The sequence below is a fragment of the Theropithecus gelada genome, chromosome 2 (assembly GCF_003255815.1).
Source record: "Theropithecus gelada isolate Dixy chromosome 2, Tgel_1.0, whole genome shotgun sequence".
NCBI classification, from domain to species: Eukaryota; Metazoa; Chordata; class Mammalia; order Primates; family Cercopithecidae; genus Theropithecus; species Theropithecus gelada.
The window spans coordinates 174,749,315-174,893,493 of NC_037669.1; the positions used below are offsets into that span (position 1 = coordinate 174,749,315).

The following is a 144,179-nucleotide window of genomic DNA, read 5'->3' on the forward strand; positions in this document are numbered from 1 at the left end:
GAGTGTGCTTCCCAGGGGTTGACCTGGAATAGCAGGTTCATATGGAATATATGTAAACCTGATCTGCAACCAAGAATGGGAAATGAAGATTCTTCAGCTAAACCTGAGAGTGTATTGGATATGGGCTCCCTCCCACAGCCCATTCCTCATCTGATTGCCCACAAACCAGAAGCCAGCAGCCACAGAACCAGGATAGACAGGCAGGTGACACTGTTCATTGTCCTGACACGGACAGGTCACATATCCTGTTTTGAGCCTTTGGTCCAGTGGTCAGATGTGCAGAAACAAAAAGTCTCAATCTGGAAAAGATGAAAATATCATGTGTACCCTCACCTTATCCATTTAGAATTTGTGTCAGTTGAAAAGACCAGGATACATTCACAGAAATAGGCAGGAAGATGGACAGAATAAATAGTCTAGAAACAGGCCCAAGATGAGAGAACGAACTGAAAAGAAAATGGTATCTATTTTTCTAGTGGATATTTTTCTAGTAAATATATCTAGAAAATAGTGTAAAAAATTGGTTAGTTATTTGGAAAAAAAAATTAAGGTAGAGATTCAATTCTCACCATAAATAAAATGAAATAAAGATAAGAAAAGAAGGTAGATGTAAAATAGAAATCTATTTCTTTTTTTAATTTGTGGGGCTTTTTAAAATGCTGCTTTAAGTTCTGGGATATATGTACAGAAAGTACAGTTTTGTTACATAGGTATACGTGTGTCATGGTGGTGTGCTGCACCTATCAACCCGTCATCTTGGTTTTAAGCCCCGCGTGCATTAGGTATCTGTCCTAATGCTCTCCCTCCCCTTACCCTAGAAATCTATTAAAAAAAAAAAAAAAAAAAAACACACAAGAAAATATTGGGGACAGGATGGGTTATCTCTCTCTAAGAATTAAACAAATCAAAATAACAAAGGAAAATACTCTATGTCTATAAGTCTGTCAAATTAGTATAAGTAAAAGAAAAACAATTACAAAGAAGTAACGCTGCAAAAAGGATAGAAAAAGACAATACCCTTGACATAGAAAGACAATATATAAGTCAGTAAAAAAATAGTAATAGTATAAATTACAATGGGAAAGAATACAGATAGACGTTTCACAGAAGGCCAATTAAACACAAAAATGTTTATCAGCACTAATAAAAAGTTAAAAGTTGTAACAATATGCCTCTTTGTAGCAATCAAAAATATTTAGGATAACATTACCTATTGCTAAAAATTTATCCATAGTAATTAGCAAAATAATTTTACTCCTACGAATTATCCTTCAGAAATAAACAGAGCTAGAGATAAATGCTTTATTTTTAGAATATTTATCTCTGTGTTAATTTTGAAAGAAAATTTAGAAACAACCTAAAACATCAATAATAAGTAAAAAGTGAAATAAATTTTGGTATCTATATACAGCTTTGATGAAGACTTTAATTTTTTCTAAGCTTCTAATAATACAAATAAAAGGAAGTATGTATAGATATATTCAGTGTATGTTTTATATGATTGATAATGATTCAAGCATAATCAAATGAATGATTATTTCCCCTTAATCTTTGCTTTTAAGTCCCCAGAAATCAACACCTTTATAAATTTATCCCGCAGATATTTGGTGAGTGGCTTTTATGTCTTAGGCACTGGGAGAAATGCTAGGTGAGGGGCTTTGGCATTTGTGAGTCTTTGGGTCTCTAGCTTACTGGCCACCGTATGATATGGAGCTGAACTATATATATAGAACCATATCCAGAGAAATTGTCACTGTCACACCTGCAGTAGCATAACACATGGGTCTTCAAAGAAAGAAGGCCTGGCATGAGTGTTGAGAGCTGAAGCATTAAGAACTAAGGGATTTTCAGCCAGAGAAGGCAAAAGCAAAGAAGAGCAGATTACAACAGGCAAAGAATAGGCAAATAGTAATATGGGGTAATCCTGGTAAAGTAGTAGGCTGCTTCCTGTGCTTGGATTTTCATGTATTCTCATCCAGTTCTGTTGCTTGTATGATCTTATTCCATGGGCAATGAGAGAACCATTGCAGGTCTTTGTATGAATTATGACAATGTTTTTGAGTAGCAAGAGGCAGGAACCAACTGAAACAAAACATGGGAAACAACGAGCAAGTGTTCTTTTAGACTAGATTGCATGCAGGTTGATTGTCTTGGAATATAATCCCAGGAAGCAGGAGTGAGGAAGAGGGAAGAGGAAAAGAGGGAAGGACAGAAAGACAATACATGAATGTATCATTAAGTTTCCTACTTCACAGGTGACTGGTGCAGTTTACCACGAGACCTTTGCAGGAATCTTTAAAATGTGTTTCAAGACTGTCTGCCTAGGGAATTAAAAAATGGCACACATTTATCCATTGGATTCCATTCGCTATTAATCAAGGTAGTCCCGCCGCCATTAACTTCCCCTGCACTTCTAGATTGTATATGAACGACTACTGAGAGGGTCCCTGTGCATGATCCATGGTGTAGTGTCAGAGAAGCAAGTGAGAAGTACAACGCTGAGGCAAGGTGCTGTCAAGTTGCACCTACATGAAGAAGGTTGAAGGAAGCTTGAAAAGAACTTGCCCCACTTATAAGAGTTGGGGCCAAGAGTATTTGAAGTGGTACACAAGAGGTGTCCTATATATGTCTGTTGTGGCTCAACGAAGAGCAAAGACGCAGAAAGGCAGATACAGAGCTGAGCCACACAGAAACTGCAACTGGAAACACAAAATTCTTCTGGACTTTCTCAGTCTTGAGTCTCTATATCTCTTTGGTTGGGTTTCACCCTTTTTCTCTCCCTCTAGGTAGCTTTCACTACATGGCAAAAACTAGTCTCTTAATGACTTCTGCACATTTTGCATTTAACAATTGTAGACTCAGAATACAAACTGACATGCTTAGACACACATCTATAATTTCTAGGACACAGTTTCATCAGCCTTTCATAGACCAGGTGTCCATTTTTGGACCAATGAATATGGGTAAAGATAGATGGCATGTAAGGACATGAGGACACTGGTAGAAGCCCTATAATAAAGCAGGGGAAGAACAGAAGAGCAAGATGCCAACTGGACAATACCAGAAATGTGTACCTCATATCCCGAGTTAAGGAAACATCTCTTAAAGCATATAGAACCTGAAAGTACCTACAGCAAATAACCAGAAAAGACAAAAATAGTGTCAGAATTAAGGCAGGAGTTAGGGACAAGGAAAAGAACAAAAATGGTATTAATAAAGAATAATTGATGGGCCATGTGACCCACTTTAGTTTTACATGGTGCCCTTACATTCTCCATTAACAGGAATTTGTGCAACAAGCATTTATGATGTCACATCCTGTGAGAAATGTAGGGGTACCATAGCACATAAGACACAATCTTTCTCCTCAAAATGCAGATAGTCATGTGACTTAGCAACAAACAGTAATACCCTATTTTTATAGGATATCTTTCATCTACACCTTGAAATCCCTGGCTCCATGACACAGAATCAGATTAATAGAAGGTAACATTAACACTCTTCTTTACTGAAGGTCAAGGCCTGAGTTCTTTGAGATGTTTTCATTTGGACTTAATGCTCCATGTCCAACTGGTAAAGATACCAGAATCAGTGATGTGGGATTGTTTTGTTTGAGCATAGCACTTGGAAGAAAGCATTGAAACTTGATAGCAATACTCAACATTATATTCTTTTTCTTGTATCTCGTTTGGCTCCAAATAGTAGTGAATAATCTAGCTATTTTAACCATATTCACAGGGCATGACAGTAATCCCACACCTATTCTACATGGTAAAAGCTTTGCCAATGAGGACTCCATTTGCCTTTCTCTTGTTGAAAATCTAATTATTCTTTAAGAACTACTTCAAACATAAGCATGTATATAAAGTCTTGTGAAAGTCAAATTAATTTCTCCATTCTTTGGGCTCCCATATCATCACCTATCAGTTGAATTGTAATTATTTTTTCATATGTTTTTCTCTCTCCCTCTAGACTTTGAGTTCTTTAAAGGCAGAAACCTCATCTTACTGATCTTTATTTTCCCAGGATTCAATACAGTGCATGGCATATAGAAAGTTCTCTGATCTGAAGGAGGAATGGTGCTGAATTAAGACATTTGTCCTTTTTCAGATTAGCAGGGTGGAGATACTTGGTGTTAAGTCACTTAAGTTTTCATAACTTTGTTTCCTCCAAATGAGCAAAAGATCTCTGACATGTTTTCAGTGCAGTTGACCCACTAACTGGTATGCCACTGATGTTTCAGGCTTGGTGTACAACAAAAAGCAGTCCCGTGTTTTGTTCGTCAGTTCCTATGAGAAATTCTACAGAGAATCATAGCACCCACACAAAGCCAAAATAGGAGAAATCCAACATAAGTCCTATCATAGTATTATTATTACTTTTAAAAATTATTTCTTTTCTAGGAATAGAGCCTCTGACCCCAGAGAATATTGTGGTCTGTCTCAAAGGAGGCCACGCAGAAAACCATACACAGTAAAAACAAAACATAAAATATAGAAAGCCTTCTGCAGAGGTGAGAGGTGATATTTCACACTTTTTTTTTTCTCACCTGATAAATGATAGGGCACACTGCTAAATCTCCTTTGTTCATTTGAAGGTTGTTTCACATAATACTGATTTAAACCCATTGTTGTCTAGATTTCAGTCCTGAAGGCAGAATAGCTCTGAATAAAAATTTTTAAAAACTACATATCACGTAATAATAGTTTGAAAGAACAGTTTTTCAAAAGTGAAAATAGAGAGGATAATCATCATAGTAATAATAGCTACAGTTTAAGAATCGCCTACTAGCCGGGCGCGGTGGCTCACGCCTGTAATCCCAGCACTTTGGGAGGCCGAGGCGGGTGGATCACAAGGTCAGGAGATCAAGACCATCCTGGTGAACACAGTGAAACCCCATTTCTACTAAAAATACAAAAAATTAGCCGTGCGTGGTGGTGGGTGCCTGTAGTCCCAGCTACTCGAGAGGCTAAGGCAGGAGAATGGCATGAACCCGGGAGGCGGAGGTTGCAGTGAGCCGAGATCCCCCACTGCACTCCAACCTGGGCGACAGAGCCAGACTTTGTCTCAAAAAAAAAAAAAAAAAAAAAAAAAGAATGGCCTACTGTGTGCTGGACACCACTGTCAGTGTTTGTAATAGTGCATTGTTAAGGCTCAAATCAATCATGCAGAGGTAGGTTATACTTTTACAGATGAAAAAATTGAGGCTCAGGAGGATAAACAATTTCCCAAATGTTACATTAAAAGTAGCAGAGCAGCTATGTCTATATATACAACAACATGAATGAATCTCATAGCCATGAAGTTGAGCAAAAAAAGTCAGATAGGAAAGACTATGCACTGTATAGTTACATTTATATAAAGATCAAAAACAGGCAAAACTAATCAATGCTCAGAAAAGTTATGAGAGTAGTTACTTTTGTGGAGAGATGTTTTACTAAGAGGAGATAAAAAGGAACCTTCTGGATGACTAGAAATGTTCTATATTTTGACAGAACATTATTTGGGGTGGTAGTTCAAAGTGTCTAAATATGTAAATACTCACTTAGCTGCACAAAGATTTGTAGTCTTTACTGTATGTAAGTTATATCTCAGTTTAAAAAGTTAAGTAAAGTAGGGGAGAAAAATGAGTTTAGCTCTGTGTATTGGGCCATTCTCACATTGCTCTAAAGAAATACTAAGACTGGATAATTTATACCAAAAAGAAGTGTAATTGGCTCACAGTTCTGTAGGTTGGACAGGAAGCATGACGCTGGTATCTGCCTGGCTTCTGGGGAGGCTTCAGGAAACTTACAATCATGGTGGAAGGTGAAGGAGGAGCAGGCATGTCACATGGCTGGAACAGGAGTGGGAGAGAAAGGAGGGGCCACACACTTTTAAACAGATCTCACAAGATCTCATTCACTATCGCAAGGACAGTACCAAGAGGATGGTGCTAAACCATTCATGAGAAATCTGCTCCCATGATCCAATCACCTCCCAACAGGCCCCACCTCAAATATAAGGGATTACATTCAGCATGAGATTTGGGTGAGTACATACATCCAAACTATATCACTCTGTCTAGTTCCAGTGGTCCTAGTGATACCTAGATACTTTATCTGCAATTAGTTTCAAGTTTTTATATTAACTACAAACTCTTACCCATTTTTCCAGGATAGCCAAAAGAAGTCTTTACAGATAATTTAATAAACAACTGTATGTAAGTTAATGTAGCAGAAATTGCAGATTACAAGGAGGTTGGTTATGAAAAGTTGATATAGTAATCTGGGACTAAGTTTATAGTTTTGTGAACCTTGCTAAAAGAAGGGGTTTGAATTTTATTTATATAGGGAACTACTGAGGATGTATGTATGTATGCATTTGTTTCAACTGGCAAGTTAGATAGTATATATTTATAGTATACATTATGATGTTTTAAAATACATATTGTAGAATGACAAAATAAAGCTATTTAACATATGCATTACTCCACATACCATTTTTTTTTGTAATGGGAATACTTAAAATCTATTAGAGAGTGGCAATTTTCAAATAGATAATATATTGTTACTAACTGAAGTGATCATGATGTACAGTAGATCTCTTGAACTTATTTCTCCTGTCTAACTGCAATTTTCTATTTTTTTTTTAATTAACATTTCCCCAAGGTCCCCAAACCCCTAGCTTCTGGTTACTGCCATTTTACTCTCTGTTTCTATAAGTTTGACTTTTTCACACTGCACCTGTAAATAAGATCATGCGGTATTTTTCTTTCTGTGCCAGGCTTATTTCACAGAAGAGTCTTTCAAAATTGAAGGACACATAATATCCTTCAGATTCATCCATGTTGTTGCAAATGACAGATTTTCTCTTTTTAGAGCTGAACAGTATTCCATTGTGTATATATATACCATGTTTTCTTTATCCATTCGTCTATTGATGGACACTGAGGTTGATTTCATATCTTGGCTATTGTGAATTTTGCTGCAATAAAACATGGGAGTGCAGATATCTCTTTAGCATGTTGATTTCATATCCTTTGAATATATACCCAGTAGTGGGACTGCTGGATCATATGACAGTTCTGTTCTTAAGTTTCTGGGGAGCCTCCAGACTGTTTTCCATAATGGCTGTACTAATTTACATTTCCATCAGCAGTGTCTAAGTGTTCTCTTTTCTCTATATTGTCACTAATGCTTTATTATCTTCCTGTATTTCCGCTATTCTAACAGATCTTAAGTGATACCTCATTGTGATTTTAATTTGAATTTCCCCGATGATTAATGATGTTGAACATATTTTCACATACTTATCATTTATATGTCTCCTTTTGAGAAATGCCTGTTAAGGTCCTTTGCCCATTTTTAAATTGGGATTTTTTTTTTTCTTGCTATGGAGTTGTTTGAATTCCTTATACATTTTGGATGTCAGCTCCTTATCATTTGTATAGTTTGCAAATATATTCTCCCATTCTATAGGTTGTCTCTTACTGGGAATTTTATATAAGAAATTTTAGAATCATATTTGCTGTTGTGGGTGAAATGGATTAGAGAGAATAAGTGGGAGGAAGAAATGCCTAGGAACAGAGAGGCAATTCAGAACTATTACAATAATATCAGCAAAAATGGGCAGATCTTGGACTAAGAGTTATGACTCTGATTGGCAGATGAAATAAAGATATATTAAGGAAGGAGAACTGACTAGATGTTTTGATCAATCAGATGTAGAGAGTGAGGGACAGTCAGGAGCTGATTGAAGTGAATAGGTGAACTGAGTCAGATTAAAACAGGCCCTATTCAACAGCCAGAAAAACAGGGACAAAGTATTTTATTCTGGTGAGAGGCTAACACTAGTCAGGTTCTTAGGGCTCTAGTGAAGTGATTTGGGATTCAGGGAATAATTGTAGTCCTTGTAAAAAATTTCAACGCTTTTATCAGTTGAACTGTATCTCCCAAAATTCTTGTGTTGAAGTCCTAGCCCCCAGCACCTCAGAATGTGACTGAATTTGGAGATAGGGTTTTAAAAGAGGTAGTTTAGACAAAATGAGGCCATTAAGATATTCATTAGAGTGGGTCCCAATCCAGCATGGCTGGTGTCCTTATAAGAAGACATTAGGACACACAGCTACACAGAGGGAAGACCATGTGAAGACACAGGAGAAGATGCCATATACAAATCAAGAAGAGAGGCCTCGGGAGAAGCAACTCTGCCAACATTTTTGATCTCAGACTTCTAGCCTGCAATTGTGAGAAAATATTTCTGTTGTTTAAGCTACCCAGACTATGGCACTTCATTATGACAACCCTAGCAAATACTACAAATGTCAACATGGACCTAAGTCCTTTTAAACCAGAGAAGGCACAAGCCATGTGAACTGGGTGCTAAATAATACAGCTCAGAAAGTAGGCAGGGCCACCAGGGACCCTTGGTTAGTGATCTTCTGGCCAAGAAGTACTTCTCAATCCTATCCTCTGGTAGAGATGGGATGTCTAATATTCTTTCAAGTTTGATTCTTATTGACTCAAGTTTGATTCTTATTGACTCAAGTTTGAAATCTCATTGACTTCAAGTTTGATTCTTATCTGTAGCAGAGCCGAGCTACAGATGAAAAGCCTTTAATTCTGATGCTAAGAAGAGGCAGAAGCAAGCAGGGGCTGACTAACAATCTCAATTTCAAAAAATAACTAACTGCATATCAACATATAGCATAAACGAATGTTAGATCCAGTCGGAATTGACTCAAAAATAATTAAGATATTTGTTTCTACTTGCACATTCCTTTGCCTTCACATGCAAAGAGAAATTCACTGTGGTTCAACTGCTGTTATTACCCTGCATTACTGCAAATTTCTCTGAACTGATCTTTCTGTTTCATTATCGCCACTCTTAGCCCCCAATAATGAGGATCAAGGGCAGATCATTTTAGGCATGAATAGGCACATTGCCATGATTTTCTCATTTGTCTGTACACATTTGCCAAAAAAAGGAATTATCCAGATATCTTGACTCTTTGTCCTAGTCTCCTAAATCCAATTTCAAAGGGTAGATTCTTTCTTTGCAATTACTCTCACATCCATCCTTTTACATTTTTATATATCCCAGTTCCAGCTCTTTTCAGATCTTGCCTAAACCAGTACAATAGTCCCCTTACTTTTCTGCTTGCCTTTTAGCTCTTTCCTCGCTACCTAAATTCATCCTGCACAAAACTTTTATAAAACACCTTTAGAAAATGTTGACCACAATGCTCTTTTCCTATATTTTAACCTTCAACAGATTCTGGTTGCTTATTCAAACACATTCAAACACCTCTGTCTAGTGTTTAAGACTGTGGGAATCTGGCCTTTTCTAGCCAATGCATAACTGTCCTAGCTTCCCAAATCCTCAAATGCATTGAAGTAGTTTCAAGCATTGCCCAGCACATGCCTGCCACACAGCCCGGTGCTTCCTGCCACACAGCCGGGTGCTTCCCACCCCTGTGCTTTTGTTCATATGGTTCCATTCCTTAGCCTGCACTCTGCCATGCTCCACCATGCTCCTTCAAGAACAGTTCAAATCCCAGACGCTTTTGCTCTCATTTTTCTCCCACCATGAGATGCCCTTTTTTCTGTCTACTCTTTCTACCCATCTTTCAAGGTGAAGCATAACTTCTAACTTACCTTTGAAGTCTTTCCTAACCATTGCGGCATTCAATCCTTTGAGAAAGGCTTTTGTGGGGTCACCAGTTACCAGATGTTGTCTGAGCTCTAGGGATCACAATTGGGTAAGACACTGTTCCTAATTTCCAGGATGATATCCTCTCCTCTTTGCTTGAGCTCCTATTGCAGTTACGACCCAAAGAATTGCCTATTAATAATGCAATGCCTCAGGAAATGTCTTCTGTTTTTAATTGCCAATTACATTTGCTTAACTTAAAAAAATGACTTATCTTCCCTAGTTATAGATTGTAAAGACTCAGTTTCCCCCCAAAGTATCTAGTTTAACATGGGAATAGAGAGAGATATACTATATGTATCAGGCATTGGGCTGCTATTTTTGCTAGTGCTTCTCCTGGTGTGATACTTCTAACAGTTCACTCTATGGGGTACACAAAACCCATGATATTACAGATACTGTTGCTTAGGATAAGGCTAAAGTAAATAGCGCCTAGTTAACTGTTTTTAAAAAGTGAGTTGATTTAAAAACAAATGTTAAATAGTAATGTTTCAAGTGATAGCTCTGGCAAAAATGGTAGAAGTGGTCCTTTAATGTCTTTCAAAGGCGTTATATGATATCACATTTATTCCTCAGAACAGTCTTTCAAATTGGAAACCAAAGTCCAGAAAAATGATAGAACTTGCTCAAGTCGCTAACAGATCAAACTTTCCCCCTTTACCATAATACCCTTTTGCATATAGAAAGATTTAGTTTAATACTTGAATATGGGTGTCTGACCCGTGTTTTAATACTCCATCTCCTCAAAAAGATTTGCTTTAGCTTTCTAAAATCCTTCACCTTCAGAAGAATAAAAGAGGCACACCAGAGTCATTCTGGTGTATTTCTAAGCACATTTACAAAACATACAAGGAAAAGGACCTGATTCCCCGGCTGGGTGAGTGAAACGTTAATTCTTCACCTTGGCACCTCAACCTACAGCTGTAATAAGGGCCGTTATGCCCAAATAGGCCCTTAAACGGAAGACCTGCTGAGCAGAGACCCACTTTCCCAGCCCCGCTCAACTGCCTCAGCTTTTCTGCCAACTGACCAGGCGGAAGCAGCAGCAGGGGAGGAGGGACTGCAGGTAGGTGGGGAGGGGATCATTTTGAAAGCCCTAAATCCCTTGCAGGGAAGAAGCAGCTGCTCCTTGTTTTTCTAAACATCTGTCCCATCTGTCCCAGGCCACACCTCCCCCTTTGGTGGCTCGAGCCAGTTAAACGTGAATTTGACAAGAAAGCCCTTCTGAAGGCTGGTTTGTGAGTGGAAATGAATCTAAGTGCCACCTAGAAAGTTTCTTCTACTGAGAAGACGTTAGTAGGGGGTCTTCAGCGGCACGGCTATTACCTTCCTTCATTTTATTCTCACAAAACACAGCTTTTACTGATAGAGGCGGGATTTGTAACGTCACCCAAATCAGACTGTACGCCCTGGGGATATTATTTCACAACATAGAGGTACTTCTAGAGCCCACATTTTAACCCCTAGGAGAGCCACAGCCTAATTGGAAGGAGAAATAACGATATTGCACATACCATACTGCCTTTATGGTAGAACAAGCTGTGCACATCTAGTGCCTGTGGCGTTTATCACATTTTTCAGCGTGTGGCTTTTATTTGTCTCCTCTGCCACACTGCTCCTTGAGAACAGGGAAGTTATTTTATTGTTATTTTCCCCTCGTATTCAGAACCGTGGCTGGAACTTGGTAGGCATGAAATAGATATTTATGAATGAATGAACGTTAACGAAGAAAAGAAAAGGAACTGGATGATTCATTTGGTTCTCCGAAGGCGGGTGTGAGTGGCGGGGCTCGGACTTTGACCCAGTTACCGTGTGAGGCGCAGTCCCAAAGTCCTGCAGGTCCGGCTCCAGTCACTGCAGACCCGGGTCTACAACCGGTGCTCAGGCCTCCCGAAGCGAGGCTGCGCGGTCCTGCACGGTCCCGCCCCGAAGGAGCGCAGCCACGCCCCCTTCTCTGGTCATTCCCTCTGAGAAGTCAGTTCCACTCTAGTTACAGGATTGGGGCGGGGCCGGCAGAGCGCAGGCGCAACGGGCGGCGGAAGTAGGAACCTGGGAAGGAAGAGGGAAAGGGACCTGGCTGTGCTATGCCAAGGGCCCACGTTTCTGTTGTGGGAAGCTCCAGGAGGTCGCACGTGCGTCCGAGCCCAAGCCACTCCCCTCCACTCCCCTCCCCGCTTGCCCCGGAGCCGCCAAACGGCCGGCTTCTTCTCGGCCCGCCGAGATGGCGCTCGACCCCGCAGGTACCGGGGCGGGAAACGGGGTTTGCTGAGGGGCTTTGCCCTGGGTCTCACACCGCGGGCCGTGCGGGCTGGAGACCGACCTGGGAAAGGTGCAGAGCTTTGGGTGGCATTGCTTCCACCAGCGTCTCCTCACGCTCGGCGTCTGCTTCACCCAGTCTTAGGTCATCTTCTCACTTGTTGGGGGTTATGGTTAGCTGAGGTTGCTTTTGTTGTCTAAACTCTCATGCATTGTGGTTTCTTACTTAACGCGACTCGTCTCTTCATTGTCACCCTCTTTTCGCCCCTTAAGGGCACAGACTCATTTAATGTATGGTGCAGACACTCTGGCCCCAGAAAAATTTTTATATTTGTTCTGGCGCACAGTTTTACATTTCTGTTTGGGAGTTCATGGACCCCGAGTTCATCCTTGTAACCCAACTTAAAAACACATTTCAAAGGATCCATCACTGTGGCAAGAGTCAGTTTCTTTGGGAAGGATCTTCAAAGTCTTGAATGTTGTTTTAATCTTCTTGCTTCCAACCACTTCCGTTTGCAGCAATAGTTTACGTCCCCTCGAATTCCCGTCCTTGTGAAAGGTGACCTGCAGTATCTTTGCTTTAGGCTATTCTTGCAAGGGAATAGATAACAGTTTTGGAGGGAATGGTAATTGGTCTAGTCCATTTCTTTCATTTTATGGATACAAAAAGTCAAAACATTGAGAGGTGAAATGGCGTCAAACTTGGGAGATTCAGAAATGGGAAATGCTCTTTCGGAGCCTTCAAGGAGCATGAAAAATATATGTAGCACAGAAATAATGTTTTAATTGAACACGTTATTACCATGCTAAGTGTTCTCTGTTATCCAACAGTATGTGATATGGTAGGTTCCTTTAGCTCCATTTTACAGATTAGGAAACCGAGGCGAAGAGAAGTTAAGTGACTAGTCCAGCAGGTAGTGGTAGATCAGGGAATACTCTAATTTGAAGCATAGAGGAGTTTTGGAACACAATGATCATGTTCATTTTGGACTCGGTGATTATGAAACAGCAGTTGATCTGGGCTTTGAGGGATGGAATTTCCAGTGTTTGGAACTGGAGAAGAGCAGCTCCATGAGCAAAGGTTTAGATAATAAAGTGCACTGTGCGATGCTTGGTTTCAGGATGACTACTATGATTTCGTTCTTGAAGGTAGAAGGGGTAGGGTGTAAGTGAGGGGTGAGTAAGGAAGGTTCAGGTTTAGTCCCATATAATTTATGGTATTTCTTTTTTTTTTTTTATTATTTTTTATTTTAGTGGGACGGAGTCTCACTCTGTAGCCCAGGCTGGAGTGCAGTGGCACGATCTCGTCTCACTGCAACCTCCGCCTGCTGGGTTCAAGCAATTCTCCCACCACAGCCTCCCGAGTAGCTGGGATTACAGGCACCCGCCACCACGCCCGGCTAATTTTTGTATTTTTAGTAGAGATGGGGTTTTGCCATGATGGCCAGGCTGGCCTGGAACTCCTGACCTCAAGTGATCCGCCTGCCTCGGCCTCCCAAAGTGCTGGGATTATAGGTGTGAGCCACCACACCCAGCCTAATTATGGTATTTCTGAACTTGAAGTGACATATAAAGTCATCTCATATAGATGAGGAGATTGAGACTGAGAGAGGTTAAAGATTTCCATATATCTATAATTTTTGAATTTAGACAAGGAAATTTGGGAGAAAAATCTTCATACTTGCTGTCTTCACTTGCTTACCTTCCAGTTACTCATAAGCCACTCCAATCTTGTGTTGTACCCAAGGCTGCACAGCTAGTTGCTGGTTGAATTAAGTCTGGTTAGAACCTAGGTAATTTCATTTCCAGTCCAGCGCTGTAGACCATGCCACCTTTTGAGTATTAATTAAACAAAGACTTGTTGAGTGTCTGGTATATGGCCTGTATTGTTCTGGACCCTAGGGAACAGTAGTATATAGGACAAACAAAATCCCTGCTTCCAATAAAGCTTATCTAGTGGTAGAAAAAGACAATTAACACCCCCTTCTCCTTCTACACAGACACGTGCGTGGGCACACACACACACACACACACACACATTTTTACAGATTGTGATAAACATGAAGAAAATAATGTCATGTGGTAGATGGTGAAGAGATTAGTCAGTGAAGAGCTTTATGAGGAAATGTCATTTGAATTGGAATCTGAGGGATGAGAGGAAGCTAGGCAGAGTGTGCTAGGCCATCAAGTAGCAAATATTTAACTTGAATGTGGGTCAGAGTGTGGAGGGGATCCATAAGGAAAGATACTGGGAAAGTGGGTGGTAGCTAAATGCCTAGATATTGCAGAGGCTGCAAGGCCTCAAAGGCTGGCTGTGATAATAAAACATTTGGATTATTTCTAATGTCATCAAACGCCTTTAGAATCTTTTAAAGAGGGCAGTAACATAATTTGTGTGTTTATTACCCTGACTACAGTGGTAGCATGCATTGTAGAGGGGTCAGGTAATAAGTGGCAGAAGGGAGACAGGTTAAGAGATGGGAGCAGTAGTCCAGGCCAAATATGTTTGTATCTTAGCCAGAGATGGTAATAGAAAGATGGACAGAAATATACAGCATCATGAGGAGAAATTGACAGGACCTGCTGTTGCATTGAATAAGGATGGTGAGAGAAAGGGAGGAAATAGCATCTGGGCACCGTGGCTCATGCCCATAATCCCAACGCTTTGGGAGGCCGAGGCAGGCGGATTGCATGAGCTCAGGAGTTCGAGACCACCTGGGCAACATGTTGAAAACTCGTCTCTACTAAAATACAAAAAAATTAGCCAGGCGTGGTGGTGCACACCTATAGTCCCAGCTACTCGGGAGGCTGAGGCATGAGAATTTGAGCCTGGAAGGCAGCGGTTGCAGTGAGCCGAGATTGCGCCACTGCGCTCCAGCTTGGGCCACAGAGTGAGACTTTGTCTCAAAAAAAAAAAAAAAAAAAAAAAAAGGAGGAAATAGGGATAATTCATCTCCAAACAAACAAACAAACAAAAACAAGAAAGGGGGGAAATAGGGATAATTCCAGTTTTTTTTACGTCAGCAGCTAGGTGGAAGGTCATGGTCGAATCTAACAATGTGATTATTGGAAACTTCATCAAAGGAAGGAATGGAAGCCATGGAAAGTAAAAAAGTGGAGTCAGCAAGTAGAAAGATTTTTTTTTTTCCCCTAAATTGTTTTGTCTGTCTAAATTCCAGAATAAAGTGTATGGAAGCCAGTTTTTTTTTTTGTTTGTTTGTTTTGTTTTTTGTTTTGTTTTTAAATTTCGTGTTTATTTGGTTCGTACGTTGAAGCTTAGTTTCACATTTTGATGTTTTACTGCTTTGTACAGCCCACGATGGTATTTGCCCATATTGAGTAAATGAATAATAGATACACCAAATGAGGTTTGTTTAGCAAAATCTGTTTTCCTATTGGTGTATTTTGTATTTTCTGTGATCTTTATAGAAGCTTTATTTTCATTTGGCAGGAACTTTTAATTAACTTTGTAGGGTCTCTGTTTTCCTCAAGAAACTGTGAACCCAATGATGAAATGCAGGTTACAAGCTTACACGTAGTTTTATTTACACTGTTTTCCTTTTTGTTAATGTAGCAGTAATAACACTCTTTGCTTATTGCCACGTTCTGGACAAATTTTCAGACATGATTTTATTCTCAGATGATGGCCCATAGAAACCTGCACCTGATAAATCTGATTTTTCACTTTCTCTATCAACTAGAAGTAATTCCTTTCTCCCTTCTTTGACCTTTCCCCATTTTAGTTAGGTTCTCTTCCCTGTGTCAACATGGATTCCTTCTCTACTTATGCAGGATGGGGCATGGCAGCCTAAGGGAAGTTTCCTTAATCAGGTGTGTGTGTGTCCCTGTGTCCTTCTGTTGCTGTTTTCTTCCGGGGACCTAATAAAAGGAGGAAGTGGGACAGAGATAGGGTTTAGGGGGTGGAAAGTGGGGTCACGAATTTCATGACATTCTATGAGAAGGTGTTTAAGGTATATGTGTCTTGGGAGGATTTCATTATGGATATTCTTGGAGCATTTGGGTTTCAGTACTCCAAGTGGGGGTTCTTTTAGTGGTTCCTGTGGGAATGTAGGTAAATTAGCTTTAGGGGTACAGGCACAGTACTAGCACTTACATTTACTAGAAAATTTTACTTTTTAAGTTAGACATCTAAACAAACTTGAAGAATCTTTTTTGAGAATTGTGTGTTTACTATGTAAAAGGTTGTGGAGTTGATTAGAAAAATATTTTGTTTTTTATTTTTGTTTTGATGGGGTTTCGCCGTGTTGCTCAGGCTGGTCCTGAACTCCTGGGCTCAAGTGCTCTGCCTGCCTTGGCCTCCCAAAGTGCTGGGATTATAGGCATAAGCCACTTTGCCTGGCCTATAAGAAAAATTTTGATTTTATTATTGCCGCTATATCTCTAGAGTATCTTGTTAGACATAAATTACATTGGTGGCTCAGAACGAAAGAAAAAAGACTTGTTTAACATCTACATTTTGTATATTTATAAATTAAAAGTGTATTTGCCATAGAAAATACATTATTTTTGTCTCATTAGATTAACAACTCTCTGATGGTTGTTCTGTGAAATTTGAAAAACACAGCCTTAAGCAAAGACCATAAGAAAGAAAAATGGAGATCAAAGAGGGGAGTGTGTGCCATGGCAGTGGGGTAGGGGTTGGGAGTTCAGTTCTGAAGCATGAAATGACCTGTAAACCATTTTAAGGATTTTGAATTTTATACTAAAAACAATGGGAAGACACTGCAAGCTTTTAGGTAAGGCAGTGACAAACAGAACTCTCTTCATTTTGTGTTGATCTGACTTTTCTTTAGATCAAGAATAACCTTGATCTCAGCCACATACTGCATATGTGATGTGTCTTTCCAGAGTATCCCATCTGGAGGCACATGGTATCTGTTTCTCATAGGTGATGTTAATTTTGATTGCCCACTCAAGGTTTTGCCCTGTTTTGTTGTGTATTTTCTCTGTTTTGCAATTAAAAACTAATCTGTGGGAAGGTTAAGACCTTGTAAATATTTGCTTCTCATCAAATATTTCCCTTTGATTTAGGGTTCATTTTTTTTTTTTTTTTTTTTTTTTTTTTTTTACCTGATTCAGTCTTTCCCATAATGGTTGCAAAATAATGATTTTCTACCTCCAGCACACTCCCTTCACATTTACTAGATGGTTGTTGACATTTTACTGTAAGCAAGAGATTGCTTTGTTTCATTTTCATTTATTTGTGAATTTATTATTGGTATTTTTGGTAAGGACTCATGAATTCCTGTATTTTCAATGGTTTATACTCTTTTAATGTACATAATTATTTTTTGTGCTCGAGTTTCCCCAGATTTGGCCAGAGTTCCCTTCAAACTAGCTTCTGGATCTTTGTCATGTGCTGTCACCATTTTTTTGAGCATTTTCTTTTTATTCCCTCATACAAGATATCACTGCTTCATCTTGTACCTACCCTGGCCAATCCGTAGAATTACTTATTTCTCTGAGAAGCCCTGGTTCCTTTTAGATGGGCACAGTATTAGAGAGTAAGAGCTGGTCACTAGAACTGAATATAATTTGGGTGATTTATTAATGGATTGCCTTTAGGAAAAAAAAAAAAAAAAAAAAAAACCACGAAAAAACCCTGTAACAGAGTAAGGAAAATAGGAGAGGGAAGGGGAAAAATCTGAGCAAGGATGTGGTTTCAGGTCTTAGCCTAATCAGCTCTGGTGTACCACATGGTACATACAGTTTATTGTGCCTTGGAGGCAAGGGAGCTGGGCTTTCGTGCCACTTTTCAGTCATTGGTAACTGCAGGAGTTGGGAGAGGGACAGCAGCAAGGAAAACAGCAAAGGGCTACCATGGCCAGGGGCAGTCCTAATAAGGTTGCAGGTATGAATGCTCCAACATTCTCTGCTGCAGGAGGGATACCAGCTCTGCCCTAAAAATAATTTATCTTGAATCTATTAGGAATCTTAGGACAGTGAGATTTCAGATTGTGACAGGTCAGATAGGAATGGGTATTTGCACACATGTTTACATACACACAGGTGTGTGTACTGCATCCAGTAAAGTGTCACAGGTTGTGGTTAACAAGTTTGAATAACACTGGCTTAAGATATACCTAAGGTAGGCTAAGCTGTACTTTTTTTGTTGTTTTCTAGGCCATCGTATATACTGTTCTCTCTAGAATTTCCCCCGTCTTCCCTACCCCCAAGTCCACCGAATTCTTGTTCATTTCCACAACTCAATTTAAAATCAGTTTCTTAGGGGGCTTTTCCTGATTGCTACCACCTCCAGTTAAAAATTTTTTGTTAAGGTTTAGGATTAAAAACTCCACCAAAATATCGTATTTTAGATACAAAGTCCTTTTCTTTGATGAATAAAAGGAAACCTACAGATATGATGTGCCTATATGTAACAAATAATTGGAGAAATAAAGAAAAACATGACTTGAAGAATAGGAATATTCTACCTGTGTAATATTTTTCATACGAATCCACCTCTTTAAATTCGTTAGAGACTAGGTAAAAGGATAGGTCAGTTAATTTCACCTAGATTATAGAGGATTGGCCACCTACTCCCAGGGAGGCAGTGTACTGTTGTGGAATCAACACCGAATTTGGGAGTTAGTAAGCCTGACTTATTGTTTCAGACTTTGTCATTAACCTGTCCTTAATGACATAATATGAGATTTGAGGATGAGAAGTAGGGAAAGGGATATCAGGTAATCGCTAAGGTTGCTTCAAACCTTAAACTTCTGTGATTCTAAATATTAATACTTGTCCTAGGTCTCAAGGGGTTCTTGACTCCACACAGAAATAAATTCAAGATTATATCTGGTTGCCTGGATTAGTATCTTTTTTAATTTTTTGTTTGGGGTGTTAAAATCATATGTGTAAAATTCTGTGTTTTTGATATCTGTAGAGGTCAAAAATATGAGAAGTATTACCTTGTACTTGATATAAGTAGACCAAACAAAATTGTACCTAAATAAAACTATTGATACCCAAGTTAACATTCTCCCCCACAATCCCCTATTCTATTTTTTGCATTTTTTCTTTTTTTTGAGACAGAGTCTTACTCTGTCGCCCAGGCTGGAGTGCTGTGGCCAGATCTCGGCTCACTGCAAGCTCCGCCTCTTGGGTTCACGTCATTCTCCTGCCTCAGCCTCCCAAGTAGCTGGGACTACAGGTGTCTGCCACCATGCCTGGCTAATTTTTTTTTGTATTTTTAGTAGAGACAGGCTTCCACTGTGTTAGCCAGGATGGTCTTGATCTCCTCTGATGATCCACCCGCCTTGGCCTCCCAAAGTGCTGGGATTACAGGCGTGAGCCACTGCGCCCGGCCTATTTTTGCATTTTTAAGTAAGAAGATTGAAGGAAAAAATTGTTAAGAATGTGGTGTTTACCATCCTGCATTGTGTTCTGCTAAAGAACTGTTACAGGGAGATTCTTACAGATCAAAAGATACGTTAATTACCTAAACATGACTAATTGGAATGTAGAGTGTCACATGTTTATGCTGCAGAATAAGGAACCTTGCTTGACTGATTCATTATTGTATACACAATTCCTGGTGTGGTGATTGGTACATAATAGGTACATATGTATTTGTTTACAGTATATCTGTAACTATCAAATACTAAAAAATCTTTTAAATATATGTGTCATTTGTTAAGCATTAAAACAATTTTATTGCATATTTACCATATGCTAGGAGTTAGAGGGAATTACAAAGATGAGTTAGACGTGGTCTCTGACCTCATTAAACTTAACTGTTACTCGCAGTAGTTCTCAGTCTAGCTGCATATTATAATTATTTGGGGAGCCTTAAAAAATATCAATGCCTGGCTTTTACCCCAGCATTTCTGATTTAACTGGTCGGGGGTGGGGCCCAAGCATTAAGAATTTTGTACAGTCCTCTCAGGTGGTTCTTTGGTACAGCCAAGGTTGAGAGCTTCTGGTACTGAAATCTTTCTTAGTCTACTCAGGCTGCCATAATAAAATCTCGTAGACTGACTGAATGACCCACACAACATAGACTGGGTGGCTTAAAAAATGTACATTAATTTTTTTACTATTCTAGAGACTAGGAAATTCAAGACCAAGGTGCAGGCAGATTTGGTTGCTGGCAAGGACTCTTTTCCTGACTTGCAGATGGCTGCCTTCTCCCTGTGTGTTTACATGGTGGTGAGCGGGGAGGGATGGGGGAAGAGGAGGTTGGAGGAGGAAGAGGAGAGAGGGAGAAGAAGAGAGAGCCCTCTGCCTCTTATGAGGCCACTAATCCTATCGAATTAAGGCCTCACCTTTATGACCTCATTTGACCTTAATTACCTCTCAAAAGCACTGTCTCCAGATACAGTCACATTGGAGGTTAGGGATTCAACATATGAATTTGGAGAATGGTAAACACAATTCAATTCACGCCAACCAGTGATCTAGCAGGAGAAGATTGCATATATAGTGTGATATGATGTGTTTAAGTCCAGGTGTGGTTACAGAAACAGAACGAGTGCAGGCAAAATCTTGGGGTTAGAGAAAGGAGAAATCACATTTTAGTGCTGAGGTCAGGAAGAACTTTGGGATGGAGAAATGTTGAACTGAGTTTTAAATAAGTAAACTTTGATAACAAAAAATAAGAGGTAGAAGATGGAAAATAAAGACCGAGATTGAACTAGAGTTTGGCTTTACCTGTTACTTGCTGGGTAATGCACGATTGCTTTGAGCTTTCTGAGTCTTAGTTTCTTTATACCTGCTTCTAAATGAGATGATGTTTGTAAACCAGTTCCATCCACCACCCTTTTCTTCTTTCTGTAAATACTATCGTGTTGCTTCTGTGTACTATATAGCTGTAAGCTGATTTTTCAGGTAAGAAGGGTAAAATAACCACTAGGTTGGCAAAATGAGGGTTTACATTGTAGAAAATTTAAGTTGGAATTGAGATGCTGGTAGGACTTAGAAACCACCAGTAGGTAGTTGAAAATGTAGAGAGTTGGAGATGGAGAGGAGCATTGAGAACTCAGTATCATAAACACCATCTTTAAAGGTGGAACCTTGTGGGATTGCCCCAGGAGGATTAAGTGCAGATATTACCTTGAAAGTGTGTATACTTCTAATATTGTTACCATTGTTCAGGATATTTTTGAAACCCCTTTAAGATTTCCTTCCAGATTCTTCAGTACACTCATCTTAATACCCTCATTTTGGCAAATCTTTGTTCTGAAAGTTAAATTGAATTTCAGCCAAAGTTTAACCAGAGACAGTCTGGTGAAGGTGATAGATGATCATCCTGGGAAATGCTGCCTCTTCCCTTGTCTTGGTGTGTTTTGTGTTGCTATAAAGGAATACCTTAGGATGACTAATTTGTAAAGAAAGGGGTGTATTTAGCTCACAGTTCTGCAAGCTATACAGGAAGCATGGCATCTGCTTGGCTTCTGATGAGAGCATTTATGCTGTGTCAGAACATGGCAGAGAAGACCAAAGAGGAAGTGAGCATGTGTGGAGAGGGACCAAACGTGAGAGGCATACTGACTTTTACAACAACCCGGTCTCTTGGGAACTAGTCAGTTTCTCTGAGAACCAGCCCACTCTGAAGAACTAGTCCACTCTAGCAAGAGCAGGAATTCCTTACTGCTAGAAGGGCACAAAGTCATTCATGAGATGTCTGCCCTCATGACCCAAACACATCCCACTGGACGCCACCTCCTTACACTGCCACACTAGAGATCAAATTTCAACATGAGATTTGGTGGGGGCAAACCATATTGCTCCCACCCCAAAACAGTTATATTATGGAACTGGTTTTCATGTTTACTTCAGATTAGCTCTGAAGCCATACCAAGAAAGATGATGTGATTTGAGCAAAGGCTGAGTCTTTGAAATTAAAGTGAAAAACCCTTCAATATAAAAATAATTCTCCTATCCCAGTATCAAAGTATTATATTTTCTTTATAGGAATTCTATGAAATATTGTAAGATAAAAGAAGAACCAGTAGTAACAGGGTGGACAGAGGCTTGAGGAACATTCATAGTGTTGAGAATATTACACAGTCTTCTAGATTCATATGAGAAAAAAAAGTAAATCAGGCAATGTATTGCTAAGAAGGCCACAGGTATGCTGTCATTTATTACTTTGTCAAATGTCTGCTCCTGTCCCATAACACTGCTGATTTTCTACCGGATATCAGTGGGAAATTGTGCTTGTAGAGGCAAAGACAGTCTTGAAGTTTTACCAAATAAAGTAAATGTGAAACTTGTTCATTTAAGAAATTATGGCCACAATGGCGGTTGTAACACAGTTCTAAAATTGGCATGTCTTATTGCATAAGTTAATTTCCTGCTTTAGTATACTTTTAAATATGTTGTCCCTTTCTGGCCTCTTCTTGGTTAAAGCAGTGTGGGTGGAAGAGGAAGTTTTCACACCTAGCAAACTGCAGAATCTGAGGTCCAAGAAATAGGTGCTATTGGGAAATGGGCACATCTAGTGTGAACAAGGTGGTTAATTAACAGTGAAAGCTGATAGGACAGAGAAGCTCAGATGAAGCATACTATTGTGGGATATGGGTGGTACTTGACCCAGAAGCTAAGCAGAAATAGGCACATCTACCTCACTGATGTACTTTCCGTATTTTGTAAGCGTTTGAGCTTATACAAAATTAGATTGTTAGTGGCTGACCTAATATTTGATGTTTATTCCCTTTAAATGTGTTTTTCAACCAACTGACAAATTGCTCCTCTTGCTTTAAAACATTTTTTTTTTTCCCATGGTAGGAAGCAGAATCAGAATTCCCTTTGATTTTACTTTCTGATAAAAAATTGAGAACTATGAATTTTTGAATATTGCTTATTCAAGTGGTGCTTCTGAATCACAAACTTACTGTCTAAGTGTTGTTTCCCTGCTTCAGCATAACGGTGGAAGCTCACTTAGCCTTGTTTGCTTAAATGTCCTAAGGCCACCACTCGATGTGCATGGTGGTGTCATTGAAGGTTTAGAACCTAGGTTACATGATCTTGGCATTGGCACTTTATTAGAGGCTTGGTTCATTTCACCTCTGTGAGCCTCTACTTCTTTATCTGCAAAATGAAATCAAAATACCTGCGAGAACTGTTATGAAGACTTTATATTCATTGCCCTCATCTCCAGGTTTCACAGACATAGACAGGCTGGAGCATTGTGAGGGAAAAAACATCTCTCCTACTCCTGATTTCCCTTTTTGTTTTTGTTTTGTCAGTTCAAGTATGGCTTGAAGGGAAGAAGGTGAATTTTCCTATTCTAAGATGTCACTTCCTTTACCCTTCCTCATTTTACTCTGTCATTATAGCAAGAAGGTATGAACACACTGGCAAGAGGAATATCTGGTCATGAGCATACATATCTTTGTGCTGTTGAGGCAAACTGGTGTCTGCCTAGATTCCTGGTGTGAAGCACTTAGTGAGAACTAACAATTGAGAACTCTGGTCTCATTATATTGTACATCATGCCTTCTTCCTGGGGCTCTGCCTTTTGAAGCTCTTCATAGCTAGTAAAGAAGAGGGGCCAGTAGAAGGTGGTAGCTCACTCCTGTAATCCCAGCATTTGGGAGGCTGAAGTGGGTGGATCACTTGAGTCCAGGAGTTTGAGACCAGCCTGGGAAACATAGTGAGATCCCATCTCTATAAAATACACAGAAAAAAATTAGCTTGATGTATTGATGTGTGCCTGTGTTTCCAACTACTTGGGAGGCTGAGATAGGAGGATCACTTAAACCTGGGAGGCAGAAGCCGCAGTGAGCTGTGATCACGCCATTGCGCCCTGTCCTGGGTGGCAGAGTAGTACTGTGTCTCAAAAAACAAAAACAAAACCCCAAAAAACCCCAAAAATACTCCCCCCAAAAAGCTAAACAAACAAAAGGGACCCAAATATAGAAACTACTGCTAATGAGAACATTGTTGCAAGTTTATTACAAGCATTTTTCATGTTTTTCCTACAGAGTAAACGGTAGCACCAAACTGTCTTCAAGAACAAGTAAGTGTAACTAGTAAATTTTTTAAAAAGTGGCATTACCTAAGTATCAAATTAGTTAAATTAGAATGTTTTCATTATTGAAAGGGCATAGCTTGCCCTTCATATATCACATTCTTTCCTATTAAAGACTCTGTAATATTCTGATTTGCTTCACTGTTGTCTTTGTGGATTCATAGCAAGTGCTGTTGTCAGTAGCCTTATAATCTAGTACTGCCATATTGCAAGAACACATGAGCCCCAAAGCAAAATATGAGCTAACAAATTCAGCCAGTGAAAAAGGTGAAAATTGACTTCCAGGTGATGATAGAATGTTGAGAACATAGAGCTTTGGAAATTTTCCCTGGTGGTGTTATCCTGATTCATTAATTCAGTATAAATTTATGTGACTATACAGTAGCAAACTTTCAAAATTTAATTTTTAGTTTTTCAACCTCTGAACAAATGTATAACATATATACACCAGATTGAGATTAAGAGAATCACTTTGTAATATTGTGAATAAAAATTGCCATATCTATAATATTTGTAATGTTGAAGATAACTTTTTCAAAAATTATAATTAATAAATCATTGATATTTAGTGGCTGGTATGCTATCAAGTAGGAAAATCTTTAGTAGAATTTTCATATTTTTAATACTGTCATTTCTGATTTAATACCAAAATTTGGAAAATTTGAAATCAATATTAATACAATTCTGGAATTATTTATTTGCCCTAGGAAGTTTTAGAAGAATGATCAGATGCCTTGACAAACCATCAAGTTTTAAAACTTGACACGTTTTAAAAATGTGTTTGATAGGAATATTATATCTTAGAATTCATAATGTAGGTAAATTTTTATTATAATTTATTTTTGGAAAAATGGTTTGATATTACAAATCTATGTCTGTATTCGAGGAATTGATTTAAAGTAATATTGCCTTAGTCATTTAAGACCTAGTTGAAAGATTTATAGAGCAAAGAGAAGATTCATCAGGATGCATTATGACTAAGTTGTGTAGATGAAAATTATATATGTGAAAAAAAGTAACAGTTTGAAATTGATTTTATAAATAGATCAGTATAATCCAGTATCTTCTAATCTGTTTAGTAATTACACTGAATAGTTATTGAGGCCTAGTTATGATTTATTCTGTAGGCAAGGCAAAAAGGAATTTGTAGGGATAGTCTCAGTTTTATTCTTTTCTCTGTAAGTAAGCATCAACTTTCCACTCTATAAGATGTGTCACAGTCCCTTCAAATTCAACATGTACACAACTGAATGTCTGTCTTACCTGATCCTTCTTTTGTATTCCTTAGCTCAATAAATGGTCATATCCTTTTACTTGAAGCCAGAAAACTAGGAGTCCTCCTTGAATCATCCTGTTCCCTCAGCCCCTTTAGGCACCATCAGGCTTGTAGGAACTCCCTCTGAATTTGTCCTTTTCTCTCCATCCATGCTTCCAGTTCCTTCTCAGTGCTTTGTTTTGTTTCCTCTTTTTTTTGAGACAGAGTCTCACTCTTGTCTCCTAGGCTGGAGCACAGTGGCATGATCTCGGCTCACTGCAACCTCCGCCTCCTGGGTTCAAGCAATTCTCCTGCTTCAGCCTCCTGAGAAGCTGGGACTGCAGACGCGTGCCACCGCGCCTGGGTGATTTTTGTAGTTTTTTTCCACTAGAGACAGGGTTTCATCATATTGGCCAGGCTGGTCTGGAACTCCTGGCCTCAAGTGATCCGCCCGCCTCAACCTCCCAAAGTGCTGGGATTACAGGCGTGAGCCACTGTGCCCGGCCTGTTTCCAGTGGCTTCTGGCAAAGCCAAGGAAAAAGAGAATGTGTAAATAAATGATATAGCGAAGAGTTCAGGCCTATGGGCCAAATCTGGAAAGGCTTATAAGCTAGGAACGGTTAGTAACATTTTTGAAGGGTTGTTTAAAAAAAAAAAATATATATATATATATATACACACACACACACATCCACACACATATATATATAATACATATATACACACATACATGACAGAGATGATATGTAGCCTGCAAAGCTTAAAATATTTATACTCTGGTTCATAACAGAAATAGTTTGTCTACCTTTATATAGGCAATGAAAATTAGAATACAACCACAGGTGTCATAAAGAGAAAAAAAATTATGTGAACCCCTTCATATCATTTTTTTGTTTGAAAATTTAAGTGAAATAGATTGTGTCATTGAGAAATATAATCTTGCTAAAACTTCAGCCGACTCTAGAGTAAGTAAAAAGCCCTTACAAAATTGAAACAAAAGTTAAAATTATCTTTGTGCCTGTGTGTCTTACACATACACACATACATACCCCCAAACGCAGGCCCTGATAGGTTGTGTATCGGTTAGGATTCCACCATGGAAATAATCAGTAGGTGGAAAAAACATATATATCTTAACGTGTATATATATACACACACACATATATATGCATATATGTGCAAAATACCTTCACAGCATCACCTGAATTAATGTTTGCATGAATAACTGGGGACTATAACCCAGCCAAACTGACCCATAAAACTGACCATCACAGGTGGTCTTTAACAAACTTTCAAGGAACTGAGAATAATCTTTGTTTTATACACAATGTTCTAGATAATATAAAGGGAGAGGAAGGTCCCTAATTTATTGTTTAAATAATACAACTTTAACACCTAAACAATGCAAACATAAGGGAGGCAAGTCATAAGCAAACACCGGCATAGTGACAACTGAAAAAATTTTAAACACAATTTGAGCATCCGAGACAGAGGTCTTGCTAGTTACTACTTAACCACTTTTCTAAAGGATGTAGCCAGCAAGAATTAAGAAAGAGGATGCAAAACTGTTTCTGTGATTGTCTACATAGAAATTGGAAAAGAATCTGTTGTCAAATTATTAAAATTGTATTGATTATAAGGACAACATAAAAAATCAGTTGAACCTAAACACTAGCAGTAAATAATTACAACAGGTTATTTATGGAAAGACACATTTACCAATAGAAATCTAATGAAAGATGAACAGTAACTTTAAAGAGAAAATTATGAATCTTTTTGTCTGCTTAGTAACCTAATTTCTAATAGTTATGGGTTGAAATCTTCCACTGTGAGTGCAGATTTCTGTAATTTTTAAAGCTAATCTATTTTAAATTGAGGTAAAATATACAGTGAAATTTACAGATCTTAAATGAGTTTTCATAAATGTATATACCCTAATGAAGACATTTTTCAGAGAGTACCTTTTCAGCTCCCATAAATAAGCACTGTTGTAATTTTTATCACCATAGATTAACTTTGCATGTTCTTGAATCATGGCAGTATGTACTCCTGTGTCTGCTTTCTTTTGCTCAGATGTTTTTGAGATTCACCTAGGATAGATCACCCACCCTACTGATAGTAATGGCATACCAATAGTATCATTGTTTTTTATTGCTAAGTAATTTTTGGCTATTCTGAATAATGCTTCCGTAAATAGACTTGTACAAGTTGTTTTCTAGACTTATATTTTCTTTTTTTTTTGAGACTGAGTCTCGCTCTGTTGCCAGGCTGGAGTGCAGTGATGCGACCTCGGCTTGCTGCAACCTCCGCCTCCTGGGTTCAAGTGATTTTCCTGCCTCAGCCTCCCAAATGGCTGGGACTTCAGGCACACGCCACCACACCCAGCTAATTTTTGTATTTTTAGTAGGGATGGGGTGTCACCATGTTGGCCAGGATGGTCTCTATCTCTTGACCTTGTGATCCGCCCGCCTTGGCCTCCCAAAGTGCTGGGATTACAGATGTGAGCCAGGACTTATATCTTCATTTATCTTGCATAAGTGAATACCTAAGAGTGGAACATATTTAACTTTATAACTCAGCAGTTTTCCAGAGAAATGTATCATTGCACAGTCCCACCAGCAAGATATAAAAGTTACAGATGCTCCACATTCTCTCCAGTGTTGATGTTGTCATTGTTTTTAGTTTTAGTCATTCTCTTGCATTCAAAATGATACAAGGGGTTTCATTTGCAGTCTCTTAATGATTAATGATTTTGAGCACCTTTTTATATATATATTTACAATTTGCATATCATCTTTTGTGATGTGTCAGTTCAAGCCTTTTGCCCATCTTTTATTGAGTTTTTATTATTGATAGGTAGGGGTTCTTGATATATTCTGGACTCAAGTCCTTTGTTTTATTTATTTTTATATTACATATATATATATATATATATATATATATGAAATAAGTTGTTCCTCCTGGTCTGTAGCATGCCTTTTCAAAATTTTCTTGTGTCTTTTGATAAACAAATGATTTCATATTAGTGAAGTCAAATTGATAATTTGTATACTTTATTTTTACTGCCTTATGCCCTCTTTAAGAAACTGTCTACTCCAAGGAATTGAAGGGTCTTTTTTGTTTAATAGTTTTAGTTTTTACATTAGACTTATGATCCATGGCCAATTAATTTTTGTGGTTACTGTGAAGTAGGTGGTCAAAGGGTTTAACTTTTTTTTTTTTCATGTTAATATGGTTCTGCCACCATTTGTCGAAAATACTTTTATTTCTTCATAAACTAGCCTTGGTTCATTTGTCAATAAATTTGTTGTATATACATGGAAATATTTCTGGATTCTTTTGTTCTCTTTTGTTACATTGCTCTTTTTGGTTACCTGAATTATGCCAACACTACATTGTCTTGACTTCTGTGGCTTTATAGTATGACTTGTAATCAGGTAGTTGCTCCATAGCATCTAAATTTGTTCTTCTGTTTTAGTGTTGTTTTGGCTATTCTGTGTCCTTTGTGCTTCCTTATACATTTTTTCACTTTTTTATTATAACTTTATTTTGTAATAATATAATAATAATAGGAAACTGCAAAATCATGCGGTTTCCATGTATCTACCTTCTTCCCTTTCCCTAATGATGCTATCTTACATAACCATGGTATGTATATTCTCAGTGGGTGTGATACTGCCTTCAAAGGATAACAATTGACATTGGTGGAGACAAAAATACTCTCAACATATAAAGCACTGTTACACCTGCAGTACGTAAACATATATGCTTTATCTGCGATATTAACATTTCATAGGGGTACATTAGGAAAAAAATGTCAAAAAAGGCTCCTTTTAGGGCAAAAATGAGAAAAGGTTGGGACAGGCTCCTATAATGAAATGTGAACACGGAAACTGGGAATTGGCAATGGTATAATATCGTTGCTTCAGGTACTAATCTTAGTCAAATTTCACCAGTTTTTTACATGCACTTTTTTTTGTTGTTCTAGAGTTATATGACATCTAGATCATGAGGATTTTCTCCTGTGATTGTTTGTAGACATTTTTTTCTTTAACTTTTTATTTTGAAATAATTATAGACTCACATAAAATTGTGAAAAATACTATATAGACTAAGTGTCCATCTCATAGCGTTCCCCAGTGGTGACACTTATATATCTGTAGTATAATATCAAAACCAGGAAACTGAAGTTGATACAGTACTGTTAACTAGATTATAGACCATTTCAGTTTTCACCAGTTTTTACATGTACTCATATGTGTGTGTATATAATTCTGTGTGATTTTATACCATGTTTCTTTTTTTATAGGGAAAGCGTTCAGAGTTTTACTATTAAGTATGATGTAAGCTAGAGGATTTTTTGTAGATGTCCTTCATTAAAGAAGTTCCCTTCTGTTCCAAGTATACTGATTTTGTTTTTTATGAATGCGTGTAGAATTTTGTACAATTTTTTGGCATCAATCGATATGATTATATGGTTTTCCTTTTTTAGTCTGTTAATATATCTATTGGATTACATGGATTGAATTTCTAGTGGTGAACCACCCTTGCCTCCCTGGAATAAATCCAACTTTGTTGTTATGTATCTTTCTTTTTATGTATTGTTGGGTTTGATTTGTTAATATTTTGTTGAGGATTTTTGTATCTGTTCATGAGGCATAGTGGTCTGGATTTTGTGGGTATGTGTATGTGTTTTGTAAATACCGTTCTTGCTTTTGGTATCAAGGTATCTGTGCCTTCTTGAGTGAGTTTTGGTTGTTTTGTGGTTTTTTTAAAGGAATGTGTTCATTTCATTCTAGTTGTCAGGTTCATTGGCCTAAATTTGTTCATAATATTCCCTTATTATTTAAAAATATTTATCATTTCTGATGTATGAAATTTGTAACCTTACTCTGGCTAGTGGTTTATAAATTTTGTTAATCTGATCCTCTCAAAGAACCAGCTTTAATTTCATTTTTTTTCTTTTATTTGTGTGGTATTCTTTATTTCATTGATTTATATTTTGATATTTATCATTTCCTCCTTTGCTTGCTTTGTGTTTATTTTACCCTTTTGCTGGTTTCTCAACGTAGAAACAAGTTGATATAAGACCTTTTTTCATTTACTAGATAGGTTTTAGTGCTACAAATTTCCTGCAAAGTACAGTTTTAGCTGGATCACATAAATTTTGATATATTGTTTTTATTTTATTCATACGAAAATACTGTCTTATTTCCTTTTTGACATTTTCTTAGATCCTTGGGTTATTTAAAAGTGTGTTATTTAGCTTACAAATATTTGAAGATTATCCAGAGATCTGTTATTGGTTGCTAATTTAATTACATTGGTGTCAGGGAACATAATTTGTAGTGCTTGAATTCTTTCAGATTTATTGAGGTTTGTTTTATAGCCACAGTATGGTTTATTTTAGTTGATGTTCTGCTGTTATTAGGTATTCTATAAATGTTAGTTAGGTCAAGTTAATCGATAATGTTGTTCAAGTACTTCACAGTTTTAACATTTAAATATATGTTTTTGTAATATGATTTATATATTTTACATTTGTATATCATGTGTTCAGTTTTTTTTCTGTCAGAGCATATTCTCTGTTACATCTTCTGAGATACTTTATTTTACAAAGAAGGTTACAAAATTATCTCCCATCTTTCATGCTTTTCTGTAATGTGGTTTTGTTACCAAGAATGGAATCTGATTTCCTTCCACTTGAGTGTGGGCTATCCTTAATGACTTGGAATCAGTATAGTGCAGCATGAACGAATGCTGTAGCATGGCTCCAGGTAGAGAGGCCATTGGTAGATGTTCTGGTTTACAGTCCTAACTGAGCACTTCTTTTGGCCATTCCAGGCCAGGTGTCAGATACATATATGAAAAAAGAAGTAATTTTGGAAGTAAATCCTCCAGCCCCAGCTTTTGTAGCTGTTGAAACCAACACCAGAACCACCAGAACTTTGAGTCTTCCCAGATCAGGCCCTCTGACCGATAGTTTATTGTTTATTGTTCCACATCACTAAATTTGATTAGTGGTTGTTGTTGCACATAGTAGTCATTCCCCAGTATACGTAGGGGATTGGTTTCAGGAGCCCCGTATTTACCAAAACCTGTGCATTCTCAAGTCCTACCATGGGTCCCTCAGAACCCATGTGTATGAAAAGTCGGCCTGAAAAGTTGGTATACCATATAGGTTTGCATCTCCAAAATATTGTATTTTCAGTCTGCATTTGATTGGACAGTATCTGAGTGTTAAGTGGACCCCCACAGTTCAAACCCATGTTGCTCAAGGATCAACTGTAACAAGGAGATTACTTCTTTTTCTCTAGGGTTTGAAGGTGGTAAGCATTTTAGTTCCTATATATCTGAATGTTCTTAACCTCACTTATAATTGGTTGTTTAAAGACTCTAGAATTCTTCATAATTCTCTCTCAGAACTTGGAAGTTATTTCTCCATTGTCTTGTTGCATCATGTCTTGCTAGCGAGCCATAACGTAAATCTGATTCTCTTTCTTTTATGTAGGCAGTGTTTATTCCCTTTTGAAGCTTTTAGGATTCTGGGGTTTCAGACATGGTCCATTGCTGTCTGAGGACTCAGGTCTTTGTATTTGCCTCAGTTTATTTATTATACTTCACAATAATCTAAAATCTTCTTTCCTGTATTCTTTTAATGGGAAACTGTCTGGTCTTTTGGGGATAAATAGCTATATATACCTTTTTCACCCATGACCTGAAGGCAGCAGAGGAGGTGACCATTTGGCTCCTATTGAGTCACTTTAATTAATAACTGTTTAGTTTCCCCCAGGGAAGTTTTCTTGCTTTTCATATTTGCTGCTTCAGAGCATGGAGCAGTGCCCACTTTTGGCATGCGCTTTTTTCCTGGACACTCTATAGCAATATGATTACCTCATTTAATCTGATCTAATCTGCCTTTTTATCTTTCAGAGATTCCTCATCGTTTTTGGTTCACTGAAGACACTTATCCCTTGTTTATTTTTCAGGACTCTCTTAGCATTTAAGGAGCAGGTGGGACTCTAGAGCAGGTGTTCAATTTGCCATTTTAGTTCAACTGTAGAAGTTGTATTTAAAATGCACAGAAATCACATACGCTTTGTTTTCATATGGACTTGCAGTTCCACCTTTTCTTCTGCTAGTTCTTTTTTAGGCTACTCTTACTGCTAGGTAGAAAAACTACTTGTGTGTCTCTTAATCTTGTATCTCTTCATCTATTCTTGGATCTCAGTATCAGTGAAAATTCTCTTTTGTGGATTATATTAATAAGGGAATGATGATTTAGATGCCAACTTTGACAAGACTGCATGGAATATGTTATAAAGTAAAAATGTCATAGTATAGTTTGCAGAAATTTTAAGAAACATGTTGCTTGTATTCCTCACATTTTTTTGTTGTATATAAAAAAATCATTGCAAATATGATGAATTTCAGTGACTAAAATAATCACAATTTCATAAGGTTGTAAGTTTTGAGTATATTTGCATAGGCTTTTAAGTAAACCAGAGTCTTATTTTTCCTTTAATCTGGTGATTTGCTTGAGACTTTATTAAAGAAAGATCTTTTTTTTTTCAGACCAGCATCTCAGACATGTCGAAAAAGATATTTTGATCCCTAAAATAATGAGAGAAAAGGCCAAAGAGAGGTGTTCTGAACAAGTTCAAGGTAAGATTCAAATATTCATGTAAAGATCAAATTTATTTTTAATAATATGATCTGAATTTAATCCTTAGCCCCAGAATCAAGTAGTCAGTGAATTTAATATGTATGAATTGCTTCTCACCCTTTTGCTGAAATACCAGTATTTCAGCTTTCAGAACTTCCAGTGATGTTCAATTCATTTACAGTTTAAAAATATTTCCCTAAATTACTAGTAAAAAACATCTTTTTTTTACCCTCAGAGGTACAGTTATATCCATAGAAAAACTTGGTATGAGTAATTTGGAGAAACAAGTTATTCTGATGATTTTATAGGGGAGGAAGAAACATCAGATCTAGCCTATACCTGTTTTCCATCTGTCACCATATTCACATGTATATATATATTATATATATATATTCTAAGGTGATTTTCTTTGGTGTCATTGTCTATTACTGAATTGTTAATAGAATCCTGATAGCACTTACAGTGAGTCTGGGGTTTTTGTTTTGTTTTACGTTTCTAAGTGGAGGATATTTATGTAAATACATACACTAGACAGCTACACATGTATGTTTTCTTTGGAAAATGTTTTAACATGAAATACTCCTATAGATCTAGAGACATCAGTGATTGATGTGCAATATTCTAGTGAAACATGTAAACAAAGCAGTGAAAGGTGAAAAGTGAGGCCATAATACATTTGTAAATGATGAGTTATTAGAAAAGCACATGGCAATATTACTGTTGAAATAGCTTTAAAAAAATTCTACCTCTTGGAAGGGCCATCAAAAAGAAGTAACAAAATTTTATGGACATAGGCTATTTTCCTGGCTTTACTTCTTCAGTTTCCGTGTGGTCATCTTTGTTGAGGGAACACAATAATTTTTAGCGAGGATGATGGGCTGCACTTCCACTGCAAGCTTCTCTACAGGGGAGCAGGGCTGTGTCAACTCTAATTTCAGGACTGGGTCAATAACATTTGGAGACTAGGAATGCTTTTGTTCCCTTCTCTGTCCTCTGCCCTTAGAGAGGACCTTTGCAATTGATGAATGGAGGTAATAAAATAAGAGTAGTTCTTTGGACTCAACAATGTGTGATGGTCATTTTTGTTTCTTCAGTAACTTATTATGACCTATCCATTTTAAAACTCATATAAATAACCATCCTGTGGTTTTACTCTTGCTTTCCTGTATTAGTTTAATAGTTTAATCAGAGTACCTTTCTTTAACACCTACCCCCAGGTGTCTTGAGAAGTCAACCTATTGACACCTGCAAGTAGTGCATGTATGGCATTGGCAGGTGTCATGTTTATGGTCACAAGAGGTACAATGTGCACATTCCTCATAGAACTTAAAAAATGTATATCCTGATTCAGGTGAGAGGAGATAAAACTTAAAAACTCTATACTAAAGTTGTAGGGCTTTTTATTGCTAGGGAAATTTACTTATTACTGATATATCAGTCTGAAGTTATACATATAAGTTGTATTTATGCTGTCATGTAGCATATTGTCTTTATACCTGGAATGAAAGAAAGCGAGCTAACTCAATTACAGATTTAAATTTTACTGACATAATTCCAAGGAAAATGCAGAATGATTATATGACTTTGGGTTTCAGAACTGTCTTTCATTGTCTCTTAGACAATGAAACTTTGTTTTTGGTTTTTGAAATGAAAGAATAGAGTATAACTTTAAAATATTTATTTGTGTTACAAAACTAGTGTTTTATAGTGGTACAGAAAATAAGTGTTTAATTTTCACTTCATCAGAAGTTGTTTAGGATGTTGATGTAGTTAAGTTTTTGCTTTTTCAACATACTTGAGTTTTCTGAAGACTGAAAGCATCTTAAAATCTGTGATTCATTTGGATTATTTAAATGTATCCATCTATATTAGAATGTAATAACATAATTTGAATTTCTTATATATTGATTTTTTAGGCCATGTGATTCAAAACAATGTTTTAGAATCTAAAATTGATAAGAGAATAAGAAGTCTATTTTCTAACCATATAAATTAGGAAATGATATACATTAGAATTATTCAAGCATCAAAAGAAAACTTCATTTAAACTGAACAGTAAGACATAATTTAGAATCGGGACATTTCCATTGTAGTTTATTTACTGTTTATAGCTTTTGCTTTATTAAATAATTATAGGATTTTGTATAAAAGCATTATGTATGCCAATTGTATAGTTCTTAGATAAAAGATACAGGAATTTTAATAAGTGGTCTGACTTTCTGCTAAATGCCTAAAACATGATTATGTAGGAAAGCTTTTCCGTTAGATTTTTTTTTTAAACGTCATTTCAACCCAGCTGATCATAAGAATTGGGTCAGACTGTCAGCAACTTAGGTTTGTGAAGGGAATGGAACAGCTTTTCCATGGACAAAGAGAAATGAAATCACTTTCAATGAAAGAAAGATGCCTCATTATAGTCACCAACAGCAGTTATTGACAGCTACACTTCCTATTAACAAGGAGCATTTAACTAAGAGTTTGGCTGTTGGATCTTTGGACTTGATCTAATTTGCTAGCATTAATTAGTTTCTTTTGAGCACAGACACTTGGTGCTCACAGCTATAGATCTGGAGGGCTAATTAGGATAGAAAATTGAACAGAATTGGGTAAGGCATTAACTTTCAACCATTACCAGCTGGGACACTGATAAAGACCACAGAGTCCAAATGTTACCTATTGATGTGAGGAGTACCCTAATGAATATCAATTTCAGCCAGGTTGCTATATTCTTACTAGTTGTCTCTTGATTATAATTTTTTAACCAGCTTACATTATACTCTCTTTATCTATACACCATTGGTTTTTACTTACTGTACACTGAATTAGTCTGAGTTGCATATTTCACCTAATGTTTAAATACAGTTAAAATTTGTCAAGCAGTAGATAACATTTAGAATGTTTCATCATTATATACCCTTGTAATTCTAAAATTTAATTTTAATCTGGAATTACATGATTCTAATTCTACAATGAATTTGTGTAAGTTCCAGTAATATGCCATTTCAATATAATGAAAACTATAACGTAATACCAAAAAATTTTAGCTTTTGGGTGACAATTAGTTTTCATATTATTCAAATAGTGTCGACTCTTGAATCTTGGTCTTTATAAAATGTATTTTTAATAATGTAAAGTAAGAAACACGAAAGTATTTGGTTTCTTTTTTTCCCCCTTTTTCTTTGAAATGGAGTCTCACTATGTTGTGCGGGCTGGTCTCCAACTCCTGGGCTCAAACAAGTCTCCCGCCTTGGCCTCCCAAAGTGCTGGGATTGCAGGCATGGACTACTGTGCCCGGCCTATGTTTCTTTTTGAAGAGAAGAATAGTGCTTAGCACCTTTCCTTTTTGAACTTTGATTTGATTTGAAAAGGTGGCTTGACTTAGAGATTAGAAAGGAGAATCCTGATCTTGCTATTGGGGAAACTTTGACAAGATTATAAACTCTGTTGGTATCAAAAGAAAAGTTACTGATTTAAATATAAAATTTAATTTTATAGTATTTTTTCCTTGCTAGTGATATTATTGGCAGTGAATAAAGCCGCTAAAATAAATGACTAAAGTATACTGGTAGACATTAACACAGTGAACACTGAGTACATTGGGAATGGAAGTGAAGGAAAACTCTAGAATGGCCAAATCGCTTTCTTACTTCCTCCCACTTTCCTTACCTTCCAAAAGCCAAAACAGTAATATCCCACCAAATGTAATGATGAAATCATTACTTTTTCTTGGATCTAGGAGTTAGCACCTTGTGTCTTAGGGAGATGGTTTGACAAACTCTGGATTTCAACTTTGTGTCTTTTTCTAGCTGTTTGACTTCACTAATTTAATGATTTATGTTTTCTATGTTAGTAATGTTTAAAAAATATTGTTTGCCATATATAGGTAAAGTATGCATACTAGTATTATACATTTTTCTCTGTAAGAGGAAGAGTCACTGAATTATGTAGTGTTTTATAAAAATTCCTCATTATATTTCTTTGCTTTTTTGAAGTGCATAGTCGACATTTGCTATAAAGTCTCTATATTGGATAATGACGTTTGCTTTAGAAATAATAAGAGCCTTTTCTCTTTTTTCCTTTTGCTGTCACAGGTAAAGACAAAAAAGTATTTCGTCATCAGGGATGGGTTGGAACTTTCTTTAACCTAGCTGTATTCTTTTTTTTTTTTTTTTTTTTTTTTTTTTTGAGACGGGGTCTTGCTCTGTCACCCAGGCTGGAGTGCAGTGGCCGGATCTCAGCTCACTGCAAGCTCCGCCTCCTGGGTTCACACCATTCTCCTGCCTCAGCCTCCCGAGTAGCTGGGACTACAGGCGCCCGCCACTTCGCCCGGCTAGTTTTTTGTATTTTTTAGTAGAGACGGGGTTTCACCGGGTTAGCCAGGATGGTCTCGATCTCCTGACCTTGTGATCCGCCCGTCTCGGCCTCCCAAAGTGCTGGGATTACAGGCTTGAGCCACCGCGCCCGGCACCTAGCTGTATTCTTTTACAGACTCCTTTCATCCCTTGGGCCTTCTTTTCCCTTATTTTAATGTTCGTTTTCTACTTATGTTGCAGTCTTTATGATCTGTTGTCCAATAAGTGAGATATAGCTCTGAAAGAATTATATAAAGTACAAGGAAGCATGGGTTATTTGTTTGTTTGAAACATCTCAGAGCTGTAGGTAAATAACAAAGAAGCTTGATAAAATACCCTGTTCTGTCAATCACACAGAACTGAAGTATGTTCTATTTTGTGAAATTCCAAAGATAAGTGAATAAACAAAAAAGAATCAAGTTAAGCATGCTTAGAATGTTCTTTAGGAAGTTTACAGGCAGATAATTATCAAAATAGCATTGAAATAGGTTGCAGAGCTGCAGACTATATACATGGTCAAAGTAATCAATCTTCTGTCCAACTGTGTTACTTGAAGCTGCCAAAAACCTGCCTTTTTATTTGTTGTTTGAGGTGTACCACTCGTGTTACATGTATTTTTGTCGTTAACCAGTTCAACGGTATTAACTAATGCTGAAGTGGATATGCAACACATCTTGAGACTAGTTTGGATATATTAAAAGGAAAATAATCACTGCATATGATGAATAGCTATTATATATGAGTATATTATACAGTCTAAGAAATACAAGTAGATATAAGGCATAGTTTCTGCACTTTGAACTTACACTGGACTATGTTATGGGTTCCCAAGACCACCATTGGATTGGTTGATTCACTGGGAAGACTGACAGGACTCAGCATATAATCCTATTCATAGCTAAAATTTATTACAGCAAAAAGATACAAAGCAAAATCAATAAAGGGAAAAGGCATATGGGAAAGTTCAGAAGAAACCATGGCACAAGCTCCATGAGTCTTCTCCTGGTAGAGTCACTCAGGGTGTGTGTAATTTCTCCAGCATTGGATTGTGACAACACATGTGAAATGATGTCTACCAGGGAGGCTCATTAGAGACTCAGTCCCCAGAATTTTTATTGAGAGTTGGTCATTTGGGAACCCTCTGCCTAACATGTACCAAAATTTCAGATTCCCAGAAGGAAAGCAGATGTTCAGCATAAACCATATTGTTTGCACAAACAGTTTGGGCACAGTGAGCCACTCTTATTAATTAGGAAATGGTGGGGACACTCCCGAGATCCGAGTTCTCCGATGTCACCTGAGGGCCAATCTTGCAAGCAAGCTTTTTAAGGATGGCAGTGTCATGCCTGCTATGTTAACTCTTTTCTGCACATGGACATAATAAAAGTTACTTAGCAGTAACTATTTATGTATGCCTATCACGCCTGATTAGTTATGCCAATGGAATCATGAATAATAGGCTTATATCATAAATACAGCTGAGTTATTTTAAAAATAACTGAACAAAGTATATAGCAGCCCTTCTTACCTGTGGTTTCACTTTCCGTGGTTTCAATTACCTGTGCTCAACTGAGGTTCTAATTTTATCATTTCATATCATCATCAGAAGAAGGGTTAGTGTAATAGGATATTTATAGTACAATAAGATATTTTGAGAGAGACCACATTCACTTAACTTTTATTGTTATAAACATTCTATTTTATTAGTTGTTGCTAATCTCTTACTGTGCCTAACTTATAAATCAGATTTTATCAGGGGTATGTATGTTGAGGAAATAAACATAGTACATGTAGGATTTGGTAGCATCTGCAGTGTCAGGCATCCACTAGGGGGCTTGGAAAGTATCCCCCATGCATAACAGGGGACTGCTGTATAATGGTTATTACTTATTGATCCAGTGGTTTTCAGTTGTATGTGTTAGCTCATATGCTCATTGTCAGACTCAATAGCTTATTATGATTATCTTGTTTCTGAAAACAGGACAGTTTTGCAATAAAACTGTATGCAGTTGGATATAAATAACCTTGAATAAAATGACTAATTTTCTTCTCACAGAGGAAGGTGCAGTATATTTGGTTTTAGAAGTAAATGAAATTTTACTTCTAAGTTCTGGGATACATGTGCAAGATGTACAGGTTTGTTACGTAGGTAAACTTGTGCCATGGTGGTTTGCTGCACCTATCAACCCATCACCTGGGTTTCTTTTTTTTTTTTCCTTTGAAACTGAGTCTCTCTCTGTTGCCCAAGCTGGAGGGCAGTGGCGCAATCTCAGCTCACTGCAACCACTGCCTCCTGGGTTCAAGTGATTCCCCTGCCTCAGCCTCCCAAGTAACTAGGACTACAGGAGCACACCATGACTCTGGCTAATTTTTGTATCTTAGTAGAGATGGGGTTTCGCCATGTTGGCCAGTCTAGTCTCAAACTCCTGACCTCAGGTGATCTGCCCGCTTTGGCCTCCCAAGTCCTGCGACTGCAGGTGTGAGCCACCGCACCTGGCCAATCCATCACCTAAGTATTCCTGATGCTTTCCCTCCCTCCCTGCCCCCAGCAGACCCCGGTGAGTGTTGTTCCCCTCCCTGTGTCCATGTGTTCTCATTGTTCATCTCCCACTTGTAAGTGAGATCATGTGGTGATTGGTTTTCTGTTCCTGCATTAGTTTGCTGAGGATAATGGCTTCCAACTTCATCCATGTCCCTGCATCCATGTCCCTCGTTCCTTTTTATGGCTCCATAGTATTCCATAGTGTATACGTGCCACATTTTCTTTATCTGATCTATCACGGATGGGCCTTTGGGCTGAATCCGTGTCTTTGCTATTGTGAATAGTGCTGCAATGAACATACGTGTGCATATATCTTTATAATAGAATGATTTATATTCCTTTAGGTATATACCCAGTAATGGAATTGCTGGGTCAGATGGTGTTTCTGGTTTTAGGTCTTTGAGGAATCACCACACTGTCTTCCACAGTGGTTGAACTAATTTACATTCCCACCAACAGTGTAAAAGTGTTTCTATTTCTCCACAGCCTCACCGCATCTGTTGTTTCTTAACTTTTTAATAATTGCCATTTTGACTGGCAAGAGATGGTATCTCATTGCAATTTTGATTTGCATTTCTTCAATGACCAGTGACGTTGAGCTTTTTTTCATGTTCATTGGCAGCATAAATGTCTTGAAAAGTGTCTGTTCATGCCCTTTGCCCACTTTTTAATTGAGTTGTTTGTTTTTTTCTTGTAAATTTGTTTAAATTCCTTGTAGCTTCTGGATATTAGACCTTTGTTAGATGGATAGATTGCCAAAATTTTCTCCCATTCTTTAGGTTGTCTGTTCACGCTGATGATAGTTTCTTTTGCTATGTAGAAACTCTTTAGTTTAACAAGATCCCATTTGTCAATTTTTGCTTTTGTTGCAATTGGTTTTAGCATTTTTGTCATGAAATCTTTGCCCGTGCCTATGTCCTGAATGGTATTGCCTAGATTTTCTTTTTTTTCTTTTTTTTTGAGATGGAGTCTTGTTCTTTCACCCAGGCAGGAGTGCAGTGGCGTGATCTCAGCTCACTGCAACCTCTGCCTCCTGGGTTCACGCCATTCTCCTGCCTCAGCCTCCTGAGTAGCTGGGACTACAGGCGCCCACCACCACGCCCGGCTAATTTTTTGTATTTTTAGTAGAAACAGGGTTTCACCATGTTAGCCAGGATGGTCTCGATCTCCTGACCTTGTGATCCTCCTGCCTCGGCTTCCCAAGGTGTTGGGATTACAGGTCTAATTACGCGTGAGCCACCGCGCCTGGCCTAGATTTTCTTCTAGTATAGTTTTGGGTTTTACATTTACGTCTTTAATCCATCTTGAGTTCATTTCTTTGAGACGGAATTTCACTCTTGTTGCCCAAGCTGGAGTGCAAAGGCATGATCTCGGCTCACTGCAACCTCTGCCTCCCAGGTTCAAGTGATTCTCCTGCCTCAGCCTCCCGAGTAGCTGGGATTACAGGCATGTGCCACTATACTCGGCTAATTTTTTTTGTATTTTTAGTAGAGATGGGGTTTCACCATGTTGGGAGGCTGATCTTGAACTCATGGCCTTGTGATTCGCCCACCTCGGCCTCCCAAAGTGCTGGGATTACAGGTGTGAGCCACCACACCTAGCCGAGTTAATTTTTTTTTTCTTTTTTTCTTTTCTTTTTTTTTTTTTTTTGAGATGGAGTCTCACTCTGTTGCTTAGGCTGTAGTGCAGTGGCATGATCTCGGCTCACTGCACCCTCTGCCTCCTGGGTTCCAGTGATTCTCCAGCCTCAGCCTCCTAAGTAGCTGGGACTACAGGCATGCGCCACCACACCCAGCTAATTTTTATATTTTAGTAGGGACGGTGTTTCACCATATTGACCAGGCTGGTCTAGAACTTCTGACCTCAAGTGATCCACCCGCCTCAGCCTCCCAGTTAATTTTTGTATAAGGTATAAGGAAGGGGTCCAGTTTCAGTTTTCTGCATATGGCTAGCCAGTTCTCCCAGCACCATTTATTAAATAGGGAATCCTTTCCCCATTGCTTGTTTTTGTCAGGTTTGTCGAAGATCAGATAGTTGTAGATGTGCAGTCTTATTTCTGAGTTCTGTATTATGTTTCATTGGTCTATGTGTCTGTTTTTGTACCAGAACCATGTTGTTTTGGTTACTGTAACCTTGTAGTATAGTTTGAAGTCAGGTAGCATGATGCCTCCACCTTTGTTCTTTTTGCTTAGGATTGTCTTGGCTATATGGGCTCTTTTTTGGTTCCACATGAATGTTAAAATAGTTTGTTCTAATTCTATGAAGTTTTTCTAATTCTGAATTCTAGTAGATGCTTGACAATGGTAGTTTAATAGGAATAGCATTGAATGTATAAATTACTTTGGGCAGTATGGCCATTTTCACGATATTGATTCTTCCTATCCATGAGATGGAATGTTTTTCCATTTGTGTCCTCTCTGATTTCCTTGAGCAGTGGCTTGTAGTTCTCCTTGAAAAGGTCCTTCACTTTCCTTGTAAGCTGTATTCCTAGGTATTTTATTCTTTTTGTAGCAATTGTGAATGGGAGTTCATTCATGATTTGGCTCTCTGCTTGTCTATTGTTGGTGTATAGGAATGCTTGTGATTTTTGCATATTGATTTTTGTATCCTGAGACTTTGCTGAAATTGCTTATCAGCTTAAGGAGCCTTTGGGCTGAGACAGTGGGGTTTTCTAGATATAGGATCATGTCATCTGTAAACAGAGACAGTTTGACTTCCTGTCTTCCTATTTGAATAACCTTTATTTCTTTTTCTTGCCTGATTGCCCTGGCCACAACTTCCAATACTGTGTTGAAAAGAAGTGGTGAGAGAGGGCATCTTTGTCTTGTGTTTGTTTTCAAGGGGAATGCTTTCAGCTTTTGCTCATTCAGTATGATATTGGCTGTGGGTTTGTCATGAATGACTTTTATTACTTTGAGGTATGTTCCATCAATACCTAGTTTATTGACAGTTTTTAACATGAAGGAATGTTGAATTTTATTGAAGGTCTTTTTTTGCATCTATTGAGATAATCATGTAGTTTTGGTCTTTAGTTCTTTTTATGTAAAGAATTGGTTTATTGATTTACGTGTGTTGAACCAGCCTTGCATCCCGGAGCTGAAGGTGACTTCATCATGGTGGATAAGCATCTTGATGTGCTGCTGGATTTGGTTTGCCAGTATTTTAGTGAGGATTTTCACATTGATCTTCATCAGGTATATTGTCCTGAAGTTTTTGAAGTTTTCCTTCTTTTTTTTTTTTTGAAATGGAGTCTTGCAATATCACCCAGGTTGGAGTGCAGTGGCATGATCTCGTCTCGCTGCAAACTCCATCTCCCAGATTCAATCAATTATCCTTGCCTCAGCCTCCCAAGTAGCTGGGATTACAGGTGCCCACCACCACTCCTGGCTAATTTTTTTGTGTTTTTAGTAGAGTTGGGGTTTCACTATGTTAGCCAGGCTGGTCTCAAACTCCTGAGCTCGTGAGCCGCCCACCTTGGCCTCCCAAAGTGCTGGGATTACAGGTGTGAGCCACCACGTCCAGCCTTCTTTTTTTTGTTGTATCTCTGACAGATTTTGGTATCAGGATGATGCTGGCCTCATAAAATGAGTTAGAGAGGAGTCCCACCTCTTCAGTTGTTTGGAATAGTTTCAGAAGAAATGGTACCAGCTCCTCTTTGTACCTCTGGTAGAATTCAACTGTAAAACCGCCTGATCCTGAGCTTTTTTTGGTTGGTATGCTATTTATCACTGCTTCAATTTCAGAACTTGTTATTGTTTTTTGTTGTGAGCATTTAGTGCTATCAATTTCCCTCTGAACACTGCTTTAGCTGCATCCCAGAGATTCTGGTATGTGGTCTTTTTCTTCTCATTGGTTTCAAAGAACTTATTTATTTCTGCTTTGATTTCACGGTTTACCCAGGAGTCAGTCAGGAACAAGTTGTTCAATTTCCATTTAGTTGTGTGGCTTTTAGTGAATTCTTAATCTTCAGTTCTAATTTGGTCCAAGAGACTATTTGTTACGATTTCAGTTATTTTCCGTTTGCTGAGGAGTGTTTTACTTCCCAATTATGTGACAGATTTTAGAGTAAGTGCATTTGGTGATGAGAAGAATGTATATTCTGTTGATTTGGGGTGGAGAGTCTGTAGATCACTGTCAGGTTCACTTGATCCAGAGCTGGGTTAAAGTCCTGAATATCTTCGTTAATTTTCTGTCTTGATGATCTGTCTAATATTCAGAGTGGGGTGTTAAAGTCTCTTACTATTATTGTGTGGGAGTCTAACTCTCTTTGTGAGTTTCTAAGAACTTGCTTTATGAATCTGGGTCCTCCTATTTTGGGTGTATATATATTTAAGATAATTAGCTCTTCTTGTTGAATGGATCCCTGTACCATTATGTAATGCCCTTCTTTGTCTTCTTTGATCTTTTTGGTTTAAAGTCTTTTGACAGAAAGTAGAATTGCAACTCCTGCATTTTTCTGCTTTCCATTTGTTTGGTAAGTTATCCTCCATTCCTTTATTTTGAGCCTATATGTGCCTTGGCATATGAAGTGGGTCTCTTGAATACAGCACACTAATGGGTCTTGACTCTATCCAGCTTGCCATTCTGTGTCTTTTAATTGGGGGCATTTAGCCCATTTGCATTTAAGGTTAATATTTTTATATGTGAATTTGGTCCTGCCATCATGATGCTAGCTGGTTATTTTGCTGACTTGTTGATGTGGTTGCTTCATAGTGTCATTGGGTTTTGTACTAAAGTGTTTTTTTTTTTTTTTCTTTTTTTTGTAGTGGCTAGTAACAGTTTTTCCTTTCCATATTTACTGTTTCCTTCAGGAGATCTTGCAAGGCAGGTCTGGTGGTGAAGAACTCCCCCAGCGTTTGCTTGTCTGAAAAGAATCTTGTTTCTCATTTGCCTAGGAAGCTTAGTTTGGCCAGTTATGAAATTCTGTGTTGGAAATTATTTTCTTTAAGAATATCGAATATTAGCCCCCAGTCTCTTCTGGTTTGTAAGGTTTTTGCTGAGAGGTCCACTGTTAGTCTGATGGGCTTCCCTTTTTAGGTGATCTGGCCTTTCTCTCTGGCTGCTCATAGTATTTTTCCTCCATTTCAACCTTGGAGAATCTGATGATTATGCATCTTGGGGTTGATCTTCTTGTGGAGTACCTTACTGTGGTTTTCAGAATTTCCCTAATTTGAATGTTGGTCTGTCTTGCTCAGTTGGGGAAGTTCTCCTGGATGATATCCTGAAGTGTGTTCTCCAGCTTGTTTCCATACTCCCTGTCTCTTTGAGGTACCTCAGTCAGTCGTAGGTTTGGTCTTTTTACATAATCCCATAGTTCTTGGAGGTTTTGTTTGTTCCTTTTCATTCTGTTTTCTCTGATCTTGTCTGCCTGTCTTACTTCAGAAAGATAGTCTTCAAGCTCTGAAATTCTTTCTTTCAGCTATTTATACTTATTGCAAATTCTCCGGTTGTGGTTTTCAGCTCCATCAGGTCATTTATGTTCCTTTCTAAACTGGTTATTCTGGTTAACAGGTCCTGCAATGTTTTATCATGGTCCTTAGCTTCTTTGCATTGAGTTAGAACATGCTCCTTTAGCCCAGTGAAGTTTGTTATTGCCCGTCTTCTGAAGCCTACTTCTGTCAGTTCATCCATCTCAGCCTCAGCCCAGTTCTCCTTGCTGGAGAGGTGTTGTGATCCTTTGGAGGAGAAGAGGCACTCTGGGTTTTTGAGTTTTCAGTGTTTTTTAGTTGATTCTTTCTCATTTTCATGAGTTTATCTAGCTTCAGTCTTTGATGTCCTTTGGATGGGGTTTTTGTGAGGACTTTTTTGTTTATGCTGTCATCATTGTTACTGCTGTTTTTTTTTTTTTTTTTTTTTTTTGTTTTTTTGTTTGTTTGTTTTTTTACAGCTCTCTTCTGTAGGGCTGTTGTGGTTTGCTGGGAGTCTGCTTCAGACCCTAGTTACCTGGTTCCCTCATGCATCTGAAGGTGTCACCAGTGGAGGTTGCACAACAGTAAAGATGGCTGCCTGCTTCTTCCTCTGGGATCTTGGTCTCAGAGGGGCACTGACCTGATGCCAGTGGGAACGCTTCTGTATAAGGTGTCTGGCAACCCCCTATTCGGGTCCCACTCAGTCAGGACACACGGAGTCAGGGACCCATTTAACAAAGCACTCTGGCTGCCCCTTGGCTCAGGGCGTGTGCTGCTCTAGGGGGAATCCTACTTGTCTGGACTGCCCTAATTTCTCAGAGCCAGCAGGGGAAAGACTAAGTCTGCTGATCTGAGGAGATCGTAGCCACCTCTGTCCCCAGGGTCTCCATCCCAGGGAGATCAGAGGTCTGTCCATAAACCCCTGACTGGACCTGCTGAAATTCCCCCTGGGAGACCCTGCCCAGTAAGGAGAGATGCATCCGGGTTTGAACTGAAGAGGCAGTCTGGCCGCTGTCTGCCACAGCCACTGTGCTCTGCTGTGGGAGATTCCTCCTGGGTCCAAACCACCCAGTCTCCCTGGCACCGGCAGGGGAAAATGGCAGACCGGAGCTGCAGTGATGGCTGTCGCCCCTCCTTCTGGGAGCTCGGTAGTCTCAGGCAGCAGCCATCATCTGCAGTAATGGCAGCCACCCCTCTCCCCGGGAACTCAGTAGTCTTAGGCAGTCTCCAACCGAGCGGCCCCGGAGAATCTGCACAGCTCTGCGCTTGGGACCCAGGGCCTTGGTAGTGTGGGCTCACGAGGGGATCTCCTGATCCACGGGTTGCAGACATCCATGGAAAAAGTGTAGTTTTCCAGGCAGGATAGCATAATCACTCACCGTCTCCCTTGGCCGGGGACGGGAGCTCCCCTTGCACTGTGCGGCTCCTGGGTGGCCCGTTGTTTCACTCTGCTCTCCTTGTTCTTTGTGGGTTGTGCCAACCACTTAGCTAGTCCCAGTGAGAAAACCTACATACCTTAATTGCCGGTGCAGGATTCACTCGCCCTTTCCGTTCTTGGTGGGAGCCTTCGACCGCAGCTGTCGCAGATGTTTCCAGTCAGCCGTTTTGGCCCCTATGAAATATTTAAATGCTAAAAATTTAAATGACAAAATTAGTGAGAATTTTGTCAGGATGGGTGAATATAGTTTTTTAAACAACCAGTTTATGTAACTCATCTTTGAAGGTATAATTGTGTAAAATCTACCTTTGAACACAAATGCAAAGAATTACGTGTCTTGAAATTTTAAAATATTGTTAAAATGAATATGTTATTATAAAAGTCATAGCTTTTTAACCAATACTTCATTAACAATATTTTAGTGTTCTAATCTTCCTAGACATTAACTTTGAATTGTTTTGCTATAGTAGACTTAAATCCTTTTATGAGAAATTAATCTAAAATTAAATATGGCCTTCAAGCAGATGTGCTTATATATACAATCTGAGTAGAAGATCACACTTCACTTAAGTTACCTGATGATCCTGCAGTTGCAATTGACATTGGCAATCAGAGCCTGACGCTGGTAAACATTTTGCAAATACCCACAGATAATTACATTTTACTGAAATAGACGTTTTTATAGGAATCTTGTATATCTGTTGGAAAAATAACAAAGGAGGCAATTTGGTTTGTACAAAACTCTGGAATGTATTAGACTTTCAGATTTAAAACCAGTTAATAATAATCAGCCATTTTTTGAGGGGCTGGGGACAGAATTTGCTTTGAAGAGTAATGTACAAAAGAGATAAATGTAGTTTTATTGTATTGGGCTTCATTTTGTTGCATTTACAGAGCCAGCACATGACAACAATGTGTAATTTTGATGAAGCAGATTTTAAATCAGAAGTTATAGGTGACAGTTGCAGCCTAGTGTGTATCTCCTTCCATTTTCTTTTTGTGGTTTTCTCTTTTGGGAGATAGAAAGTATAGAATAAATTCTAAGTCATATAAGTCAACAGTTTTAAAGAATAATGGTTTCTTATGATTTATTCAAATTTTCAGAATATTAATTAAATAAATATGATAGAGATTTTATTCTGAGGCCCACAAACAAGTTTATCTGGTGTCACGTTTTAATACACTGGTTGTCTCCATTGTATTTGCATTTGGCAATACTGTTTGCATATATTTTAGTGTTACCCAAATATTACATCACTAAAAATATAACTTTACAAAGCAAATAAAGAATTTTCTGATTCCTTTGAGCACTTGAACCTTAGTGTTATGTGGAATGTAGTCATTTAAAATATTTATTATTCCCTGTCACTTAGCATTTTATGAACAGTGAATAAAATAGACAAAAATCTTGAAAATTATAAACTTTAGTGGCATAGGGGAGGATAAATAATAAACATTATAAGTAAATATAAGTGCCTTGGAGAGCAATAAATTTCGATAAGGTCAGTGGTGAATGCTGGTGTTGAAAATGAGACTGCAGTTTTTCATAGGTGATCAATATAGGTCTTAATGAGAAAGTGACATGTGGACCAAATTCTTGAAGGAGGTGAAGGAGTGAGATAATGCAGATATCTCTGAGAAGAATGATCTTGGCAGAAGGAATATCATGTGCAAAGACCCTGAGGTGTAAGTGAAGCTGGCATGACTAAGGGACACCAAAAAGGTCACTGTGGTTAAGTTGGAATGAATGAGGGGTAGAGTGAATACGGAGGAGTTCAGCAAAATGATTTGGAGGCAGAATCCTTCAGGGTCTTCTAGGTACTGAGGACTTGTAGCTAGTAAGGAGAAAAATGGAAAGATGAAGATTGCTTTGACATTGAAAAGAGACATCTCAAAGAAAAGAGATTTATAATCAGTTCTCACTGCTATGTTAATAATAGGTGGAATAGGGACAAGGGGAGAATTAGAGACACCAATAATTGTGTGATTGATGTGATTGAGATACTCCAGCTGACAGATGATGGTGGACTGGAAGGTTGGTAAAAATGGAAGTGGTGAGAATGAGCACATTTGGGATATATTTTGAAAGTAGAGGCAACAGAGAAAGCGATGACTCCTTATTTGTCCTGAACATGTAAAAAAGGAGGAGTTATAGTTAGCAGAGATGAGGAAGACTGTGTGTGGAGAAATTTTATTGTTTTATTTTATTATTGGTGGTAGATGGACTCAGAATTTAATTTTGGATATGTTTGCTTTGAAGTGTCTTATTATTTCATTTTGAAACCATTTTATCAGACAGTAGTAAAAATCTCTCTTTTAAAGGGAAACAAGGGAGTAGAATGTTTGTACAATTGTGGTGGCTCTAATGTTTTTGTGCACATTATGCAGGTTCTCTTTTCTGTTAGTGTACTATCAGTAAACATGTTCAACTTGGATAGTGATAGATTAAAAACTGACATTTGTATTCCTTTGCCTTCCCTTAAGATTTCACATAGACAACTTCCCCTCCAGAAAAAACCATAACTACACTGATTTGTTAATTCAACAAACTCTCCTTCAGTACTACTATGTGCAATACATGGTGTTAGGTACAGTGGGGAATAGAAAGACATGGTGTCATAAGAGTAAATTATCTATTCGGTATCATCTGACTTGTCAATATAGCAGGTCCATTATTAGAATTCAGCTATCTTTATTCCCAGCCTAGTGTGTTTCCTTAATAATGTACCTTTTAACTATGTCAAAGATAGCAAATACAGTTCATCTTTGTCAACTTTAATCAGTTGATAGTGGCTGACTAGCACATTGTGAATGGGGTCAATCAGAAAGAATGTCATTAGATCAATTAGCTATTACTTTATATTACCTAAATTTAGTATGATTTAAAATTTTATAATGAGTTTATTAAGTTTATAAAGAGTTCTGTTTCTGGCATGGCCTGATAGCTCCATTGCACAATTCCTTCTGCAGAAAACTACTATAACTTATGAACAAAATAGGAAAAATAAATACCCAAAAGCACTGGAGAGTAAACAAAAGCAGACAGAAAATAGAGGGAAGTCAAACATTGAAGTAAGGAAATAGCACTGCGTGAGTCTCTGCCAGGTAGGGTGGCTAAAACTCTTACAAACAAAACCCCTCGGTCTTGTTGGTTTGAAGAACCAAGGACAGGGTTTGGTGTAGCTGTAGGCCTTGGAAAGTATGTGTGCATGCATACTCAAAGTAAATTAAATTGCCTGCTTAAATGAAAAAGAAAAAAATTATTCAGAAAAAACAGAACCCAAACTTTTTACTCATATTACTCACAACGTTTGCAGTAGAATGCAAAAGTATTCAGTGTACACAGAAACAAGAAGACGTGAACCATTCCGAAAAGAAATCAATGGGCTAACTTGAAGATAACTCATATGTTGTTATTAGCAGATGAGAATGTTAAAGCAGCTGTCATAATTGCTTAAGAACATAAGGGAAAATATGTTTACAATGAATAAAAATAGGAAATCTTAACGGAGAATTTGAAGCAGTAAAAAAGACCCAAATGGAAATTTCTAAAACTGAAAAAAAAAAAAAAAAAATCTGACATAAAACTTTTAGGATGGAAATGAATAGGAATCATAACCTAAAGATAGATCAAGGAAACACCTAAACAGAGAGGGGGAAAAAAACAAGATTTGAAAAATGAGCAAAACCTTACAGACTGGTAGGACACTAACATAAGGACAACCTTCATGTAATTGGAATGGCATACTTGCCAGAATGGCTACAATTAAGAGCACTAACAACATTCACAAAACACACGTCTGCTCAGTGACCTAACAACTCTTTCCAGGAGACATGAAACTTATGTACACAAAAAAGGCCTGTATGCTAATACTTAAGAGTAGTGTATCTGTCGGTAGCCAAAAATTGAAAATAGCCCAGATTCCTCTCAAAAAAAGACGGGATAAGACTTAGTGTGGTGTACTTGTACAATGGGCAATAAAATGGAACAGACTACTGTTCTGTACAACAGTGGAGATGAATTTTAAAACTATTATGCTTAGTGAAATATAAGAGAAAAAAGCATATACTCCTTTAATGTTATGTTCTAGAACAGGCAGCGTTTATATAGTGTTTCAGAATAGACAAAACTAATATGAACAACAGTTGCACTACATGGGAGTGGGACAAGTATTGATTGAAAAAGGATATTAAAGGAACTTTCTGGAGCAATTTTAATATTCTGTAGTTTTCAGTAGTTTGTATTGCACAAAGGTATACTTTTGTTTCTTTGAATGGTATATATTAATACTCATTTATTTCATTTTAGATCAATGTTACCTAATTAGAAAAATGTAGACTAATACTGAACTCTTACCACATACATGATGAAGTATTTGTGGGTAAGAAAACATATGTAATGTATAGTGTTGACAAGATTTTGGAAAAGCAGGTATTTACACTGCTGGCCAGGAATAACAGCATGAAAGGAGCTCGTATTTTAAAAAATTCACAAAAATTCATAAATGTGGCTACTCTTTTAGCAATTCTACCATTGGGATTTTATCTTAAGGAAATGGTCAGGGATATACAATAAAATATGCATAAGGATGTTCAGCATAGCATCATATATAATATGGCATATTGCCAAAAATGTAGTTGTCAGCAGAGTCTGATTGCTTATATTAATGATGGTATAGCCATAGGATATAGGGTACATACATTTGTAGTCACAGTAAGTGTGTTGATCAATATGAGAAACTAGTTACAATATATTGTTTTTATTCAACAGTTGGCAAACTGCAGCCTGATGTCCAAATTTGGTCCACCACCTATCTCTGTAAACGAAGTTGCATTGGAACACAGCCATGCTCATTTACTTATGTATTGCCTATAGCTGCTTTCACACTACCGCAGTAGAGTTGGGTAGTTGCAACAGAGACCATATGGCCTACAAAGCCTACAATGTTTACTCTTTGGCTCTTTACTGAAAACATTTCCTGACTCCTGGTTTAATCAAATTAAATTCTAGAAACACAGGAAGGGCTTGCCTAAATTAACTAATTCTATAAATTTATGAATACTTACCATGTATCCAGCCCTGCACATAAGCTGTCTACATAAATGTGACTGAAACAGATTCAGTCTGCATTCTTTTTAAGTATGGTAGGGGAAATAGTTATCAAATAAATATTCAAATTAAAATTAATTCTATAAAGGAAGAGTGCAGTGAGAAAATGTTAGCAGCTATTATTTCTAAGTGTTGGTAATATTGGCAGTTTTAAAACTTGATTCCTTTTCTAAGTTTTTTCTAGGATTTAAATATATTTCATTGGAAAAAGGTAATGAAGGTTGAGTAGACAACTAGACACTGCTTCAGTAATTTTTAAAACTTTCTGATATTGCTCTGAATACATAGAATTAAGTTTAATTTACAGAATTAAGTTTAATAGCATGTCTGCTTAAATATTATTGGATGCCTATCACATGTTCAGTATTGTGAGAAGTGCTGTGGAGACGGAGTCAAAGTCTGAGACTTGCTTTTAAGTACCTTATTGTGTGGTTGATAAGAGACAAACCAGGCACAGAAAATAGAATTACATTATATAAAACAATTATAAAATAATAAAATACTTGTATGTTACTTTAGAAAAAAATAAGCCAGTGAATTCTGATTTAGGCAGATGAGACTTAATGAAGTATGTGGGTTATCAACTGGACCTTGAAGTACAGCTAATTATTTGGCTAAGTATAGGGAAACTGGAAAAACATTTCAGACCAGAGACCCAGGATTTAAGGCACAGAGGTGAGAATGGGCATGTTTGTTGATACAGTAGCAAAGAGATTGACCTTAGGAGACCAGTGGTGCGTTAGGGGATTAGTGATGTAGATAAAGACTGAGAGTCAAGGCTGATTTTGGAGTGTCTTAAAAGTCTGAAACAGAAGTTTAGATTTGATCTCTGGTTAAAAAGAGAATCAGAAGAATTTGAAATCTATTCTTTCTACCTCCTTTTATTCCTTTTTTTCCTCTTTCTTTTCTTTCTATTTCCCTTCGCAGGAAAAGACTTGGTACAAATAAAATTGAAAGATTAATTTTACCACCAAATACAAGACAAATTACAAGTTTACTTTCTAAATTTTGGCTTTCTGCATTCTTTTAAAACCAGAAGCTGGTTTTCATTAACAGTGACAGACAACAGTGTAACCATGTGTGTTTGCTGGAACTAAAGGGACGTCCCTGTCTCAGATCGCTGTAGCGTAACCTCTGGCATTTATTTAAAGAGTGAGGCTGTTGTAAGAGAATGAGCATTAACTGCAATGTAGTACTACAGAGATAACTGAACAGTCTTTTTTTTATTGTTGTTCCTACAGGTGTCCTAAGGCATTAGTCCTTACCCTCTCTGGAGAAATTGATTCACCAGATTTGTCAGATTTTTAAATGTAACATTTTGTTTTATTTGAAGTCCTCAAAGCTAAAGAAATACATTCTTTGCTCTAAGAATGGCTAAATAGCTAAACACAGTTTAATCTTTTAATTTAATGGCTACTGACTTGTGCTTACATAATCTGAAAGTTCACATTGTCAGGCTGCTTTTTTCCCTCTAATCAACACCAGTAATTTTACTCTGTATTCTGATATATTACCTGTGTCATTACCTTTAAAATGCATGCATGAATGATCTGTTTACACTTAACTTTTTCATCCCTTTGATTCTTAATCATAACCTTAAAACTTTGGTTTTAATGACAACCAAAATCAAACCAGAACAAATTTAACTCTAAGTTCATATTATTAGATATCTTGCCTTATTTCAGCTATATCTACCAGCAGAGCTTAAGAAAATCGATTTGACTTGACTAGACTTACTAGGTCATATCTTTCTGTAAGATTTCCAGGTCATCACACACAGCTCAGCTTCTTTTTGACTTTCTGAACTTTGCCATGTATTTATTGCAAAGTATTTCTGTAGTTCAACCCTGTACTCATACCTTCCTAGTCAGTGACATTGCCAAAGAACCAAGCCTTGCGTAGAATTAAAGTGATGGGCAGAATCTTTATGATATTTTTGAAAGTGCTTTATGTACAATATTGGGTAATTGACTAGCTTTAGGTCAAACCATGGGTAAATATCAAGCACATGATTAGAAACCAGTTCTTGGCCAGGTATGGTGGCTCACGCCTATAATCCCAGCACTTTGGGAGGCCGGGGTAGGCAGATCACTTGAGATCAGGAGTTCGAGACCAGCCTGGCCAACATGGTGAAATCCCATCTCTACTAAAAAAGAAAAAAAAAAAAAAAGCCAGGTGTCGTGGTGCATGCTTGTAATCCCAGCTCCTCAGGAGGCTGAGGCAGGAGAATCGCTTGAATGCAGGAAGCAGAGGTTGTAGTGAGTCGAGATCGCACCATTGCATTCCAGCCTGGGCAATAGAGTGAGACTCCATCTCAACAACAACAACCAAAAAAAAAAAAAGAAAAACAAAAAGAAAGAAACCAATTCTCTGCAGTAGTATATTGTCTAGCTTTTATAGTTGTCTTTTTAAGCCTATTGGGTCCTTGAGCATTTTATGTGGTGATTCCATTTCAATTCTGACTGACTTTTCTAGGCAGGGAATACCCTGGCTTTATTGACTCAATAGGAACAGTTGTATTCCATCTCAATACAGATTACTGCAATTACATTGTCTGCTTATTTCTTGTCACTCACCTACACAGACTAAACTAGACCATCCTAAGAGAAAAGTCAAAGCTATATTTGGAAATTTGAAACCCTCTTTAAAAGTAGCTAGATGTTCATTGAATCCTAGATTGTGTCAGTACAGTGTACAAATTTAAATTTAGGATATGTCGCATTTTATTTTTTTCCTGGTATATCTCCTGTAGATATATTTTATGCCTAGATTGCAAAATTTGAACTTTTGGAAATTAGAATATCTGATCTTATTGAAGATTTGACTAAGTGTACTTTGTGATGCATTAGTGTGAAAAATCTTAATTGTTCCTTTCCCTCTTATTTTGATTCTGGCTTCAGAAGATCATCTGTGGTTGACTTATTTATCGTTGAGCTCATTGAGGAACTCTTTCATTTCATTAGTACCCGGTGATTTTCAGAGTAGACCTAAATAGGTCTACTATTTACTTCTGCCTCAGTGGTTAAGGCTTCATGCAACTTCTTTTGTGTTATCTTTTTATTTCATATCTTCCCTGGTGAAGTCTGTTTAGATGATGAGATTCAAATTGTCATATTCTTAGAGTAGAACCTTTAGTTTGCCTGTATAATTGAAGTGTATTGGATCTTCATCTCTCACACATAGGCTAAATCAGTGGTCCTCAAACCTTCATTGTACTTGAAAATTATCTAGGAATTAAAACAAAACAAAATAATAGTGCACGTTTCCCTCCACAAAGAGAGATACTTGTATTTTTTTTCCAAAACTTTCAAGGTGATTTGAATGTGCATCCAAAGTTGAGAAATAATGGATTAGCCAAAGGAACAGAATTTCTCCTTAAAGCAGCCCGTAGCAACAACCCGTGTAGATTTTGCTCATTTGTATATCTTAAAGTTACATAATTTATTATCTAAAGCACTCTTCTATATAAGCCATAAGTTTTTGGCTGTTTTTGTTGTTAGATTTGTGTGTGTATGTGTGTGTGCTGTTTCTTTACCTTTACTTCCCTTACTTCCATCTTGGCGGTTAAACGCCAAATTATCTAGGTCAGGTTTCAGGTTCTTTTCCAGTAGGCCAAGGATTCTTAGCAAACTCTTATGAAATAAGAAAGTATGCTCTGGCAGCCTTAAACCTTGACCTCTTTTGTATCCTACCAATTATATGGCTGCTTCCTTTACTAACCCTGTTGCACACAAACTTCACCTTCTTTAGCAGCTTCTTCCTACTGTGTGTTCCATCAGTGCGTTCTTTGATGTTTCAGCTTTCATATATGGATTCTAATCCAAATGAGCAGAGATTGCTTTGTGATCATTGAGATTTCTACATACTTAGGATGTCATGCTAATAATTGATTGATGAATTTAGTGAAGAAAATGATTGTGACATGGAGAAAGAGTCTTTAACCAGCATGTGCATGTATTCTCTGTCCTCACCAAGATGATGGTTCTGTTGCTGAGCACAGTAGCTAAGGAGGTACTAGTGACGTGCTCTGCTGGGGAGGAAGGACTTGTGTGGTGACACACAATACATACTTAGCTTCAAAAGCTGGTTATGGATGGAATTAAAGTTTTGTTCCAGTTAGCGAATACATATTGTAGAAAATATATACAGATAAAGAGAGTTGATTATGTAAAAGTCTTATTGGTTTAAAAAAAAATGACTTTCTGCCAAATATCACATGTTCTCACTTATAAGTGGAAGCTAAGTAATGTATACATAAGGGTACAGAGAGTGGAATAATAGACATTGAAGACCAGGAAAGATGGGAGGGTAGGAAGTGGGTAAGGGATGAGAAATTATCTGTTGGGTACAGGGTACTGTATTCAGATGATGGTTACACTGAAAGCCCAGACTTCCCCCCTACACAATATATCCATTTAACAAAGCTGCATTTGTACCCCCTACATCTATACAAATAAAAAGTGAAAAAAAAAAAAAACAACACATGACTTTTGGACCAAGTTATCAATTAGTAATTATTATTCTGTATATTGTCCAGGTAAATTCTTAGCATTTTCTTTTTTTTTTTTTTTTTTTTTTTTTTTTTGGAGGGTTGCACTGTTTTTTCTGCTGTAGTGCTTTTTTGTGATCTCCGCTCACTGCAAGCTCTGCCTCGCAGGTTCCCGCCATTCTCCTGCCTCAGCCTTCTGAGTAGCTGGGACTACAGGCGCCCGCCACCATGCCTGGCTAATTTTTTGTATTTTTAGTAGAGATGGAGTTTCAACGTGTTAACCAGAATGGTCTCGATCTCCTGACCTTGTGATCCGCCCACCTCGGCCTCCCAAAGTGCTGGGATTACAGGCATGAGCCACCGCGCCCGGCAACATTTTCTTTTATGCTACCTTTTTTGGTATATACATTTTATACTTGTATATGTCCAATTTTTGAGCTTCATTAAAAAAGACTAAATCTAAGATATCATTGTTGGCCTTGCTAGCTAGTACATTTTTATGTTGATAGAATAACTTTTTTTGCTATGTCAGTATTTTGTGTGGGCCTGTTTGAATATCGATACTTCTTCCTCATGAAATAGAGTTAACTTATTTGGGCAGTAAGGAACCTCTTGACATTTTGACTTTGAAGAAACATTGTTTTTCCTGTAGTGTTTTATACTGGGTAGTTTATATGGGGTAATTGTTATAGAAATTGGATTCTTCACTTTTTTCCCTATACATTTTAGCATGTCATTTAGTGAAAGTAAAGTTATGCAAAACGTTTATATTAAATAGACTTGTTAAGTATGTCTTTCCTATCTGCTACATGATTCCTACTGAGAGTGTTAATATTCAGATATTCATTTATGATGTCTGTTATTCAGTAATATACCTATTTGTACCATAGTCTTCATCATTGAATGATTGCTGTTAAAGAATATATTACATAATGATATTTTGCATCAGTGAATGGAATATATCAATTTTCTTCTTTCCATTTCCTTTTTGTATTAAAGGAAAAATTCCAAGATATAAGGAAGTAGGTCATGGTATCTATAAACTGCTGAGGAACTGAAGTATGTATTATGAAGTAAAGATTGAAGCTCAGTTGCCCTCTAGGGGTTCAGTTTTAACACAGCACATGTAGAAATAATTTACTGAGATCTTGGGGGAAGGGTAGATCTGCTGAATGTGGGAGCCTATTTTTCATTTTCTGTTAGAACCTGACTGGTCATTAAAAAGCTGGTTTTGATTATTTATTGCAAAAGAGAAGAATAGATCCCATTTTTGTAATATACAGTTTAATGAAATATCCTTTTTGTTTGCGTAATTTTAAAGTCAGGGCTTTTGTGCTGGAATAATCCAACCATCAACACATTTTTAGGTATTATTTGGTGACCAATTCTCAGATTCTTTCTAACACTCTTTTGTCTTCTCAGTGTCACCTCTATAGCACTTTTAAATCAGCTTCCTCCCTTATTCTGCCCAAATCCAAGAACAGACTCCAGTGAAGTGGCTTCTTCATGAATCCTCTTACGTTTTATGAGATGTGATCATCATGAAACTTTTCCTTTTGGTTTCAGCACCTTTGATTGGCATCTTTGTCTGGATTAGTAAGACTATTTCTCTCAGTTTGAAACAGAATGGCTACTGGCTGTCTAGTTTAATTGATGCCCAACTTTGCATTGATTGAGGTCCACATAATTTATGTTGGAATGTTTCTCTGGTGCAAAGTGCTCTACTTTGTAATTGCAGAGTTAGACTCCTACTGTTTTGGTAAGGGGAAGCAAATTTTTTTTCCTATTATTGAAAATGTTAACTTTGACTTGTGTAAACAGTAAATAGGTTTATTGTAATTGCAGATATTTACATTTTTTAAATATTTAAACCCATTTCTATACTAAATTTGGAAATTTACGTGGTTATTGGTATACTTTAAAAAGATTTGTGTGTTTTAATATATGCTCTTTTATTCCCTTTGAAGGATGCTGTAAACTTTACTCTTTTTGATATATGTTGGTTTTTATTTTTACCGTTATAGTTATATTGAGCTTTTCTATTTTTTTCCTGATGATTTTGGAAAAATCTCCATTATTAATGGTCAGAATCTTTCGTTTTTATCATTGATTTATAGTAATTTTATTTTTAAAGATCGGTTTTTATGTGTTATTTTACACTCTGAAAACCATGATTAGATTTTGATATCTATTAAAATATTAAATTGGCTATAATATAGCTCTGTGCTGTCCAGTATATTAGCCAGTAGTCACATTGGCTATTTAATTTTAAATTAATTAAAATTATATAAAATTTAAAGTTGAGTCTCATAGTGGTACTAGCCACATTTCAAATGCTCAGTAGCTGCATGTGGCTTGTGGATACCACATTCGACAATGTAGACATCAATCATTTCCATCATTACAAAAAAATTTATTGAACAGGTCTGGTATTGATATATGAATCTTCTTCAATGTGTTTTTAAAAATACCTTAATGCTGGCAGTTTCCTGTGTCAAATGAAACATGAAAATGTTATATGTCTATATTTTATTAAAAGAATATTTTGGAAATATTTAAAAGTGACCACATGTGAAGTGAGTTTACCTTTATCATAAAGTTAGCATATATTTCTGATTGTGAGCCAAGTGATATCAAATAATTTAATAAAATTATATTTTTTTGACATATGTAAATACATCTACTTTATCTCCATCTTGTGGTAGAAGTATCTGGAGATCCTGTTAAGAATATCATTAAAGCTTATTCATTTTTACATTGACTTAACCTTGCTCTTTCTCATTACCATAAATGTAACATTAAGTGTTAAATGTTTCTTTAGGAAATTTTGGCTCTTACTGAAGGACCCAGTTAAAAATGATTTTAGGTTTTATAGTTACTATTGAAGGTAAATGTACAACTGCAACTGCCACATTTTGACTGTGTATTGGAATATTAAAATAAGGAATACAAACATTTAAATCGTGGTTGAGAGGAAAAACAAAAAAGAAAGCTTTAGCTGCTTACTTGCAAATGTAGCTTTGTGTTGTTAAAGAGGATTATGATGAATATATTTACGTGATAAATTTATAAAGTTTGATAAATTATTTCATACTGACTAATATTTTTTATAATTTTTATTTTTATAGTTTCTTGTTTTTAAGTATACTCACAGTCCCTTTGTGGATAATTATGATTGTAAGATTGTTTTTGGAAGTAAATGAAAAAGTGATTATTAAAACACTTTGTAAACTGTAGCATTTTATACAAATACGTAATCTTATCTTTTAAAAATATATAATATGAAATATTTAGTTGGGAAGACCATCTCAGAGGTGTAAGAACATATTTCCAGTCAGGTCTATTTGTATCATTCTTTTATTTTCTTTTTAATTTTTTGATGAGTTTCTTAATATATTTTAAAAATTTTTATATCTGAGTTTTTTTAAAGTTTTTGAATTAAGACTAATACCGTCTGCAAAGCAGTATTAATTTAGAGTTATGTTTCAACATAGAAAAGTCTCTGAGTACTCTAAAAATTCTGAAAGAATATTTTAGTTAAATTTTAAGACTTAAGGAAGAATTTTGTGTAGAAAATAAACTTTAGTTAGACAACATTTAGATAGTTTCTTTTTAAAATTCATTTTGTTTATCTTACTAAGTACTGGGGAAGGAATAGTCTGTGAAATGGAAACACCTAAATTATTTATTTAGAAGATATTCCAAGTAGGTAGTAAGATATAAAAGCCAAGTATAACATGAGATATTTGTGGGACAATGAGAAGATTAGTTTAATTATATAAAACAATGTAGTTGCTGTTTAGGGTCATATTTTGGTGCTCCTTGAAAGCCAGGCAAAGAATTTTAGAATTCATATAATAGAAAACAGGGATTTTTATGCTGCAAAGATCTTTATTTAGGGAGAAGGTCTGTGATCTCAGAAACGTTAGATGAAGCCTGTGAGGTTAACAACTACCAATGCAGGAATCTTTCTAACAATATGTGAGACTTCATTTTCAATACATCTACTCTAGTTCAGGCATTCAGTATTTCCTTCCTTCCTGCATTTTATTGTTGTGGGGGAAAATAACATCATGCTTTTATTCAATTCATATAAGTAATACAGAAAATATGAAATGCCTTCCAAAAATTACTCTAAATTCTACCATTCACAAATACAGACATCTCTCTGGGAACAAAAGGATAATACAAAGGGATTATATTATATACACTATTTTTTTAGTGGAATTTAGAAAACAAAAGGTTTGCTAAAGTTTATGTAAATGTTTCTTGATAAAAGGTTACTTGCCTCCATCATAAGAAAACATATTATGAAACCCACTGACAAGGTTCAGTAATTATGTTTTAACTCTATATTCTAATTTTGAACAATATTGAGTGATTCCTGTGTGTGAAAGTTCAATTATACTTCCCCCACCTTTTCTCTTTCAGGTCCCAGTTTCCGTAAGTTGTAATTTTACGTTGTCATAACTTATAATACTTATATTCTTTTCTGTAACTATGAATCCAGTGCTCATCACATTTTGTCTTTAAAATTTTTTTTTGATCCGTTGCTTGATTTTATTACCAATAGTTAATTTAAGAAGAGTCTTTGCGTTCTAGAATCCTTGATATCGTTCATGGTTGAGAATGACTGCTTGTTGCCTTATACATTTGTGACATGTAGAGTGGATATAATATTGTCAGGTCATACTTTCTGTACCTCAGAACTTTGTAGATACACATTACATCAGTATTTTATGACATTAAATGTTGCTCTGGGAAGTCTGAGAGCAGCCTGATTTTCATCCCCACCCCACCTTGCAATCATCCTACCATAGATGACGTGATTTTTCTGGTTGGATCCTAGAAGAATTCTTTCTGTATCCTTGAGTTTGAAAGCTTAATTGGGATATATCTTGTATCAGTTCTTTCTGGAACATACTGTGCCCTTTTGGTTTGTACTTTTTTTTTTTTTTTTTTTTCCATCAGAAAACTTTTCCTAAATTGTAATTTAAAATGTTTTTTGTTTCCTTTTTTGGGGGGAATTTTTTTCCTCAGAGATAACCAATCATCCTTGGAACTTTAAAACAAAAATTAACATTTGATGTTATTTACTGCATAACTAATTATTCCAAAATGTAGTGGCTTAAAAGAGCACATATTTATCAATCTGATAGTTTCTGCGAGGCATGTATCTAGGTATGACAACTGGGTCCTCTGCTTCAGTTTCTCACAAGGCTGCAATTAATGTGTTGGCTAAGGAGGGTCTGTGGTCTCATCCAAAACCTTGACTGGGGAAGGATCTGCTTTGAAGCTCACTCATGGTTGGCAGCATTCAGTCTCCTGTAGAATGTTGGGTTGATAGCCTCGCTTCCTTCCCACATGAGCCCTTTCCACATGGCAGTTTACTTCATCAAAACATGCAAGCCAAGAAGACGAGAGAGAACATCTGGTAAGACATGCCACAGCCTTTTGTAACTCAGTCATAGGGAGTGACATCTTATCTGCATTACCATATTCTTGGTTAGAAGCAGATACTAGGTTTAGCCTACTTAATAGGAGGGGTGACATGGACATGAAGGACATGAACAATAGGAAGCTGGGATCATTGGAGGCCATCTTGGAAGCCGTCTTCCACAATAGTTGCCTACCATGCCTTGGTTTTCTCTGTGTTTGTATTAACCTTTTTTCCCCCGTGATATTTACTGTGATTATCTTGAGTAATTTAAATAGAATTTTTCATTTGAATTTTAGCTGTGTCTATGCTATTCGTTTTATGTTTCTGATATATTTATTAGCACTGTTATGGATTTGTTTTGGTCTTCAGTTTATCTCTTCTGTCATCTCACTCTGTTTTATCAACTATTCCTTGAAGTCTAGTTTTCTTGAATTTATGTTTTTATTAAGTTCTAATAGAGTGTGACATTTGAGATGAATCTTCTTTTCCTTAGGCATGTTTGCAGAGTTGCCTTGCTGTTTCTCTGAAAAATTGTGGGTGAATGCTCTTTAACACTTCTGCCACCTTTTTCTGATGTTTGTTTTCTCCTGTGGGCTATATTGTGAAGGCTGGGGTGTTCTTTTATGTACTTTCCTGAAGCCTGAGGGAGGGGGAGAGGGAGCACATGGCCAATGCACTGTTTTTGTTAGGTAGCCTTCAGGAATGTTTCCTCTTTTCTGTGGGGTTACCTTTGGGTTATCTTCTCTATTAAGTGTGGATCCCTGAAAAATGGCATACCCTGGTGGTTTTTCTAGCCCCTGCTGAAATCCTTTGAAGGTGGGTAGAGGTTTTTTTATAATAAATGTTTTTCTTTTGTTTTGTTTTATTTTTCTCTGGGCTATTTATGCCCTTAGTCTACTTCTCTCAAAAACGAGGAGTGTTTTTTAGTGGAAATTTGCAAGATATTTGAACTCATTTTCTTTCCCCAGTGCATTCTAGGGGCTAGGATCCATGGCATGCTGAGCCTTGCCAAAATCTTTCCTTTTTTCCTACGTTTCGAAATTTGTAGTATGATACTATCCCCCTTTTATGGCATAGTGGCAGCTAGCCAATTTTTGTCTTTTTAAAACTCTTGTTTATCTTATAGAATATTGAGGAAGAGTTTAAGAGCTTACAATATCTTGCAGTTTTACCCAAAACTGCCTTCAATATCTTTTCAGTTGTTTTATTAGCATGAAGACTAGTTTTTTTCTATCTAGAAAATTTCTTTTTCTCCTTCTTCCCTGATTTTACCCTTATCCTAAATGTTGTTGCTAGGTAAAGCTTTTTGAACTGATCAGTTTAGTTTATGTCATTCCCCACTGCTTATAGGATCAAGCCTAAGCTCTTATATTTAAGGTCACCTAGATTTTTACTTCAGCTTACTTTAGTGATAACAGTCTCATTCCCTTTCTTGAGTTTTCTTTTCTGGCTAAATTTAAATATTTTCTGTTTTCCCGTAGATGCCCTAGGTAGATTTCTAAGATGTGGTTAGTATATAATATGGTGTTTGTGAACATTATGATTTTTAAAAAGACTTCTTAATCTCTTTATTGCCTTTCCATAGGAACGTACTTATTTATCAAGATTTATCTAAAAATATGGTCTGCAGAAATGAACATAGATGTGCTGTGAGTACTGTGCAGTTGTGATTGCAGCACTGATAATTAAGATTGGTTTAGTTGTTCTGTCATACTTCATCAAGTTGTTGATTCACATTGAATTTATAAAATGTCATTCTATTCTAAAACTTGGAAGTATTTTTAACCTAAATGTAGGAATTCGCATGTATCCAAGTAAATTTTACCTTTAAACACTTTTTGCCCTGGTTGGCCATACTATTGAGAGTATTTTGAATCTCCAATTAGTTCTCTCTTATATCTATATATGCTAATCATGCCTTTAGTGATTTTCTACACATCTCTAAATAATAATTTTGTGGGTAGGTAAGTGCAGTAGTTCTATTACTTTGCATCCTTTTAATTTCATATAGTTCTGTTTTCTTCCCCGGGTCTGCCTGGGTGACATGAGAGATAAAAAACCGTGGTTGTTCTGTATATGGGCTCAAGCTGGATGGAGGAGTTGATATTAGAAAAAAGGGATGCTTTCCATTTGATTAACCTACAAACAGAGGGACAATTTTTTTTTTTTTCGGGTGACCGGGGAGGTGACAGTGAGAACGGGAAGCATCAAAGGGAGCTTTGGCAGAACTTGGTAACTGAAGAGAAGACCACTGAAGAGAAACATGATGATGCCAGGAGTTTGATTTCAAATGATTTGTAAGAAACAGTGAACCTGGACACATTAAGTTTGAGGTAGATGATTGTAAGATTTCAAGAAGATATTCATCTTTAACGAAAATTTGCTTTTGAGGCTTAGGTTCTAGATTTTAAAACAAAACAGACATCTTTTAAAAGTAGTCTTTCTTTTTTTGGGATGGAATCTCTCTCTGTCACCCATCCTGGAGCACAGTGGTGTGGTCTCAGCTCACTGCAGCCTCTGCCTCCTGGGTTCAAGTGATTCTTCTGCCTCAGCCTCTAAGTAGCTGGGATTACAGATACCCACCACCATGCCTGGCTAATTTTTGTATTTTTAGTAGAGACCGAGTTTCACCATGTTGGCTAGGCTGGTCTCAAACTCCTGAGCTCAAGCGATCCAACTGCCTCAGCCTCCCAAAATGCTGGGATTAAATGTGTGAGCTACTGTGCCTGGCTACAAGTATTCTTTTTTTAACTTGAAAACCTTTTTAGTTCTGTAAAATCTTTGTTAATTTTCTTCCTAAGACCTTTTATATTTTACACGTAAGATTAAATTTGAACTAAATGGATTTCAAATAAAAGAAGAGAATAATTGCTATTTTTGAAAACTCATTTTAATTGGTTAGAATAAATATTAGGCAGTGATTTTTGTAAAATGGCCTTTAAAATATTAATGTCTGGTTATATAGAAAGTGCTGTAACAGGATCATCTGCTCTACCATAACTTCAGTATGCCTATTAATGGTACATAACTGTGGAGCAGTTATGTGAGTGAGCTCTGTCAAAAAAGTTATATAAATGAATTGCAGTCAGGAGAACTTTATTCAGTGGTTATGTATACAAAATTTACCCCCCTTAATGTGGAAAAAATTTTTATAATTGCTTTATTTTCTTACAGAATTGGCTTCTAAAGTTGCACATTGTGTAATTGTTAAGTAGCAAAATTTGGGGGTAGTATTTCCTTTTTGTCATGTGAAATAAATATTTCTCTTTTACAATACAGGACAAATAAATTTTTGTGAAACATTGCAGATGTTAGATGGATTTGGGAGAATTTTCCATAGGATTTCACAAACTAAGTAAGAGGAGGAACTTATTAGTGAGTACCAGAAGTTTATTAATCTGTTTGTATTACATAAATAAAAATAAAATGCTTTAGTTGTGAGTTAAAAAGCTAATGGAAACTGATATAGGGAAGTTAAAGTCAACATAAAGTAATAATACCAGAAATCCTAAATTTGTTGTATTTCAGTCATTTTTATGAATTAAAAAAATCTTTTTTAACTTGTGGTTCTTTAATTATTTTTCCCATTTTCAGTTTAGGAAATCTGTTTGTGTTCATTGAGTTAGGTAAAATAGAGGACTTAGGTTCTTAGTGCATGCTAATGTGGTTACTTCTAGATTTGTCCAAAACATCAGACAGGATTCGTGTTGCCTGTTACTCAGAGAGCTGGTTATATTAGAACTCAGGCTTTGGGTAGTAACTGAACCCTTCTTTCTTTGTTACCCATGGAGAAGTTACATAGATGCTTAGTTTACGGTGCTGATTATTATTATTATTACTTTATGAAAACAAAACAAAACAATCTGTAGACTTGAAGGAGCAAAGAATGTGGTGTTCATCCTGTGCTACCCCAGAAATACCCTTAGTGAATAATGTTTTTCTAACAGATTCATTTTAACGTGAGCTCATTTTTACTTTTAAGTGTTTAAGCCATTTTTTAATGTATGTCTTTTGTCTCCTTAGCCTTTACTTTCATTTTAGTGACATTGTGAAATTAAGCCCTATCTGATTCCCACAAGAGTAACTTAGGTACTTCTACATTGGCATTAGTAGCTATGCCTTCTCTTTAGACTAGGCTACCTTATCCATATTGTGTTTAGGAATTCATATGAAAATTTGTTCTTATCCACAGTTATTTTTTTCTTCATGCCCATTTTCCTTGAAAATGTTTAAAAAATATGTCTTGTATAGAATTAGAAACTTCAGTATCTGTATCACATCACTGGCTATAAAAATTATGTTACTGATTTATTTACTTCCTTTAAGTTTTCCCCAAAAAATCTCCTTAGAGGGGCCTACCTGGATGACCCTACTGAAAATGTAACCTACTAGGTCCTTCCTCCTATAACCTCCCACACCCCTTAACTTCTCTCTCTTTTTCTGTAACTCTTACCACATTGTAACATACTGCACAATACTCCTTTTACAATAAGGGATCCTGGTTTGTTTTACTCTTGTGTCCCTAGAACCTAAAACAGTCTTGGTACATAGACATGTTCAGTAAATATTTAACAAAAGAATGGATTAAGAATATACAGTTGTCCCTCATTATCCACAGGGGATTAGTTACAGGATGCCCGTCCCTCCCCAGGAAACCAAAACCTAAATCCCATTAATACTGTATTTTTGGTCTGTGTTTGACTGTGGATATGGAACCCCCGGATAAGGAATGATATTTATTGGAGGGAAAAAAAACCCACGTATAAGTGGACCTGTGCAACTCAAACCCGTGTTGTTCAAGGGTCAACTGTATTATTTGAGATCTTTTTCTCCTATTGTATAGAATAAGAATTTTCATGCCCTAAACCAGTTACTTTCCATTTATTTTCACCTGGAACATAGTTAGAAATACAGTTTAAAATACAACCCTGAGTACACATACATATGGACAGATTGTTAGAAATCTGAATTACTCTCTGCCCCCAGCTGTTGTAAGACTAAACAGGCCAGGAATTATGCATATATTCAGTAAACTAGAATGTGACAGATACTTCCTATGAAAAATGTAATGCTGAGACTCCTTAAATGGTTGGTTGATCACCATTGTAACCATGTAATATTTTATACTAAAACCAGATGACTTAGGAAATAACTTGCTGTTTGACATTAAAAAAAATGATGATTCTTTAGTTTTAAAGTTTGTACATTTTTGAGGAAGCTCTTTTAAGCTTAAATGTCAGCAAAGCAGCTGCTGCTTGAATTTACTTTGTAAAACACTGAATTATTCATTTCCATAAATAAAACTTCCTTAGTAATTATTTAGCATTAATTTCTTTCTCTTTATTTCAATCAACGCTGTTGACATTCTGTTTTAAAATTAAAAATATTCTTTGTGGAATTTAACAATAAAACTGTGACAGCCACTTTCTTTACTTCCTTTTGTTTTCATAACAGGATTTCCAGATCCTGAGATGAGTTGTGTCTTATTGTTTATTTTTATTATTTTAATAAAAGTTACTAATAAAATGTAGAACACATGTAAATTCTTATTTAAAAATGTCTTCTAAGTAGCTTCTAAGACCAACTGCTATGATTTTGACTTATTTAACATCTATTATCTTGAATTCTAACAATGCAAACTTGTTAGAAATATTTTAAATAATTGTTTCATTGCTTGTATTCTCTGATTATTTAATCGAGTAATAGAGAAACAAAGTAATGTTTGTTGTTTTACATTTTTTGGCACTCTTCCATCTGTTTTTGCAAATGTGGGAATACCTGCTTGAATTTTGTGCTGCCCTTCTAGTGGCCTGTGGTGAGCCCTTCCACCTTCAAACTCTTATTAGTTAGTTATGTGGCCTCCTTGGGCCATCAGTCTTTACTGCTGTGTGATGTTTCTTGCCATCTTTCCAGAATTGCTATTTTATTTGTTTATTTGTTTCTTTGTTTAATTTTAAATATGTCACTGCCTTGCTGGTCCATTGGAGACTTCTTGAGGGCAACAGACAAACTATTTGATAGCTGAATACATATTTGGTAAGTTAGCGTTTTAAAGTAGCATCCATTCAAATGAAACATTCTTACCTAAAGTGCTTCTTGCAGCATCCATTTAGAGAGGTTTAGTAACTGATCCCTAAGACAATCAGTGTGGGCTTAAAGAAAATGTAAACTTTTAGCTAAGGGCCCATCTGAATCCCTGTTGAAATGTACTACAGCCACCATTACTGTGGCAGCCTCATAGGACCATGGAAGAGAATGAGGCCTGTGGAATTAGAGATGGGAAAAGTCTCCATTTAATTCCTCTGTCCTAGGTTCTACAATGCTATTTAGAATATAATTATGGAGACCTCTGCTTTAATAGTTGTTGTGTGGGTGATAGCAGTTTTTGTGGGAATAACCACAAGTGTTTAATTATTTTAGAGCTGAAATGTTCAAGGAAGCTTTTCCAGCGATGACACAGACCATCAGCCTTCAGCTGGGAGCCATTACGCAGACATGTTTTTCCTCTGCAGTATTTTAGAAAACAAAGTTAGCTATTTAAAATTGTGAGATTTTACATAAAACAAAAATTCCAGCTTAGAAAAAAGGTAAATCCTCAGATCTGATGATTCTGTATTTCCAGTCCTACAAGACAAACAATGATCTCAAATAAAGTAACAGCTGTACCTTTAAACATGGACATGTGTTGTAGTGGTTCATTACAGTTTTTGTGCTTGCACTGTTCATGTATTTATACACACACACACATTATGTATTTATATATACATAATATATATACAGATAGATATGTTTATGTACAAAAACATATTTCTCTGAAATTGTGCTTCAGTCATAAGTAAGAAAACCAAACTGAGCTGTCGTTCTGGTTCAAGAAAAACAGGATGGAGCCTTTTGTGAAGGTAAAGAATATTCTTTTGTGTTTAACATGCAAATGGGTCAACTTCCAAGTTGCATAGGTAGCCCAGCCTGAGTCTACAGTCTTGGAGAGTATCCGATCTGTCAGGTTTTGATTTTTATGTCCTTAATTATAATCTATAGGTAACTTGTATGACTCATTGGATATGAATTTTGGAAATCTATGCTTCCAGATTACTTTGCTTAATTCTTGGCTCCTCATACTTTTTCTGTGAAGGGATATATATCTAAGACAATAGGAAAAGCACATCTGAAGTAAGTAACACCCATGAATATTTAGTACATGGTTAATAACCTAGTTTGTGAGGTTTAGAAATAGTAAATTATATTTTATATGTAATATTGTATATAAAATGTATTTTTATATATAAAGTATACATATTACGTATATAATAAAGATGCATAGTATGCAATGTTAGTACATACTAAGTATTCTCTAAATTATTTTTAACTCTAATAAAGTGTACATTTATCTGTGGTTCTGCTCTCTTAAATACATTTTTTAAAATTTGAACGTTTTCATCTGAATTTTTGAGTTTGCTAACAAGCCAAAAATCATTTCTATTCAATTAATCCAACAAATAATTTACTCTTCTTCTCTATCTTAAATTTGAAGATAATTAAGAAATAAAAGAGGAGGAACATCTATTTCATGTTCTGTTTAGTAGTAACAGTTGCAAATATGTAAGTATTTTATTCTTGGATTCACTAATTTCCCTGCTCAACAAAGATGGGTCAGTATATTCTGTTTTTTTTCTGGGAAAGTCTATAGAAATAATTTGGTTGTTTTTAAGCACATGCATGATTTTGGAGGCAGTGGTGGTGGAAAGAGTGTGATGCAAAAAGAGCTGTTTCTTTATCTACCTTACAAATATCTGTGCCTGAAACAAGCCTCTTCTCTGAGCATAATCAGTCTTTAATAAAACTGTATTCCTAACTACTTGAGCTGATAAACAGTGAGGTTTGTTTTAAACAAGTCAAGTTTATTTTATGTCAATTTTCTATTTGCCCTGTGTAAGATATATTTAATTACTTTACTCCATCTCTGTGTTCAAATTAATCAGATTCTGCTACATATTGGTGCTCAAATTAGAATAATTCTTTAATCAACTGTGTTATCCATGCTATGGTAGACTAGAATAGAAAATCTACTCGTGGCATATTGAAGATGCATGCATTTTATTTTCTATTGTAATTTAAAAGTAAAATCAGAAATATTGATTTCTACTTGACTGGAGAGATGATTTAGTTTGAATATCAGCCTGATCTTAATCAGGTGAGAATTAATTGAGTTGGAGGTATTAGATATTCAGTGATGTTAACTGAACCATGATCCATCTAGAGAGAAGCTTGCTTTTGTACTGTGTTAGAATTATCAAATAACTCATGCACTACAATGTAAAATAATCTTTTCATGTTCAGCCTTCTACCTTCTTGTCTCATTAAATGCACCACTAAATTCATTCTATACACAGACTAATCTTTAAAGTAGCAAGCTAATACATCACAATTTAATAGAAAATTAAAAGCATAATAATTTTGTCATAAGATGCTATTGTTGTCACAATTTTATAATGCTATATTTTCTAGTTACTAGTTTTAAAACCAAGTGATTAAACCTCTGCTTTTCAAGTATACCTGGGACTTTTAAAAAAACTCTTAGTCTTTTACTTTTTTTTATGTTCAACATTGCAAGAAGAAAGTGAGCAATTCAGAAGTATTTTAATGTTTATCTTCAGAAATAAAAATAGAGTCTGTAACATTATGTTGGTCTGAAATGTGACATGGGCTTTCATTTATTTTAAGAGTGTGATAGCAATATCATAAGTGTTGTGAAAATATAAATGGTGAGATAACACCTCCATAGGACTTGCTCTTAAGTAGTAAAATTGTAAAGTCTTTAAATAAACTGCAGCTAGAACTGAAAGGATCGATTTGCCTTGTTAACTACGGATACTATACTTATTAAATGTCTAATTAAATTTAGTATTACATGTCTTTATTTCCTCCTTTTTTTCCCCTTAAAACTGAAACTTTTGACTTATTTATTAGCAAAGTAGCACGTATTTTCATTGTCAGATTTCTTCGATTTTGGCAGTTGGTGTGCAGTGTTAAATTAAAAGAAAGCCAATAGTGTGACTTTTGATAGTGTCATTTTACACTGGAATAGTGTTTTTTGCTTGATATTGCTATAATGGGAATAGTAGGATCTATGTAGCTATATATTTTGTGAAAAGGAATATCCAAATTTATATTCGAGAGCAATTAGGATTTAATAAAATTAAGCCATAATTGCAGAGACATTCCTAGAGTGCGATGTTCTCATGAGATACAGTGGGTTCCCCACCTAGTTGTTACTAAACAGCAATTTAGGGCAGAAAGGCCTGCTTAGGAAAAAATGAGAGAGAGGGAGCTGGCTTTTTCACTCAGCTCTTCGAAGCCGAGGCTCCTCTTACATAGACTCCACTGTCCCTTCTCCAGCACCCAAAATGATTTCCATCTCTCTCTCTCTTCCCTTCCTTCTTCCCTCCCTCCCTCCCTCCCTCCCTTCCTTCCTTCCTTCCTTCTTTCCTTCCTCCCCTCCTCCCCTCCTTCCTTCCTTTCACCCGTCCCCCTCCCTCTCCACCTCCCCCTTCTCCTTCCCTCTCCCCCTCCCCCTCCCCTTCCCCTTCCCTCTCCCCCTCCCCTCCCTCCTCCCCTCCCCTCCCTTCCCTTCCTTTCCTTTTTTTTTTTCCATAGTATTCTGTAAGGTGTAGAGAGTACCAAACCACAATACAAATGTGTTTCTTCAATTCTTGTCCCTGCCAGTTTCCCTCCTGTGAAATAACCATGGTTATCAGTTTTCTTACATATTCTTTCATAGCCATTACGTGCTTGCAGACATACCCCCCACACATACACACATACACACCCCTGAAACACAGAAATGATAACGTTCTATAATACTCTTCTGTACCTTGCTGTTTTCACTTTTATGTCTTAGAGATCATTCCCTATCAATGTGCTATTGTTTTTTTAATGGCTACATAGTATTTTGTGATACAGTATTAATACTTAAGCAGTTGGTGTTACCGTGATAGATTTGATGACATCACCAAAAACCACATTTATATAAAAATATTTTTTGCTTCGGGTGAGAGAAGACAAGATGAGAAATGGCTAATAATATGTCATTCTTTTAATGATTCCTCACAGATGGGAACCTATTTACTACTATTTTGGAGACAAGGCCATGCTTTGTCACCTAGGCTGGAGTGCAGTGGCATGATCACAGCTCACTACAGCCTTGACCTCCTGGGCTCAAGCGATCCTCCCACCTCAGCCTCCCAAGTAAATAGGACTACATGTGTGTGCCACCATACCCAGCTAATTTTTAAAATTATTTATGGAGGCGGGATCTCACTGTGTTCCTGAGGCTGGTCTTGAACTCCTGGATTCAAGTGATCCTCCTGCCTTGGCCTCCCAAAGTGTTGGGATTACAGGTGTGAGCCACTGCACTCGGCTTACTGATTTATTTTTGTTAAGAAAGACATATACATAGTCAATATCTGAATTGAATGAAAAATTCGACTGTGGTCGAATTTGGAGAATTTACTTTATGGATGCTGTATTTTTTTTTAAATAGGAGATGCTAATGTTTTTTAAGCCAGTTAAATAAATAAATTTGACGAGTGAACATATTATAAAGTGGGTGACAAGGATTTGTTAATAGTCTGGAAATCATATACCTTGAGGAGGCAGCAAAGTTTGAACTGGTGCTGAGCCAGGAGAAGAAAAAAAAATATGAATGTTATTTCCTATAGTGTATGATGAAGCGGCAGCATTAGACTAGCTTTTTTCAGCCTATACTACTCCCATCCCCCGTCAACACATACACACTATGGAACTGGCTGCCTTGTGAGTTAAGGAGTTTTCTATCACCACAAATGTTTAAACAGTAAGACGGAGTGGGAAACACTTTCTGAAATAGATTAAGTGACCTCTAAAGGCCTTCACACTCTAACCTTTTTGATTCCAGAAGTCTAGAACAAGACAGCTGGTCCTGTCCAGGGCCCTTGATGAGTAGTGTTTAATGGTCACTGTTGACTCATACTTATTGCCAGAATGGGCTGTAGACCACTTGCAAGTATGAAAAAGTCCAGCAGGTTAGTTTATTACTTGCATTACTAAAAACATGGATCCTACTTTTGTTTCTCCATTGTGTAGGTGATGAGAGAACGCAAAGCATCTGCTAGAGGCAAGAAATCCTAGAAGGCTCCATGTTCAGAAGTTTGCCAGTTTGTGTGTGTGTGTGTGTGTGTGTGTGTGTGTGTGTGTGTGAGTTGCTTTTATCAATATCTATTAATGAATTGGTCTTTTAACATTGAAGACTATGTGGGGCAGCAAAGAGTTGGGATATGTAAGAAAAATGTATTTGGGGAGACTTAGGGAATCTTTTCCATGTGATCTCTTAAAAAAGATAGGGGGATTCGGTGCTTTCATTTTCAACACCAGGCTGTGCAAATGTCTCCCTTTCAAATTCTGGTAGCACTTAATATCTGAAACATGAAATTTAGCACTTCATTATATTTTGTTTGAAAAAGCCCCTTTCTAATGTGTAAAATCTTTATTTTAAATATTTAAATATATTTTATAGGAATACTAGAAAACACTATGGAATCAGAGAGTTGAGGTATCTGATGCTATTTGATTTTATATGGTTGCTAAGTGGTCATGTAGCAAAAAATCAGCAGCAGTGTCTACTTTAATCTTTCCTATGGTAGTGATACAATGTGATGAACCATTGCCACTTGCTTCCCAGGTCTCATTTGTGACCTCATGTGAGATACTTGGCCTAGGTTAAGTCTGCATTTCATGGGCATGGAAATTTCTAATTTCTCCAAGCATAGGAGTTTTTCCTGTGTTCTGGAAAGGAATAAGTGAAATCCAATAGTAATTACAGATGTTTTTCTGAAGTGAAAAGACCTGGTTCTAAACCAGTCTATGTATGTCACACTATTTAATCTTGGAATATGATGTAGCCTATTTAAAGTTCAGTTTATTCATCTGACAAATGAAGATAAAAATAGTGCTTACTTGATAGTGTTTTTGTACAATTCAAGTGAGCTAACATACATAAAGTATCTAGTATAGTAGTGCCTGGTACAAAGTAAACAGTTTATCTTAGTTGCCATTTTCATGTTTTTATTGCTATTATTACTGACATTATTAACTACCTTGCAAAAAATGATTAGGAAGTTGTCATGGGAAAATGGAAAAAGAAGAAAAAGGCCACCTGAAATAAGACAGTTTCTATTCAACATTATTAATGTATTCTTGACTTTTGGTTTTCCATTATCTATGTTCCTAATGTTTTAACTGCTTCTTGTAAGAATCACATTTTAATCTGAAATTTATATTCTCATCAACTGAGATAATGAATCTCAGTATCCTCCTGAAACTTTTTAATTTTCCTATGAAACCCCAAAGTTTTGTTACTGTTTTTTTCAATTTTGTTTATGAATAAATTCTGAACACAGCCTTTACTAAACTGGAGAGATAGTCATGATAAAGTACAATGTTGGAAATTTTGATCTTTATCAAAGAAATTAGATAACAGTAATGGCAGAGATGGTTTAGCAACATATTTTAAAAAATTAGAGTGAGTTAAATCAACTAAAACCTCATAGAAAATGAGAATTATTAACACTCCATCAATTAATTCACTTATTTATTCAGCTATTTGTTAGATAAATATATGTGAATATTTACAGATATTCATTTGTATACAAATAAATGCACAAATATTTGTTTGTTGAATAAATATAAGCTAAGCAAGTAAGCTTTGCTGAATGATTATTTTTTACCTTAGTCTTTATTTTCTTAAATATTTTATTTTGATTAGGTATTTTAATAGGCTTAAAAGGATCAGTGGATAAGAAAATATGTTTTAAGGAAAGATATGGAAGATAACTAAGCCTAGAATGATCATAAGTTATAAATCATAAAACAGTAGCCAAATCATCATCAGCCACCTGTTTGCATCTCACCTGAAGTATAGGTAACTAAAAATGTCTTTAGCTATGTTGTCCAACGTGGTCACCATTAGACATACATGGCTATTTTAATTAAAATAAAAAATTTAGTTATGCAGCCACATTAGCCACATTCAGCTTGGGCAACATTGTGAGACCCTGTCTTTTTAAAAAAATATATATCTTATTTAACCTAATATATCCAAAATAATATCTTTTTAACATGCAGCCAATATAAATTTTTTTTTTTTTTTTGAGACGGAGTCTCGCTCTGTCGCCCAGGCTGGAGTGCAGTGGCCGGATCTCAGCTCACTGCAAGCTCCACCTCCTGGGTTTACACCATTCTCCTGCCTCAGCCTCCCGAGTAGCTGGGACTACAGGCGCCCGCCACCTCGCCCGGCTAAGTTTTTGTATTTTTTAGTAGAGACGGGGTTTCACCGTGTTAGCCAGGATGGTCTCGATCTCCTGAGCTCATGATCCGCCCGTCTCGGCCTCCCAAAGTGGTGGGATTACAGGCTTGAGCCACCGCGCCCGGCCTAAAAATTTTTAATGAGATATTTTATATTCCTTTTGTCACTGGATTTTTTTTCATTTTCTGCCTATGTTAGGTAGAATAATAGTCCCCAAAGATGTCCCAGTCATAATCCCTGAAATCTGTGAATATGGATATAAGGAATAACTGTCCTAGAGAACTGAAAATAAAAGCTATGTTTAATGCATCAAACATACGAAGTCAGGATTTTTATCTGTTCTGATCCCCTCACTGGAGTTATGTGAATCTAAGGTATTTCTGGACAGTATGGCTTAAAATTGTAACATAAAAACTGTTGGGTGATTTTCACTCATCTTAGTAGATGTCTCAACAGCATTTGACAATAATGATTATTTCTTCCTTGACCCAAACTTTCCCAGAAAATACAGTCATCTGATGGATACAATTTGTTAGTTTTTATATTTTAACGTTATATTCAAATAATTTATAGAAGAATGAAGACAGTGACTTTAGAAAGTATAATAAGAATTTAAATATAGCAAGCCCCAATTTTTATTCCCTATTTTACTTGTTCTGAAAGTTCTGTAACTTGGAATGGTTTATGTCCTTTGATTGCCACTAACTGCTCATCATGAACCTAGAACATAATCTATTTTAAAGATTCTGACTCCGTATAGCTCTAATAGGTTCTAGTTTACCATTAATCTTTAAATTTTTGTTTGTTTGTTTTGTTTTGTTTTGTTTTTTTGTTTTAGATTTGAGGAGTACATGTGGAGGTTTGTTACATGAATATATTGTATAATGCAGTGGTTTGAGCGTCTATTGAACCATCACCCAAACAGTGATTATAGTAACCAGTAGGTAGGTTTTCAGCCCTTATGCTTCCTCCTTCCCTCCCATTTTGGACTCCCCAGTAGCTATAGTTTATATCTTTATGTCCCTGCATACCCATTGTTTAGCTCCTATTTATAAGTGACAACATGCAGTATTTGTCTATTTCTCTTTTAATTCACTTAGGATAATGGCCACCAGCTAAATCTATGTTGCTACAAAGGACATGTTTTCATTTTTATGGCTGTGTAGTATTCCATGGTCTATATGTACCACATTTTCTTTCTCCCTTCCACCATTGATGGACAGCTAGGTTGATTCCATGACTTTGCTGTTGTAAATAACGCCACAGTAAACATACAAGGGCAAGTGTCTTTTCGGTAGAATGATTTCCTTTGGGTAGCTACACAGTAGCGGGATTATCCAGTTCTACTTTTAGTTCTTCTCCAAACTGCTTTCCACAGGGATTGAACTAATTTACATTCTGTTTATAAGCATTCCCTTTCTCTGCATCCTCAACAACATCTCTTAGTCCTTTGTTGGATGCATAGTTTGCAAGTATTTTCTCCTTTTCTCTAGGTTGTCTGTTTGCCCTGTTGATGGTTTCTTTTGCAGGGCAGAAGCTCTTTAGTTTAATTAGGTCCCAATTGTCAATTCTTCTTTTTGTTTCATTTACTTTTGAGGTCTTAGTCATAAATTTTTTGCCTAGGCCAATGTCCAGAAGAGTTTTTCATACGTTTTCTTCTAGGAATTTTTTGTTTTGTTTTGTTTTGTTTTGTAGTTTGAGGTCTTACGTTTAAGTCTTTCATCCATCTTGAGTTAATTTTTGTATATGGTGAGAGGTAGAGATTGAGTTTCATTCTTTTGCATATGGCTAGCCAGTTTTCCCAGCATCATTTATTGAATAAAGTATCCTTTCCCCAGTGTTTATTTTTGTTTACTTTGTTGAAGATCAGTAGGCTGTAGGTGTGCAGCTTTATTTCCAGGTTCTCTATTCTGTTCCATTGTTCTGTGTGTCTGTTTTTGTACCAGTCCCATGCTATTTTGGTTCGATAGCCTTGTAGTATATTTTAAAATTGGGTAATGTGATGTTTCCAGCTTCGTTCTTTTTGTTTAGGATTACTTTGCTATTTGGGCTCTTTTTTGGTTGCATATAAATTTTGGGATTTTTTTTCCTATTCTGTGAAAAAAGACATTGGTAATTTCATAGGAATAGCATTGAATCTGTAGATTGCTTTGTGCATTATGGGCATTTTAATGACATTGACGCTTCCAATCCATGAGCATGGGTTGTTTTTTCATTTGTTTCATCTGTGACTTCTTTCAGCGGTGTTTTGTAGTTCGTCTAGAGCTCTTTCACCTCCTTGGCCAGATGTATTTGTGTGTGTGTGTGTGTGGCTATTGTAAATGGGATTGAGTTATTTTTTGCATGTTGATTTTGTATCCTGAAACTTTACTGATGCCATTTATCAGATCCAGTGGTCTTTTAGAGGAATCTTTAGCATTTTCTACATATATAATAATTGTTGGTGAACTACTTACATCTTTAAAATGAATAATTTTTTTTTTTTTTTGAGACAGAGTCTTGCTCTTGTTGCCCAGGCTGGAGTGCAGTGGCACTATCTCGGCTCCCTGCAACCTCCGCCTCCTGGGTTCAAGCAATTCTCCTGCCTCAGCCTCCTGAGTAGCTGGGATTACAGGTGCCCGCCACCATACCTGGCTAATTTTTGTGCTTTTAGTAGAGACAGGGTTTCGCCAGTTTGGCCAGGCTGGTCTCTAAATCCTGACCTCAGATGATCCGCCCACCTTGGCCTCCCAAAGTGCTGGGATTATAGGTGTGAGCCACTGTGCCCAGCCAAAATAAAATATTTTTAAAAACACTAATGACTCATAATTTTGTTGAAGTGAAGATGCCATCTTTTTGGCTCCATAATTTTAAAACATTTTTACTTTTAGATTTACAAATACTATTTCCTTTTAATCACCTTTTAAATACATCTGTCTTCAACATTTGGATCAAGTACATTTCAACACACAGATATCATGAAAGATGGAAGAATACTGCATTGCCCTGTTTTTAGCACAATGGGTTACAAGTTGTTACTTTATATTTCATGAAAAATCACTCCTGTTAAATGTCTAATAGGATGAGAATACTATATTTCCTTTTTGTCCTTAAAAATGTATTATTCAGGCCAAGTCAAGAGAATTGCTTGAGGCTAGGAGCTCAAGACCAGCCTGTGCAATATAGTGAGACCTTGTCTCTATGAAAAGTAAAAATAAAAAAATTAGCCAAACGTGATGCCACACACCTGTAGTCCTAGCTACGTGGGAGGCTGAGGTGAGAGGATTACTTGAGTCCAGAGTTCAAGGCTACAGAGAGCTATGATCTTACCAGTGCCCAGCCTGGGTGACAAGAAAAAAAGTATTATTCACTCATCAGTTCCTGATGTTGAGAAAATTCATCTGGGATGCTATCATCTGAAGACTTATAGTCGATATGATTATGTGCTTATATCATCAATTTCATCATCTTCGTTAAATTGTAGAGTGCTGCTGTTGGTTTCTTTGCATTCTTCTAATTCATCAAATAATTGCAAAACATCTTTTGGCCAGTTTTTCCCCGTACTGTGGTAGCATGTTAGTTTTCTATTGCTATTGTGACAAATTATACAAACTTAGTAGCTTTATTAAGACAATACAAATTCATTATATTATAGTTCCATAGTTCTGAAGTGTGACAGGTCTCACTGGGCTAAAATCAAGGTGTTAGCAGAGCTGTGTTTGTTTCTGGAGGCTCTAAGGGAAAGTCTGTTTCCTTGCCTTTTTCAGCAAAGGTGAAGGTATTCTCTTTTTTCCATCTTTAAAGCCAGCAAGATAGAATCTCTCTGACTCTGCTTCCATCATCTCATCTCTTTTCTCCTGTCCTCTTCTGCATCTGTCTTTCACTTTTAAAGACCCTTGTGATTATTTTGGGCCTTCCGAGATAACCTACCTGTTTTCAACTGATTAGCAAACTTAATTCTGTCTGCATCCTTAATTCCCATTTCCTATGTATCTTAACATATTCATGGGTTTCCGGGATTATGACTGGGACATCTTTGGGGACTATTATGCTACCTAACATAGGCAGAAAATGAAAAAAAATTTCAAATCTTAACTGTATTCAGTGAAAGCTTTAAGAAAAAAGAAAAGAAAAAGCTACTTTTATATCTTCATAAACAGTAATACAATACATTGAGCAATATAGTAAATATGATGGAATAATGAAAGGCTTTATTTCACTATTGCATCCTTCTAGGGGATTTCATCATTTTCTTTTCTTATCGTAGTTATTTTTAGCATAGTTGGAAATAACTGACAGGCCATGATGCAATAATTTCTACTATGATGAAATTAAATGTTTGAAGATACAGGAAAAATAAGATCAATAAATTATATATTGAATCTTAGCTTTACACCAAGATCAAATGATCCTATTTGCTAAAATGAATTTTATTGTATTAAAAATATGTCAATTTTCTTTAGATTTTTGGAGGACTCTAAGAAAGAATAAAGTCATAAAATATCCTTGAAATAGTTATAAAAGAAACCTGCAGTGGTGGCTTATGCATGTAATCCCATCACTTTGGGAGGCTGAGGTGGGTGGATCACGAGGTCAGGAGATTGAGAGCATCCTGGCCAGCATGGTGAAACCCCGTCTCTACTGAAATACAAAAAATTAGCCAGGTGTGGTGGCACATGCCTGTAGTCCCAGCTACTCGGGAGACTGAGGCAGGAGAATCGCTTGAACCTGGGAGACAGAGGTTGCAGTGAGCCGAGATCATGCCACTGCACTCCAGCCCAATGACAGAGCGAGACTCCGTCTCAAAAAAAAAAAAAAAAAAGAAATCTGCAAAACTAAAATTGGGTCTAGTGGACCCTGATTTTATACTGAGAGTCAAATGCTTGGTTTCCTTGCTTTCTCTGATGCCACATAGTCCTCTGTATTTTTCCAGTTTCTTCTTTTTCTCCTAGTGTGAAGTGTTAGGATTCCTCAGTGGTTGTCCAGGGCCTCTTTTCATTATTTTTGTTAAGTTACTGCTATCAAAACAGTGTCTTCAGAACTTGCTTCAGAATCATAGCTAACTGCCTTCTACTTGGATGATTCACAGGCTCCTTAACTGAACATGTCCTAAATTCATTGTCATCTTTATTCCATCTTCCTCCACCAAAACAGAACAAATTCATATGCTATTCCTTTTTGGTGAGTGTGTGTTATGTACAACAGTGCTTTTGTTTGTTTTTCTGGTGTTTTTTAAGTCATCAACCTGGGCCATCATGCACCCAGCAAGAAAATTAGGGGTTATCCTTGACTCCTCCTTCTATTACACTCATAAATAACTATATTCCAAGTCCTATTAGTTCTCTCTGGTTTCATTTTTATTCACTCACTTCTGTCCTTTCCTACTTTGTCTGCCACAGGTTTAAATGTTTTAGCCCCTTGGACTGTTGTACTAACTTTCTATCCAGTTTTCTTATTTCCAGTTCTGTTTTCCCTGCCTACTCTAAAGTTCTGTGCAGAAGAAAACATGATCTTGTCATTCCACTGCATAAACTCTTTTGAGGATTTCGATAATCCTTAGAACACAGCCTAAACATTTGAACATTGCCAACTGGTCATACTTGGTACATGCCTTTTCTCCTCCACCTGGCATCCACCACACACACACACACACACACTCTCTCTCACAAGCTAATAGCAAATGTACCAACCATTCTGAATTATTCTCTGTAATATGTCCTACCTGTTCACCTCCAGATCTTCTGTGCCCTTACCTTTGTCCAGAATACTGTTCCCTCTCTTCCTTTGCTAACACAGCATGGTGTACATCATAGCTTAAGAGTACTTCATATTGGAATTCCCTCCTGAATATGTTTGAGGTTCCCATTCTGTGCTTCCATAGCACCCTCCCTGCCTAGAGCAGGTATCAACTCAACTGTTAGCATTTGAAGATTACTTGTCTTCTTCAGGGACTGTTGTTAGCTCCCACAGAGTAGGAACCCTCTCTTTCTTACTCTACGTGGTAACCCCAGAAGCTAGCACAGTGTTTATATGCACAGTAGGTACTTTGAAAATGTTTGTTGAATGAATGAATGATATTTTATGAGCCCCTGGATAAATGAGAAAATACTTAAATATTGTAATTTATTGAATCAGCTAATACATGTGAATCATTAACTCATTGGACAGTGCCTATTATAAACACAATAAATATTAGCTGTTATTGTTGCTATCATGAAGATAGGAATGTAGGTAATTTTTTCTTTTTCATTCTACTTTGGTAATTAAAGAAAAACTAACTCAGTATTTACAAATGAATCGTTTCTTAAAAATTAAGGTAATGATTTGGTGATTTCCCATCTGCAGTGTATAGATTTGCCTTTGAAAATGGAAATGTTTTTAAAGATGTAGTGCAGTGAAGAAGCCACTGTTTCAATATATGTCTTGTGAAATAGCAATTCCCAACCTTTTTAGCACCAGGGACCAGTTTTGTGGAGGACACTTTTGCGGTGGTTTCGGGATGAAACGATTCCACCTCAGATCATCAGCCATTAGTTAAGAGTCTCGTAAGGAGCGTGCAGCCCAGATCCCTTGCATGCACAGTTCTTCACAGGAGGGTGTGTTCTCTTGTGAGAATCTAATGCCGCTGCTGATCTGACAGGAGGTGGAGCTCAGGCAGTAATGCTCGCTGGCCAGACGCTCACCTCCTGCTGTCCTGCCCAGTTCCTAACAGGCCATGGACTGGTACCAGTCTGCAGTGCGGAATTTGGGGGACCCATGTTATAAAAGGTGTTTATCATTTCTGGACATTATATTTTTCCATGTGAACTGATAGTTTTATGGATCTTTAGAAAATTGTGGTACTCTTTTTTTTTTTTTTTTTGGAGGGATGGGTGGCTAGAATGTTTGCTGGAAAAGATTTGTGCACCTTTTTCAGCTTACTTGAATTTATCCTAATTTACTTCTCATCCAGTCTGGAAGTAATTTATATTTGGCTTTTTCTGGGGGTTGGATTCGATTCTTTCCAAAAGTCAAAGTACTTAGATCATTGATGCAGAAGTCACAGGGAGACCTACAATTGTGTTACTAAATTTTATAGACTAATATATATGAAGTCAGAAGCTCATGAAATACTGTTCATGCTGTTGGTTATACAGAATAATGTGCTGTGTGTCCCTCTGGCCTTGATTTCCTTCAGCTGAGCAGTCATGAGAACGAAGAGGACAAAAATACTGTCTTCATTGTCTCTGCTTTGGTTCAGACCTTCATCACTGCATTGAAAACTGAGGGTGACCTCCTGTTGTCTTCAGGCACTTTTTACTTCACAGCTTCCAGAAGGGATGATGATTACTGAGAGTGGCGCAGCTCTTAGGCATCGTCTAGAGGGACCTGACATTAGACTGTTCACTGCAGAAGTATTCACATAAAAGATAGCTTTTCTTGAGAAAATTTGTTGTAGATTTTAATTTACATCACAGATTTAAAACTGCAGATACCTTTGTCTGAAGGGAAATCTTACTAAAAGTCAGCACTTAGACCCTCTTTCAAATTTTATCATTTTTAGTCCTATGTTTTTAAAACTTCTTATAATTCACTAACTGTTCAAAAGATCTTTCCTACATTAAGTTTAAAATACCTCTCTGCTTTTATTCTTACCTAGTTTTATGTAAGGAATGTTTTGTGATTCAGACTCCTATTTATAGAGTTGATATGATGTAATATGAATTTAGGAGGATTTTTTAAGTCTGCCCTACTATGTTCTTTAATAAACAGGATGTCCTAATTTTTTTCCACCTATTAAGATGATGGTGCAGTTATGGAAATATTGCCTATAGCTTATATGTTAAAATTCTAAATTATATTGGTATCCAAATATGCCTTTGCTTTTTGTAATGCTGGGAGAAAATAGGCATTTTTTTGAAGACTTGACTGGCTAAGGAAATTAAAGTACTGAAAAGTTAGGAATAAGTGCTGTGTCTAAAGATAGTTGTGAAAAAATTCATTTTAAAATCAAATTAATGGAGATACGAACAGAGTCGTTCTAATCAGAGAAATGAAATAATAGGGATTATTTCTTTTAATTTGGTGTGTTTTAAAATTGTCATCTCAGTGAATGCTTTAGTTCTAACTGGATAACTGCATTTGCAAAGTAATGATGTTGCTTGAAACTATGTGCAGAGAAAGTGTAAAAGATGAACTATCTGCTATTTCTAGTTCAATGCACAGTTGCCATATTTATCCTTTGCTCGATTAAGGAACCATATTATTGGGAATTATTTAAATATTGACGTATATCTGGAAGTTCCATAAATTAAATGAGTTAAAAAATAAATTACTTATGTTACTGTTTTATATGGAAGCTCCCAAGTTTTTTTCATATCATAGTTAAACTGGAAATTATATAGGCTACTGGTACTTAATTACAATGTGAATAATTATTTTGTCCATTATGTTAAAGTTAGGAGAAGACTTTATCTCTTTTTTTTTTCCTAGATAATCTTGAGCCAAATATAATTATATCCAAAGAATTTTTTTTTAATTATTGTTTTGAGGCAGAGTCTCACTCTGTTGCCCAGACTGGAGTGCAGTGGTGTGATCTCAGCTCACTGCAGCCTTCTGTTCCTGGATTCAAGTGATTCTCCTGCCTTGGCCTCTCAAGTAGCTGGGATTACAGGCGCTGCCACCATGCCCAGCTGATTTTTATACTTTTAGTAGAGATGGAGTTTCACCATGCTGGCCAGTCTGGACTCAAGCTCCTGGCGTCAAGGGATCCTCCCACCTTAGCCCCCAAAGTGCTGGGATTACAGGCGTGAGCCACCGTGCCTGGCTTCAGAGAATATTTTTACCAATAGTTTATGATATTATGTGGTTTCCTTGAGATAAATGAAGAGTTTACAAAAGAAAGACACAGAATTTTATGTTCTTGATATCTTAAAGAAAAAATATATTGAGTGCTCATTACTTTAAACCTTTGAATAACTTTTAACAATCTCTCCACATTCCTACTGTTTATTGATATTCTTTTATATTATCTTAAGATAGACTGAATTGAATGAAATTTGATTTTTGTAGTTTTTAATAGTAATTAAATTATTGATAGAATCAGATATACAAGCTCTCTAACATTTAACATAAATTGAAAGATGGAAGTGATTTAAATTGGATTTGTTTCAGAATTCCATTTTAGAAATCAGTTGGCAGTATTAGCAGCATCACTATTCTATGAATATATGCTAATGTAGAATGAAAGAAAGGTCCTCATTAAAATCTTGTTGCTAAACAAGTGACAGAAACCTTACAGACAGCTTTAGGCTTCAGGTCAGTCACATTTATTCCTGAAGAGATATGGACAAGTGTGAAAGTGTATAGACTATGCCTTTATTGTGATCAGAACACATAAATGCTATTTTGTACCAGTTCCCTACCAAGGACATTTTTATTAATAGTAAACAAAACAAATCTTAATGCAATGCCTAAGCATCCTATTCTCAAGTAAGGTAAAATATTGGGTTTGTTAAATTCAGAAAGTAAACATTTGCTAACAGCCATTGTGTCTGTGTTTTCCAGAAAAGGCCTGAAGTTTGGTCAACTAGTGTGTTTTCATGAGGCAAAATTCATTATCTAATTACCTTTCTTCTAGACATTATTTGGGTGAACTGGTCTGGTATAGGTATAGTAAGGTGACAGTAAAGGTAAGGTGGTGCAGGGGAATGCAGCCAATGGTTCATTACCGCTATTGAGCATGGCAGTTCTCTTAAGCCTTTAGCTAGATTTAGCTAATTCCGGATTAACTTTATATACATATTGTTTGAGGATTGCCCATGTCTTTTTATTTGGGAATCGTAGTCTTTGCTTATATAAAGGTAGATCTTAACATCATGCTGTAAATAGAAAAATTAACATGTAAGAATAGATAGGCATTCCAGAGTGAAAGATAATTGACTTTTAGATAGCCATGTGGCTACCCTTCAGCATCTGCACTGGAGAGCTGGCTGTAAGTCCGCTTTGCCTTTTGAGTGTTAGGGAGTCCTTAGTCAAAGGGCACAAAGGAATTTCCCTTGGTTTGATTTGACCTGTGTGCCCAGCTCCTCTGCATCAAGAGGAACAAGAACATTTGTAGTTGGAATAAAGAAGATACTTGATTACATTTAGAGTCTAACAGGCTGGGTTGGGAATAAGAGAGCAAATGTTGGGACTGCTGAGACTAGTGAAGCAGAAGCCAAAGGGAACTAATCCTGTGTGTCCTTGAAGGGGAATACTATGTATGAACTCATTTCGTGTGATCACGCACGTTATTTGAATTGAAGTCATTTCTTGCATCCCTTGTTCCTTCTTCCTATTCCACCAATTTTCTTGGAAGTATCACTATGATGTTGTGAGTGGATACAGGTATCTATGCTGTAGGACTCTTGTCCCAGCAAAGCCCCCATAATGAATTTTTTTTTTTTTGAGACAGAGTCTCACTCTGGTCTCCCAGGCTGAAGTGCAATGGCACGATCTTGGCTCACCGCAACCTCCGCCTCCTAGGTTCAAGCGATTCTCCTGCCTTAGCCTCCTGAGTAGCTGGGATTACAGGCACCTGCCACCACACCCAGCTAATTTGTGTATTTTTAGTAGAGACAGGTTTCACCATGTTGGCCAGGCTGGTCTCGAACTCCTGACCTCAGGTGATCTGCCTGCCTCGGCCTCCCAAAGTGCTGGGATTACAGGCTTGAGCCACCGTGCCCGGCCCGTAATGAATTTTTTATGCATTTAATCTCATTTTTGGTTGCTTGTGGTTTAAAAATATTTTTGTTACATAAGTATGTATTTTCATGGACATTCCTAAAATTATCTGTTTAAGACAATTATAAATAATGTATAATCCCAAGTACCTGGAAGGATAACATATAGCTTAAGAGAGGAATCTTGATTATTTTGTATTGTAAAAGTTACAAAACATATTGAGAAAACACAATCCACAATTTATTTTTATTTTTATTTTATTTTTTTGCCTACAGCTTCTTTGTAAGGACGATGTTTAAGATCTCACTTGGAAATAATTGCTTACTTACAGTAGATTAGGGGTGGCAGAGTCTGGAACTAGAGCAGCCAGTGGTCAGAAGGAGGGACCAGAGTAGTTCAAGAGAGTAGCTTCAAGAGATGAGGAGCAAAGCATATGTCCTGTGTAAGGGATAAGACAGGACTGAGTCTGACCCAAAGCAAACACAAGACAGAGTAGTAAGTGGCCCAGCTGTGGGTAGCATAGGTACCAGGCTTTTCTGGGTTTGTGGTCCTGAAAAGGCAGAATACTCAAGGTGCCAATACAATTTAAAGGGCAAATTAGCAGAGTGGAAATTTGACAGAAAGCCATTTGAAATATCTAGGGCACCTAGAACTTCCTTGGGAATGAAATGGGAGTCCTGTTATTAGAAGGTAAGAAACCATGGCAGGGTTGTGTAAAAGCAAAGGGATGCCTTGATGCCATCAGGTGGGAATCCACCGGCTTTTGTTGCCAGGTACTAAGAAGACATGCAGAGACTAGACAACAGATACCAATGTCTGCAAACAATTCCCCTTCAAAGGAAGAGGCAACTCTTGGTATTTCTCCTGGAATATACAGTCATGCACTGCATGACGATGTTTAGATCAACGATAGACTACATATATGATGGTGGTTCCATAAGATGATAATGCTGTATTTTTACTGTACCTTTTCTATGTTTAGAAATGTTTAGATACACAAGTACTTACCTTTCTGTTATAATTGCCTGCAGTATTCAGTACATACGGTACAGGTTTGTGGCCTCGGCTATAGCAAATAGTTTAGATGTCTACTCAGCTGTACCATCTAGGTTTGTGTAAGTACACTCTGATCTTTGGACCACGATGAAATTGTCAAATGATGCATTTCTCAGAACATACCCTCATTGTTAAGCAGCCCATGATTGTACTGTTTCTCTACTAGAAATCCTATCTCCACATCCTGTCTCTTTGAAGTCTCCTTGCCCTTCATCTCAGAAGTCCTCTCTCCCTCCTCTCAAATCACATTTATTTCTACAAAGTAAATATCACTCATCTTATTCTGCCTTTTACTGGTGTACATGTCTCTTGTTGAGCTTGATACCATGTGCCAAGCCCAATCTACGTAATAGATGTTCAAGGCTGCAGTGAGCTATCATCATGCCACTGCACTCCAGCCTGGGCGACAGGCTTTCTTCTAAAAAGAAAAATAATTGTGTGTGTGTGTGTGTGTGTGTGTGTGTGTGTGTTTATACAGATGTAATTACAAGTAATTTTTTCCTTCCAAATGTGTTTCAGATTTTACCAAGTGTTGCAAGAACTCTGGAGTTCTTATGGTAGTAAAATGCCGGAAAGAAAACTCTGCATTGAAAGAATGTCTGACTGCTTAGTAAGTAGTTATCTCAATGTTTGTGCTTCTGTGTGTATTTGTAGTAGATAAGAGTATATTACTTAACTCATTACATGTAATATATTCTGTGCCTCTCCATACCAAATTTATCATATTGTTGGCTGAGTCTAAAGTTCCAGTATAGTCTTAAAAATGCAACATATTTATGAGTCTTTTCAAATTTTGTCAGCATTGTATCTAATTAAAAAGATGAAGTCAGCAGACAAAAATATATGATTTTTCACTATTTAACAAATCTTTTTTCATGAACAGTCTGATCTGTAAAATATAGTACAGACTGATATTTGTTTATGCTATTGTGAAGATAACTGAATTAAAATATCTCTGAGACCTTCTTCAGCCTTGTGATTTGTTGGATTAATATAATTTAACTCCTAGAAAGCTGAGATAAATCATATGGATGATATAAAGGTAAATTTAGATTTTTGAAGTTAACCAAATTAACTTTTAAAATAATTTTATAATATCATGTGCACTAATGTTTTGTTGTAGTTCCTTAAATCTAAGTAAAAATGTGTGAAGTTCTTTGAATTCACATGCTGATTTATTCACCCAAGTTCTATCGCCCACATTATTGACAGATAATATTGTAGAATACTTTAGCAAGTATTGTTAATTGAATGTTGAGAGATCTTAGTTTTGGTAAGCCTTTATTTCCTTTAATTTCTCTAGCCTGTGCAGTGTGTATGTCAGTATGATACATGTCTTAGGGGATTAAATAAAATAGTAATGAACACCTGAACCCTACATTTTTAAAAAAATAAAATACGTACACATAAACTTATAGACCTTTCTTTAGAATGGTGGAGTTGGAAAAGACTTTAGAGATAACGTAAACTCATCTCTACATTTGCTGTATTTGTAGATGATGAAACATAATCAGTGTTGATTTTTTTTCTTAAGTTAATATCAACAGCAGCCCTTATTTATGGTCTAGGTATTGTACTCAGAGCTTTACCATAGAGGAGTGAAACTTCGTTCTGTGACTTAATATTCTCTCAGTTCTATTCCCGAGTGCTTCCAAGAAATGTTTACTGAGTAAACGAATCCCTTAAGCTTTTGTATGACTGAATTGTTAAATTCTGTCTTATATATTGATTAAATAACTTTTATATCTCAGATTCAGTCATCATAATTGTTATTGCAAGTTTGACATATTATCCTTCACTCCAGTCGGGGCAGCTCTAGAGCAGAGTAGACAGGAGTCTAGACTGCAGAGGGCAACCTGGGTTCAGCTTCTGCATCAGTGAGAGCTTAGCTAGCCATGTGACCTTAGGCAGGCTCTTCATTGTAAGAATGAATAATTATACCTTATGGAGTGATTGTGAGGTACTGTATGTAAACACATTTACCATGATAGGTATTCAGTCAATATTAGCTCTTTTTTGATTAGTATTTGTTACTATTTATCTGAATATTAATCATTTGAATATCCTTCTCTCTCTCACCCCCTAGAAATACGAGAAGAAAATAAAAGATTCTAGTCCATCTGAGGGGAGGAGAGGGCTAGGAAGGATGGCTGTTTCTGCTTGCTTAGAAGAGATAAGCAGTGGATGTAACATTAACTGAAAGTAAATGGAAAATTATTAGGGAAAATTTTACTTGACTTTGAGTCCCCAGATACACTAAGAAATAGTATTTGTTCATCTTTAAATAAGAGGGTGTTCTTCTTTGTTAATTACTATTGACATTTCCATGAAATGAATGTAACTGCTTATCCTCTCTCATTTTGAAACATTGTTTTTGCTTACCTCTTACCTTCATTTATAATCTGATTTCTGTCCTTACATCACTGAACCTGCTCTTTTTAAAGGCTCTAATGGGCTGATGGTAGACAAATCCAACAAATTGTTCTTTTTTATTTGACCTCTCTCTGGCAATCCCTTCTTAAAAGTCTCCTCTGTCTTCCCTGATAATATTTTTTCCCATTTTCCCAACACCTCTCTGTACTTCTCAACGTTTTTAATCTACTCCTTAAAGTTGGTGATTCCCCAAGTTCTCTTCTCATTCTGAAAGCTGAGGAAGTTTAGTTTGCACCCATGAATTCAATTACTTACTATAGAAAGTAACATTTGTTTCTTTGTTCAAGTCCAAAAATGAATTTGGCTCATTTTGCTCATCCTACGTGTCTTTGTGAATTATACAGTAGTCTAGTATCTACAGTCTTATCTCCTAACTCTAACTGGTTATTTCCTGTTGATTACTGAAATTTCCCGCACATTATCTCTTCCTTTTCATTCCTTCAGCTCTTCTTTTGGCCTGTGCCTTCATCATTTTTTGCCTGGATTATTTTAACCATTTATTGGCTATCTTGGCTCTAACGTTGCTTGCCCCCTTTTGCCCTATCTGCCACATGTTGTCAGATTCATCCAAGACACAAAACTGATCTTACAGGTGAGGTGCTCTATTAATTGTGCCCCATTTTCTTCGGGATAGATTTTCTTCGTATAGCATAAAGGGCACATCATGATTTGACTTTTGCCCATTCCATCTTCATTTCAGGCCTTTTCTCCTATGTGCATAATCTGCTATAGTGGTACCTATCTACTTGCAGTTTTTCATGCATTAGTTTTTCCTCATCCACGTGCCTTCCCACACTTGCCTTCTATATGGATTTCTGTTGGTCTTTCAAAATACGACTCAAGCATTTCCCCTTGATATCTCTGCCTTCCCCATTTCTTCCTTGTTTCCATCGTGCACTAGGGCATACCTCTGTCACAGTATTTTGTACACTTAATTTTAATCCGGTCTTTACTTGTCCTTTACGCCGTGGGTTCCCAGGACAGGAGCTGTGCTTCTCACTGCTCTATCCTGTGACAGTGCTATATAAAAATGAATGATTTGGTCTTCAGTTTGGTAGCATAAAGTTAACAGTGAATTTGTAACCATTACTAAAAGTGTGCTTCTAAAGATTGAGCCTGATGAACCAGATGTCTGAATATTAGTAATTGAAGTAAGCTTACATTTAACACATGCAAGATTACTTTAAAATATTTTCATTTCCTTCTCATAGCTATAATGATCCAGCCTTTAATGAAGAATGCAAAATGGAATACCTGAAGGAAAGGGAAGAATTCAGAAAAACTGGAATTCCTGTAAAGAAAAGGCTACAGAAGGTTCCAACAAGCATGTAGGCAGATACTCAAATGACATTCAGGAACTCTAATATTCATGGAAGTCATTTTATAGTATAAATCACCTTAAATAATGAACTCAAGCATGTATGTTTGCTTTAATTATGAAAATACTGAAATAAATATTTTATTTCAAAGTTCTGGTTTCTTAAATGGGAAGGTAGTAGTTACTGAAGTGGGATATGGTTTTCCTGGTCATTCTGGACCTTTTGAAAGTTTTTCCACAACTATAGTTCTATAACAGTGACACTGATTTTTTACAGTCCAATATGGTCCTTATATTACTTTTCTTCCAATGTATAGGCTAATGGCTAATCATGGGAGCCAAAACTAAAGAAAAGCAGGAATGGACAACCTTCAAAGGTGTTAATAATAACTAGGCAGTATAGCAGGATGGCTATGAACCAGAATCCTTCCTGATTCTACCACTTATTAGCTATACAACTGTGGAAGTAAATCTAATACAGTTTGTGAGGATGTACTGAGTATTGCATATAGCAGCTACACGTACAGCATGTAAGACAGTGCTTCAGACCTGGTGGATGCTCTTATATTGGTAGTTACTGTTAGTAGTAGTACAGGCTCATTTGGAAACTATCTTAGTCCATTTTCTGTTGCTATGGGAGAATACCCAAGACCAGGTAATTTATAAGAAAAATTTGTTTGGCTTACAGTTCTGGAGTTTATTTGCCAGCAGCTTCTGGCAAGGGTTTTCATACTGCATCAAAACATAACAGGGTGAAAAAATAGAAGGACGAACAAGTGTGGGCAAGCTTTTGTAACAACCCGCTCTCTTGAGAATTTATACCTGCAATAACGGCATAAATCCATTCATGAGGGCTCCACCTTCATCACCCTATTACCTCTTAAAGTCTCTTAGTACTGTTAAATTAGCAATTAAGTTTCCAACACATGAACTCTTGGGGGACACACTCAAACCATAGCAGAACCATAGATAAAGAGATACTTATATGAATTAATTTTACTTACATCTTTGATGTAGAATTTTCTAAAACATATGTTCTTAACCTGATAACTTGGCTACTGAGTCCTTTAATCTTTCATTTTGAAAAGTTATCTAAGTGAATTACCATCCTGTAACATAGTAATGGACTCAGCAAGTAGCATAAAAAATTTGTGTCCCAATTTAATAATTTGAACTTTTATATTAAAAGTTATTTTTCCCCATGAGCTGTTAACTCTTCCACAGCCATTGTAACTAGTTTCAAGATAAGTAAATTTTATGTATATTTTCACACAATCCTTATTAAAAGCACAAATAGAAATTACTACCCACTAAGACAAGGTTTAACTTTCCCTAATCCCATGAAATAGATCTGAGAGATTTTTTTTTTTTTAAGAAAGAACTTAAATAGGACACTGAAGAATCAATAGATGTTCAAGTTCCATACTTTACTCTTGAGTGAACCACTCAAAAAACTATTTTACTCTTATTTGAAATACAAAGAAACCACATTTTCCCAGGCCACAGATCAAAAGGAGGGAGATTACTAGAGCAGACAAAAGCAAAGCAAATACAGAAATCTAAAGACCACACAGCATAGGGGCAAACCTGCCCATATTTCCACATTGACCTTTGGTATTGGTGTATTTCCTAGAGCACAGGAAGTTACCTGTTTTTAGAGATAAGGTTACTTTAAGAAGCTAGTGAAATATACAATCTGTGACTATTTTATAGCTTTAAAATCAGAAGTAGCCCACTTCATGTAGAAAATTCACTTACGTATATGTTGCTTTCCCCATAGAAGCCAAATTAGATTATATAATATAAATAATATGTTCATCCTCATGTCAAAGACTAAACCATTCATTGTAGGCTTCAGAATACCCATGCGTATCCATACTGAAGATTTTTTTCACCTGGTACATCTGCCTCAGTTGTGTCTTGCTTGCTTATGGGTGCCTGTTGATATTATTCTGTTAATATGTGATAATCCACAGGTTTTTTGCCCCTTAACATACACCTTCTCCAAGTAGCCTTTCTGAATTAAGATCAGTACTTTGTTGTCACATGATTCAGTTCTTCAAGTCTGAATTTTCCCATTTATTTTGGTTTTCTAATGTTTCACATAGGCACGTTCCTGCTTTTAAGAATTCAGTTCCATTTTGGCAGCAACTCGATAAGTCTTACAGATGTAAATTTTACTTTAGCTAATAAGGGAGCAAGAGGAAGGAATAGGTGGCTTTTTGTTATTTATGTTCTCTTCATTCTGTCGATTTATGGATGTACTGAATTGAACCTTATAAAAAGAAATATAAAGATTCAAAGGAAGCTCTTGAGAAAAAGTTTCAGCTAGTTTAAGTCAACATATTCAATTTTAAATAGATTTATAAGCTACAGATGGGCCACTGTTTTTTTTGTTTGAATTTTACCTAGAGCAGAGATGATCAAGTGTACATTTAAAAACTTCTAGCTGGGTAAAAAAATTTGGTTAATCTTTCCTTACTAAAGAACCTTATACATCATTCGTCTGGCATTTTAAACTGTCACAGTCACTGACTTTAGTACACCTGTTTGATAGCTATCATCACTGTACTGTTTAAATGGAAAATAATTTTCTCCACTCAAAAGCTGGTTTAACAAATGTCTATTATATGAATCATATTAACAACTAACAATTAGTACCAGACTTTGAGATATATAGGCAAGGACAGTATTTCACATCCACTTCAATTTCAAACAAAAATAATTTATTTTAATTAAACAATTTCTTGGTATTTTTCAAAACATTAATCAAGCAATTATTTCATAAGACTTTTTTTCTTTACAAAGGAAAATTTCCAATTTTGGTTTTAAAAAAGGTAAACCAGTAAGCTACATTAGAGAGCAGATACAATATACAGCCTATGCAGCCACATGAGAAATAGTTTTTGCTGCTTTGTTATTACACAGGTAGTTGCTTCCTTCAGCTAAAGCCTGGAGTATTGTATTTGTTTTATGCATATTGGGTTTGGTTCTATTACTTGGCAGGAGATTGTACTCCCCTGAGTCAGTATGTTCATTGGTCAGAATAAATTCCAGCATCTGACACCAATTCCATTAATCACAGACAAGCTTGAATAAGTGTAAGATAATAGAAAGAAAAAAATATCTGGTGAATGGTGAACACTGTCTATGTATGTATGCTATTCAGTAATATAGTAGAAGAGATCTGAGATACTCTTTTGAGTTCAAGATATATGAAACTGTCTATCAAAAAGGATAAAGTCCTCCTACATGAAATACTTTAACTCAGGCAAAAGGTGTATGAACCAAGAAAATCTCCACCCTGAAAGAATTTAGATAAATTTCCATGTGAAGCCATCTTTGTTATTTCCTTCTTTATTTACAAGTAATTGGCCACTTAGAATAAGAGTGTGTGGACATTTCATGATTGACAATATCAATACAGCCCAAACTTTGATTTCTATGATTAAAAATTCTAATTTAAAATCACTTTCTCAATAAATATATTACATTTCAATACAAAGTCTAACAATTTAGAAGCTGCTCTACACGAGCAGTTGTAGTCCCTTTGAAGAAAATGACTTTTTATCATTACACACATACATTTATGTTTATATTATGGCCCACTGAAGGGGCAGATTAGACTGAAATCTGTGTGATGCTCTTTCTACTACTTATTGAATGGTGTGTAGGGTTAACAATCATTTGTTTACACCTAACAGAGGTTTTCAACTATTTCAACTTTTTTTTTTTTCCCCCCAATTAGGACTTAAGGAATATACTGGGACAAAGTTGGCTTCAATGATCAGGTTGTTTCAAGTCTTAGAATTCAAACTTCCATTCTAAAATTTTATCAACAAAACATGGTGACTAAAAAAATCACTTTAAATCTTAAATATTGAAACACAATAGCATATAAAGATGGTATAACCTAAGATGCTTTTATTTCATTATATTTTCAGTATCTTTATGCATTGTAACAACAGAAATGTAACCTATTCACATTGCCATTTGTTCCATTATGCAATCTGAAGCAACATACATGGTTTCCTTTTATTTTCATGAACAGATATTTAGACATTTCACACTTTGTAAAACCACGTCTACAATCTCCAATCCATTCTTCTGAGAGGCAAAATTTTACAATTATCGAAGGCAGAGTTCTCTTTTTAAAACACCTTAAGTTTACTTATTAATTAGTTGAGTAGTGTGTTTCGGATTCTTAGAATATGGAGCTAGAGGGTGCTGTTTCATACTAGAAAACCAACTATGTTGGTTTTTGTAAATATTGTACAGTATGTTCAAATATAGTTACTGAAGAACTCTGCAAAATTTTAATCAAAATCCCCTTTCAGTTTGTTAAATAATTTCTTGGGAGGACCACTGAAAGAGGTAGTGTCCTCATGGTCAAATCGTGAATCTCTTCCAAATTAATTCTTATAAAGGCAGTTCTGATTATGCTGATCCAAGTAATGCAGTGGTGGAAGGTTGGGTAAAGGTAAAGTTTTACTTTTAGTTTCCCCAAATGCCGTCTCACTTGATTTAGGAGGACTTGGAAATACCCAGGAATTGTCTTCCAGAGAAAGAGAATTTCTGCCATAAGAACTGTGTTCCTGAAAGCATGTACCATCATTAGAAATGGATCTCTCATTGTCTGTCCATGACTGGAGGACTGGTTTCTCTGATAAAACCTTTATATCTCCTGGTAAAGGGGAAGATGCGGTATGACAAAGAGCTTTGCCATTTGGTGAGAGAGGAGGATGTCTTGTGTATGTTGCAGTAAAATTCATCAAGTGCAGTTTTGTGCTGTCTCTTCCGAGGTCTTCACTGCATCCTACAGGGGCACAGGCTAAAAAGAAAACACAGACTAAATGTCAGATGACATTTGTGATCATAAAATTCGGTAACACTTCACTAATTTGACTGAATTCTAGAACTGGTGATGAAATTAACATTTCCAAGTTAGTGTGATCATTGAGGCACTGTGACTAGGAGATGACAGATGATCTGAGTTTTAATCCTGGATCAGCAATTTACTGTGACTTTAGATATTTATCTCTTAGCTGCTCCTGATGTCTCTTTCCTTGTCTGCAGAATGGATATAGAATTCCTGTCCCAACTATGTCATAGAGCTTTTAAAAGAGGAAGAACTACACATTTTTTAAAGTTGGAAACTAATACAGTTAAAATACATATAAAGATCCTGTTCTTGGCTCTTACTGTGGCTGGAGAAGGGTTGCAGACTGTTCACATGTCAGTGGGGACTGAGATAGTTCAATTAGCCAAAAAAAAAAAAAGTTTTGGACAAATGCAATGGCCTAGAAAAAGACTACTTAAAAACTATTATTTCACCACAGCCAGCATGTTGGTAATACAGGTTTCTACTCTCCCTCCAGCTCAACCTACCAGTGTGGAAAGGTAAGTTTATCCTTAGCTCAAGAAGGATGGCCAAGAGTAACAAAGGCTTGACTTCATGCAATTTTAGAATAAACAGATTGAACGACATTATAAAATAAGCTCGTTGTTTTTCCTGGGAGGGTGGATAAGGATGGAGGAGAACTGGAAGTGAAGTGTTTGGCTTTGGAAAAAAGGTGATACAAAGGTCAGGAGAAAGGTTTTTCTAGTCTCATCTCTGTACTCCTCAAAGCAATGAGTTCTGTATAAGGAGTGGTGACCTTGAGCCTGCCACTGTCATAGGAAATGTGCTAAAAAACTTACGTTCCAAAGCACTGAAAAATATCTTATTTATCAGCTAGGAAGGAACACAAGGATGAGCCATGTCCAAGTATGAAAAGAGCATTGCTCCTTTATTATTCTTTGGTAGTTCTATTTATCATGTAAACAAAGCTACAATGAAAACCCAATGCAGAATTACTTTGAGTCCCTTTAAAGAGAGATCTTATTTGTACCATCAACCTTTGGTCTCAGATATAACTCTGGCCACCGGAAAACTCAAGGACAAAGTGAACCAAAAATTAAGCTAGACTTGCTAAAACACCATATTATTTTCCCTGATTTATATGTAACCAACTCTCTAAAAATGAAAAGGAGTTCTAAATTCAATTTTCCTTTCCAAAGTTTAACATTTTTCCTCACTAATAAACACTCCTGAGGACAAGTATTTATGACACAATCCCCTTGTGTCCTCTTAAGACAATGTGAAATATAAGTAAGTAATTTTAAACCAGACGGTGATTATTTTTTTATAAAAAGTCCCACCTCATTTTTAAAAAGTAAATTTTAGGGCATTCAAATTTGTATCACACAACTTTTCAGAAATATACCTGTTATGTAATACTAGGTACAAATGTACTGATTTTTCTCTAAGGTATAAAAATAGCTTTGGCGAAAGTAGCTACTACTAGTTAACACAAAACTCAAAAAGTTCAATCAGTCAAGCAGTTAAATATGAAAGGCAAAGCAATGAAAATTGTTTGCTTGAAGGGCATAAGGGGAGAATACCTAGTCTTCGTTGTAATCAGCTATATCCTTTGTGGAAAGAAAAGCTTATAAGAAATGCAAAAACCCAAATAATGAATCAAAGTTTGTTTTTTTTTTTTCAAAACAACCTAAAAAGCTAGGTCTCCAGTGTATTCTGTAGCACTGGAATGAAAATTTGCTTTTGGTGTCTTTTTTTTTTTTTTTAAATATATGAAGTAGCTGTGGTAAAAGGTCAACTAGAGCAAACTTAACACCTCAGTCTTATACACATAAGCAACACTTGGCTGAGAAAAGCCACAAGGGGAAAAGAATACAGTACTGAAGAAAAAACACATCAGCAACACCTTTATGTGTGAAGTTGACCAGTATGAGACTGAAGCCAAAGCAGAGAATGGGTAGGCTGTGAACATACTATATATACTTTGGCTTATCAATCTCTCATTTGATGAGATTTTGATAAGATACGACAGCTAGTTGCTCTTCAGGCAGTTTGGCTGGAATCAGTGGTTTCCGGTAAACAGTGACTTGCCTTTCTTGATTGCAGTTGAGGTTTTCAGTTTTCTTAGTAGTTCAGCTTGTACTTGAGTCACCAGATGTAAATTAGACATTTCTCTCTTCAGTTCCCAGTATGCATGCTGCATATTATCACTGAAATAAATGTTTTTACAAAAAGTTAATACTCATCATTCTTTTTTATAGACAAAAGGGAATAACTTTAGAAATATGCAGATCAAATTTCTGCTCCAATTAGTTTTGAGATGATGTAAATTGAATAAACAATTGAAAGATATTTAACTAGGGCATTAATAAGTGAAAAGATCTTGAAAGAATAATACTGTCCATCTGATATGTAGCAATTAACTGTATGATATTAAACAGGGTATAATAAAAATAAATATAACGGATGAGAGCTTCTTGCAGAGTCTCAGAACTGAGATTTTATTTTAGGCTATAATGTGCAGCTATTAATTAGTAAGTAGTAAGAAATATGTTCTTTATTTGCAAATCTGATTAACAGTAAAGTTACACTCATTCAAATATGGATCAATTTGTATTTATCCTTTGATTGTTTTGACACTGAATTGAAATGATATATCAACTGCTGAATATATATCCAAGTCCACATTAAAATAAAATTTAGGTTTCATGTATTACATTCTTTCTGTCTGACTGGGCTGTCTCATAATGTTGGTTCTAAACCAATGTGACATGACAGCACAAGACATGAAGAGCCAGATGATTTCCTGGTAAGGAAAAAGAAGCTAGAGAGGGAGGATTATATGAAACAGAAATAGAAACTTCAAAAATGCCTCTCCTATTTTTATAATTAAAAGTATTTTACCTCAATTATCTAAGAAATTATAATTAGTGATTTTAAACCTAATTTTTATAGATTCTGTTTTCCATTAAACATTCATACTCGGATATTCATTATTATTTTTTTGCTGCTTAATTACCAACTAAATGAAATTAAAATCTTCAGCATATATTCTCATTTTGTTGTACAGGAATATCACAAAGTATTAAGTATAAGACTAAATAATCTTATAGCATTAAAAAATAATTATTACCCCTTAGAGATATTAGTGTAATTTTAGTACAGAAATCAAACTAGACAAACATGTCACCTTATGCTTCAATTTTTGTGTTACCATAAACACTTAAACTTCAAAAGGACAACATTTTTGAAATCTAATATCTCCAATTACAGAATATAGTTTATATTTAATATATAATCTATAAAATATAATTATTTTGAATTATGTAAGGTGAAATACCTTTTTGTCAATAAACTTTACACTGCTTTTAAGAAAAATGTGCTTTAGTTTCTTGTAAACATCATTTGTTAAGTTGTAGTGTATTAGAAATCACAGGGCTTTTTGCAAGTTTTGAATAGGGGTCAAATAATTAGTTCACAAAATTAACCATGTCTACTTCACCAAAAAACATCTGAGATGTTTGCTACAATGAATGTTTCACACAGGAACCTGTCTTAAGTGTGAAGAGAGTTGTTGGTTTCTTGGTACAATTCTGGGCATTCTGTATGCTTTCTGAAGAGTTATTCACATTATATAGCAGTAAGTGTAAACACTGTACATGTGCTAATTCATTCAGTCATGGTATGAATAATACAGCTTAAAAATAGTTTATTATTGGCGTGAGACAGTAAATCAGAGCCCGTTTTAGAGAAAACAGCAAATACTGAAGACAGTCTGAGAGCTAAAATACACAGCTAGGCACAGAAAAGAAGAGAAACAATTCTAATAATCGTGTTTACAGTGCCTAATACAAACTTTTCAGTTCAATTTAGTGAAGACTGCTTAAAACTTAGGTTTAGTTAAAAACTAGGTCACTGAGTTTAATACACATGTAGTCTTCTTGTTTTTTGCTCTTAATGTAACCTGAATTTAAAACTACAGATAGGCAAATCTAAAATTATTACTAAGTATAGCTCACCCTCTTGTGGATAACAAAGTAACTGCAGTTAGTGTTTCCCAGTTTACAGTTAATATTAAAGTGCTATAATCTTCAAAGTGTGTAAAAAATTATTTTAAATTCTATCTACTTGAATAAAATGTTTAAACCATCATTTAAATGATATTGGAAAAGGCAAGTTGTCATCCCTAATTTTTAGCAGGCTTCCAATTAAACCTCTTATCTAGGTATTTCAAAGACAATATATAGATTGTGACCTTCCTATCCTCACCACAGTTCCTCAATTGGGAGTATAAACTTTAGTTAAGTTTTGCTTTAAATGCCACCACAAGCAAAATGCTATTAATGTATATAGTTGTCTATAAAGAACTTATACAACTACTTAAAATATTGAAATGTAACACTGAAGCTTCTCAAATGAGAACTCTAAAAACAGATGAAGCACAAATAACGATGGCTGAGCACTAATATTAGGCACTTCACCACATTGTCACACCAACTTGGTAAAGTGGGTAACCTCATTTTACACACGAGGAAATGGGTTGAGAAGTCTACTGCAGTCTGCCATGTTGCTGTTTAAAGCTTTTTTTCACTTACCAGGTCTGATGACTGATCACTGCCCTTTTAGAGTAACATTTTTCATATTATCATCAATTACCACGCACCTACAATATGCTGATTGCCAACACAATCTTCTCAGTATAAGTTTTATACTTCTCAGTATAAAACTTCACATCTCTGACTTTTAAATGAAACCTGCTTGTCCACAACTGAAGGAGGGAGTACATGTCCTGCTTACAAAGTGTAACATCTAAAAGCCATTTTCTTAATTGACACTATATCTGGAACTCTTTAATACAGAAATAACTATTCCTTGTATAAGAAAAATCCACTTACTTGAGTTTCTACTTCAGCCATACATATTTTTCTTTAGCATTTGAAAATTTACTGAACTATTACATCCTCCATCACCACGGTAGAATTAAACTATGTGATATTCTTAGCCAAGAGTTATAGACTTAAAAGTGTGTATTTTGACAATTGTGGTTCCCCCCAAACAAGTGGCTTTCATTTTTTATTGCAAGGCACAGCAAGAATCATTTTACACTGCAACCCAAAGAAAAATTCTAAGAAACCATACTTACCCTTATTGTGTGTAATGCACTCTGCTATTGGTATGTTCTTTCTTATTCCGTATTTTTACAATGCTTATTATAGCTAATAAAATTTCATAGCACTAAGGAAACACAGAAGAGCTTGAAAAACACTTATCTTTTTTTTTTTTTTTCTAAACCTGGAATTTACATTTTAGGAAGTCATCTGTAACACAGTTCCACAATATAAGTTTACAGATGATGAATAAAAGAAGTACAGTGACTCCATATCTAGATCTGGTTTAAAAACTAAAGCAATCAACCTAAAGCCAAAATCAAAACAGGAACTGGCAAGACATTGGTTAAATTTCTGATAGGGTTATTATTGTTAAACGATGTTTTATACAAGGAGTATCATACAAAAGGCCTCCAGTAATTAAAAGGTTCACTCTGTCTTACAAAAACAGTATACTACCTCATTTGCCTGGCAATATGATGGAAGAAATACAAAAAAGGAGAGTTCCCAAAAAGCAAGCTATCCAAATAACTGAAAAATATTCCTTAAAAATATCTAAACCTTTAGTTAATGGTTTAATGGAAATATCCCTATGTACTTTCTCCAATATAGTAAACCAATCTGTCATCTGAATTGTTCCTCTTAAAAGTGGATGAAGTAACTTACAAAGATTAACAAAACACAAGAACATAAACTGGAAACAGGCGGAAATGATGAGGCGAAAAATACAAAACAAAATGCAGTGGAGAATGAGGCTAACATAAAAATGCATGATAAAAGTTTACCAACAGTAGGCCACAAATCTGGTTCTAAGTTTTCTAATATATAACCAGAAGAGAGAAACCTAATAGGTTTTGCAGTTCACATTGTCTACCTGATACAAATGCAAACCAATTTGCAAAAACACACAAGTGTATATGAGCACTGAGAGAGCCACTGGGACACGCTGTAATTACACAATTCTTTCCATACATCTGTTGACACGGATTTAACACAAAGTAACTTTTAAACTGAATTTAAGGCAATTCTTTCTAAAAACTCCTCTGAATTGATACTGAGCTTTAAAGAATTGTGAGATTACACTCTGGAGCCACAATTACAGCTTTGCAGCCTTGAAAACGGAATCGTCTCCTTGGGACTACAGCTTTCCCCAAATCCTGGCACAGAGAGATTTTAATATCTGTTAGTTATCTGATGCCTTCAAACAGGTATTTTTTGGGGGAGTCAGGTTTTCAAGAAATTCTTAGTGGATATGATCCAAATTATGTAATCTCCCATGAATGGAAGCAGAAATTCCATTCTATATCACATATTTCGAATGTACTATTTATATAGTCCCTGTATTTGATCTCTCTTGCTGATATTTATTTATTCTTTACTCCTTTCTAAGCTGATTAGAAGTGGCTTACAAAAAGGACAATACAGAAAAATAAGGGGAACCCTAGGTTGACAGGAGAAAAGAAGATAAGTGACAAGATAATTTTCAGAAATAGTTTACATGGACACTATACTAGACACATTTTTCAAAAAAAAGAAAAAGTTTCCTTGCAGTAAACTTAGATAAAATTCGAAGGCATAATTGAAGTACTGTTCAAATGGCAGAGTTAAATAACTTCAACAGAGACTGTACTGCCAGCTCACAAAGCCGAATAAAACAGTTACTGCCGGCACTTTATAGAAAAAGTCTGCCAACCCCTGATCTAGAAGAATGGCTGTATGTCATTTCCTCAGATTGTTTTTCCTAATTGATCATTTCTCTCAAGCAGGTTTTTGATAGAAATTGGCTTGACACAATTCACATTATTTACTTAGGTCAGTAAACTTTGGAAGCCAAATGACAAAACAATGAAGTCAGATCACTATTTTTTATTGGATGGAGGGTAACAATGTAGAGAGGCTATCTTAACATAGTAGAAACAACAATTATTAGATAGTTTAAAACACAGAACTGAAGTTACTTAAGTAAAAATGATACGTATTTGAGGAAAAAGGGTTGAAAAAGTATATGGACTCTGATGGCTACTTCTATTCTTATGGGAAGAGGGAACAGTCCTCAAAATTCATGCTATCCCATGATTGCGCCACTGCACTCCAGGCTGCGCTACAGAGACTCTGTCTCAAAAAACAAACAACAAACAAAATAAACTTCATGCTATCCCAAAGACTAACAACGGCCAAGTAAGCTCTTAAGACAAAGGAATGTTATTGTATATAGATAATGAATAATTCTTCATGTACAAATTCAGTATTACAGAATACTTCCATATTTAGCTAGTTCCCTAAAATCATACCTAAAATATTACTAAATGTTCAGAAAGTTTAAGGCATCCCATTTTTCTGCTACTTAAATTCAAAGCTGTTATTAACAATTAAATTTTATTTTATAAATATATTGTGATCAGAGGTTACATTCAGTATCCAAACAACATCCATTTTTTGTTTTTAGGGTTAAGTCATAAAAGAAATCTAAGGACCTACACAAAGTGACTTATGGAAGAGGACAATGTATTATTTTAATGCTGAAGAATGGTCATACCTTGAAATGCTTAGTTTTTGGAGATCTCTGCTCTTCAGATTGTCTTCCTGATATGGATCCTGTCAATTGTTTAAAAAAAAAGAAGTTTAAAAGTTGTAATTTTTACATTTTATTTAGTCTCAGCTCTTACATTACCAGAGACATGTTTCAGGTTTTACAGAATATATCTGTAAGTGCAAAGAATAAAATTAGATTTTAAACTCAATTTTAATGAAACACCTCCAATCTGTAACAAATATCTCTAAATCACTTCCAATAATTTAAAGTATGCTAATACTTTAATTTTCTTTAAAAGAATAAAATTGCTCTCATTTTGTAAAAGACCTTGTAATCTTACAAAACATATTTCTGAAGACACCAATCTGAAGTCTATATTCAAAAAAGTATTACACATTTATCACATTTCTGTTTACTTATGGTACAGGTGAATGAATTCTATGGGAAAATGGAAGTTTTTTGGTATTTTACTTTTTGTAGTACTACCAAAAACACACCAGAATTTTAACAGGTTACTGTTTTAAAACGTCACCATACATTTCCTCCTTCCACGTGGATTAAAAATGACCTGGCGAGGACATCATAAAGTCCCTGTATGCTTTTAAATTTAGTTTATTTAGTTTGCAGATGTGACAGAAAGAACCTTCAGAAGATATTTTTAAATGGACTTAGTATGTTTGAGACAACTCTAACACACTTGTTTGCAATGCATTCTCATTTAACGATCTGTAACAAATAATGATTACCACAGGTATTAATTCTATTGGCAGATGTGGCCAGTATAAGCTCAGAATACCAATTTTAATTTTATTATTTCTTACTAATACAATCTAAATTATATAATTTGCAGTGAAACATTAAAAAGCAACACAAGGACTTCATAAGTACTCTGAACTTGAGAGTAAAATGTGAAAAATACCTAATCTTACAGGAGTTAAAACATTTCTGGATCTCTGATTTTAATACTCTAACAGTTAAATTAAATCTTAGGGAGCCCATGGAGAGGGGAAACAGAACTGGCCCAGAACTGGCCCACAGGTCCGGGAGGTCTGACCATTAACAAGACATATATCTTTGGACCTTGTTTTTCCTGTTCCTTGCAGGAAATAATCTGATCAGATCACTTATAGTATCTTCATATCATCAATTAAAATCTTTTTAAAAAATTAGTATATACTTACGCACACATGTTCATTGAAAATCTTCCTCATTTTTAAAGCCAACAATATAAAAAATTTGACAGTTTGAGTGGGAAAATGTTTTTCCAACTACTATCTAACAATTCAGAGACTCTAATGTACATCAGCAGTAAGCTCATAGGGACTGTATCTAGTATTCAGACGCTTTTGTTGCTAGTAATAGACTGCCTATGTCCTAAAGGTGATAATGGATCTGTTCCCCAACTAGTGCCATATGATGTGGGAGTTTCATATAAGGTGAAGCCCATGGCTACGAAATCTTGGGAAACAATGTTCAAGTTATATAGGTTTCTGTACTACAGCAGAACCTTTAACATACGACAGCACACTGTGAATCTCTAACTGGGCTATTACTATTAGGGACTTCAGACGTCTTCTAAACCAACTTGATTTTACTGATCCAGTATCTCTTTTACTTCTTTGGCCCTAGAGTCTGTATTTCTCACAGGATCAACTGTTCTGAATATAAATGGCTGGAATATTAGGGGACACAGAAAGTCCAAAAAGCCCATAGTGGAACTGCCCCTGTAACCTCACTAACATGACATACTAATGAACTGAATTCCCTCACTAAACACTTAAAAAAAAAAAAAAACCCAAACAAAAAAAACACTATTATATCCATGTAGGATGCTATTACATACTTCAGAAGGTTTTATAAAATGCTTCACTGAAAGTGTCATCTTAAAAAAAACAAAATTTGTTAATATGGCTAGAGTAATGTGAGCTAGAGTAATATGGCTAGAGTATTGTGAACATAAATTTCTCTCCTTGGCTTCCTCTCAGATTCGTGTATCCAAGAGGACTCTGGCAAGCAACATCATTGAAAGAAGATTTGCAAGTATGCATCAAGATTTCAACTCGGAACCCTTGATAAACTGTTATTTCCACTCTTCCTCTTCTTTGTTCATTTATTTTAGTTTGAGTAAGCCCTTTTTAACTTCACAGCCTCACCCTACCCCTAATAAATGCCTGTGAAGGTGGGGGCCATCTTATAAATATTGCCTTTTCAATATTCCTCTCTTAGCTCATCTTAACTATTAAAAGTTTCTTGTCTCTCAGACATAATTTAGTCATCATTTAAAGAAAGTGATTTCTTCTACCTCTAGAAGTCTGTTTCTGTGATTTGGTTACTTATGACAGATGAATTTAAACTAAAAGCAAATTTATTCCCTAGCACCATCTAGTGGAAAAGAATAACTAAAATGCTAAGAATAGAAATTTCAATACATATAAATACCTAAAAATACTGACCTTCTGGATTACTCTAATCAAATTTTTTAAAAAAGCATTTATCTACTGAACATACTATATAATAGCCACTATGCTAACTAGCTGTGATTAATATACTAAGTCCTGTGAGCATGACAGTCATGTTTGATCAGGAGAATAAAACTGTGTCCCCTAATATTCCAGCCATTTATATTCAGAAACAGTTGATCCTGTGAGAAGTACAGACTCTAGGGCCAAAGAAGTAAAAGAGATACTAGATCAGTAAATAAAGTTGGTTTAGAAGACGTCTAAAGGCCCTAATAACTGCTTTACATACACTAATTTAACCTTCATGAAAAAAGGTATTTAATGTCTACTTTACAGAAAACAACTTCCAAAAAGTAAAATGGTGTTCCTAATGTTACAGTTAATAAGCAACACCAAAATTCAGAGCTAAGTTTCCGATTCCATGGTACTGCTTCCTACACTACAACAAAATATCCATCACGTATAAAGGCTATCAAATTATTTCCTTTCAAACAGAATATAAATACTGACAATTATAATTCAGAACTTCAAGGTGCATATCCTTTCTTGTAAACCCATCTTTTGAAAAGAGGCTTCTCAGTGGTGACAGTAACTGATCTGTGGAACAAGGATGCTGAGTCTTTGAAGGAATTGTGGTGTGTGGCCACAAGCTCAAAGCTGGGAACAATCAACTTTATATGTCAAGTAGGAAAAAAACCCACTTTGGCTCTAGTGGGAGATGACAATAATTTTTGTAGTGTTTCCCTTTTATCAGGGATGGGGGTGCCAAAGTGAGTTCTCATTGCCCATTTCAGAGGAATTCATTTGGCCAAGGACTTAGGCAGAGTGCTATATTATTCTCAATGTCTGGCTCATTCTTATCGAGTGGTCACCTCTCATAAAAACTACATTACAGAAGAAAGAAGTATCAGCTCCATCTAAGAACACTTGAGATTCAGGGCAGAATCTGGAAAGCAGTCAGGAAGTATGGGATAGAGTTCCCCTTTCAGGTGGCAGTATCCCAGAGGAACAAGAAATAAGAAACACAATTCCTCGATAGTGTTAGAATGCTTTGGTAGGCAAAATGGTTGAGTGCAGAAACAATTATGTAACTGGTTATACCTTAGTTTGAGACACATGAATGCATAAAATGGCTATTTGCTCCAGACTACTAAGCTTTTCAATGTCTTGTAATAATTATTTAAAATCTGCATTTGGTGCATTGCTGTCACACTACTTTGCTACTTTATCATTTCTTCTTTTAATCTCAACACTGTCATGACGTCTGAAAACATAGACTCTTGGTGAGGACCTAAGAGGCAGCTTGTTTTAGTGGTTGACTTCAGGCTAAACACACTTCAGCAACTTGGCAGGTTTTTGTTATTGTTTCCAATTCTTAAATTCTCAGCTATTTGCTGGTAGTTAAAGATGCCCCAAAGTATTAGTCTTTTGAAAATAAGTAAGCTCTGTCATGTTTTCTTTATTGGTCATGTTGTTTTGTTTGTTTAATTCTAAAACTTGAGTTGTCCCTTATGATATATAAATTAATGAAACTATTAAGTAAAATAATATAGGACTTAAAACCTGAGTACTCTTTAAACTTTACAGAGAAAAAAATAACTTAAGGAAATTGAAGGAAAGAGTCTGAAAGAACAGTTATAATAAACTAATAAGCTTACTAAAAATCAACCTTTTAAACAACAAAATTGTTTAATTTTGTGACAGACTAAAAGTATATGGCATGTCAAATTTTAGCAGAAATGCTTAAAGAGGTAGATAAACAAGAATTTTTTTATTCTCTAAGTAATTACAATTTATTTTAACTCTATGGTTTAATACATACTTAGTTATAAATCCTACATATGATGTACAAAGAACACTGAATTTCTCGATTTAGTAATTCTGTAATACCGTCTGTTTGGCTTTCTGTAGTTCTATTTTGAGATCGCTACATTCTTTTCTCATTAGTTCCAGCTCTTGTTCCAAGCCATGGATCTTCAGGTCACAGCTCAACTTTTCCACCTCCCAGTTTGATGAAGGTGGATTTAAATTCCTCATCACTACAAAAAGGATGGACAATGGAATTGTTATCTTTTCCTTCCACATTGATTGCAATTCTTAAAAATAGGTTGTTCTGGTAAAATGTAGATAACAGAAAAACTATCATAAAACATATATGATCAATAGTTTTTTAAAAACAGTAATTATTAATACTTTCAAATATCTATGCTAAGGAGAGTAAGAAATCTAGCAATCTTGTTTTAGAATTTCTAAAGACAACTACATTAAAATCAAGCTAAAATTGCAGACAGATCAATATTCTACATAAGTGAAGGTTAAAACAGTGACAAAAATAATAAACTGAATAAACTGAGGCTCAGCTAATCATTCCATCTAGTCCTCTCAGAGAATACGAAGTTTGACCAACAAGCTCAGAGTATGATGTCAAAACAATTTATCCTTAAAACATTCCACTGCAGAAACTCAATACAACTGGATACTGCTTTATTCTTTAATTAGTAACTCAGTCTCTCTAGCTACAAAAAGCCCCAACTAGTTATGCTAAGAGACTGCATCTCAATCTCCTATCAAAAGGTTTCTCAGAGGCCCACTCTTAGCTTGTCTCATCAGAACGAATATTCATGGGAACAGGCTATATTCATCCATATGCCCCAGATCCAACTTTCCACCCCAACATTTCATCTGCACCTTTTAACAACCTTCGGAAAGAAAAAGAAATGGTAACAACTCCATAGCAGCGTGTTTAACTGTGGGCAAGATGCTCAGTAAGAAAGAGAAGCCGGGACAACCAACGGGCTAGGTGATTTCACTTCTGCTTCTTGCTCCTGCGCTTCTACTCTCTTCCTCTTCTGCTTCATCACAACCTAGACCTGAATAAAAACCATCACACTTTCTCTAGGAAAAGTGCAATATACAGCTAAGGAAAAGTTAAAGGAAGTTGATATTATGTGAAGGTAGAACAGAGAAATTAACATAAACCTAAAAATTAAAAAATAAGGTCTTAGCATATGGATACAGAAAACTGTTGATATTACAAATAAATGGAAAAATATGCTAATTCTGTTGGAATACTTATAACAAGTAACTGGCATACCCTGCTGAGTTTCCACCTCTGTCCTCAGCTGGAGGAGTTCTACTTCTTTAGATTGTAGCTGCTCATTCAATACTTTCAAAGATTCAGAGTTGTCTTTATTCTAGTTAAGTAGGGAAAATGCCAAATTACATTCAATAAAATCTACACGATGGTATTATATTGCAATTTTCAGGTAGATATTGAAAAAAACACATTCTTGTCTTTAAAAGCAAGGTGAGAAAATGAACTCAGTTTCTCAGAAATCTTTTTTTCTTTTTCTAATTTAGGACATCATTATTCACTGGCTTAAAAAAAAAAAAAAAAAAAAAAAAAAAAGATTAAATCTACCACATCATAATTTTTCAAAATAAGTCAGTGGTGTTAAACATATTTAAGTCCTAAACATCATTACATACTAAATATTTTACATAAAAATAAGTTAAAATATTACTAACATTTCCATTTTGCCTTGAGCATATATACAAAATTTTAATTACTAAATGTGAATATTTAACTTACTTCTAATTTTAAACCTCTTGAAGGAGAAAATTCATTTCCAAAATACAGATGTCATTCTTTTCAAACCAACTTACCATTTTGTCCAGTTTGCTCTTCAAATTATCTCTATCAATGCAAACCTCTCGATATGCATGATAGGCCTTATTTACTTGTTCTCGTCCCACGGAACTTGTTTCTTCATCAAATCGAGCTATTAGCTAATGGTATGAAATTAGAAGAGAAAGCTTAAGAGAGTATTCTACAGATAAAAAATAAGTCAGTGTTCTGATGGCTCCATATCTTACTTGAATTGTTGTAATAAGGGGATAAAGCCTGGATTCATTAGGTGAGTATTTCATTTCCACACAATTAATCTTTACAAAGAGAGCAAAAATGTGCAGAATATTTTTTGAAGTTTTCTATGCTTTTACCTAATCAGTATTTTATAATTCATGGTATCTGTTTTATCACATTAAATCATAACTACAACAGAGTATAGATGTGATGCACAGTGCTTAGATGTTTTTCAAATTAAAAGTATCTAATTTTCAGGAGAAAAAACAGCACCTTAGGGCATACTTGACTTTTTTTTTTTTCCCCCCCGAGACTGAGTTTCACTCTTGTTGCCCAGGCTGGAGTGCAATGGGGCGATCTCAGCTCACTGCAACCTCTGCCTCCCAGGTTCAAGTGATTGTCCTGCCTCAGCTTCTGACGAGCTGGGATTATAGGCGCACCACCATGCCCTGCTAATTTTTTGTATTTTTAGTAGAGATGGGGTTTCACCATGTTGGCCAGTCTGGTCTCGGACTCCTGACCTTAGGCAATACACCTGCCTTGGCCTCCCAAAGTGCTGGAATTACAGGTGTGAGCCACCGTGCCCAGCCAAGGCATACTTGACTTTTTAAGAAATAGATGTGCGTGTTAATTCATTAAATCCTTCATATTATAGAATAGGAATTAATAGGATTGTTGGTCATGAAGTACAGAAATATTTCCAATGTTAACTATACATAAAATCTCATTTTTCTACTAAACTTTAAAATAAAGCTACATGATCCAAAATGTTATCTTCTCTCACTGTATCCCAGTATGTTACAAATTTACATAATCAACATTAAACATAATTCATATCAATACAAAGAAATAATAATTATTTTACAACCGACTCCTTTCCTCTTACTTCCTACCAAAAATGAATCAAACTCTACCAAGCCCCATCTTCAAGTTTTTTTTATATAGGATAATTCATTTCCTTGGATAATTAATTTCCATTATACAGGACAATGCATTCTTTACCCTTTGTGGTAGCTGCTCTTTGTAGGATAAAAATGCTCTGACCTGAGCTGAAAAAATATAAACTAAGTTAAAACTTTAAAACTCAAAAACAAAAGGATGACTGAAGAATATTCCTCATATATAAAGCCAAGTAGATTGGTGCTTTATATTCAATCAGCTACCTTACTTATATATTCTATAACAGGCGTGTCACAATTGTACATGGAAAGGTAAACAGAAAACATCAGTTTATCAGTTAAAAGCATTATTCCTACTACATGTGTTAAACAAGAGAAAGAATGTTGAAGTGAATATTTCAGCCCTGGTAAATACATTATTAAACCTATTGGACAATGTTCCAGAAGCTTCCTCCTTTGATACTTAATTTCTTTTGTCAGTGTATCTTTTTTTTTTTTTTTTTTTTTGCCCAGATTTGAAAATTCTGAATAAAATACATACAGCTATGAAGGTAAGTAAACCTGAAAATGAAATAAAAATATTTGGAATATAATTCCAAGTTATTAAATCCTCTCCTACAGATACAGGTACAAGTACATGCTGCGTGAAATACAGGATAAGTATAATGCCCAGAGTTTTCAGATTAGCAGTGAGTTATTCTTGGAAATTTAGTACAATCATGGAAGACAGCACAAAAAGTATTCAAAATTTCAAATATTTTGAATTATTCCTTATGTCACAAACACAATGAAGGTAAAAGATAAAAATTACCTTTTCTTCCAAAAATCTTATTCTCTTCTTTAACAAAGAGTTCTCTTTCTCTGAATCCTTAAGTCGTTTTTTGATGTCTTCATATGCAGTGACAAGAGCAAAATGGGAAGCAACAGATTCATCTCCTGAATATATTGAAACTGGAGTCACTGTATCTCTCTTATGGGCTTTTTCATGATTCAGAATACAGATATCATCTTCTACCAGTGCATCCATGACAGCTGTTTAAAAGAAAAAAAATATGAATGACAAATGTCTCACTGAATAAGTGAAAAGGAAAAAAAGTTATAGTTAGAATAATGTAAATACTAGGACAATGTTTAAAAACCAGACTGCCTGGGTTATATTCTAAACTCTACCATTTAGTGTCTGACTTTGGGCAAGTTGCTTAACCTTTATGCTTCAGTTTCCTTATTTATAAAGTACAAGGAATAATAGCAAATACCCCATAGAGTCTTAAGAATATTAAATGGTATCTATAAACCACTTAAAACTATAATTGTTAATATGTTCTATAAAAATGTGAAATATCAGCTTCATTAAAACAATCAAAATTTTTTAAAATACTTCATCCCCAAATATTCCTTCTCCTAACATTTCCACTTAGATCTATTAGTAGCAAGTTTTATAGCTTCTCAATTTATAACTTCTCAAAAATTCTGAGTATAATTCATTACAACATATTAATATTATAGAAGTCTTAAAGCATACTCTATCTTTCCATACCAGTAATTGGTTATGTTTGTTGTATATTTAGAAGACAAATTAATCAACACTTGCGTGTCCAATATGTCCCACTATCATATACTACATTATTTAATCTCTTTCAATTATCTGAACAATTCTATGAAATAGGTACCATCTGTATTTTATAGGTAGGTTTTAGAAAGTTGGATTAGCCCCGTTAAATCTAGAATAATGTTAAGCTCTGTGAGGGCAGAGGCTATGTCTGTTTTGCCCATCATTGTGTCCCCATCTCATCACTGTGTAAAAATTGCTCAATAAATACTGATTACTGAATGAAGAGTGGGTACAGTAGGATTCAAATCAAACACAGACTTCAAAACCTAAGAGGCTAGTTACCTTCATTGTTTAACGAAAAACTGACTTGCTCTGAACATCTACGTTTGCTGTTAGGTTCAGCATTACTTCTCTGAGAGTTATGTTCCTGAAAAACATGATGGAAGGAGAAATTGTGGCTAAAACCTTTTAAGACCTCCTGGGAAAAACAGAATAAGAGGGACTTTAGATCATGCAAAAGAACCCAAAAAGTCCTTTTAAATATTTTTTAGTTTAAAATAAAAAACTAAATATAACATTCTAAAGAAAGATTATCAATTGAATTTCATGTATCTTAGGTCAGTAATTATTACTAGAAAGTGAGTTTTTAACTATCCCTTGTTTGGAATAAAACTTGGTTACTTACTAACATCAGTCACTGTTCAAGAACATTATAGATGAAGGAACTGAGGTAGGAGGAATTTAAGTATTTTTTTCCAAAGTAACATAGTAAGTGGAGAGTTGAGATGTAAACATAGACAATTTAACTACAGCCTTGTTTCCAACCCGTTTCACTACGCCTGCTTTCTTCCAAAATGTCTAATCTCCCTTCTCGTATCAACTAATGCCTATAACATTTCTTTTGCCTTATTTCAGACCACATGAATACCAACAAAAGGTTTTGTGTTTTTCTGGGTCTGGTCTTATATCATTGTATTTTTGCTTTTCTAATTGTACAACTAAAAACTTCCAATTGTCAACTAAAGCAACAGTTGGGAGCACCTAAGCAATTTGCATCTAGGAATAAGCAAGGCAGGTTAAAATAAATGTGTACGCTACAAGTCTTGAGTAGGTAAAACCTGCCATCCAGTCAATCTTCACTAACATCAATTTAACATTTTCTAACCACACAGGACAATTCCCACTCTTAAGGTACAATCTTTCCCAGTTTTTCAATAAAGTCCAAGAACAAGAATATACTATGCTACCTACAGTATACCAAAAAAGTGGCAGATTCTCAGAACCATAATTAACTCATGCTGCTTCTGATGCAAGCTGTATTTGCTCTAATGATGAAAAGTTTAAGTTTTCTTCCTCTAAAAGAGGAAGACTTTTCAGTCTCCAGATTCAATGATATTCCAAAATAAGAGCAAACATATTCCTGTCATGCTCTTGCTAGCTGAAACTCCCGTTATTTCCTTTCAAAAGAAAAGTACAGGTTTTTCTCATATTGCAAACTGAAAGTATGCATATATATCTTCATATAAGAAAGACTCTTACACACACACACACACTCTCCCCTTAAAAGGAGAGCAAGTTAAATAAGCATTAGATGGCTAGGTAAGCGGTAGAATGCAGTTTGGTTTAAGGAGAGGTAAAATTGTGTCCATAGATGTTTGACTTAAATAATTTAATACTCAACCCAATGGGCAGAATTTATTCGATGTGGATTTTTTCTAAAGACAGCTGAAAACAAGAAATAACATAAACTGCTCTACAAAGTCAAAAACAGATATCCTGCAGTTTGTGTACTTTAAGGATTAGGGCTCATGCACCTCTGTTTTACAGAAAGTTCTAACTAGCTCAGCTGTGATTTACTTGTTCATTTTTATCACGAAACAATCATTTACACAGCAAGGAAAACCCAGAGAGGCAGAGTTGTGCAGAAAAATAATTATTATACCATAAAGGTAGGTAATAAATCTGAAACAACAGAACGCTATGGGGGTCTGAGGGAATGGGGAGAAAAAGTGGTTTTCAAAGAAGATACCACAAAAGAGCAAATGTCTCTTAAGACTGCATTCTTATGTGAAGAAAATGGTTATTTTCATTGTACTGTACTTATTGTACTTACACCTTCACAGCTTGCTAACTTCCAGTCACATGCATTTTTTCTACCACTTACCTAAGTACTGTTATGAACAAAGTCTTAGAAAAGTTTAATACCTTACCTATAGCTACACAGCTAATCAGTGACAACGGTGAGACGTGAACCCAAATAAGCTGTCTTCTAAGTCTACGGTCTTAATACAACATTTGGAGAGGCAATACAAAAGGGATTCTGCTTATCCTAAGAAGAATATGGACAAGGCATAACTATGTCATAAAGAACACTTGCCCAGGATTCAGAAACACAGACTGTAGTCTAGGATTTGCCACCCTGATTATAGTTTAGTTTGCTTTACCTCTCTAGATCGAAATGTTCCCACCTATCTAGAATGATAGGGTTAGACTACATCACTAAGATGCCACCTTACTAAACTGTGAAGGCAAAAGTTTAATACAAACACAGAATGGCAACCTAAACAGAGAGAAGGGAATTCACATTTATGCCAGAAGCTGCATAAAACGTATGGTACACACATTATCTCAAGTCCACACCAAACTTGGCAAGGAAGGTATTAGGTATAAATGAGGAAACTGAGGCTCAAAGAGGTGAGATAAATTGCCTATATTCACACCAGCAGTATGTGACAAAACTGAAGCTTGAATCGAGGCCTATATGGTAGGCTCTTTATTCGATATTGCCTCCTGAAGTAAATCATATTTAGAATTTTCATCACCTTCCTACCTCTGAAAAGCTAGGATATTCCCGAACCCATTTCGTACAATCAGTCAAAATACTATGGAGCAAGGATTAAGTCTTATGAAGACGAACAGACCAATGCTTATTCCCCTTCCTCTATTTGTAATGAAATAGGGGCAGAAATAGCCTAACTAGTTTATGAAGACGGGTCACCGAGTACCTCTTTTCAAGACATCATCTCTTATGTGCGTACATTCGCAATAAAATGACCTGTAATTCAATAAATGTCCAAAAATGTACTCAGCATTAGATATACAACATGAAGAAAAACTTCAGTTCCATTTTTATGACTCACTGAGTTATCCAATAAACTGTGTTAGTCCAGAAATCAGTTTGTATTGCACTGAATCATAAGACTCTTCCACAGTTAGCATAGGTATGAAGAGCAGTCTACTTCTTTTCATTCCTTTCATACAGTAATACCTTTAATGCAATTCAATGTTACTGGTGTTACTGATAATTATTTTCTAACAGTACAAGACAACTATACTTGCACTCTGAATATAAGTGCCATAAAAAAGAGAAAAGTTAGATTGGTCCTGTTACTTCACGGATTATAAAAAAACTTCATCATTTTACTTAATGAACATGACAGGGTTCTGCATTGGTAATTAACAGTAGCCAAGTGTTTATGGTACACCAAGCAGTATGCTTCATCTTTTAGAGAAACTATCTCATTTGTTCTTCATAAGCATTCAGTAAATCTATGTAATACCTCCGAGGTTGTAAATAATCTCCTCAGATTACAGGTGGAGAAATTGAAACATGAAAACATTAGAAAGTAGGGGAGCCAGAAATGAAAAATCAGGCAGCTGACTCCAGAGCCACCATAACTCTTAGAAACTATGCTTTGGTGACTTAGAGTATATATTACCCCTATTTCAGAGATAAGGAAAATGAGGAAGTTTAGCCTTTCCCCATTGTCAAGTAAGTGGAAAAATCAGCATTCAGATACTGGTGTTCTGACCTAATCCAGTGTCATTTCCCATTATGTTATGCTGTCTCTTTAATATTAAAACCTTCTATTTGCGTAAGACGTCTCGCTTACAAAACAGTATCACATTAAAATTTTGTAAATATCCTGTAAATGATGCACTGTTCTCAATTTACAGATGATGGAATGATCACAAGATTGGGCAATTAGATATGGCGTTTTTAGAGAAATGAAATTGTGCCTTGAGATCTTGCTCAATCCAATTTGAAATTCCAATCTAAAAACCAAAATGCCTTCTATACTTAAGGAGCAAGGGTTAATTTCAATCCTGGTACGTTTCTCTTTGATTACCGTAGCAAATTTCCATTACGTCTTGGAGCAACTGATGGTTTGATTGGTATTAGAGTTTCCGTGGGGATTTTATCTCGCTTTCGAGTATTGGGGTTTCTTATGTGTAGAGGGTGTTAGCCTACCTTGCACGTAGTAGTAATTACTCAACAAATAGCCGAAGGCTGGAATGAATACCGTACACAGGTTAGACATTGGAGAAACGACGAATACCTGTCAGCCCTCGATCAAGTGCAGGACGTCGATATTCACTACTCAGATGCCCCAGGGAGTGCCGTCCTAGCCAACGTCCCCCTTTTCTTTCCGATAATTTGAATCGGAAAGAAGCATTTGGCAGTCCCAACGAATGAAAAAAAACCTCAAGGCGCCCCAGTAAGAAAAGGAGGAATTAGAGAAGTGAATGACCAAGAAGGGCCTGGACAGCTGGGGGTGAGGGTGACAGGGGAAGGGGTGTGGACAGCTGGGTGTGGGGGTGACTGGGGAAAGGGATGCCCAGGAGTGGGCCGCTCCCTAGTCAAAGGAGGGGGCGCGGGAGGGAGTAAGAGAAAAATGACGTGTCTCTTCGGACCAGCAACAGCAACGGAGGTTGGCCGCGGCATTGCCCGCATCCCTATCCTCCACCGGGCCCTGGCGAGTCACTCACCCAGAAGCCAGGCTACGTAGGGCCGCCCCCAAGGCCGCCGAGTTTCGATTCCTTAGTGTTTGGAAACGGACCGAAAACAAACCGGGTCGCCAGGGGTCACCACGGGCTTCCGGTTTCTTCGAAGACACCGCCGCTTCCACAGCGAAGGGAGTTGTACCGGGTGCGCCGCGGAGGGAGTCCCATTTCTTCTGACTCGGCAGGAGCCCTGGATGTTCTGGAAGGAGGGACAAGCCGAGGCTGGAGGGGCTGGGCCGACGCGGAGAAGGCCCGTTACCCAGCAATACGCGCGCGAGACCCAGGCCCGCCGTCGGCACCAGCACGGGCCAGTGGGAGAGGAAGCACCGCGGGAAAGGACTCGAAGTGTGGCTCAGCTCTCAGCCGGAAAAGGGGCCGCCACCGTCCACGGGCTCGGCGCCAGGGCCGCGCGAGGAAACCGGAAGTCAGGCCCGAGAGAGCTGGGAGGGCGTAGGGAAGCTAGGTTCGGTCGTGGGGGGGTGGGGAAGTGCAGGAGTGGCGCGCGGTGTACTACATGTCCCGTGAGCCTCCGCAGCGGGACGGGGCGTGGCCGCGCGACGCCAAGAGGCGGAGGCGGAGGCGGAGTGGAGTTAGGTAAGAGCGTTGGAGGCGGAGTGGAGTTAGGTAAGAGCGTTAGCGGGCGCCTTACCGGTTGGGCCAGGGGCACCTTTCAGGGGCGCCCTCTAGTGCGTCTTTTTCACACAGCGGCCTTTTGGGGGTCCCCGGGCCGTGTGGTGCGTGCTGGCTCGGCTGAGTAGCGCCCTTACAGGTTTAGGAGCTGAGGTGGCTGGAAACTGGGAAGTCTGTTAGAAGCAGTTTACTCCTCTGTAGCCTCTGTTTTCTAAGCTCGTTGCAAGCCCTCAGGCGATCACTTGAGGCACAAACTCGACGAATTGCGTAGGGGTCTGTAGTTATTCACAAACGACACCGCGACTTCCAGCACATTGCTCAGTTTATGAAATGAGAGGGAGAAGATGCCAAAGTATTGGAGTTGTGCCCGGCTTCCCTGGAGTTGCCACCACCTTGCTTATTTCTAGATGGTAGACAGTCCCTAGCTGTGGAATCACGAGTAGTTGAATTAATTACAGTCATGGAAGGTCGCAGCCAGATGGAACCCCTGTAGCCCTAAGGTATTATTGGTTAAATAAACAAAGACCAATAATTATAGGAAATTTAACTTCACTAACCGCCAATTAGCAATACGGACATTCCTCACCACCCCCTTAAAGTAATATTTTGTCATCTGCCGTCTTAACTATCAGCCCAACTGTCAGCCCAATAGGATGGATTTCGGTCAAGGGTTTACATGAAAATTCGTTTTTTTTATTGTTGTTGAGCCTCTCTTTTTTGGTTTAGATTTAAGTGAAAATTTATAGTTGTTAGGAACAAAGACCACAAGTTGAAGTTTTATGATATTTTCAAAAATACTTAGAAATGTGTATTATTGTTATCGTTGAGAAAGGAAACGATTTGCTTCAATTTACTGGGCTGGAGAATGGAAGAGAACAGTGTTTTTAATATTTTGAGCAAGTATCAGTCCTTAATTTTTTTTGATTAGTTCCGTGATGCATTTTGAGAATTTTCAATTTAAAACAACAATTAGGTGGTGTGTTTTTACAGGTAGAGTTTTGAAGAATGCTAGCAAAATTGGTTGAGGCATCACAAGTCATCAGACATATAGTGGTAATCTGGTTTTTAATTTCAAGGTGTAGAAATATTTTTGAATCTTCGTTCACAATTTAAGATAATTTAAGAATTGTTGAAAAGGCAGGGGAAATCATTTTTATCTTTTCTTTCTGGGTAAGTAAAGAGAAAATGTCATAAATCAGTATTTTGAAGTTTATCTGTTGAGGGAGTCAATTTTTGTTTCCTAGTGCACACTACACAGTGGGTTTATTGACAAACATATAATGGGTTTGTTAACAAATGTATTTGCTTAGCCAGGATATATAAACTTTATTATTTCAGTCAAGTAAAACATCTTGATTTTTCTTTTTGGGTTGTGGAACCCCTGCTATATTATGACAAAATATAATCCATATAGTCATTAGATTTAGCTGCAAATGGTCACTTTCTACCCTGAATCTGCTTCAATTAACTTTAACAAATAAAATAAATTATTAGAGAAAACTTGTTACACAGTTCAGATATAATCGTGTATTAAAGGTTTATTATCAGGGAAAGGCCTCTGATAATTAAAAGATACAGTCTTGATAAGGACATTTTATAGGAAAAGAGAATGGTTAGATAATTGTTAAGCTCCAAGAAAGAAAAGAATTTAAGGGTCCTAAATGATAATCTTGACTGATAGCCAACTAGTTCAGTGAGTGGTTGATTTTCCAGAGCATCTTGATTCCATTGAAATGTATTGGAACTTTGTTTAGGGATTTTTTTCAGAAATTTTCCGATTTTCCCAAGAGGGAGTTGTGAATTACATCATCTAAACAGCTGTCTCCAAGGCCAAGTTTGGGACCGTTTCTTTTCTTTTAAACCATTACATTTTTTGTAGCTACAAACTCAAATCTGAATATTTCAAAACAAGTCACTGCTTTAAAAAGATATGTATTTTTTTCAGAATGGCTGTTTTGGACTGAACTGAACACTCTTGACACCAGGCACTTTAAAAATTGTCCTGTCTACATGTTGTCGCTTATTAAAAAAAAAAAAAAAGAAAGAAGGATAAGCTCCTTCTCCACTTTTTTCCACCCCCACCCAACTCCAAGATCCAGATGTTCTCCATCAGGGACAGGGCTCCTGAAGCACATGATACTGGCTGACACTGGGTTCCCTTTTTCACTGGATTAGATTGGATTTCAAAGCAATATCTTAACAAAGAATATGGGCGCTAGCACAACTTCTGACTGTGGCTTAGCCTTTTTTCTTATTTTTAGGTAATAAGATGCATTTTTAGAGCTTCAAATCTTAGGCAACATGTAAAAATAATGAAAAAACTTTTTTTTTTCTTAAATGAAGACTGTGTCTATATCTGAGCTGTGAAGAATACAGTAAAAAGAAACAGTAAGTGCAATATTTAAGAAAAATTTTTAAGTGAATTTCTGATTAATGATTTAAATTGTGTATTTAATTTGATTAATGTCATACTACCTCAGGGGTCATGTTTTCTGTTTCTTTGTTGTGTATTCTGAGGACTGCTTTGGTACACCCTGGATAGATGTGGCTCTTCATTGTCAGAGGAAGAAAACTTAATATGTCAATACCACTAAATTGAAATGGCAGTGTCTGTTTTTTCATATTCATATCAGCTTCAGTGTCATTTTATCAGTGTTGTTTCAGAAACTTCTTCCTCTCTTTTCCTTACATATCACATGTCCAGGTTGTATCTTTAGGGTATGAGAATAGTTTTAGTGGCAAGGATAAAAGCGATTTCAAGAATACTACCAAAAATAAAAGCTGGTATTTTGGCATACACAGTTGTCTTCCCTGTTTTCCCTGTACTTTCTCCCTCTCCCCTCTCCTTTGTCTCCTTACCCCTCGTTTCCCTGTCTCTCAGATGTATGCACCCACACACACACACACACACACACACACAGAGAGAATGAATTATGAATGCCTTAGAGTTCATGACTTTTCTTAAACTGCGTGTATGCCAACCTGTGTGCATCTTAAACTGGCAGTCTCTGAACTGAGCAACATACATCCTTTACCCTTAACCTTGAGAGGTACATAAAGGCTTTCCGGGGGTTATATAGTTAAGGATAGTTTTAAGAGTGTTAATTCTCAGGTTGTCAACTTGCATGTTTCATTCCTAAAATTGATCTTCCTCAGAGTGTGCTGAACTAGATATCTTTCTGCTTTCCTCTTTAGCAATTGTCCCTCTCTCTGACAAATATGGGCATACCTTATCTGACCTAAATCTTGATAGTGGTGTTTAAAAAGTGAATGACTCTAATGACTGAGTAGTTAACTCTCTTGCAAAATTGGTGAGTTTCAGTTGCTTTAAAAGATAATTGCGGAAGGACCAAATTGAGTTATCAGCTGATCATTAAAAATAATTTTTGAAGCATACCCCTATGTGATTTTTGGTCTATAACTTAGGAGTTCACACAAATGATTATTGCTGTAACCAGAAATCGTTACACTCCCAAATGTTTGGAATGGAAGAATACAACATATAAAAATAGAATTAACCTGAATTCCGTTTCTTTCTAGCAATAAGTAATATTTATTTTTGGGTACATGGCCTCATGAGGGAGGGGGCAGAAGGTCCTGTCCATTTTTTTTATGACATGCATTTCCAATAAAAGCTTTTTATATTTTATTGGCCAGGCACAGTGGCTCATGCCTGTAATCCCAGCACTTTGGGAGGCTGAGATGGGCCAATCACCTAAGGTCAGGAGTTCAAGACCAGCCTGGCCAACATGGCGAAACTCTGTTTCTACTAAAATACAAAAATTATCCAGACATGGTGGCTCCCACCTGTAGTTCCCAGCCACCTGGGGAGGCTGAGGCACGAGAATTGCTTGAACTCAGGAGGCAGAGGCCGCAGTGAACTGAGATTGCACCACTGTACTCCAGCCTGGGTGACAGAGCGAGACTCTGTCTCAAAAAGAAATCCTTTTTATATTTTATTATAATTATAATTTGTTATATGTTAAGTGTTCTAGTAATTTAATGAGGACACAGTATTAGAACTTATGTTCTTGGAAATTTTAAAATTTACTTTTTTTGTTGTAGGGGAGTATGATAGGGTGATCAATTTAAAATATTTTGAAACACTAAAATATATTATGTTGGGATAAGCTTATGTGGAGGAAGTGAGATGGAAATATGAATTCAAGGAAAAGAGACATGATATCAAGTTCCCAGCTGCTAAAGGAGAGCTTGTTCATGTAATTTTCAAAAAGATGGATGATGATAGATTTTAAATTACTATGGCATTTACATTTCATTTATAAAAGAAATTATGACTTTGACTCCAGCAGACAGTTTTGTCCTGGACGTACAATCTGTGCTTCACTAAGAACTTTTTGACTTAAAAATGTTTGCCATCAATAGAATTGGTTGCTGACAGAGCTTTTTTTTTTCTAAAATAAAACATGAGTGCCGTAATTGTCTGCACAATGACAAAATGCAGTGATTTTCTGGCAGAAACATGGTAAAGAAAAATTAATGGTCCTAGAAAGCCTTTGACATGAAGAATCACAGGGAGAAGAAATATGAGAGCAACCAACAGGAGAACAGCAACAGAGAAGGTTGGTAGATTGTACAGAGAAGACTCAGTAGAGGGAATCCTATAATTCTTATTAAATGAAGTAAGAGAAACCCTCCTCTGAGGCTTTGTAGTTACACTCTTTTGCTATTTGAGATATGAATTTGTTCATTTATTCAACATTTGGCAATTATTGAGCACCTATCATGTGCCAGACACTGTTTTAGGCACTGGGATGAAATAGGCAAGATGACTTTTTTAAAGTACAAGGACATGAAACCTATTAGAGAAACCAGTCACATTGACAAAGAACTGTGTGAAATTTAACATGATAAGAAATTCCCTTTCATTTATTTTTTGCCTATAGTTTCTATATGTGCCTATAAAGAAAAAAAAAGTCCTTTTTTTCCTACTTAAAATGAGAAGAGAAGAATAAATAATTCTGTTTTGAGGCTTTCATTTACATTGTAAAAATCAGGAAGACAAAGCAATGATTCAGAGGAGAGCCATTTTATAAAGCTACAAATAAATAATAATGAAAGGATGACATTAAAGTTCACTAAGGTCTATAGAAAGAAGTTAAGCTACATTTTTCAAATAGATTGTGTAGCAAAGAAGAAAGAAAATGTCCAAACCCACAAATCACACCATACAAAAGCGAAATTTTTGATTTGTTGTGATGGTGAATTTTATGTGTCGACTTCACTTTGTGCCTGGGCTGCCCATGTATTTGGTTATACATTATTTTTGGGATGTCTTTGAGTGTCTCTAGATAAGATTAGCATTTGAATAGTAGATGGAGTAAAGCAGATTGCTGTCCACATTGTGAGTGGGCAGCATCATCCAATCCACTGAGGGCCTGAGTAGAACCAAAGGTAGACGAAGGGAGAATTCGTGCTCTCTCTGCTTGAACATTTAAGCTGGGACATAAGTTTTCTGCCTGTGGGCTAGAACTTACAGCATTGGCTCTTCTGTTTTGCAAGCCTTTGGACTTATACTGAACTATATCACTGATTCTTCTGGTTCTCTAGCTTATATATGACAGATCATGGGAGTTTACCTCCATAATCACATGGGCCAATTGTATATATATTATATATAGTTGTATATATATTATATATAGTTGGCATGTATATATTATATATATATTTCCATACATATATATATATATCTGTGCATCCTATTGGTTCTGTTTCTCTACAGAACTCTGACTAATATACTTTGTACTAATTACAAAATTAGATCTAATTTCCTAAAGACTCTGAATTGCCTATGAATCAGTACTCAAGTGATTCTTAAGTCTCCCTCAAAAATTTGTTATTTATTCACTGAAATTACCTTATTAATTATTTGCTCTTGATAGTCATTCTATGTCATTCCCTTTTGGCTTTAGTAATCCCTTCCCTCATCCCACAGTCAAATCTGTTCACCTAGTTTTATAGGTTTTACTCCTTAGCTATCTGAACTATTGCAGTAGTTTTCGTTTAAAATTCTTTTTTCTTCCAACATATTCTTTATATTCATTTCAAAGTGATCTTTAAAAACTGTAAATGTTATCATTATACTTCTCTTAAATTCCTGAAATGACTCCTTAACATTTTTTAAAAGGACCTTTTTAATATAGCTGGTCTGTTTCTCCACTAGCTTTTATAAATGCTGCCAACATAGGCCCTGAAATTGGATATCTTTACACACTTACACGATTTTCATTCAAGTGACTCTGATTATTCTTTTACAGTATTTAATTTCTTAGATTATCATTGATCTTATAAAAATAATTGTCAAATTCTCAGAGAATTGGGGAACTCCAGAAAAATTTTCTAACATCAGTTTGAAAATTATGAATCTGGTTCTCACATGTTTGTCCTAGAGGAAAACATATTTACAAGGGAATTTTATATGTCTGGATAAGGAATGTTACTAGAATACTTTGAGTCTTAAATTTATTTGGAATATGTACCAATAAAGCAGCATCATTTTTCAACATCAAGTGCTGTGCATTAAAATTCAAAGCCACACATTCCCTTTGTACTCGAAATAGAAAGGTTTTTCTGCATAGATCATCCAAAACTAAAATAAGAATTCTCAATGTTCTCTGAAATCTTCATAATAGATTAGATTGCTATCTGAATATTATGGTCAGAAGTTGCAGGAGGAATTTATATCTCATTTTATTCCCCCAACAATCCTTTTTCTGGAATAATTCACATTTTCTGTTTGAAAAGTGTTTTGTTTTCCTAACTAGACAATTCAATATATTTATTGTCTGAAGTGAAATAATATATACAAATACCTGTGCTAGATAACAAGTTTAAAGGTCAGAGAAAACACAGAAAACTATTACTACCTAGAAATACTTAACTGTACATTGAGAAAGTCATTGATATGTTGAATCTAGTAACTGAGGTGATGGCTCAAAACTAAGTAATTGAGTGTTAGAAGCCAGATTATCCTTTACTTGTATTATTTTTAAGTTTGATTCTTAATACTGTATTAAAAGTGGAAATGGTCACATCTGCCACTCAAATTGTCATATATTTTAAATTGAGGATTTATTAGTAACAGAAATATGATTTAAAATTATTTGTAACATTTACATTTCTGAAAAATGTAACTTTTTTTTTTTTTTTTTTTGAGACGGAGTCTCACTGTGTCTCCCAGGCTGGAGTGCAGTGGCGCGATCTCGGCTCACTGCAAGCTCCGCCCCCCGGGTTCACGCCATTCTCCCGCCTCAGCCTCCCAAGTAGCTGGGACTACAGGCGCCAAATGTAACTTTTTTTGACAAGTATTGTATTCATTAAGTTTGAACATTTTTCTATTTTGGTCACTATTTTCTTATGAAGGTACAAAACATAGTATGAAGAGTCTAAGACAGTTAAATTTTTTTCTATACAACTAAGCAGAAGACAACTAGGATTTTCTAGTAGAGCTACTGTAACTTGACAAAAATATGCATGAGAGTGTCTTTGATTTCATGGGTAAAAATTAGCTTGAATTGAAGAAAAGAGAAAAAGGACTAGGGAAAAATGTGTATCTTGACATTAAATGAATTATCAGAATACTTCATAATCCTTGCTTTGTAAAGATAAATTAGCAACAAAAAAAGTTTGAAAGTTTATACAGGATTTTCATCCTTACAAAAACTGTAGAACAAGTTATTCACTGTTTTTTTAGGAGACAAAAAACTATAGAGCAATCAGGAAATTATCAACTATAAAATGTAGCATTAGGCGTATTTATGTGATATGTTCATGAAACATTACCTTACATAAGAGGTAATTAAAGATAGTGTCTTTTTTCACCCTACACATCGTAAATTATGATCGTCCCATCTTCTCTTGGCTAAACTTTTGAAAACTTAAATATTGATTATAATTCATAATTTCATTTGGTCACTTCTCATGTTTTAATAAGAAATTTTAGAAAAAATTAGAAATCAATGAAATTTACTTGTTTTGCTAACAGGATGATATGTTTAAAACCAAATATATCAGTAATTACATTAAATGTAAGTAGACTACTCAGAACAAAGATGTCATTTTGGATTAAGAAAAATAATTGTGTACTAATTATAAGAGATACATGGGAAAGAGTGAATGAACAGAAAATATTAATAATGCATACATTAAAGTAGCTTGGTATAATTATAGTAAGACGAAACAAAGCAGACTTTCAGGAAAAAAAGTGTTACTTCCACCAGAAGATAAGACAATTCTGTTTATGTGTATCTAAAGAAACAGCCTCATAAGAAATGAAGTAAAAATTGATGGAACTAAGGGGCAAATCTAAAGTAGATTTTAATATACCTCCCTCAGTAACTGATAGAATAAACAGGAAAATAATGCATTAGGAAAAGAGATGACTATAATTAAAATGATTTGCGTCACAGCTACTAGGATGGCTATTATTAAAGCAAACAAACAAACAAACAAAAAAAAACAGAAAATAAGTATCCTAAAACTCGTATGGCATGTCAAGGGACCCCAAATAGCCATAGCAATCTTGAGGAAAAAAAAAAAAAAAAGCAGGAGGAGGACTCATACTTTCTGATTTCAGAAATTACTACCAAGCTACAGTAATCAAAACAGTACGGCACTGGCATAAAGATACACATATAGACCAACAGAATTAGAATAGAGGGCCCAGGAAACTTATTTATGTTTCATAGGCACCTAACACACATAGCCCAAATGTAATTTTAGCCTATGTGTGTTAGGCACATGTGAAACATAAATAAATTTTGTGTTTAGGCTTGGGTCCCATCCTCAGGCTGTATTTTTATGTATATAAAGATATTCTAAAATCAAAAAAAGATCAGAAATTGGATATGCTCTGGTCTCAAGCATTTTGAATAAGGGATATTTAACTAGTACTGGCATAAAGACAGACACACAAACCAATGGAACAGAATGGAGAGCCCAGAAATAAACCTACACACTATGGTAAAATTATCTTCAACAAAGATTCCAGAACTATGTAATAGGTAAAGGATAGTCTCTTCAACAAGTAGCCTTGAGAAAACTGGATATCCACATGCAAAATAATGAAATTGGACCTTTATCTTACACCATACACAAAATCGACTCAAAATAGATTAAATGAAGCATATGAAAAATATAAGGAATTAAACTATAAAACTCTAGAAGAAAACATAGGGGAAGAGCTTCATAACATTGGTCTTGGTGATGATTTCTTGGATATGACACCAAAAGCACAGGAATGAAAGCAAAAATAAATAAGTGGGACTATATCAAACTAAAAAGTATCTGCACAGCGGAAGAAACAACAGAGTGAAAAGGAAACCTATGGAATGGAAGAAAGTATTTGCAAACCATGCATCTGATAGGGGATTAATATCAAGAATATATAAGAAATTCCTACAATGTAATATCAAAAAGAAAAAAAACCTGATTGAAAATGACAAAGGACTTGATTACACATTTTTCTAGAGAAGATGTACAGATGGCAAGGTTATGTGAAAAGAGACTCAACATCACTAATCATCAGGGAAATGTAAATCAAAAACAATGAGCTGTCCCCTCTTACCTGTTAGGATAGCTATAATTTTTTTTTAAAGGTAGAAAATAAGTGTTGTTTAGGATGTGGAGAAATTGGCATCCTTGTGCACTGTTGGTGGGAATGTAAAAGGGTGCAGCTGCTGTGGAAAATGTTATAGAGGTTTTCCCCAGATTAAAAGTGGAGCTGCCTTGTAATCCAGGAATCCTCCTTCAAAGGTATTTATTCAAACGAATTAAAAAGACGATCTGGAAGAGATATGTACACTCTCGCGTCCATTGCAGTCACTCACAGTGACCAAAAGGTGGATACATGAGCAGATAAGGTGGTCCATAAGCAGATAAATAGATAAAGAAAATGTGGTGTATATATGGAATGGAATATCCTTCAGCCTTAAAAAAGTCAGTTATACAAGATGAAAATGTTCTTGAGATCCATTGTACAACAATGTGAATATAGTTGACAATACTGTACACTTAAAATTTTTAAAGAATAGGTTTCATATTATATTATTTAAAAAATAGTTCAATAGAAGCCACAGAATGGGAGAGATTATCCAGAATCTACAGGGAACTTAAGTGTACAAACAAAAAGCAACACCATTAAAAAATGGGCAAAGGACATGAACAGACACTTTTCAAAAGACATACATGTGGCCAACAAGCATATGAGAAAACGCTCAATATCATCGTTACAGAAGTGCAAATCAAATCCACAGTGAGATACAATCTCCACCAGTCAGAATGGCTATCACTGAAAAGTAAAAAAAATGACAGATGCTGATGAGGTTGTGGAGAAAAAAGAACACTTATATACTGCTGGTGGGAGTGTAAATTAGTTCAACCATTGTGGAAAGTAGTGTGCAGTTCCCCAAGGAACTGAAAATAGAACTATTAAACCTAGCAATCCCATTTCATATCCAAAGGAATATAAATTGTTCTATTATAAAGACACATGCATGTGTATGTTCAACACTATTCACAGTAGCAAAGACAATGAATCAACCTAATGCCCATAAGTAGTAGTATGGATAAAGAAAATGTGGTACATATACACCATGGAGTACCGTGCAGTCATAAAAAAGAACAAGATGACATCCTTTGCAGGAACATGGAAGGAACTGGAGGCCATTATCCTTAGCAAACTAACAGGAAAAGAAAACCAAATACCACATGTTCTCGGTTATAAGTGGAAGCGAAATGATGAGACCACATGGACAGAAAGGAGAACAGCAGACACTGGGGCCTTCTTGGGGGAGAAGGGTGGGAGGGAGAGGTTCAGGAAAAACAAAACAAAACTGTCGGGTACTATGCTTAGTACCCGGGTAATGAAGTAATCTCTACACCAAACTCCTTAGTCACGAGTTTCCCTGTCTAACATGTACCCCTGAACCTAAAATTAAAATTAAAATTTTTTTTTAAAAAAGAATAACAAAATAACTGATATCTGGAATATACAAAACTTGATTTAATAATAAGGCAATGACAACCAAATAGAAAAATGGTCAAGAGACTTGAACAAGTACTTTACCAAAAAGGATTTCCCAGTGGCCAATAAAAAAGAAAAAGTACTCAGTTTTTCTTATAATAGCACCGGGCTTATTCTCATTCTTGGCAGATTGTTTCTACACTTTGAATGAACATATTAATATTAACTATATCTTTTATTTTTTTGTATTCTGATGCTTTGACATTCTAGTGTTTTGCTGACCCTAGAAGTACAGCGCCTTTCAGTGTTTGCCCATTTCTAGAGCTAGTAAACAACTGGCCTGAAATGTACTTTTCAAATGCAGATCAACCAATCCAGAGCCCACACCCCAACCACCTCCTTTATTAAGCTCTTACTCTCCATACCACTGTTTACCTGTGCTAATCACCCCAGAGATAGGTACCAGAAAACTAGGGTCAGCCCCTATGTCCCAGAACTTACTGAAATCATTCAAACTAGCCAATCTTAAACCTTTTTTTTTTTTTTTTTTTGAGACAGAGTCTTGCTCTGTCACCCAGGCTGGAGTGCAGTGGCGTGATCTCGGCTCACTGCAACCTCCACTTCCCGGGTTCACACCATTCTCCTGCCTCAGCCTCCCAAGTAGCTGGGACTATAGGCGCCCGCCACCACGCCCGGCTAATTTTTTTTTGTAATTTTAGTAGAGAGGGTTTCACCGTGTTAGCCAGGATGGTCTAGATCTCCTGACCTCGTGGTCTGCCCGCCTCGGCCTCCCAAAGTGCTGGGATTACAAGCGTGAGCCACTGCACCCGGCCGCCAATCTTAAACCTTAGGGCTTGCCTTTCCCACTCCTTCCCATAGAAACCACAGTTAAGCCTCTTGTTCGCAGTCCTCCCTCTCCTTCTGCCTCCTGACTGATCCTGGTCCTTCCTCATGTAGCCCTCTCTGGTGGTGCACACTCCCTCCTTTTGTGAATAATAAATTGTCTTTTCAAAATGGCAATTACCTTGTTATCTGTCAGCCTTACTGTATCTCAAATTTCCTGTTAATATCTTATATTCTAAATATAATCTTCCTATAATCCATATTGTCCTAATCCATATTCAGTCAGTCGTATGTTAAATGTAAGTAGAATCACGGTAAGATCACTACACACCAGAATGGCTAAAATGAAAAAGACTGATAGTATCAAGTGATGGCAAAAATGTGGAGTGACAGAAACTTTTATATATTCTTCATGGGAATATAAGTTGGTACAACCACTTTGGAAAGTCCTTGTCATTATCTACTATGACCCAGCAATTCCATTTGTAGGTATATACTGAACTGTTAAGTGTGCACATTGCACTAAAAGACATAGACATATATAAAAACATTCACTGTGGCATAACAACCCTAAACTGGAGATCTAAATAGCAATATTAGAATAGATAAATAAGTTGTGGTATATTTTCATAATGGAATATCCTATGGGAATGAAGATGAATAAACTAGCCACAAGCAGTAGCATGGAGGCATTTCATATGGGCACAAAAGAATACATGCTTTATGATATACTTTATATGAAGATCAAAGCAGACAAAACTATTAGAAGTCATGATAATGGCTACTCCTGGGGAGAAGAAAGAGGGTAGTGACTGGGGAGAGGTCAAAAGATTTCTAAGGTGTTGTTTATGTTCTAATCCTTAAACTGAATGTTGGTTACATGACTACATTCACTTTGTGATAACTCATTGAGCCATACAGTTATAATTCATGAACTTTCTCTGCTAATTTTCATAAAGGTTTCTTTTTTTTTGAGATGGAGTTTCGCTCTCGTTGCTCAGGCTGGAGTGCAATGGTGTAATCTCCTCTTCAACCTCCTCTTCCCGGGTTCAAGCGATTCTCCTGCCTCAGCCTCCCGAGTAGCTGGGATTATAGGCATGCACCACCACGCCTGGCTAATTTTGTATTTTTAGTAGAGATGGGGTTTCTCCACATTGGTCAGGGTGGTCTTGAACTCCCAACCTCAGGTGATCCGCCCGCCTCAGCCTCCCAAAGTGCTGTGATTACAGGCGTGAGCCAACGTGCCTGGCCTACAAATTTTTTTTTTTTTAAACTATAATTAGTTACAGAGTTGTGTTTCATTTAAGCATCTAACATTCTTAGGTTTGGAATATTAGACTTTGAATTTATCATAGTATTGATAAATGTATACATTTGAGAGTAAATCATATAAAATATTCTACCTAAATGATGTGTTGATGCTTATTGCTTGATTTTATTACAACATCCTACCAGTTTTGGTAAAGAAAAAATTTTTCTGACACTTGTTAAAATGGTAAAGAAATCTTTATTCAAGACTTGCAATAGGTATGTGGCAATAGGTGAGAGAAATCAGAATAAAACAAGAACGACTGGGGATTTACAGCCAAGGAGCATGGTAAAGTGTCGTGGATAGAAAATTACTGGGAGGAGACATCAAGTGTAGGGGGATTTTGCTAAATTGACTTGACAAGAATCTTACTAAAGGCCAAGGAGTTATACATCAAAGGAAGTTGACCAAATACCAGGAGTGAGCAGCCTGGTATAGTGGCTCATGCCTGCAATCCCAGCTACTCAGAAGGCTAAGGTGGGCGGATCACTTGAGCCCAGGAGTTTGAGGCTACAGTGAGCTATGATTGTGCCACTGCAGTCTAGAGTGGGCAACAGAGCAAGCCCTATCTCAAACAAACAAACAAATAATAAATGATTGATCAATATTAAGGATGGGAGGACTCTCAGTAAACTAACTTAGCAGGATTCTTTGCTAAGATTGGGCTGCAGAGGCCAAAGATAGGACAAGATAGGTGGGGGTTGGTGGGGGATGTGGTCAAGCTCCACGCCTAGAGGAAAAGAGGCCTTAGAGGAGCCTGATGAAAGTTTAGTGAAAGGGAGAGGCTTTGCCAGTTTCTTCTTCTCCTCCTCCTTCTTCTCTCTTCTTCTTTCTTCTTCCTTCTTTCCTCCTCCTCCTCCTCCTCCTTCTCCTACTCCTCCTCCTCCTCCTCCTCCTCCTTCTCCGCTTCCTCCTGCTTCTCCTCCTCCTCCTACACCCCCTCCTCCTTCCTTTCTTCATTTTTTGCTTGTAATAATATGGGCTTAATGTTGTTCTTGGCAGAATGGTTCCTTTAATTACCTTGCTAAAATTCATACTACCATAATCTATATTCAATTAATATAGCAGTTGAAGGACTTACATTGATAAAAGACAATGATTATGAAGATTGTTGGATGTAGTTAGAGATTTATGTGAAATATTCACTTAGCTATAATATTAAAGAACCGTAGTCTGTAGTATATTTTTTTGTGATATAAAGTTATGAACGTTTTTAGAAGCTTAAGAGAACCATCAGTGTTTTTAGAAAAGGAAAACAAGCAAATCATGAAATGTTAACAGCCCGAATATCTAAAGATTGAATATTATTTCATCAGGGAATGAAATAATAACTTTTTAAAAATGACTTTTTTCCTTCAATTACTAAGGTTTAAAAAGTACCTATTGAAAAACTGAACGAAGTAAAACTACAGTGTAGCCGTTGATATTAATACATTTTGAAGTACATTCTGCTAGTCTTTTTCTGTGCATTATTTACAACCTTTTTTGGTAACTTTTCCTTTATTTTATTTGAATAGGTTCAGAGGATACATTTTGTTGCAGGGGTGAGATATATTGCCTAGCTTTGATGTATTGGCTTTTAGTGTACCATCACCTGAATAATGAACATTGTATCCAATAGGCAATTTTTCAGCCCTCACCCCTTTCCTTACCTCTCCCTATTTAGAGTCCCCAGTGTCTATTATTCCCCTCTGTAGTTCCATGTGTACCCATTGTTTAGCTCCCACTTACAAGTGAGAACATAGGGTATTTGATTTTCTGCTTGACTCATTTCACTTAGGATAATGGCCTCCAGCTCCATCTGTTGTTGCAAAAGACATGATTTCATTCTTTTTTTAATGGCTGCATAATATTCCGTGGTCTATATCTATATATCCATATCTATATCTCTCTATCTACACAAACTCCCTACATTTTCTTTATTCACCATTGATAGACACTTAGGGTGATTCCATAATTTGGCTATGGTGAATAGCGCTACAATAAACATGAGAAGTGAAGTATCTCTTTGATATAATGATTTCTTTTCTTTTGGATATGTATCCAGTAGTGGAATTACTGGATCATATGGTAGTCTTTAGTTTTTTGAGGGACATCTATTCTGTTTTACATAGTGGCTATACTAATTTACATTTCCACCAAAAGAATAGGAGGGTTCCCCTTTCTCCACATCCTTACTAGCATTTGTTATTTTTTGTCCTTTTAATAAAAGCCATTTTAACTGGGGTGAGATGATATCTCATTGTGGTTTTGATTTGCATTTTCCTAATGATTAGTGATGTTGAGCCTTTTTTCATATACCTATTGGCTATTTGTATGTATTTTTGTTTGTTTGTTTGTGATGGAGTTTCACTCTGTTGCCCAGGTGAAGGGCAGTGGCACAATCTCTGGCTCACTGAAACCCCTGCTTCCCAGGTTCAAGTGATTCTCCTGCCTCAGCCTCCCAAATAGCTGGGATTACAGGTGTGCAACACTATGCATAGCTAATTTTTGTATTTTTGGTAGAGACGGGGTTTCACCATCTTGGCCAGGCTGGTCTTGAACTCCTGACCTCAGGTGATCCACCCGCTTCACCCTCCCAAAGTGTTGAGATTACAGGTATGAGCCACCACACCTGGCTCCATTTGTATGTCCTTTGAGAAATGTCTACTCAGATCTTTTGCCCATTTTAAAATTCGATCTTGTTTGTTTGTTTTTTTGCTGTTGTTGGAGATCCCTATAGATTCTGGTTATTAATCTCATCTCAGATGGATAGTTTGAAAATATTTTCTCTCATTCTGTAGGTTGTCTCTTCACTTTGTTGATTGTTTGCCGTGCAGAAGCTTTTTGGCTTCATGTGATCTTATTTGTTTATTTTTGCTTTTGTTGCCTGTGCTTTTGCTGTCTTACGCAATAAAATTTTTGCCCAGACCAGTGTCCTCAAGCATTTCCCTAGTGTTTTCTTGTAGTAGTTTCATGGTTTCCCATCCTAGATTTAAGTCTTTAGTCAATTTTGATTTGATTCTTGTATATGGTGAGTGATAGGACACTAATTTTATTCTTCTGCATATGGTTATCTAGTTTTCCCAGCATGATTTATTGAAGAGGCTGTCCTTTTCCCAGTGTATGTTCTCAGTACTTTTGTCACAAATGAGTTGACCGTTCTGGGTTCTCTAATCTGTTTCATTAGTCTATGGGTCTATTTTTATGTGGCGTTGGTTACTTTGGCTTTGTGTAGTATATTTTGAACTCAGGTAGTGTGATGCTGCCAATTTAGTCCTTTTTGCTCAGGATTACTTCAGGCTCTATTTTGGTTCCATATAAATGTTAGGTTTGTTTTTTCTATTTCTATGAAAAATCTCATTGGTATATTGATAGGGATTATATTGAATTTATAGGTTGCTTTGGGTAGTATTATTTTAATGATACTGCTTTTTGCAAACTATGATTATGGGATGTCTTTTCATTTTTTGTGTGTTCTTTTCATCAGTGTTCTTTTCCTCAACTGATTTTTCTTATATAGATCTTTCACTTATTTGGTTAAATTGACTCCTAGGTATTTTTTATCTTTTGTAGATATTGTAAATAGGATTGCTTTCTTGAGTTCTTTTTCAGATTGTTCACTGTTGGCATATATAAATGCTACTGATTTTTGTATGTTGATTTTGTATCCACAACTTTACTGAATTTGCTTTACAGGTTTTTGTTAATTTTCGTTGATTTTTCTTTCTGGATGATCTGTGTGTTACCAAGAGTGAGGTGTTAAAGTTCCTTACTGTTATTATATTACAGTGTCTCTTTCTCTTTAGATCTTTAATATTTGCTTTGTATACTTGAGAGCACCAGAGGTGGGTGCATAGATATTTATAATTGTTTTATCCTCTTGCTGAATTCACGCCTTTATCATTATATAGTGACTCTCTTAATCTCTTTTTAGTCTTTGATTTTTACTCTATTTTTGCTAATGTAAGTATATTCTGGTTTGTTTGTTTTTTTTTTTTTTTTTTTTTTTTTTTTAGTTTAGTTTAGTCTGTCTGTCTGTTTGTTTCAAGTTGTATGTAATACCTTTTTCCACTCCTTCACTTTGTCTATGTGTCTTGATAGTTTAAGTGGGTTTCTTGTAGGCAGTATATATTTGGGTCATGTTTCTTTATTAATTCAGCCACTCTCTGCCTTTTAATTGGAGAATTGAGTTCATTTACAGTCAGTGTTATTATTGATAAATAAGGACTTAACTACTGCCATTTTGTTGCTTGTTTTCTGGTTGCTTTGTAACTCCTCTCTTCCTTTCATTCTTTCTTACTGTTTTCCTTTGTGGTTAAGTGATTCTCTCTGGTAGTATTTTTTAATCCACTGCTTGATTTTTAAAACATTTTTGTGGGTACATAGGTTTATATGTTTATGGGTTAGCTGAGATGTTTTGATACAGGCATGTAATCTGAAATAAGCATACCATGGAGAATGGGGTATCCATTTCAAGCATTTATCCTTTGAGTTACCAATAATACAATTACATTCTTTAAGGTATTTTAAAAATACAATTAAGTTTATTATTGACTATAGTTATCCTATTGCGCTGTCAAATAGTAGGTCTTATTCATTCTTTCTATTTTTTCATGCTCATTAACTGTCCGCATTTCCCCTACCATCCCCCTACTACTCTTTCTAGCTTCTGTAACCATCCTTGTACTCTCTATGTCCATGAGTTCAATTGTTTTGATTTTTAGATCCCACAAATAAGTAAGAACATGAAATGTTTGTCTTTCTGTTCCTGACTTATTTCACTTAACATCATAATCTCCAGTTCCATCCATGTTGTTGCAAATGATGGATCTCATTCATTTTTTTATGGCTGAATAGTACTCCATTGTGACTATGTACCACATTTTCTTCATTCATCTGTTGATGGACAGTTAGGTTGCTTCCAAATCTTAAGTATTGTAATCAGTACTACAACAAACATAGGAGTACCGATGTCTTTTTGATACACTGATTTCCTTTCTTTTGGGTATATACCCAGCAGTGGGATTGCTGGTACTTGATATTTTTAGTGAATCTATTATAGGTTTTAGGGTTGCGGTTATCATGAGTTTATAAAAACATCTTATAGATGTTATTTTAAGGAGATGTCAGCTTATCTTTCAATAGAAACAAATAATGAAGAAATAGAAAAAAAAAATCTCTACACTTGACTCCATTCCTCTCACATTTTGACTTTTAGTTATTGCATTTACATATTTTTATATTAACCATATCTTTATAGATTGCTCTAGCTATTTTTTTTTATAGATATATGTTTGGAGTTTCATTCTAGAGATATGAGTCTATTGCACCCCAGCCTTACAGTACTAGAGTTCGGGGTTTGTCTCTGTACTCAATTTTACCAGCACAATGTGTCTGGCAGATTGTGGGAGAGGTGTCATGAATATAGAAGTCTGATTCTCTTATTGTCTGCCCAGTTTTTTCACTTCTCTTTGAACCTAGGGATTGCTTCATCCTCAGATTTCAGTTCTGGGATATTGCTCGTTGTAATCTTGGCAGAAGGTATTTGTTTTTAGTTTTCTCTTGGGGTGAGGTGAAGCTTGATTCCTTGTACTCCACCATTTTGGTGATATAATTTTTATCTCAAAATGTACGTTGAAATCTTTTGTACACTGATTGCTCCCTAACCCTTTTTTCTCTTTTATGTGTATATTTTCTTTTTATGTCTTAAGTGTAATTTTAATGGAAAGAAAAGGTAAATAAATTAGTAGTCTTAAACAGAACTAGACAGTTTGCTTTCTTTATTTAATAATATATTGTGAACATACTGTTTAAGCATAGGCATGATTTTAGTTTTGATGTTAAAATTATATTCTTTATTCCTCAGTTATGTATTTAGACAGTTCTAATGAAATTCACAGTGAAGACAAATATTTTTCCAATATTGAATTCACTACATGATGATTTTTTAAATTTTATTAGTGATTTGTTTAGAGACCTTTAGTTTGTTTTGTTTCTTTTCAGAGAAAGAATTCCAAATTTTCCTTTCCTCAACCTGTTGTTTTACTCTGCAGATTCAGATGTCATGCATTAAAGATGCATGCTCTCATTTTTGTGTCATGCAATTTAAAACTACTTCCATTTTTACATTCTAATTTTAAAACTTGTGATAGAGTCCTTTTCTTAATATTTGTGTAATGATTCTTGAAACAATCATTATGCAGTTGCTCACTAGAACTGAGAGTAAGAAGGTTATCACTCTTTGTTAGGATTATGACATTTACTTCAAAAATAAGGAAAGTAAGTGACAATGTATAAATCATCTTGAATGTCAAGTTACAGTTTTCTAATTAGATTAGCTCAAGATTCTATTTTTTGTATACTATAGTTTAAGGAAAATGGCCAGCTGAATTAAAGACTTTTTTCACATTAGGGCAACAGAATTTTACCTTTAAATAAATCAACTGTATGACTTCCATGACAATGACAATATAACTTAAATCCAAAGGTCAATTGAGAATGGTCACATTCAGGAAAGAATAACTAAGCAGTCTAAATTTTGTATTCTCATTTATTCTGTGAATATAACTTTTATATATAATGGGATTTGAAGAGAGTCTGAAGAACTTAATTTTAACTGTCTTGTTAGGTCTGTTTTATTTTTACAAGTCTTAATATACTGAATAAAATTGGCAGCCATTCAATGTAGATCTAAAGCATATAGCTTGATTATTAAGATTTGGAGTTGGCATTTAGCACAATTTATCAAATTTCCAATTATTTACCTTTCCCTTGAAAATATTTAACACAGCAGAATATAGTTGCTGCAAAAGACACCAGCCATTAAATATCCCAATATGCTGTTTTTGTCCGTTCTACTTTCATGTCTGACTTTGGATGAAACCTATCAGTTATCTTTATTATTATAAAAGAAAAGAAGATCTTTGTTAAGCTTCTTGGAGCTATGCCAGAAATTATCCACCAGTATCTGCATAAACTAGTCTCTGAATGATAACAGTTTTGCATAGATACAGTCTCTTAATACATTTTTGTGGAATCATTAAGTATAAGGTTGACATATGAGCATGAATTTCTTAATTAGGCAAAAGAATGAACAGTGAAAGTTAAATATAGAGAAGATTGAAGATAAGTGTAGTTTAATGATTTGAAGAAAACTAAATAATTATTTGTTGAGCACTTGAAAAAATGAAAGACAAAGTAGACAGCTCCCATTCTACATTGGTTTTTGCACATTTTAATTTCTTATCTAACTAGAAATATAACTGACTTAAAAGCAGTCTAGAAAGGAAATCAAACATTTATTGTATCTTCAGTGTGTCCCAGATACTGAAATGGGTTTTTTCATATGCTGTTTAATTTCATCATTAAAGCTATCTACGAATTAACTGTTATTACCATCAACATATACAGATGATAAAAAGACGTTTGGATCATTTAACTGACTTGCCTTAATTTGAAAATCTCATAGGAAACGAAGTGCGAAGTTAAGCCCAGACCTAGGGATGATGTACAACTGATACGCATGGCCATGATTATTGTTAAATATTTTGAATATCAACACTGCCTAAGCCAGTTTAATTCTGAGGTTTATATTTTTTTCATTATTTCATGCCTTATAAATAATTCAGTGCTTCTCTTTGACAAATGTTCTTTTAGATGCTAGGGATAAAGCAATTAATAGATAGATATGAGCCTTGTCCTAAGTGGACTTGTCTTGTAGAGGATGTCACTAAATAAACTATAATACAATGTGTTAAGTAGTATGCAGAGGGAGTAGAGATTGCTGAGGCATATAATAGGGTACTGACTCCTACTTATTATCTTTCAGATTAGCTTAGACATCACTTCTCCCAAGTAGCTGGACACTGCCTGAACATATCAGGTGTGCTTTATGTGCTTCCATAGAATTCTATGTTTGACCCATAATAGTACTTATCATCACTTGTGGAGAGGGGTCTTGTATTTACCTTTGCATTTTATACCTGGTTCGTAGCAAACCCTCAAGAAATAGTTCTAGAACAAAGAAAATAGAATCAAGGTCTGAGACTGCAGCAAATCCATGAGAGAGTAGTTTTAGATAAGCTTTTAAGTATTTGGATGAGAAGTGATGGAGATATCCTTGTAAAGCCAGAGGAAAAATTATATTTTGAGAATGAGGAATATGGTCTAGAATGAAAAAGATTTAGAATAATCACTGAGGGGATGCAAGAGGAAAGTGAAAGAATACATTAAAAAGACAGCCTTAAACAAGTGCTATAGAATGAGGGTAAAATTCCTGAGGTTAAAACAAAAAACAGCAAAAAATGCCCTTAAGAATATTACTGTGAATTCTTCCCTGAATATCAACAATTAGAAAGTTTATCTGTATGTTTTTCTGAAATCTACCTTTATACAATAAATATCTTCTGCATTAAAATTGGTCATTGAAACAAAAGTTTAGAAAGGAATACCTCTCTGTTCTATTTCCAAAACATTTTTTTTTTTACACTGGATATGTTAACATCAGTCAGTACTTAAGCAACATTAAGGAACCTAGGACATACAAAGAAATGATTGTACTCTTTAAATGGGTGACTTGTGAAATGTGAATTATATCTCAGAATCAAGCTGTTAAATAAAAAAAAAAAAGAGAGAGAACCTTTTCCATAGCAAAAATAGAGAATAGAAAAATTTGACCATTTGTAGCTCAAGTAACATATCAAGAAATTTCTATTTTGGGAGTCAAAGGGACAGGTGAATTATAATGGAGTAGACCTAATCTTGGAACAAAAACATTGAGTAAGTCAAGTTTTTTTTTATTTTTTATACTGGACTCCTCCCCCTCACCACCGATATAAATATATGTCATAACTTGCTCTGACCCCACAGTGTTTTCCAGCTTGCTCTTCTCTTTGCATTTCCTCACTTCCACAGAAACATGCAAACAAACAAAAACAACTACTCAAAGAATCACCTATGGTTTTATACACTTCCTTACTTTATAATTATTCTTTAGCATGCTCCAATGAGGATTTCATCTTTACTATAAACCTAGCATTGCTCCTGTCATGTCATCAGTGACTTCCATGTTGAAATCCAATGGCAACTTCTCTGTCTTCATTCCTGAAAATTCTAAGTAATGTCCAACACAATCAACCATTTAGTTTTTCTGGAGACATGAATGTCACTAACTTTTATCTGATTATTTAGGTTGAAATCTTAGTAGTCAAACTTGATTAATCTCTTTTCATTTTTCCCTACATGCAATATGTCAGTGAGTTCTGCTTATTTGACCTCTAAAACATATGCAGAATGAGTCCACTTTTTTTCAAAGCTCTGTTCCCACCCAAGACCAAAACATTATCTTTTTCCACAAGTCTATTCTCTACCTAATAATGTGCTATGTTTAAAATATATATACTTTGTTGAACTTTAACATATATATATATGTACAAAAATTATTAAGTCTTTACTGAAGTCTCTTGAAAGGATGGCAGACGGGGAAGTCCTTCATTTAATAAAAAATAAATTTCCTTACTCATCTGTCCTCCTCAAAGTTCCAAACTGTGCAGGAATTGCTTGCCTCCCTAAAAACTTCACTAGTAGCCTATTGTTGACCGAAACCCTTAACAATAATATAAACAGTCAATTAACACATACTTTGTATGTTATATCTATTGTATACTGTATTCTTACAATAAACCTATAAAAAAGAAAATGTTACCAAGAAAATCATAAAGAAAATATATTTACTATTTATTAAGTGGAAGTGGATCATCATAAAGGTCTTCGTCCTCACAGCCTTTATGTTGAGTAGACTGAGGGTTGGTTTTGCTGTTTCAGGGATGATGAAAGTGGAAGAAAATCTGCATGTAAGTGGACCCATGCAGTTCAAACCTATGTTATTCAAGGGTCAACTGTGTATGTGAATGTTAGAACACCACCAGCCTGGGTGACACTGTGAGACTATGTCTTTACTAAAAATGAAATAAATTAGATGAGCATGGTTGCACATGGCTGTACTCCTAGCTACTCAGGAGGCTGAGTGGGAGGATTGCTTGAGTCCAGGAGTTTGAGGCTGCAGTGCGCTGTGATCCCACCACTGCACTCAGGCCTGAGCAACAGAGAGAACCCTTATCTCATAAGCGTATTTTGGAACAATAAATTGGCTGTATTTATTTGCTAGGACTTCTGTAACAGAGCACAACAGATTGGCTGGCTTAAAAAACATAAATTTGGCTGGGTGTGGTGGCTCATGCCTGTAACCCCAGCAATTTAGGAGGCCAAGATGGGTGGATCACCTGCAGTCAGGAGTTGGAGACCAGCCTGACCAACATGGAGAAGTCCCATCTCTACTAAAAATACAAAATTAGCTGGGCGTGGTGGTGCATGCCTGTAATCCCAGCTACTCGGGAGGCTGAGGCAGGAGAATCGCTTGAACCTGGGAGGTAGAGGTTGCAGAGAGCTGAGATTGTGCCATTGCATTCCATCCTGGGCAACAAGAGTGAGACTCCATCTAAAAAAAAAAAAAAAAAAAAGAGAGAGAGAGAAATTTGTTTTCTCACAATTCTGGAAGTTAGAAGCCTGAGATCAAGTCTGAAATCAACCCTGTGGACAGGGTGGGTCCCTTCTGAGAGCTGTGAGGGAAGGATCTGTTTCAGACCTCTCTTCTTGGCTTGTAGATGGCCATCTTCTCCCTGTCCTCACATTGTCTTTCCTCTGTGTCCAAATTTCCTCCTCTTCTAAGGACGCTAGACATATTGGAGTAAGGCTCATCCTAATTACCTCATTTAAATTTAATTACCTCTTTAAAGACCCTAACTCTAAATAGAGTAATATTCTGAGTTACTGGGGATTAGAATTATAGCATGTGAATTTTTTTGGAGAGGAGGGCAAATAATTCAGCTGATAATAGTGGTTTTCCTACTTTTGTTTTAGATACTTACTATTCTGCCAAAGACAATTTATAGAATCCGTTTATTGGTTCTTTTCTTCATTTTCACAAACTCTGAAGCTAGTATCTAGCTTAATAAAAGGGAAAAAAGGTACATATAATATTTAAGATATTGAGTCTTTGATAGGAAAGCTGGATGCTGCTATAAAGTGCCCTTAAAGTCTTTCAAAATCCTGTCCTAATGAGTAACATTAAGGAAATTTCAGGGTACATAGATATTGTCTTAATTGTATGGTAAAACAAATGTTAATTTCAGTCTTTCCACATTAAGAAGCAGTAGTTGAAGCATTTTCAACGATGACTGGCTATACTTGTTTTGCCTCATAATAATAAATTTATAATAACAAAATCACATGGAATTGACACTGGCAGTATTTGTTAACAATTTTGAATTAAGGTATTGCCAAGGTTTCCATCACTCAACCCTGTATTATTGAAATATTAATCAGGGCTGACTTAGCTTTCTGGCGCAAATACCTTGAAGGAGAGGGTAATTCCTAAATATACAGAGGTAACTTGACTGTCTGTGTTGCATCCTGTGTCATCTCCCACATATTAATATTCGATAAGTTGTTTAATTTACATAAGACGTCTAAAGCAGAACCACAGCTACTTTTGGGAAAATGGCAAATCTTTAGGATGAAAGAACCTATGCGAATAGTACCAAAGCATTACCACATAGTAGCTAATACACTCTATTAAATGTTACATATCGGAAAAATAAAACATACAAGTCTTTACTATGACACAAAGCAAAGATTAATGCTTCTTGGGTTACATTTTATAGAGAGCTTACCATAGGTATAAATAGTTGACTTTTTTTTTTTTTTTTTGTATTATGTGACTGACAATGTCACTGCAAACCTGAACAATGCAGTTTTAGCTATGGATTCAATTGGCCTTTGTGAAGGTTTTACCTGTGTAAAATGGGCATTTGGTGGGTTTAACGTGTTAGGGTATATTTCTTTTTCTACTTTATAAGTAAAAACAAACAAACAAACAAAAATCTGCTAGAAAATAAGAGGTGTGTGTTAAAGCTGAGTGGGCTGGTTTTGGGGTGACCTTTTTAAGCCAGACATTCTAAATATTGGAATGTTAATTGATTAATAAATTCTCAACGTGGACCTCTTCAATTCTAAAATCTTTATGAAAAGCCTCACATGAGCCTAAACCAAAGTACTCTTATTGCCACTTTTCTGAAAGTTCAGGGGAAAAAAATCAGTTCACACTTTTTATAATGAACAAACATTTGCCTATTTTCTAAAAATGTGACTCAATGCTTACTTTTAAAACTGGATTTTTAAAAAATTGGATGGTATAGGTACCCTGTAATTTTATAATTATTCATCTAAACTTAAAATTTAGTATTTCTTCATTTTAGAAAAAAATCAACATGCTCCATACCTCCATATATACAGACCATGTAGTGAGTTTCCTGGGCTCTCCCACAGCTTTAGAAGTATATTACTAGAGGCCTAGCCATTATCATCTTCCTCCATATTTTAAATTTGGGTAATACATTTCTGCTGGTATTAATGGTAGAATATACTGTAATGTAGATCATCTCTACTTCTGTGTTTATTTGGTATTAGACCCAACCACAGTCTTCTTTCCTTGCTTTCATCTTTCTCTGCTCATGGAATATGTTATATGTAATTATACACTTTGTATTAATATGTTAGAAATCACAAATCTGTTTTGTACTTTTTATGTTATTAAATACTGCTTGTCAAACTTTTGCTTCTATATTAGATAAAATTAGTCTTACTAGAAAATGTGTCTAGTATACTGAAAATGTGTCTAGAAAATATGTCTGTATACTGAAAATATTTCATTCTAGTTACTTGCCTTTCAATTTACTTTATGGTTTTAATTTTTCAGTTTACCTTTAGTTACACAGAAGATTTAATCACACATTCAAGTTTACCGAAATTTTTTTTTTTTTTTTTTTTTTTCTGAGACAGAGTCTCACTCTGTCACCCAGGCTGGAGTGCAGTGGGACCATGTTGGCTCACTGCAACCTCCACCCCCTAGGTTCAAGCAATTCTCCTGCCTCAGCCTCCTGAGTAGCTGGGATTGCAGGCACCCACTACCATGCCCAGCTAATTTTTAAATATTTTTAGTGGAGACGGTGTTTCACCATGTTGGCCAGGCTTGTCTTGAACTCCTGACCTCAGGTGATCCACTCGCCTCAGCCTCCCAAAGTGCTGGGATTACAGGCGTGAGCCACCACGCCCAGCCAACCAATCTTTCTTCTATGACTTTTGTGTTTTACATACATTTCTACGTCAATATTATACATATTTTATACTGTTTTGTCAGTCTAGAATTTATGTTTATAAATGGTGCTAGGTTAAGATTAAACTTTATTTTTTATTGTAAGAATCACAAATAAATGTTGAATTTATCATGCTTTTGGGGCACATATTAAGATGATCCTATGGTTTTCCTTCTTTAATCCATAATGTGGCATGTCGTGAAAACAAGGCAAGTGGTCAAGACCTGCACATATCAGACCTGTTGAAACAGTATTTAATTTACTGGAGAAAGCTCAAAGGGACAGGCGTCAATAACTCAATGTGTGGGTCTCTGTGACATCATCCCACTCTGAAGCAGACAGGGCATAGCAATTTTTAGAGGCCATATGACAAGTTCCATTAGAGGGACCTTGACTGTTGGCCTGTATAGCTTTTAATTAATAATTAGAGAAATACCACCTCATCCCCTGGCATGATCAGGTACCAGAATACAGCATGATGTGGAAGAAGTTTTATTCCAGCGCTAGTCTGAAAGCATGGGTATTCAAGGTTGATGGGATGTCCCAGCCCAAGAGCATCCAGGCCTTATGGTTACAGCTTTGCGATAGTGTAAGATAAGAGTAGGATTGACCATATCAGTACACATGATTAGACTAGCACCAGCTCCTTCTCTGGCATGATAAGGGTTGGAGGTGGCACTGG

General features: G+C 36.1%; 2 protein-coding genes across 11 annotated transcripts; one reads left to right on the forward strand and one right to left on the reverse strand.

Moving 5' to 3' along the window:
• The first annotated feature begins 11,722 nt into the window (after positions 1-11,722).
• On the forward strand, positions 11,723-90,627 carry CMC1 (C-X9-C motif containing 1). Of its 5 annotated transcripts, XM_025375509.1 has the most exons (6): positions 11,729-11,933; positions 23,163-23,259; positions 23,901-23,935; positions 32,778-32,867; positions 87,245-87,335; positions 90,370-90,627. In XM_025375509.1, the coding sequence occupies exons 1-6, from the start codon at positions 11,915-11,917 to the stop codon at positions 90,488-90,490; spliced, it is 453 nt and encodes a 150-aa protein (XP_025231294.1). In that variant the 5' UTR covers positions 11,729-11,914; the 3' UTR covers positions 90,491-90,627. The 5 variants fall into 5 exon arrangements, with proteins under 5 accessions (XP_025231295.1, XP_025231294.1, XP_025231296.1 ...); XM_025375511.1 differs by lacking the exon at positions 23,163-23,259; XM_025375510.1 differs by lacking the exons at positions 23,163-23,259; positions 23,901-23,935 and having other exon boundaries at positions 11,723-11,933.
• Positions 90,628-93,179: 2,552 nt separating this feature from the next.
• AZI2 (5-azacytidine induced 2) lies at positions 93,180-117,065 on the reverse strand. Of its 6 annotated transcripts, none has more exons than XM_025375505.1 (9): positions 116,524-117,065; positions 112,096-112,180; positions 111,013-111,212; positions 109,104-109,226; positions 108,532-108,631; positions 107,328-107,476; positions 102,982-103,040; positions 97,429-97,547; positions 93,180-95,307 (listed from the first exon to the last, which is right to left on the reverse strand). In XM_025375505.1, exons 4-9 carry the CDS (start codon positions 109,104-109,106, stop codon positions 94,889-94,891), a joined length of 849 nt encoding a protein of 282 aa, XP_025231290.1. In that variant the 5' UTR covers positions 109,107-109,226; positions 111,013-111,212; positions 112,096-112,180; positions 116,524-117,065; the 3' UTR covers positions 93,180-94,888. The 6 variants fall into 6 exon arrangements, with proteins under 6 accessions (XP_025231290.1, XP_025231289.1, XP_025231287.1 ...); XM_025375504.1 differs by having other exon boundaries at positions 93,181-95,307; positions 111,013-111,233; positions 112,096-112,231; XM_025375502.1 differs by lacking the exon at positions 112,096-112,180 and having other exon boundaries at positions 93,181-95,307; positions 111,013-111,233.
• Between the last annotated feature and the right edge of the window lie 27,114 nt (positions 117,066-144,179).

Excerpts from the sequence above, each read along its gene's own strand:
- CMC1 (XM_025375509.1), top strand. Across the intron at positions 23,260-23,900 it reads TCTGTCATTATAGCAAGAAG|AGTAAACGGTAGCACCAAAC; the intron begins GTATGAACACAC and ends TTTTTCCTACAG. Across the intron at positions 23,936-32,777 it reads CAAACTGTCTTCAAGAACAA|ACCAGCATCTCAGACATGTC; the intron begins GTAAGTGTAACT and ends TTTTTTTTTCAG.
- AZI2 (XM_025375502.1), bottom strand. The coding sequence starts at position 111,228 with ATGGATGCACTGGTAGAAGATGATATCTGTATTCTGAATCATGAAAAA. Across the intron at positions 108,632-109,103 it reads AGAGCAAACTGGACAAAATG|AATAAAGACAACTCTGAATC; the intron begins GTAAGTTGGTTT and ends CTACTTAACTAG. Across the intron at positions 103,041-107,327 it reads TACAGAAAGCCAAACAGACG|GATCCATATCAGGAAGACAA; the intron begins GTATTACAGAAT and ends AACAATTGACAG.